The sequence below is a fragment of the Bos indicus x Bos taurus genome, chromosome 11, assembly GCF_003369695.1.
Source record: "Bos indicus x Bos taurus breed Angus x Brahman F1 hybrid chromosome 11, Bos_hybrid_MaternalHap_v2.0, whole genome shotgun sequence".
In the NCBI taxonomy this organism is placed as follows: Eukaryota; Metazoa; Chordata; class Mammalia; order Artiodactyla; family Bovidae; genus Bos; species Bos indicus x Bos taurus.
This window is the reverse complement of record NC_040086.1, coordinates 64,292,266-64,436,444: the sequence shown is the minus strand read 5'-3', so window position 1 is coordinate 64,436,444 and position 144,179 is coordinate 64,292,266.

Genomic DNA, 144,179 nt, shown 5'->3' with positions numbered 1-144,179 from the left:
TTCTGGAAAACCTTCCTGATTTCCTCCAGGCTGAGTTGGTTACTTCCCTCCTTTGTGTTTATATGTCACTTTGAAAAAAACATATCTTTATTTCTACACTTGCTACAGTCCATTATAATTATTTGTGCTTTTATCCTCATCACTAGATCATGAATTTCATAAGTTTTAAAACAGTGCCTGGCATATCTGTGAGGCTAGGTATATTTATTTGAGGGGGGGGGGGTGCTGTATAAATAAATGGGGCTGCCCAGGAGGCGCAAATGGTAAAGAACCTGCCTACCAGTGTGAGAGATGTAAGTAACATGGGTTCAGTCAATAGGTGGGGAAGGTCCCCTGCAGGAAGGATTCTTGCCTGGAGAATCCCATGGATAGAGGAGCCTGGGGGGCTACAGTCCATAGGGTCACAAAGACTCAGACATGACTAAAGTGACTTAGCATGCACACTTGAATAAATGATTGGACAAGAAGGATACAGGCTTCAAGTCTGAAACCCGAGATCCATCTCTTCCTTGTGTTTACAGTTAACTGATCACAGTATACCAGAACAGCCTTGGGCATTTGTCCAAATGCAGATTCTCTTTTTTGTTTGTTTTGTTTTGTTTGTTTCTTTGTTCATTGTTTATTTGGCTGTGCTAGGTCTTCACTGTGGTGCACAGGCTTCTCGTTGCGGCGGCTTCCCTTGTTGAGGAGCACGGGTTCCAGAGTGTGGGGACTGAGTAGCTGCAGTGTGCAGGCTTAGTTGCTCTGCAGCATGTGGGATCTTAGTCCCCTGACCAGGGATCAAATCTGCATCCCCCTGCATTGAGAGGCAAATTCTTAAGCCCTGGATCACCAGGGAACCCGCTCCCCCCAGATTCCCCATTTTGAATGTGGTGCTATTCAGTGGGGCTCTAGAGCTCAACAAGTGTTGAGACTTTCTTCTGATGCTCTAAAGCAACCATTCCAAAACCTAGCTGATAATCAGAATGAGACAGGGGCTTTCAACAATTCATATTCTGGGGTCCCACCTCTCAAGATTCTGATCAACTCAGGGTGGGGTAGAAACCAGCAATCCATAATTTTAAGACCCCAGGTAATTCTTAGAATTAATCAGCCAGGTTTGAGAACTACTAGTTTATAGCTATTCTCTTCCAGAGGACACAGGTCAAAATTATCTCAGAAAAATGTTAAAGTTACATGTCTAATTTCTAGCCTGAGCATCTGATCCAGAAGTTTTGAGATGACTATTGTGAGAACGACTCTTGCTAGTCAATCCTGATTCAGAAATTTTAATTTGGTGAATGTTATAAAGTTTTGGTTCCTCTCCCCTCATTCAGTATTAATTTTATGCAAACCATTTGATTCTAGGCTTGGTTGCCCCCTCCCGACTTCTGGGTAAGGTTATACTGGCAGGACTGAAGGACCTCACAGCTTTGTTCTGTCTTTCTTATTATGTGATGGTTTTCGCTGTCTGCCCTTTATGTTTCAGTGGCCTGTGTGTAGGAGCTGCTTAATAAATATTTAGAATTAAACCACCATGATTTGGTTCTGGGCTTCCCAGGTAGCGCTAGTAGTAAAGAACCCACCCACTAATGAAGGAGACATAAGAAATTCAGGTTCTAATCTTGGGTCGGGAAGATCCCCTGGAGGAAGGCATGGCAACCCACTCCAGTATTCTTGCCTGGAAAATCCCATGGACAGAGGAGCCTGGAGGGGTAGAGTCCATTGAACTGTAAAAAGTCAGTCACAGCTGAAGCGACTGAGCATGCAACAGCGTGATTTGGTCCTGATGAGGAAAGGAACTGGCCAGCTGAAGCGACTGAGCATGCAGCAGCATGATTTGGTCCTGATGAGGAAAGGAACTGGCCTTGCAAAAAATACCGTTGCCCCTTTTCCTGGATCCCACCATGAGTTTTCCCTTTATCCTCATCAAGATTAAGTGGGCTCTTCCAGTTTCAACTCTCACCTTCTTCAAAGGGCTTGAGGGCACTGCAGCAGAGCAGGGGAAGAGGACGTCTGGTCTTGACAATGGGAGGAGAGACGGCAAGAAGTTGTTGAGAGCTGAGGCACGTGTGACATTCACGACAGCTCCATCCACCCCAATATTGCACGTGTGTTAGGCCTACCTGGCGCTAACACAAGTCTGGCGTCACAGGATCCCTAAGCTATCAAAGCATGGAGGTAAAATACAATGGGAAGTGGTGTACTTCCCTCCTTCTCTGTTGCTGGGACACTCCTTTGCCTCTGCTTCCTGGGGCACCTCCACGAGGCAGTGTCACCTGTCTGTTTCACTCTAATGTCCAGCCCATCAGCCCATCAGCCCGCTCTTCAGCAGAGTTAACCACCCTCACCATGCACAGATGGGTGGGACAGTTTCACAGCTATAATGACAGCCAGCTAACTGTGACTTTGTGAGAGGCCATCATTTTGAGGAGTTTGCCTATCACTTTGAGAAGAAGAGGAAGTACCTTCTGCTACAGGCATGAGGAGTCTGTCTACGAGTCACTGTCTCAGCTGAGAGGGTAAAAGCTGTGGACTGATGCCTGGGCCAGATCCCACCACCCCTCCTTCCCCGCCAATAGTAACATTTTTGATAAGCAAAATGTATGTACTCAGCCTGTGCAATTGTTAATCCTTTTGCTGTCTAATCAGAACTGGGATGCTTGAGACCAGCTAGTTGCTTGTCCTGACCTTCTGTAAGCTAGCAGGTTCCGAGCCGTTCACGTGTCATGTAAACCATTCACCATCTGAGATTTTTAAAAGACCTGGAAGGTGCCAAAATACCACTGAAGTCACTGTTTAGATTGGGTCATTCACAAATGAGTTTTCTGTGTGATTTTTATCTATAAGAGAGCTCTGGTTCAAAAGGCCTTAAACATAACACTTTGCAATAAAAAACATTACTTTCTACCAATACGGAGATACAGAATAGAGTCACATTAAGCAGCTCCTTCCTCCATGAGTCTCCTGTGATGCTGTCTTACTGGAGAATGGCAGTTATCAAGAGGATACTTTTGTCAATGTTAGTGGATTGGATTCTCAGCTTCAAATTAGTGAAGGGCTTTTTTTTTTTCTTTTTTCATTTAAATGTCCTTGCTTCTTGAAACACTAATAGCAGGAAAAGGACAGTAAGTGATTGCGTATGGAAAATGAGAATGCTTACTAATTTCAGCATGAAAGATCGGTGGTGTTCTAATAATTACGCTTGTGGATATGGTCTCTCGCTTTTCACTTTGAGATTAGGTTACATTTCTTTACACTTCAGAACTTTGTGTCAGATCACACGCCTACCTTGTACTGAATTGTTAGCGTCCGTATCACTGGAGAAAATAGTCTCTTAGAAAGCGCAAAGGCAGACCATGCAAACAAGCAGAAGTTTTGTTCCTTTGAAAAAAATACGAATCACACTATGAAGCAGTCTTCTTATAAAACACCAGGTCAGATTTCCTACTTGAGAAACTTCAGATTGGCTATTTCATTGGAAAATCACAAGGCTAGAATATCTTTGTTTATCGGCTTTTTGCCTTTCAGAAATGACAGCTTCCCATGCTTCAGTCTTGAATGCCTTTGAATGGCTGGTGATACTGGAAAACTTTATTGGCAATCTACATGTTTGTGTAACTTTGACTTGGCGTGTACCTTTCATGTGGAAATATTTACGTTTCTGAGAAGCCACTTTAATTTAAGGATGTCATACAATTTGTGGTCTCATGGTACAGACTCAGATGACTAAATTTGCAATTGAAGCTACAAATTTTGCTTTCAGAAATTATGACTTCTGTTTTTTTTTAAACAAACACAGTGGCAAACCAAGTTTTATTTTAATACTTCTTCGTTCCTATAAAACGACAAAGTGGCAGCATATCCTGAATGTATGTGTTTGCCTGGCTCTAAATGCCTATTGACTACCTGATTCATCAGCCCTCCCTGACAAATGCCGATAGCCCTACAGTGTGACAGACAGGATTAAATATCACCTCTCCAAGGACTGATCCGAAATGTAATCACTGCATGATATTCATATTTTTCTTTACCTGTAAATTTGTTGAATATAAATACTTAATCGTGATATGTGCAATGGTAATTTGGGGGATTTAATATGGCATTTTCCATCAATAAAATGTTTTATCACCATCAGACAGTTAACCTCCTAACACCATTGTGAGCTAATTAGTTCAGTTGGATTCATGTCCTATATTGCTCACAAGGAATTTTCCTATTATGTCTGGTGTACAGTTAGAAAAGGTATGGAAATAATGCTCAGTGAGTGAATGCACACATTTAATACAAAGGCAATACTTAACTCTGCAGTCCTCCTGTGACCTTTGTAATCAAATAATATGTTAAACTGAAAAGTCTATTCTATAATCGAATAATATGTTAAACTGAAAAGTATATTCTATTTGGAGCAGAAAGCCGTATTTATTTTGAAGGCTCACTATTTCCTGCTCAGCACTTAATTAGCTGTGTGATTTTAAGTGAATCACTTGAGCCTTTTCATCCTCAGCTTCTCCATCTGTAGAATGGTGATAGAAACCTACCTTACCTACTTGCTAGAGTTGTAAAGAGATCAATTAAAAACACACAGGAAGCTACTTTACTATTGAATTCTAATCATTACTATGAAAAGCTAGCTGAAAGGAAAGAGGTGTTATTCTTTTCCCATGATTGCTTTGGCATCCTCTAGCTCAGTGTTTTCTAATCTTCAGCTAGTCACAAATCACTTACACAATTATTGCCATATCTTTGCCTCCCTGTACTATTATTTGCACAAATTTCTTGAAATTTTCTTTAAAAAGTAAATATGTGTACTTTGAAGGGGAATTTGGTATCATTATTATAAATGGGATTGCAATACCACAGCTATGAAGAGAAAGTAATAGTAAAACTAAAGAAAATAAAAACCAAGCACTAAAATTTGTTCTGGTAACATCCACTTTCGGAGAAGGCAATGGCACCCCATCCAGTACTTTTGCCTGGAAAATCCCATGGACGGAGGAGCCTGGTGGGCTGGTGTCTATGGGGTCGCACAGAATCGGACACGACTGAAGTGACCTAGCAGCAGCGTCAACATCCACTTTTCCGTGCACTGTACTTTGACCCGCACTGACTCAGGTGAGGATGATAGAACTTGTTGAGGCTTTGATCACTGTACTAGGGATTCAGGTGGGCCAGGGAACCGGCCCTGAACCTCAGGCTTAGCCTTGCCCACCTTGGTCAACTTGGCGCAGATTGTGTGGCTCTAGGGGTGATGAATTGGGAGCTGCTAGATTGTGACACCAGGGGAGCTGGAAGCCAGAGGTCGATGGCCAATTAGGCTCCTCACTTTCCTTATACATGAGGGATATTTTTGTGGAGTCGGCTCAATTGGAATGTGTGACTAACTGCCAGAGAGGGTCACAGGAGTAAAGTAAGAGACGCCGTTAATGCTTAGCCAATAAATAGAGCATTTTATTGGGTCCTTGTCTGTGAGGCGTACATCCTACATTCTGTTTTCAAAAACAGGGGCAGATTTGCTGTGCTCTTTGTTGTAAAAAGTGAAAGGTTTGCCCGACTTCTAAGTGGATCTTTGAAAAGAAAAAGGATGCAGGTATAGCGTTATGCTACTCAGCCACTGTGCATCTGTTCCTATCAGGAGTAAACAGAAGATGTCAAGTTTCCACTGAAGTTTCTATTTAGAACATTCTGGAGGGGTGTGGGTATGGGGGTAAGACTTTTCTTCTACTTCTGGGTAAGTTTCTTGTCCTCTTCCTCCTGGCATTTTTTTGGAGTGTGCAAAGAATATGAATTTATTAATCTAATTGAACATACTTGAAAAAGAAAATCTGCTATCAAATCATAAGAAAATTTCTAATCTGTACCTATCTAGGTATATACCATAAATGTATTTTAAATCTGTAAGCTTTTACATCATTATCTACCTTCAAAGGACTTGGAAAATTTCGAAGTTACTTGAATCTTTACAGCACAGTTCTTTCAAAGAGTTAAAATATTTTCATATATTATTTCATTGTTTCTACAGTTCAGCTGAGGTAGGAAAAAAGGATGCTGTAATTCTTGCTAAAAATAGATACCATGACTCCATTTTAAGAACAGATAAAACTAAGGTCCAGAGATCTAACAGTTTATTTCCCATAGTTAGTGTGGTTTAGAACATGAGGTTTGATTTACTAGAAGTTAAACTTTTATTTCAAAATTATCCTTCTCTCTGTAGGGTTCTCAGAAAGCATTGGAAAGCTCTCCATATTCCTTCCACCCCTCCTGTTGTTGAGATTTCAATAGGTTTTAGTTTGTCCAGGCAAAGATTTTAATAAATGTCTATACCATATAACTTTGTACTCATTGTAGGCACTTCCTAGAAATAACCCAAACAAAAATAGAGTTCAGTATCAATGCTAACAATATCAGATATTTCTAACTTTGAGGCATGTGATATTTTGCAATTTGCCATCCTAAAGGTCTTGTGATGTTTCTCCCAAATGCAAAGAGACATCTTCAGGTTGTGCCGGCTCGTCTGGGCAAGTGATAGGACCTGCATGTCGCTCTAACAGTAAATAGCATCATCCTGCCAATGTCCCACACAGGGTATGTATATTGCAAAGATCACTGATTCTTTTCCACTTTTTAAATTAACTCTTAAAAATGGAGCTCACTCCAATAATCGTGCTCATGACTAGTTCGATGCTGTTGCATGTTATAAAGGAACTAAAAGTCTTGAAGCCATTTTTAAAGAAAAATAATAATAGGCTTTGAGTTCTGTTTCACTGTGCACAGACTACAGCCCCCTGAGCATCCATGATTAGTGCACATTAAAAATTCATCGATGAAAGTTTGAAATTCCTTAAAATCATTTGAAATGCCAACAGGCAATTCTCCATTTCATTGCCATCGATTATAAGAATTCTAAAAATTATTTCCTTGACATCTGCCTGCCTAAAATTGCATCCACTGGACTCAAGAAGCACAAATTAATTATTCTTGTTTCCAGGCTGGAGCTGCAAATGCTTTGAAAAGAAATTGGCCCAAAGTACTAGGCACATTACTAATTCAGAAGTGGAATAAAAACCAGTCTCCACATTATGAAAACAAATCCATAAGTACAGAGAACATCAATTTCAGGCTTTTCTTTCCTAGTTATATTTAGCTCCTTTTCTCTTTTGCTGTTATCACATGCAAGCATATCCTGGCTTGACTGAAATCTATTTTGCTCTCCTAACAAACTTACAGAACATTTGTCCACAAGACATAATTTTTCTTGTATTCAGACATGTCTCTGAGGCCACATAAAACTACAAGACAATGTAAATGATATATTTTGATTGGAAGGTCTGAAGATTGTTATTCATGATTGATCTAAGAAATATACTGGCGCTGAAATCACATATAACAATTCATGAAGCAATGTTTAGGTAAAAGTGAATAAAGTAAAAATAATGATAAAAATTGCAAATCCTTACTGGTAATGTAGTTCAAGCTTAATAAAAACTGCAAACAAACAATGAAGGCAATGATTAAGCTAAAAGTGTGGGGTTTTAAACCATGTTTTGAGAACATAGATTTCATAGACTTGTTCTTCTTTCATGAAAGAGGAAATGATTCCCAATTTATCATCAAAATTTTGTAAGCATATGATTAATTTCATTGTTTAAATTCAGCTTTATTGCTTCACAAAAATTCTCATAAATAATCTTGTATAATCATTTCCTTTTAAAGTCATATACTAATTAATTTCAATTAAATATATGTAAAAGAAGATAGATTTTGAAAAATGCGTCTCCCTTGCCATTTGTTAATATATTGAAAAAGTGTAAACCTTGAAACATTTAGCATAGAAAATATTCATTTTTGGTAATTTCTCAAGGGGGCAATTTATTAAATGAAAGGCTTTTAACATTAGCTAAAAGCAGCCCTGTAAATCATGGGTGTCATCAAACCGCTTCATCACTTCATTAATTTAAAAGATTATTATATGCGTAACTGACATAATTTTGAACAATGTTACATGGTTAATTTATTAACGTAGAAAAGCAGAAATGACACACTCACTTGATTTATTTTTGTAATTGTATAATTTTAGAACTTTTGCCTATGACTTTCACTAACAGAAGAAATGATTCAGTGTCTCCCTGTTAATTTTATCGAGGTTTCTTCCCTGCTAATGCTTTGCCAGTGGTAATGTCTTCTGGTCACTTAATTTTAAAATACATTTCTCAGAGTGCAAGACAAAGCCATTAAAAAAAAAGAAAGCCTACCCCCCTTTTTTTTCAATTCTAGTGGTCAAATAGAGGATATAGACCTTTCCAAAATGATAATTCTAAGATTCCAGTTTTTAAAAATGTGCTTTGAGCTTTTTCGGAGAATGTCATATTAGTAAAATAGTATTGCTTTAACTGCATACATCTATAAATTACTTCTGCTTTACATTTTATAATAATCTCTTTCTAAATGTCTATGTATTTGTGAAAGTCACCTCAGAGACTGTGCATTGTAATGAGCTGATTAAATGGTTTTTAACAATTCTTCTTCTTTTGTCTTTGGTAAGCCTTCCCTGAGTGTTTTGTGAAAGGCTAAGGGAACAGGAGTTAAATTTTGTCTAGGTTTATTTTTGATCATGCCCAAGAACAAGAGGTTTCCCCTGTTTGATTCCAAATGTTTTTGTACCATTTTTTGTCTTTTGGCTTTTGTTGTTATGAAATAACAACTGAAATAATTTACATAAAATTGTATTAGTTACAAAAATAAAAATAATTTTTAAATATAAGCTTCATTTGCTTATACTCTTGCTTAAGCTTAAGTCTTAGTTACAATGCAGCAAGAATGCAAGTCTCAGAAAATCTTCTGCCTACTCTTAAATTCCTATAGATTTTATTAAGCTACATAATAGAGAGCAGGGCTGAGGTCATAAAACTTGTATTTCAACTATAGAGCACTGAATTTCCCAAGTGAAATACAGTCATCAACTTAATTCATAGATGAAGATATAATCAAATTAGTAACCATAGGGAGTATTCTCTTTTTACTATAAGCTCATACACAAAACTGCAGCAGAGGGGGGAAACTGTGAGAAAAGTCGGCACAATTTCTACATTCTGTTTATTTATGCATATAGAATAAATTCTTCCTAAAGCTCTTTTATTTGGCAAATTTCTAAAAGTATAGTGAAATCTCATTTCTCTGTTATAAAATCTCAGTTTGCTACTATATGCTAAAAAGGCTTATGTATCATCTAGTTTTAGGTAGAAATTTCTAAGGGGATGTAATTGAAATAAAAGTTCTAGATAGTATTTAAAGCAGTCTAATTTAGCTACTTACCCCAGCGTTTTGTCTATTGATGTCGAAGCTGAAGTGTACTTTACAGTATCTTTCTTAGATTGAAATTGCTAATTATCCAAAGAGGCAGTCTCCGTGGATGGTAATAATTTATTCAATGATTCATTGTAAGCATGAGAGTCGGCACAGGACTAGCATCTTCTACTGTGCAGGTTCTCAAGCTCTCCCGAAGAAATACCTATTAATATTAACAAATTGGCATGACCAGGGTGAGACTTCTAATTTGAAAAGATTTTTTTACATTTATTTTTCTAATTCATTTTGATGCTTCTTGGTATGTATGAAGGTAAAACAATTTTTAAAAATATCACCATCAAACATCTTGGGGGAAAAATGTATTTGGCATTGGAATCTCTCAACTTACTGGTTAATTTCTTTATGGCAAATGGGGTGAGGAAGAAGAATACTTTTTAAATATATTTGGCATGCTGCTACTACTAAGTGACTTCAGTCGTGTCCGACTCTGTCCAACCCCAAAGACGGCAGCCCACCAGGCTCCCCCATCCCTGGGATTCTCCAGGCAGGAACACTGGAGTGGGTTGCCATTTCCTTCTCCAATGCATGAAAGTGGAAAGTGAAAATTGAAAGTGAAGTCGCTCAGTCGTGTCTGACCCTCAGCGACCCCATGGACTGCAGCCCACCAGTCTCCTCCGTCCATGGGATTTTCCAGGCAAGAGTACTGGAGTGGGGTGCCATTGCCTTTTCCAAAGGTTAAATACATTGTTTTCAAACATTGGTGGTCCTCAACAGTTCAGTTGTGAAAGAAGGGCTACCCTTGCTTTCATTATAATCAATATTGATCAATTTGACCCTCCCTTCCTCCCTTGATTTTTCCCTCTTGCTATATACTAGGAATAGATCCCAAGTGAATCATCTAAACTTGACTTAGAAAAATTTCTAAGCTCCACTCCAATAGCTTAGTGAAAGAACAGTGAACCACACACATTGAAATCGGGAGGCCAGCATAGCAAGCAGGAGTTAGAGGAGGTGACCGTGAAAAATGTATTCCTGTTCAAGATTTACTGAACTCATCAGCATGATGTTGCTCTAAGGAAAACACTGGAAAATACATGGTGTCTGCCTTGAGGGGTTAAGATCTAAATTAGCCAGATGAGACCAGCAGGACAGAAAGTCACCATATGAAAGCAGAGGTCTTTAGGGTGAAAAAATGTGGAGGTCAATACAATTTTAAACTTCAACAAACTTAGAGTGAAATTTGCCTGAGAGGGAATAAAACAAATGTCTTCTTTGTCCTCACATGAATTTTCTTCAAGATGACGTCCCAGAAAACACCTTTGTGGTTTTTTCAAATCTGCCTTCTGTTCCACTCCTAAGGTGAATGTGAGAAAATAAAAATTCTCTGTTACTATACGAGGCCAAGAATCTATTTCCTCACAATGCCTCTCTGAAGGCATGAACCTTGAGCTCAGTACTGAGGTGATTGCTCTTTGTGAAGAGTGTAGCAGAACAACTGAGTTGCAGGTCTTTGCTCAGGAAAGTTCTGCAATTATGCCAAATTAGAGCTAATCGTTTTAGAATGTGGAGTAGTGTTTATTAATGTCTGAAAGGAGGTCCTAAATTTCCATCCCCCCACCCTAAACTCCCGTTTTGACTTTAACTGTCATTTTAAAAGATGAAAGGGCTGGCTTCATTAAGCAAAGGAGCCTTGAATTTCATTTCTTAATTTAAAACACACACGTGCCACATCTATTTCTAGTTGAAAAGCCTGGTTATCTTTCTAAGTTTTCACCTCATTTGTTCAATATAGTTTATTGAATGGTGACCCAGGAACATCCTTCTCTAGTGGAGAGCAATTTTTCCTTTTTTCTCATTGTTCACTTGCACTATTGGCTACTGTCTAATTTTTCACTCTTCTTGGGCTTATAAACTAATATTCAATGTTTTTGAATTTCAGTATCCATTTTAAAGGTTGAATTCCTTTTCATGAGGAGTATACTGTCAACTCTGGAAGAGGAGTGAGAAGCATGCATACAGAAGCCACCAAACTGAAAAAAGAGACTCCTGGCCTTCCTGGCTTTCTTGTTTGCAGTTTTTCAAATGTGCAAGAATGTTAGATGTCTGCTATGTCAAGGTTAATGTGGATCCTAGGAAGCAGTTTCTTATGACATCCCTGCCCAATCTGGAAAATGACACAAACAAAAGCTAAACAGTTAGGCAACATTCAGATAACTGATGAAAGCAAGAAAGGAGCTGCTGTTGCTTGGTCCCTCATCAGTTTAACTGGATGAACACACACAGCCCTGGTTTAGAGGAGGTGAGACTACATCAGGCTGAGAGATCTGGGATGTGCTGAGCGAGTGGGATTGCAGATGGGTGTCAAGTGTAGCTGCAGGGTGCTGGGAAAAGAGACCCAGAAGGGCCACAGTTTTAAGGAAACAAGGTTCTTAACTTATTGCACTTAACTGACACCACAAAGGCTCTAGCACATACATTTAGCAACAGTTGGGGCTCACAAGGATCTAGTGTATAGCACAGGGAACTATATTCAATATCTTGTAATAACCTATAATGGAAAAGAATCTATAAAAGAATATAGGTATAAATGAATCTCTCTGCTGAACAATCATGAATCAACCATACTTCAATAAAAAATGACATAAAAGAATATATATGTGTATATATATGTAAAATGGAATCAGTTTGCTGTACATTGTAAATCAACTATACTATTTTTTTTTTTTTGGCTATATGACTTGTGGGGATCCTTAGGTCCCCCACCAGGGATTAAATCCTGGGTCACTGCAGTGAAAGCCTGGAGTCCTAACCGCTGGGCAGCCAGGGAACTCCCCTTTCAAGTATACTTCAATAAAAAATAATAATAAGAGTTAGAGCTTTCTATTGCTCCTTAAGGATCCTGGACACATGTTCCCCCTGGTTGGATCTGCCCCACGCTTTGATAGAAAGGAATGCTGGATGCTCCACCTACTTCTCCACAACTTCCGGTGGGAAGAACATGATCGTCTTCTAAGAAACTTTTCCCATGTTTGTGGTGCGTGAGCACAGTTTTGTTCAGGCCTTGTAGCACCAATTTATGCTCTCACAAAGAATTTATGAGAGGGTTCATTTTTCTCACTTTCTTGACAAATAGCCAGTGGTATGATCATTCTTTTCTAAATTTTAGCATTCTGATGCAAAAAAAAAAGAGCTTACTTTAAATTTAGATTATATTTCTCTTAGGTTACATATATTTTTACATGTTAATTGGTAAGTTAGATTTCTTCTTCCATGAATTGCCAATTCATGGCCTATTTTATAAAGCTTTTCTATGTGATTCTTTGTCTTATTGTTTTTAAAACTTCATTCCTGTAAATTTATTTTAGATGCCCCTTCAAGAAAACTTTTGGTCTCAGGGAGTCTGATTATCTGGGTAAGAAGGTACTTTCCAAGAATAGCTTTACTTTAGCATCTTTTGGGATGCAGTGAAAAATCACTGGCCCTGGGGACTGAGAGCCAGGTTTTCCTCCTCTGACTGTTTTCAACTAACGATGTGACCTGGAGGATGCCGCCTGACTCTTTTCTTCTCTAGTTTTATTAAGGTGCTGCTGCTGCTATTTAGTTGCTAAGTCATGTCTGACTCTTTGCAACCCCATGGACTGTAGCGTTGCCAGGCTCCTCTGTCCTTGGGATTTCCCAGGCAAGAATACTGGGTTGGGTTGCCATTTCCTTCTCCATTTATTAAGGTATAATTGACAAATAATATTGTGTATATTGAAGTATACGATGTGATGATTTGATATATGTGTGCATTGTGAAATATTTACCACAATTAAGTTAATTAACACATCTTTCACTTCACATACTTATCTCTTTTGGAGGGTTGAGAATGCTTGCAATCTACAATCGTCACAAAATTTCAAGAATATGCTACAATATTACTAACTATAATTACCATTCTGTAGATTAAATTCTCAGAATTTATTCATCTTATAACTGAAAGTTTGTATCTTTTGGCCAACATCTACCTATTTCCCATATTCTCCAGCCTCTGGCAACCACCGTGCTAATTTCTGCTTCTTTGAGTCTAATTTATTTTTAGATTCCACACAAAAGTGATGTCATACACTATTTGTCTATCTGTGTTTGGCTTATTTCACTTAGAATAATGCCCTTCGGGTCCACCCATGTTGTCACAAATGGCAGGATTACCTTCTTCTTTATGACTGAGTAATATTCCACTATATACGATATGACATCTTTATCCATTCATCTGTTGACAGATTATTCTCACAACTTAGCTGTTATGAATAATTCTGTAATAAATATAGGAATGCAGATGTCTCTCTGAGATATTGATTTTATTTCCTTTGGATATATATCCAGAGCTAAAATTGTTGGATCATATGGTAATTCTATTTTTAATTTTTAAGGAACCATGATACGTTTTCCATAATGGCTGTACCAGTTTATATTCCCACCAGCAGTGTGCAAAGTTTCCTTTTTCCTCCATATTTTCACCAAGATATATCCCTCTTACATTAAAGTTTCCCTATTAATAAAACAAGGGATAACACAAGATGCCTTATATATGAGTATATATATATGAATAAGTTCCAGATTCATAGTCTATAAATCATTTACTCACTTATCCTACATATACTCACTGGATGCTGAATATTTGGGAAGCACTATGCTAGGGGTGGCACATACAATAGAAAATGAGTGTGACCCATGCTTTCATGGAGTTTATAGTTTCTATAGAGCAGAGAGGCTGTTTTTGATCACACAGGTGATTCTGTAACAAATGTGCTATGAAGGGCTCTTGAAAGAAGGCAATATGATTCTATGAAAGCTTTGTAACAGAAAAGACCGGGCCTAAACTGAGAGGACAATGAAGATCTGGGAATGTTTCCATGAGCAAGAAACTTCAAGGATAAATAGCAGTTAACCACTGACAGGGTTGTGGAGAGCGGAGTGGCCCAGGGAGAGAACAGCCGTGTGTAAAGGCTCTGAAAGCAAAGAAATTGTGTAGACCAGAAGTTCCCAAAGTGGGCTGTGTAAAATAATCCAGTGAGGTAGGTGTAGGGAGAAAGTATAAGACCCTATAAATATTTTTAGTAAAAATTAAAAAAATGTTAATTTTGATAGTATTTAACATATGGGCTGACAAATGCAGCCTCATTCATCCATTACCGTAGTTTCATGTGGTAAGTGAGCATTCTAAGAAGGAATGGAAATTCCCAAAGCCTCTGGATGATCCACAGCATCCTTGCTTATTCACTCAGCACGTAGAGACATGTTATAGTTTATACCTATGTCATCCTAACTGGCAATTATAGCTAATAATATCAGTTTAAATTAATTCTCACTAATGGACAAGTAGCTTTAAAAGATTCCAGCAAGAAAATAATCAACTGAAGATGATACTTTACAAATAGTGCATGCACAAATGCCCAGCAAGCGTATGGCAGAATTGGCCTTCTCTTGCTCCTCAAACAAACTCCTCATTAGTCTAACTATAAGGAAAAAGTAATGATGCAGGCAGTCAGATCTGATCAGAAGTCAGAAAAAAATCATCAGAAAGACTACTTGAAATTGGTATTTGCATCCACTCTGAACCTTCCCTTAACCTAATGATGCTTTTAACACCAAGGGAGAAGGCATTGCCTTTTGAAAGAAGCTTGGTTCAATAAAGAAAACATGGAAAATGGATGCTTAGAAATAGTTTCAACTTCATGTGATTTTTATTCTTGAAAATACCATGTATACCTCCTACAAAATTTCTTGTACCTCTACTGTTTAAAGACTTGAAAACTAAAACTATCTATTTTCAAATCCTCCAGATAAAGAGTTTCAGTGAATTTTGAATGAGTGTGTTAACCATATTAACATGCCACACCTCCTGATTCACTTTTGACAGGGATGAAGGAAATTCACTTTTGGAATTTCAACAGAAACCCTTTAATAATTGGAGGGTGTGGTTGAAGGCCAAGTACAAACACAAAGCTTTGGAAAGTGTAACTACTGATGTGCTCCTTCTATTCAGATCTATAGATCTTTGCAAGGAAACTGTTTCAGTTTTCGACAGACAATAAAATTAAGTATTTTAAAACAAAACTGAGATTTTGAACAATAATAAGAAATCTTCAATAACAACCTGTACATATTGATATTCAGGTGAGAGTGGAAAGATGTTTTACATTACTAATAAATAAAATAGTATGACTTTGTTTAAGTTGTAAAAGATCATTCTTTTCTAATTTCTATTTAATGTTTCATAATGTGTGAGTCTTAATTTACAAATGATCAAGTATGCTTTTAGTGATGGTGCACGCTTATTTTTTCAACTGATTTTAATTGTTAAAAATGATTGAAGGCTACCAACACTGGTCTCAGTGTTAGGAGCTCCTGGAGGAGAGACACCACCATGGGTTCACTGGTTCCAGAACAGAAAGTTGATCTATTCAGAAAGCATGGAGCAGCTGAATCAATTGTTCAATGATCTGGTCATGCTGTGGTGCTGTTTATAGCTACATATAGATTCCTAATTCCTAATTCACTCCACATAGGACAATGAACCAACTGTCTGATGATAGGTGATGATAATAATTTACTAATATTTGTCATTTCAGCTCTCAGGCAAGGTTCACACTCCACCAAGCAAATGGACCATTGATCAAACATTGGTTTGTTCAGGTGACAACTATATTATAGGGTCTGTTTATCTCACTGGCACTTAGGAAATTCAGTCCCTAAATGGATCCAGATGATCTAGCTGTTTTTTCCTCTCTCTGTCTCTCCTCTGTGTGTGTGTGTGTGTGTGTGTGTGTGTGTGTGTGTGTAGTGTATCTGTGTGTGTGTGTGTGTGCGCACACGTTGGGAGACATATCAGGAAAGTTAAGATGCAAAGACAGCAGAAAAAAATGAGAGCATTAAGGAGTAAACACAGTGTTATTACTTTGTGTGTGTGTGTGTCTGTGTGGATTTTTCTCACTCACATTCACTCCTGGTCCTTCCTTTCTGTATAGTATTTCCCACTATTTTCTTAAATGATACATTCCAGGGGGCTGAAAGTCATACTTTCTATATGTACATGTCACATTGGGGGATTAATCAATGTTAAACATGGTCATGGGTCACCTCACCTTGTTTTAATGTGGAGTCTTGAACTGACAGAGAAAAGTTGTCTTCCTAATCCAGGCCCATTTCTAGGAGGTTTAGCATCAGTCACAGGGCAGCTGGAATGAGGCATAAATCACTCTATTTCCCACGTTTAGCAGTTTCTTCTTGGTTCCCTCCTTAGCCCTTCAGTTACTCATATTGATGACTTACTTTGGAGATTTTTGTATCATCTTTCTTGGAGACCTGTACTTTATAAATGACAATATTTCATCAAAATGATCATGTGTTTTTTAGCTTTCAGACTGAATTGTATCCCATTCCAAGGGATGGTTTAGGGAGATGTGAGGTCATTTTTTATCACTATTTTTAAGAAAATAAGGTAAAGCAAAAAAAAAAAATCAGTCTTCCGGAAAATAAACACTTTGATTCACAGCTAGTTTATGGTTGTTCTAAGTTGCTTCTTTCTCCTCCTATCTCGTTGTCCCCACGTCACAGAGTATGTGTATGCATGCTTAGTCGTGTCCAGCTCTTTGCAACCCCATGGACTGTAGCCCGCCAGGCTCCTCTGTCCATGAAGTTTCCCAGGCAAGGATACTAGAGTGGGTAGACATTTCTTTCTCCAGGGGATCTTTCTAACCCATTGATTGAACCTGCATCTCTTACATTGCAGGCAGATTCTTTACCTCTTGAGCCTACCACAGAAGTCCACTCAAATAATTCTGCTGTTCTTTAAAAGGGATATTGTAAAGATGAGATTAGAGCTGTATGAGAAGATCAGAAAAATAACAGCCTACAATCATCTAACATGTTAGAAGCAAAGTTAAAGTTGGAACAAGCCAAATGAGTTGTTAAATTATAAATAACCATTTTGCCAAATAAAGACCTCATTAAAAGGCCATAGAACCAACATTAAGAGGCCAGGGTGATATAAAAAAGGTAAAATTTCTGGGTTGCTAATGAATAAATATAGGTAAATGCAACTTTAATGTACATAGGTAATTTCTCTGCAATCCTCCTTCTGCCCCTACCCCTTAAAAATGTTTGTAAATCTGTTAATAGTCTATCCTGTGGCATGCATAATAAAATAAAGCAGAGAAATAGATAATACTAAACAGTGATTCAACTCAACTCTAATAATAATAACAATAATAGCTAAATTTGGGGGGCATCAATTAAATGCTAGGAACTGTGCTAAGAACTCTGTTTCCATTATCTTATAGAGACCAAGGAGCAGAGTTAAGTAACGTTACCAGTTGATGCAGCTGGTCAGTGGTATACCAGACATTATATTCAGGCTTTTTGACCTCAGAGTTCATGTGTTTAATTACTGTGCCATTTTACCTCACCCACATTTATTTCCTGATGACTTAATATCAAATGAGCCACAGTAACCCCTCTGTAATAGTTTTCCTCCTACAAGTACTTGGCATCCATCAATGTTTATAACTTTTCCCTCTTGTCTTGCCCACACTTCATAATCACCTGCTTTCCAAGCATAGTTTTTCTACTGGTATCCTTGTGGTTCATGTCCCTATTTCGTCAGCTCTTAGCACAGTGCCTTGTCCAGAGCAGGCACTAAATTAGAAGTTTGTTGAATGAATGAGCAAATGTCTAGTTATTTCAAAGCAAAGCCATCTCTCTTATGTGTCAAAGGGAACCATTTGCTTTGACCACTACATTTTTAACTCCATTTCTCCTTTTTGATACATTTTCCGCTTATGAAAACATTTGAAACCCTCTAATCCATTGTAAAAATGAGTTCTTGCATCTAGCATTTTACACATACACACACATCTTAATTTTATTTTTTGCAAAAATAGTGTTGGCAGTTTGCAATGGGTTTTTGAAGTCATTCCTGGCTTCATGCTCCAAGTGCTATAGGCTGATGATGTAAAGTTCTCTCATCCTTTCCCGGGAGGGAGGCACCCTTACAGCACAGATGTTTTTCCAATTTTTCTTCAGTTTACTAAAACTCATTTATACCAATGATCTGACTCCATGAATATATAGTAGGCATTCAGGAAACCATCAGAAACTGTCAGAATTCCTGGCAGTTTTGAGTGAGTGACTGACTGATTGAGCAGCCCTAGGTATTTCTGAGACTCAGTATGAAAAGAAAAATCCGTGGATTTATGTCACCTACTGGAGTTCCCAGTGACTAGCTCTTGGGCATTGTTTAAAACCTCTTTCAGGATAAGTGATATTTGTAAATTGATTTGTACAAACACATACATGTTTCTAATTTCTTTTCATTTGCATAGTGAGTTAGATTTTTTTTTTTTTACTGAAGACTCTTCATTTCTTGAGAATCCTGAAGATCAATATCATCCAGAGTTGGAAGGCAAAAGCAGTGGAGAGGAGTAATCAGATATAGACAAATAGCAACTGATAACATTTATATGTGGAATCTTAAAAATGATATAAATGAACTTATTTACAAAACATAAATAGACTCACAGATACAGAAAACTTACAGTTACTGGAAGGGATAGCAGGGGGAGGAGGGGAGAGATATATTAGGAGTTTGAGATTAATATAGACACTCTGCTGCTGCTAAATCGCTTCAGTCGTGTCCCACCCTGTGCGACCCCATAGACGGCAGCCCACCAGGCTCCCCCATCCCTAGGATTCTCCAGGCAAGAACACTGGAGTGGGTTGCCATTTCCTTCTCCAATGCATGAAAGTGAAAAGTGAAAGTGAAGTCGTTCAGTCCTGTCCAACTCTTAGCGACCCCATGGATTGCAGCCTACCAGACTCCTCTGTCCATGGGATTTTCCAGGCAAGAGTACTGGAGTGGGGTGCCATTGCCTTCTCCATGACACACTACTATGTATAAAATAAGCAACAAGGACCTATCGCATAGCACAGGGAATTATATTCAGTATCTTATAATAACCTATAATGGAAGAGAATCTGAAAAAGAAAATGTATATTTATATATTTGTGTGTAACTGAATCACTCTGCTGTGTACCTGAAACTGACACAACATTGTAAGTTAATTATATTTCAATAAGAAGAAGGTTAAAAAGTACGCATGTATGATTTTCTACTACAAATGGTGCATATTGTACTCACACCTCTGTATCTTGCCTTTTCCATTTAACAAAGTATCTTGGAAACTATTTCATACTACAATACCATAGTGGACATTTGATGGCTGCTTACTGGGTGTCCATTCTCCCCTCCTTTCCTGTAATACTCAGATTTTCATTTACTTGTCTGTGCTTCCCACAAAACTTCCAGGAAGCACTGAATCCTGGACTGACTGGCCAAAGCTAATCATTACTTTGCATTCTCATGACAGATATCAGCTTGTATAATCCAAGTGAACTTCCAGACCCTTACTTGGAATGCTGGGGCATAAGCACTCTCTTTACCTTGGAATGGAAAAAGAAACCCTAATTGTGGTTGATAAGTCCCCCACCACCTGGAAAGAACCAGGCTTGGCCTGGAGCTATTATCCTTGACAGAACAGCAGAGAGATGGGAAGAAACTGAGTCCTTGAGGATTTCTCATTTATAAGACCTAATAAATCTCCTTTATTATTTAAATCAAGTTTGCAGTTGATTTTCTGTTACTTGCAACATAAAGACTATCATGATTCAGGTTGATATAAATCTACTTCCTTTTTTTTTAATGGGCTTAGTATGATTGCATCACAATATACTTAATGAACATTCAGGTTATTACAGTGGGCTAGTAATGATCATAATACAACAACCAATGTGATGTATATCTTCACACACATGTTCTTGTCTATCAGTAGGATAAATTTTTAGAAACTGAATTGGAGATTTGGCCATTTGTGTATTTTTAATTCAGTAGGCTATTTTTGGAAATATAAAGAGCTAGTAAAGAAGTTGCCTTAAGGACAGGGAACGGGGTTGAATGGATAGTCTTCATGTATTCTTTTTAAATGACTTTTGTAAAATAGATAGCCAATGGGAATTTGCTGTATGTCTCAGGAAACTCAAACAGGGGCTCTGTATCAACCTAGAGGGGTGGGTTGGGGAGGGAGATGGGAGGGAGGTTCAAAAGGGAGGGGGTATATTATACCTATGGCTGATTCATGTTGAGGTTTGACAGAAAACAACAAAATTCTATAAAGCAATTTACATTCAATTAAAATAAATAAATAAAAAACAGGTGAAATATTGACTTTTTTCCCAGAAAAAGGGGAAAATACCCTTAGAAATGTTATTCTACATATCTTTAAAGGCATCTTAGAACTAGTGAAAAAGTTAAAGTGTTAGCTGCTCAGTCTTGTCCCACTCTTTGTGACCGCATGTACTATAGCTCACCAGGCCCCTCTGCCCGTGGAATTTTCCAGGCAAGATAACTGGAGTGGGTAGCCATTCCCTTCTCCAGGAGATCTTCCCGACCCAGCGATCAAACCCAGATCTCCAGGATTGCAGGCAGATTCTTTACCATTTGAGCCATCAGGGGAGCCCAACTCCTCCATTTTATAAATTAGGAAACTGAGTTCCTGGGAAGCCCAGGGGTTGCCCACACAGCAGTTAAGAAACGCAGAGAAAATTGAGAATCTAGGTTTTCGGACTTTTCATTGGTGTTCTTCCATCAAATAGGGAGCCTGGAAGCAGATTCCATATGAAGATGATGGAAGCTGCGCCTGTGTACAGAGGTAACTTGTCTAGTCCAAGTTTATTAGTACTCAGGCTGGAGTTGCAACTGCCATTTGTTGCACAATGAACCAAGCATCTGAATAAATCCTGAAACAATGAATTTTTGTCATGTTTCCTGCAGGGAGGGGTGAGTTCTATTTCGGGGGCAGGAAACTGAGGAATTGAGATTAGTTCCCGACCACAGGGTGCACGAGAACCAAGCTCTCAGCCAGGAGGGTCCCAAGCTGGATCTGAATTTGACATTTTCCAAGGGTCTCTCACTGAGAGGAGCTGTGCAGAACACTGGGCTTTGTGATGTAAATGTAGAGCGAGGGGCCCTGGCCCAGCACTCCTTTTTATTGCACTGAATGGCAGAGGGCTCCTTGGATATGTTCTTGGCAAAGGTCTACCCAGCCGGCCCTGCTACAGGAAAACACAATGACAAGAATGAAACAGTCAAAGCAGCTATGCAAAGACTTGGATAAACTAAAATACAGAAAGCAGCTATGCAAAGACTTGGATAAACTAAAATACAGAAAGCAGCTATGCAAAGACTTGGATAAACTAAAATACAGGAACTCATGCCTGGGAGTTGGAGGGGTTTCTAGAGTTTACTTTAGTTAAACAAAAGGTCACAGGTGTGTTTATTTATTGGACAAATTAGAAAAATCTCTTAATATCTCTGGTCTCCAGTTCCCTCATTTCAAATTTTCCTCACTTCAGTGACACACACTAGCTCTTGGTGTGGCTCTGACCCTCAGACTTCCTTAATTGTGGAAATTCACTTGTTTCTCTCCTTGCCCCCAAAGAAAAGATGATTTTTAAAGTAGAAACTGTTATTTAGCATGAAAACTTTATTTTACAAATGAGAAAAGCTGACTCCAGTGATTTAATAGAATGTAGTAAGTCTACGCACAGCCTGGTCTAATAACTAGACTTTCTGAGGCCCTGTCTCATAAAATCTCTAACTTTTAAAAATATGCCTAAGAATAGAAGCATCTAGCCATTTTACCATTTCTAAAACACAAAATACTATTATTTCTGTTTTAGTAAGAATCTTTATTTTTAGATATTCATGCGGAAACTTATGACATTGTATGATTATATTTATTTCAAAATGCTTCATTAAAAAGCAAAATGTAAACAATTGTTAAATCTAGAAGATGGGAAAAAAGTGGTCCTGAAAAGTTTTCACAACTTTTCTTTATATTTGAAGACTTATTGTGAAAAGGGAGGAGAAATCATGCTAACACATTAAGCATGTCCTGGAATTTAAAAGCTCTATTTTTCTAAAGCAATACAAGTTCATTGAGGAAAATCTAGGAAGCACTGGTCTGCAAAGGAAAAACAAGGTCACTTAACCTGCTCCCAGCCCCATTCAGAGAGAACCATCATCAACATTTTGAGAGTATACCTTTGCAGTCCGTGTTCTGCGTATAAATTTACATATACATTTATTTATACATGTGGGTCATACATTACAGTCCGTTTTATTTCTTTATTTTTAAGGTATTTGTTTATTTGCCTGTGTTGGTTGTAGTTGTACCTATGGGATCTCTGTTGCTTCATGTGGGATCTTCTGTTTCTGTACATAGACTCTCTAGTTGCGGCACTTAGGCTCAGTAGTTGTAGCGCACGGGCTTAGTTTCTCTGTGGTGTGTGGGATCCTAGTTCCCTGACCAAGGATCAAACCTGCATCCCTTGCATTGCAAAGTAGATTCTTAACCACTGGACCACCAGAAAAGTCCCTACAGACCATTTTCTAATCACTTTAGCTTAACATATAGGAAACATTTTTTCTTGTTATTGAATTATTTCCTATACCTTTTCAGGGATGCAAATTGATTTGCCATCATTTATTTAACCAGTCTCCTATTTTAGGCCTTTCTGAGGTTTTCCTCAATATGTAATAATTAGTAGCAAATCTCTGATGAGCATTTCTGAGTCCAAGCTGCACACATCGGTGATTATTTACTCAGTAGTATTACAGGGTGTTTCTTACATGCCAGGCACTGTAGTCAAGAAGGCTTTACTTGCATTATCTCATTTGGTCTCTTAACTGATGAGGTATATATTTGTACTACCCTAATTTTATAGATAAAAGTTGTAGGCTTAGAGGTAAGTATATAGACTTAAACTTGTTTCTAGTAGTTGCCAAGGCTTGCGTTCTAGACGCCGAGCTCCCCTGCTTACATGTCCTGGGAGTGGAATTGCTATGATCCTCAGAGATTTCGGATATGTATCATCATATGGCCTTACAGAAAGGTTGCAGCACACATCTTGCCATGCTACTGATTTAAAAAGAAAAAGTTTTTTTAAGAAAAAGACTTTTAAGACTACAGGTAGAGCTGTCTCCCTTTCACCTGCTCGTTCATCTCTCAGATTTAAAAACCAGCTAAGTGGTGTTCACTGGCTCAAATGTACATGTCAGTGGCCCTGGTTTCAAGAGAAACTGATAATGCTCTTGAAGTCAGATCATACTAGGGACTGCTGCTGCTGCTGCTGCTGCTGCTGCTGCTGCTGCTAAGTCACTTCAGTCGTGTCTGACTCTGTGCGACCCCATAGACCGCAGCCCACCAGGCTCCCCCGTCCCTGGGATTCTCCAGGCAAGAACCGAGACTGATTAAAATGTGTGTTTTTCTCTTTTTCCTAGGAACACAGCTACACCATATTTTCTAGGCTTTCTTACAGAGGATGTGGCCATCTGACTGAATTATAGCCAATGGAATGCAAGTTGATATGACCAATAGAAACCTTCTGTATGCACTCCTCAATCTCTTTCTCCCTTCTAAATGATGCTACAGGGAGAGGCTCTGGGGAGACCATGGAAACCATGTCTTGAAGATAGCACAGCCTCTTCCAGTCGAGGTCCCTGACTGAAATCATGGCACAGAACAGTGGACTGTTACACGAGCAAGGAATAAAGTTATTCTGTGTTTAACCATTGAAATTTTGAGGCCTTTTGTTACAGCAGCTAATATTATCCTAACCAATACAAAAGTTTTTGCTTTATATATTTTGAAGACCACCGACACCTCTGCTCAATTCTTGGCCATTTGTCAAGGAAATCTGAAGCCCTTTCCCTGATATATTTTTAAATCAAGTTTGTGTAAGTCTAACATTTGTTCTGAGAGATGCTGTTTTCTTGAGGAGGAAGAAAATAACAGACTAGTTTATTTCTATTTTTTCCAAAACATATATTGCTTTTTTTTTTTTTTGCACTCCAGGGTCAGAAAGGTAAGTTAATCATTCTCATGAGTTCTTTGCACACTACCAGCATTGGTCTCAGAGTGAGGACTCTCACACTTGCTACAATTATTTTTCCTTCATTCCTGATACTCCTCTGTTTTTTTTCCTCCAGTAGACTGGCATTCTAAGATGTTTGATATATTCACATGGATTTGTATGTATTCTTATTGCATTGGTTTGTGGTGTTTCTGTAATTTACTTATATGAAATTGTGGCCTTCTGTACCATTTTCTCACTATCAAAAACAGTTTTCATAATTTATCCATATTGTGTATTTATCTCTAATTTATTAATTCTATCTGTTGCATAGAATACCTCCTCATCTTCTCCTAGAGATGTACTTCTAGATTGCCTTAAACTCACCACTACTACAAATAATAGAGTGGGGAATGACAGGTACTCCCACAAGGCTCTGTGTGAGTATTTATCTGGCTGTTATGTGGGACTGCTCGATAATGGGACATGAGTCCTTTCAGGTTACTTCCCAGAATGGCTCATCAGTTTACAGTCTCTGAGAGTTCTCATGGCCTTATGTCATCCTCACTGATTGGCATTATTCTTCTTCCATACATTTTTCTATTCTGGTAAGTGCAGAATAAAATTTCATCTTTGTTTCAACTCATAATTCACATATCTCTGATTAATAACAAGTGTATGCATCTCTTAAGTAATGACTTAGCCATTCAAATCTCCCTTCTGTGAATGATCTGTGATTAGAAAGCAAAACAGCAGAATCCATTTGGGAAATCTGTAGGAAATAATATATCTTAACTATTTTTGATGTCCAACTTAAATTTCTGTTTAGATAATGTGCAGGCTGTTTACAACTTGGTAGATTTATTTATTCATCCCAGAAATATGTGTAGGGCACTATAGCATGTGCTAGGGATATAGAAGGAGAAGGCAATGGCAACCCACTCCAGTACTCTTGCCTGGAAAATCCCATGGATGGAGGAGCCTGGTAGGCTGCAGTCCACGGGGTCGCTAAGAGTTGGGCACGACTGAACGACTTCACTTTCACTTTTCACTTTCATGCATTGGAGAAGGAAATGGCAACCCACTCCAGTATTCTTGCCTGGAGAATTCCAGGGACAGAGGAGCTAGTGGGCCGCCGTCTATGGGGTCGCACAGAGTCGGACACAACTGAAGCGACTTAGCAGCAGCAGCAGCAGCAGGGATATAGAGGGGCATATGAGACACATGGCAATGGGCCTCTTGATTTCTGTGAAATCATGGAAGAAACAGATCAGTGTTTTCTTGTTTTACTTTCTGGAGGAGTAGATACCAAGGTGTGAGCTGCCTATAAACCGTGATAAGTGATGAGACTCCTTATCCATCTTTTCTTTTCTCAGTTGAATTTGCGGTGTCCCTGACAAATTTGAACTCTAGATTGCTGGTACTGGTCAATGAGCTCCACTGTCGTTTAGTTGCTAAGTTGTGTCTGACTCTGTGACCCCATAGACTGCAGCCCGCCAGGCCCCTCTGTCCATGGGCTTTTCCGAGCAAGCATACTGGAGTGGGTTGCCATTTCTTTCTCCAAGGAATGCCACTAACAACCAACAAAAGGAAAAACGTAGTGCTTCCAACGCTTATTAATTCAAAAGCTCAGTGAGGCATCTTTTCTTAAAAAGAAAAGCCTGAAGTACCAAAATGTTTTGTCAGTATATATATCCCCCCTTAGGAAAAAAGATTTGTAGTCAAATCCACCACCACCCTTCCCCCCAAAATTATAGTTGAGAGAATGAGGCTCAGAGTGAAGTAAAAAATCCCCAGTGGACAGCCTGCTGGAGATCTTCCCAATACGCCACCCTGGTTCCATTTTTCAATGTTGTTTTCATTTGAAACTAGATTCATGCAGCTTGCCTGTGCAAAATGAGAAAAAAAAAAGGGGGGGGTGGTTCTGGAAAGGAAGAGAAGGATTAAATAAAAAGTTCTGCTAGGATGTAGCCATCATGATCTAATGCACCATGGGCAGCCCAGCTTCAGGGAATACTGACTTTCAAGGGCTGGTGCTCCCAGGGACAGCTGGCACTCAGCTGGTCATTGTGTTGGCCTCATGTTGCCTCTGTGGCTCCCATAAACTCAACTGATGCTATGTAGGTTTTTTTTTTAACTTGCGGCACAGGAAATTTTTCCTCAATGTGTGTAAGAGCTGTTTGATTCCCCAAAGAAAAAGATTTGGCAAGTCAGTTAAGAGGAAAGTAGAAGCACTGAACACATGAGCACATTTTAACAATGTCCAAGTGTAACTTTTATTGCCAACAGTAGACATGCACTGGAATTTGAAACACAGCCCAAATGCTAAATGCAGTTGTTTTTATCTGTGAGGAGAATGTTTGTGGTTTCATTCTGAGATGAGTCACTTTGTTCTGATTTATCCAGTTAGTAAATGTATCTGATTTGTTTTCATTAGGGAGTTCAAAGTTAGTTTTGGGGGTTTTGTTTTTGCTACAGTGAAGAGAACTATCAGGTCTGGTAAGGATAAGAGGAACAGAAGTTTTATCAAAATGCTCAATAAAGATAAAGCCAAGATGTCACCTGCCATGTACAATGAAGAGGGTTTGGAGCCTTGGCATTAAGAGGGAAACTTGGGGTTTCAGAAGCTCAGACTTGTGCTGTCAGTATCTGACAGCATCTTTACAAGGCCATCCCGTGCTGCCAAATCAGAAAACTAAGCCTTTTGTGCCTTGTGATCTCAATTTTGTTAAATCTACCAAGTGATTTCATGATGGCATCTAGGTGACATTTATACATTTACTAAAAAAACCTTGAAGTTTCTCTCAGTCTACTCTGCAGGGCTAGATGACTTGGTCCAATTAATCAGTTAACTCAGCAGTCTGTTAAGAAGTCTTTCGGAGTGTCTACCACCTGTGGGTGCTTTGTGGGTCAGTTGATGCTGTGACTTTGCTAGCATGCAGACACTGTGACCAAAGAATTCAGCCACAATTATATTAATTGTTGTCAGCTGGAGTAATATGCCTTTGGTACCAAATAAATTACGGCCAATTGAATGGATTTATTTCTCCATTAACTTGTTTTTCTTTTTATTCCTTAACCTGGAGCAATACCACATGATATTGTAGAATTTTAAACATATATATTTGCAACACCAAAACCACCTATTAATTTTACCAATTTCATCATATGAATAATTTCATCATGTAATAAATAGATTATATCATATATATATATATTTATCATGTAATAAATATTCTCACCAAAGGAGAAACAAGTGCCGAGCTACCCATAAAATGTGTCAACATATTTTGAAAACATAAAGTGATCAAGGGCCATTCAGAGTTTTCATTTATATCTGCTGCATTGGAGGAATGTGAAAGCCAAGCCAACTTTAACTGTTAAGACTGTAAACAATGTACCCAAGTAGGGAAAAAAAGGCAAGCAAAACTCCTTGGGAACATTTTTTTCCCATTGTTTTTCCCCCCCATGGTTGTTTTTCAAGTCCCACTTTGTCTTAAATTTAGTGGAGTGGACCTTCATTGTAGTGGCATTTTGTCCCCGAACAATTTACCAGACTTACTCCCTGGCCTCCATCACTTGGCAGGATAGAAAAGTTCACTTGAGTACCTCCGAGCATACCTAATGTTGAGAAAGGTAAGCTTGGGTAGCAAACATGAGAGTCCTCTACGCGCCCTGTGGCTTTACTCAACCATGTTTCCCCTTTTATCATTTGTTGGAAAAACCCTTTACTATCTCTTCTTAGTTCCTTGTCCTTTGTTAGCTACAAAGGGCAGATTTTCTTTTGTAAATCCTTAGTAATTAAATGAGCACTTCAGTGGCTGTCGCCCTCAATGGCCTGTTTCCTAGGCTTTTGCCTTTGACAGTCATATTTTGCAGAGGCCCCTGAGATGACTCGGCATCTTCCCCTACTTAACACTAAACCAATTGAAGCCCGTGCTCACTGCATGAAGGAGGAAAAGATTCATTAAGGGCACTTCATTAAGGAGCTGAAATGGGCCGCTCTAAATGCGCCTGAACCGACGGCAATCCAGAGGAGCTGTCTATTAGGAGAGCCACAAAGACAGTTTCGGAAACTGAACTCCAGCTTCAGTGCGGCGGATTAGGGAGAGTGATGGGATTAGTGTTTAATGACTTGGGGCAGGAGACAAAGGGAATTTCGACAAAGAGGCTTAGATATGGAAGAATTAACACTCTCTGTTCCAACCAGGCCTCCGAAGACTTCCAGCATTCTTTTCAGACTCAAAAGCCAAGGGACGGAAAGAAAAAAAAAAAAAGATGAGCAAAGCTTTAATACTTTCCTAACTTTTTTTTTTAATGACAACAAAAATACAGAGGAAATAAAAGAACCCTCTTCACTCTCTTGCACTTGAAACCTCTTTTAAAAATAAGCATCTACAATTGTATAATTAGCCCCAAGGTGAGTCTGCCCAAGGTCTCAAACATGTGCCAGGATGCCTCTCTTGCTGGGGCAAGTCCCAAACCAATGCAGACACGGAAGCAAAACCCAGGGTAGCAGACGCCCAGTTAAGTGGCTTTAAAAGTGCTTCCCTCTCCCTGGCTGTTTATGTTACAGGTGCAACCAAAGGGGCAGAGAGAAACGGCTTCATTGTAAAACCTCCTCCTGGCCCCATTTGGCTCAGACTCAAACGATTCCAGTGTCTATGGCCTGAGAAGTGCTTCATGAAATGAGGTGATTATCCTGCCTACGTGAGGGGATAACTTTGGAAATGCGCTTAAAGGGTGCAAGTGCTCTTGAAAAAGAATCAAGTCAACTTGGAGCAGGGCTGGCAATGTTGGAGCTTATCTATAGCATTTCCCCGGGCTTGGACAAGAGCACAAAGTCATTATCTAAACACGAAGCCAAATTTAAGTGGCTGACCCAGGAGTGGAGTCATATTCCCGAGGTTGTTAAGTAAATAGACTCTGAGCACCAAATGCCTTCCAGCAGTAAGGGTGTGATTATGCCCCGCTGCTGAGAATGGCAAAATGCAGGTGCAAATGTTACTGTAGGCAAAGGTACAATCCAAATAGTGCCGTAAATGATCTCGTGCTGTAAACCAATTCAACGTGTCCTTCTTTTTAACCCAACCAAATCACTTGCAGAAAAGCCGGGTATTCATTTCATGTATTAGCCTGTATGAAATGGTCCCGAAGCGGCTCTAGACACCAAGGTATTATTTAACCCGTGTGGTTTAGTGGGACAATGGCCGCCCCCCGCCGTAATCCATTCAGAGGTAATACCAGCAGTCAGTGTGAAATTAAATACATTACAGGGAAAGAGCTTAATGCGTTTTATAGGCAGTTGTTCATCCACATCAAACTTTAGTTTTTAAAATCTGAACATTTGATCCCATGACAGAAGTGGTGCCTCAAGTCAGAGACTGCCACACTGCGCTGCCAGGAGGAGAAAAGACTTCAGGGATGCTATTATTGCCTGAAAAGAACCAATTCTAATCATCTTAGTTCTAGAGTGTTACCCTGATGCCAAAGGCCCAGGTAGCATTTGAGCCACTTGCTACAGGGCTGGGACCTGCATTTATTGCCCCTTAACTTTTCTGCTGAGGTTTTTGCTTGAGGGATCGATGTTTTCCTAGCGCAGTGAAACTCCCATTTCTCATGGCTAAATTGAAGTGGGGTATATGGGCTTCCCTCACCTCACTCCCAGTCCCTCTTGACCCCAGCATGGTCTAGCAGTCTGTTCTTTGTTAAATTGAAAATGTGTAGAAATTTTTATAGAGATCCTCAGCTATATAAATAGCTTTGAAAATTGTTGTAACTTTAAAAACGGGTCAAAAAGGAAATTGAACAGCTAGTGAGTTTCATACCATCCAGTCAGCTTTTTGAAGGGTTACATTGGTCTTTCTAGTAAATGGTTGCTTTTATTGTTAGGGTTTCTACCATTTTTTTTTTCTTTTCCCCTCTGAGTGGCTTTTAATAGAAAAGAGAGCTTTGGTGGAATTTTCTGATAGAATGTCAAATACATCACTAATGGCTCCCGGCACTGCTTTCGAACGTCAAGAGCGGTTCTGGTCTTGGGAGTGTGACCTGCATGCCACTGCAAAATTGAGCATCCGATTCATGGAGAATGTTACTTCTGATGGTGGATGGTGACCCCACTGTGGTCCCCAGGCAAGTTCCTGAATTTTTGCAGCTCACAGGTGGATCTTGTGTCCTCATAGATGATGGCCTTGTATTTTTGGAAACTTCAGACCAGACTCTGTTTGGGTACAAAAGCTTATCAAAGGGCTCTTTCATGGTATTTTCTTTAGAAGTAGACAAAGGGTTTAGAGCTCTTTAAAATATGGTAAAACCCAGAAGTGCTTTTTCTCTAGTATTGTATTGAAAGTCTGAGAGCTTAAAAACAGTGATTCTGGATTGGGGAGCCAAAATAATTACTGCTAGTGATCCAGGAGTCTACTTAGTGTTTAAGCATTCTCTAGGGTCTGAATAAATAACATGTCTCACACATAGATTGTTATTTTAAAAAGAATATCGGTAGATGCTATTATGATTAATAGCATCAAAACTATTTTAAAAGCTTTGAGATTATAGCCATTTTTATCATTACATGTTTGATCAAACCATGCTAAAAGTTCAATTCATATCACATAGGAGTCTAAAGCAACTGGGGGGGAGCAGTTTGATATGAAATTCTCCCAATTGCCAGTAATAAAATTCCAACTCAGACTGACTAAAGCCAAAGGAAAAGTTATTGGCTTAGGTAACTCAGAGATAAGCTGAACTCTGTATGCCTTTGTTTGGCTTCATCCTCAGGTGTGGTTTGTCCAAAGGGTGATGAGAGGGTCCTTGTCACATGATCACATGGTCCTGAAGACTTGTGAACTCAAGGGAGACTTTATCCCAACACCCATATTAAACTCCAGCTATGATTAAACAAACTGTGATTGTCCAACACTACCTCATGGACTCCTCTCTGGACTAATCACAAGAGGTAAGGTGGAGATGATCAACTGATTGGTCAGCATGAATTATGTGCTGACCCTTGAAAGGGAAGGAGAGATGAAGTCCCTTGATTCATAGCTCTACTAGAGTTACATGAGGGAGAGGCCAATTTCCATACAAAAGGAGCTGAGGCACAGACAAGCAATGCTAACCCTCTGCCAGAGCAGCTCTCATATTTACACTTATACTTACAAGGATTGGGAATTACTGTCCTAGAATAATTATCATCATCAACTGATCCTTTAACCAGGATCCTCTACCAGGTATCAGAAGTCAGCTAAGCCCTGATGAAACCAAGGGAAATACCCCGGGAGGCACTGTTTGCATCCAGCCTCAATTGTGATTTGTGTGTCTCTGCATATTTGAGTGGGAGGAGAGGAAACAGGAGCTGCCAAAACAAAAATCAAAATCCCTTAAAATTCAAATCTCAATTCTCTTCTATAAATTTAAAACACAACAGCATACACTCATGCAGCACTTCCCTGTGGTACAGTGGATGGGGGTCTACCTGCCGGTGCAGGGTCACGGGCTTAATCCCTGGTTCAGGAAGACTCCACATGCCATTCAGCTAAGCCTATGCTTGAGAGCCACACTTACCGAGCCCATTGCTGCAGCTACTGAAGCCTGTGTGTCTAGAGCCTGTGTTTCACCACAAAAGAAGCCACTGCCGTGAGAAGCCTGAGCACTGAGACAAAAAGTAGCCCCTGCCCACTGCAACTAGAGAAAGAGCAAGCAAAGCAGCAAAGACTCGGCACAGCCTGAAATAAATAAGTAATTAATTAGAAACGCCTTTATTAAAATAAATGAACACATGCCTTTATATACACACATCTCCATCACCACCACCACCAAACAAGCTATAAGGGTTTATTTATAAAGAGACCAAGAGCATTTCTTTCTGAGCCTCTTCATTTGTCTTCAACTGTTGTGTTCTTTCAGTCTGGGTCCCTTGGCTAAGAAAGGTCATATCTGAGGACCAGAGCTCTGAATAACATGACTCTCCTTATTGCTGCATCTCTGTGTTAAGTCCTGTCGTGCTCTTTTTCCTGGGTAATTAATTTCTCTCCAGGAATCAGTAAAGAAAAGAAAGTGCCCGTTTCTTTTCCTTATTTCTGCCTTCCAATCTTTTCCCTTACCCTTCTGGCATTACCCTTCATTTCCTCAATTTCCCCTATACTTTTACCATTCACCTTTCTCACCTACAGGCATTATGAACAACTGGTATGATATGAAGGGCAGATGGCCTGACTTTTACAATAATAATAGTGGTGAAGGTGATGATGAAGATGAACATTAATTGAACCTTTGTTGAGCTCTATATTATCTTATTAATCTCTGTATTATCTTATTTAATCCTTATACCATTCTTATAGAGTAGTGGAACCATGTGAGTTTTATTTGGAGAGTTGTCCAGCCTTTGAACTCATTTTCTGTGTTTGAGAAATTACTGATAATATGAATTTAGATGGAATTTCTCAGTACAGAAGCTAAAAAAGTTCAGATACTTGTTGTACCAGACTTCCTTGCAGCTGGGGGATGGGCATATGACCTACACTCAGCCAAAGAGTGGTATCTGCCTCAGACTTTAAAATGGTAGTTAGGGACACAAAAGGCAAGAAAGTTGAGAATTTGTTTCTCAGATAAAGGTGGCATAGGTGGCTTCAGCATGCAGCTCCCAGGGGCTGCAGTGTTCACTGTGGCAGCCAGTGTCCAAGACTAATAGTTCAGTTTAGTTCAGTTCAGTTCAGTCGCTCAGTCATGTCCAACTCTTTGCAACCCCATGAATCGCAGCATGCCAGGCCTCCCTGTCCATCACCAACTCCCGGAGTTCACTCAGACTCACGTCCATCGAGTCACTGATGCCATCCAGCCATCTCATCCTCTGTCGTCCCCTTCTCCTCCTGCCCCCAATCCCTCCCAGCATCAGAGTCTTTTCCAATGAGTCAACTCTTCGCATGAGGTGGCCAAAGTACTGGAGTTTCAGCTTTAGCATCGTTCCTTCCAAAGAAATCCCAGGGCTGATCTCCTTCAGAATGGACTGGTTGGATCTCCTTGCAGTCCAAGGGACTGTCAAGAGTCTTCTCCAATACAACTAGTGGTGGATAAATTCCACTGTTTTGTGTCAGCAGCTGCAGTGACAAAGTCTCCACCAACTAGCTTTGGAGTGTGATTTTGGCTGTGGTTTGGCTGTTGCCTAGACCCCCTTCTTTCTTCCATTTCTGAGTCCGGTTCTCCAGTCTTTGATGTTGTTAGAAACATAAAATATAATATGGGTGCTGTTCCTGAAGTTGAGCCACAAAGAAGCCTTCCCCTTGAGCTCCCTCCTATTCTTGCAGTAAATTCCTGCCTGTCTATATCAACCTTTGTTTGTTTATATCACTCAAAACAAAGAACTCTGATGGATACAGGCATGTTATTTTTAATTTCATCTTAAAAATGGTTAGAAGACCCGAATGGACATTTTTCCAAAAAAGACATACAGATGGCTAACACACACATGAAATACACTCAACATTGCTCATTATTAAAGAAATGGAAATTGAAACTACAATGAGGTATTACCTCATTTTTGTCAGAATGGCTGTCACCAAAAAGTCTACAAATAACAAATGTTGGAGGGGATGTGGAGAAAAGGAGACCCTCTTACACTGTTGGTGGGCATGTAAATTGATACAGCCACTATGGAGAACAGTGTGGCTGTTGCTGCTGCTGCTGCTAAGTCTCCTCAGTCGTGTCCGACTCTGTGCGACCCCATAGACGGCAGCCTGCCAGGCTCCCCCATCCCTGGGATTCTCCAGGCAAGAACACTGGAGTGGGTTGCCATTTCCTTCTCCAATGCATGAAAGTGAAAGGTGAAAGTGAAGTCGCTCAGTCATGTCTGACTCTTATCGACCCCATGGACTGCAGCCCACCAGGCTCCTCCGTCCATGGGATTTTCCAGGCAAGAGTACTGGAGTGGGGTGCCATTGCCTTCTCCAGAACAGTGTGGAGGGTCCCCCAAAAACTAAAAATAGGACTATCACATGATCCAGCAATTCCACTACTGTATATATATCTGGAAAAAAATGAAAGCTCTAATTCAAAAAAATTCATGTGCCCTGGTGTTCATAGCAGCACTATTTACAACAGCCAAGACATGGAAGCAAACTGAAGTGCCCATCAACAGATGATTGGGTTAAGAAGGTGTGGAGACACACACACATTACTCAGCCTTAAAAAGGAATGAAATTCTTCCGTTTGCAGCAATATGAATGGACCTGGATGTTATCATACTAAGTGACATAAATCAGAGAAAGACAAATATGATATCACTCATATGTGGAATCTAAAAAAAATAATACAAATGAATGCATAGGCAAAACAGAAACAGAAAATAAATGTGTGGTTACCAAAGGAAAGTGGAGCCACTGAAGAGCAAAGTAGGTGTATAGAGTTAACAGATATAAACTACTATGTGTAAAATAGATAAGGAAAAAGGATACAGTAAAGGAAATTGTAGCCATTATCTTTGCAATAACCTATAATGGAGTATAATCTGCAAAAATACCAAACCACTACACTGTAGACCTGAAACTAATATAATATTGGAAATCAACTGTACTTCAATAAAAAAGAAAATGGAAATTCTTCAAAAAAAAAGAAAAAGATTTGGTAACCCAGGATTAAAGAAACAAATACACTATGCAAGCTCAAGCAAATAGTGTTAGAGCCAGGCTGACTTGAGAGCCCATATTCACGTCCCTTCATACAAGCAGGGAAGAAAAGACCAGCAAGTGAGACTGGTCTGATTATAACTTGGGAAGAGGTAGATGTCCTTGATTAAAGTCTCAGTTTGGCAAAGTCTTTCCCAAAGTCACAATTATTTGGGTAACCTTTCTGTGTCTAGAAAATGAAGTTTGGTATAGATCGGTGGCTTCTAACTTTTGGGGATGGGCTCATATCCCTCCATATTGCCAGCACCCAGCGCAAGAGCTGATTCATAGGAAATGCTCAAGAAATAGTTGTTAAATGAATCTTAACCACCTCATGCATCTGACCAGGTTTGAACTTTCAATAAAGCATAGTACAGCCCAGTAGTTTCCAAAGTTCAATTTCTCTCACCTCCAAACAGTAAGGCACTTAATGCAAACCTCCCTTCAGCATTTCAGTCTTAGGTTTGAGACTCTTTTTCAGAAGCTCATGGGGAGATACACTAATGTATCCCAAAACCATGGATGACTCTTGATTAGAGTTTTAACTCAAGTTTAAGAAATGTCATTACTTTTCCCTATAGTTTTGTTGTTGTTGTTTGTTTGTGTGTTTATATCTCAAGGGCATGGAGAATAAACAAGTAGTAAAGTAGTAAAATAATCAAGTAGTAAATAACCTAAGTAGTGAAGACATCTCTTTCTTCCTCAAACTGCTTCTGCTCAAAATAGTATCAAAAGGGCTTAGTGTTTCCTTTCTGTTTGCTGCCAATGGTGCTAAAAGATCAAGACAACAGTCTCCTTCCGTCTTGGGTGCACAGAACGCATTCCAGAGGCTGCTGTAGAAGGGAGAGACCCCTCCCCCGCTCCCATGTCTTTCTCCTTTTCATTCCCTCTCCTGGTCTTTTCCCCTTCTCTTTTTGCTGCCCCTACCCTCCTTTTCTCTCAAACCCTACCCAGGGTTTATAGTAGCTGTCAGAGGAGCTGGGCATGCCCATTAGCTGCAGGCAAATCTTGTTTGCCAGCAGGAAGCTGTAGGAATTCTCCCCTAGTGGTGTTTTCACTCTTTATGTGAGCTTAATCCAGGGGATTAACAAATGGATCAGCTGGAGACCTCCTCTTACCATGACAGAATGGGCAAGTTCAAGCAGGAATAGTCCTTGAAATCTCTGCTTCTGCTGGGAGCTAAGACCACAACACTTAGCAGTCTCTGTGCAGGGTGTGTCCCCAGAGGAGGCCCCGGTTGGTCGCAGAGGAAATAGCTTTGCCAACACAGAGCCTCTCGCTGCTGGCTTCCTATGCATCTTCCTTCTCCACTCGCTGCAGCCACTGTCTTTCGGCCCTAACACCACCCCTCCTTACCCCTATCTGGGCTCTAATACTCCCTTATCTCCTGCCACTTACAGGCTTTCCTGATGGTTCAGTTGGTAAAGAATCTGCCTGCAATGCAAGAAATCACATTAAATGCAGGAGGCCTGGGTTCAGTCCCTGGGTTGGGAAGATCCCCTGGAGGACATGGCAACCCACTCCAGTATTCTTGCCTGGAGAATCCCGTGGACAGAGGAGCCTGGCGGGCTACAGTCCATGGAGTTACAAAGAATTGGACTGACTTAACAACTATACCACCGCCACCTGCCACTTACAAGCTTCATGATTTTTCCTGCTTCTTCCCTGTCCTTTCCAGACCCTGCCCAGAATCCGTCCTCTTCCTGCTGTGTTCCATGTTCTATGGTGTCTTAAGATGGGTTTCCCAGAAGCAGAGTGTGGTGGGGATTCTTGCTTAAGTGACTTTAGTGGGAAAGTGCTCTTAGGAGAAGGAGTACGAAGCAAGAAAGAACAGAAGGCAAGAACAAAGGGAGCATAGGGTCCCAGCTGGAGACTATCTTCAGAGTGACCCTATTCGCAGTGCTGAGGATGAATCACGCCCCCTCCACCCCCTCCACAATAGGATTTTTATTTTTGGCTATGCTGGGTCTTTTTTGCGATACACAAGGTTAGTTGCAGAATGTGGGATCTTGGTTTCCCAACCAGGGATCGAACCCTAGGCTCCCTGCATTGGGAGCAGGGAGTCTTATCCATTGGATGGCCAGGGAAGTCCTACCGATCTTGAGGTAAGGGGCCTGGTATTTGGCACCACTATGCCAGTCATGTATTAGTTGCTGGCATGGGAAGATGAATACTTCCCCAGGGAGATGACTCCTGTTCATCCATGTGCCAAGTTGCTCAGTCATGTCCAACTCTTTATGACCCCATGGACTGTAGTCTGCCAGGCTCCTCTGTCCATGGGGATTCTCCAGGCAAGAATACTAGAGTGGGTTGCCATGCCCTCCCGCAGGGGATTGTTCCGACTCAAGGATTGAATCTTCATCTCTTACATTCCCTGCATTGGCAGGCAGGTTCTTTACCACTAGGGCCACCTGGGAAGGCCAGTTCATCCAGAAGAGGGAAGGTGAGGGATGGATATACATCCCAGCGAAGTAGATCTGGATGGACACTGCAGCATCCACTGTATATGGATTTCAGAAGAGGGCTTCTATGGCTTTAGATCAGTCCTGGCTCTTATCAGAGCATAAAGTAAGCAGAGCATAGGGTGATGAGAAAGATAGAAAAAGAAGAGCAGCACTGCCCAGGGGTGATACCAAATATGTAGTCCATTTCTAGTATGTATCTATAAATGCATACTACTGGTCATTATGTTTTATGTAGTATGGCTCTCCCCCGCCACCAAGTCCATTTTCTGTTACTTTATACACACGTAACAAAATCCCAGTCTTCCATCCTGTATAACTTGAAAACAGTTCTCCTCAAATAATTCTAGGCTTTTCCTAATAGTGCTATATTCTCCCAGCTGTTGCATGTCATCATTCCATCAGAGCCACTGTGCCAGCCTTGTTCCCCATTCATACTTGCTCCACTAATAATTATTTCCTCTTATTGCTTCAAAAGCATAAACATCTCCCACATTTCATTCCTCAAGAACTGAAGATGCCTTAAAAGAATTGCAAAACAAGAAAGGAAAATTAACCTGGCTGGCTATCAGACTCCTGAATAACCTGGGTATTAGACCCCAAGCCCATTGTTGGCTCTTTAACATTCAAGTCTCCATGATGCCACTTGACATATTGTGGCAATATTTTCAGGTTATCCCAAAAGATGATGCACATGCCAGATGCCTAAGATGCCTGATATTAACTGCAGGAACTGAGATGTCTACAGTCTACATATTTTTCTTTATAAAAGGATTTTACAAAGTTTTGCAAGGAGGGACTATGATGAGGGTTTAGCTATGCATGCTGTCTTTTAAATAAAGAAGCCATTATATATTTACTTGTTATAAAGATGATCAGATCAGATCAGATCAGTTGCTCAGTTGTATCTGACTCTTTGCGACCCCATGAATCGCAGCATGCCAGGCCTCCCTGTCCCTCACCAACTCCCGGAGTTCACTCAGACTCACGTCCATCGAGTCAGTGATGCCATCCAGCCATCTCATCCTCTGTCATCCCCTTCTCCTCCTGCCCCCAATCCCTCCCAGCATCAGAGTCTTTTCCAATGAGTCAACTCTTCGCATGAGGTGGCCAAAGTACTGGAGTTTCAGCTTTAGCATCAGTCCTTCCAATGAACACCCAGGCCTGATCTCCTTCAGAATGGACTGGTTGGATCTCCTTGCAGTCCAAGGGACTCTCAAGAGTCTTCTCCAACACCATAGTTCAAAAGTATCAATTCTTCGGTGCTCAGCCTTCTTCACAGTCCAATTCTCGCATCCATACATGACCACAGGAAAAACCATAGCCTTGACTAGACAAACATTTGTTGGCAAAGTAATGTCTCTGCTTTTGAATATGCTATCTAGGTTGGTCATAACTTTCCTTCCAAGGAGTAAGCGTCTTTTAATTTCATGGCTGCAGTCACCATCTGCAGTGATTTTGGAGCCCAGAAAAATAAAGTCTGACACTGTTTCCACTCTTTCCCCATCTATTTCCATGAAGTGATGGGACTGGATGCCATGATCTTCGTTTTCTGAATGTTGAGCTTTAAGCCAACTTTTTCACTCTCCTCTTTCACTTTCATCAAGAGGCTTTTGAGTTCCTCTTCACTGTCTGCCATAAGGGTGGTGTCATCTGCATATCTGAGGTTACTGATATTTCTCCCAGCACTCTTGATTCCAGCTTGTGCTTCTTCCAGCCTGGCGTTTCTCATGATGTACTCTGCATATAAGTTAAAGAAACAGGGTGACAATATATAGCCTTGACGTACTCCTTTTCCTATTTGGAACCAGTCTGTTGTTCCATGTCCAGTTCTAACTATTACTTCCTGACCTGCATACAGGTTTCTCAAGAGGCAGGTCAGGTGGTCTGGTCTTCCCATCTCTTTCAGAATTTTCCACAGTTTATTGTGATCCACACAGTCAAAGGCTTTGGCATAGTCAATAAAGCAGAAATAGATGTTTTTCTGGAACTCTCTTCCTTTTTCCATGATCCAGAGGATGTTGGCAATTTGATCTCTGGTTCCTCTGCCTTTTCTAAATTCAGCTTGAACATCAGGAAATTCACGGCTCACATATTGCTGAAGCCTGGGTTGGAGAATTTTGAGCATTACTTTACTAGCGTGAGATGAGTGCAATTGTGTGGTAGTTTGAGCTTCTTTGGCATTGCCTTTCTTTGGGGTTGGAATGAAAACTGACCTTTTCCAGTCCTGTGGCCACTGCTGAGTTTTCCAAATTTGCTGGCATATTGAGTGCAGCATTTTCACAGCATCATCTTTCAGGATTTGGAATAGCTCAACTGGAATTCTATCACCTCCACTAGCTTTGTTTGCAGTGATGCTTTCTAAGGCCCGCTTGACTTCACATTCCAGTATGTCTGGCTCTAGGTGAGTGATCACACCATAGTGATTATCTTATTCATGAAGCTCTTTTTTGTACAGTTCTTCTGTGTATTCTTGCCATCTCTTCTTAATATCTTCTGCTTCTGTTAGGTCCATACCATTTCTGTCGTTTATGGAATCCATCTTTGCATGAAATGTTCCTTTGGTATCTCTGATTTTCTTGAAGAGATCTCTAGTCTTTCCCATTCTGTTGTTTTCCTCTATTTCTTTGCGTTGATTACTGAAGAAGACTTTCTTATCTCTTCTTGCCTAGATCTGATAGAGTGCCTGATGAACTATGGATGGAGGTTCGTGACATTGTACAGGAGACAGGGATCAAGACCATCCCTGTAGAAAAGAAATGCAAAAAAACAAAATGGCTGTCTGGGGAGGCCTTACAAATAGCTGTGAAAAGAAGAGAAGTGAAAAGCAAAGGAGAAAAGGAAAGATAAAGATGATCAGATTTCCCCAAATGTCCTCCAAACAGTATGGTCAGCTTGTTCAGGGAGACTTACCTTATAATATTGCCAACAGGGTGACTTAAAGCTAAGATGGACTTGTTTAGCTTGTTTCTTCACTTCTGGAAACCTCTCCCCACATCGACCATAGGCCCATGCCTCTGTCTACATTTCGAGTCCTGCTTTTCTCCATAGTTACTTTTTGGGAAAACCTTCCTATTCCATCTTTCTTAGTCTTGACTCTGTCCATTCTTCAAATTCTCACACCATCCATGGAATATTCTTCTATTGTTTTTGAACACTTACTGTTCCCTTGGGGTTTCTGTAACACACGATTTAGTTTTTCAGCATATTATGGCTAGTATAGATCAGGCTTGTTTCAAGTGTATGGTTTTTCTCCCCAGTTAGACTCTTAAATGCAGAGATTGCATCTTACCCTGGGCAGCTATCGATACTCTGAGACTTCAGTTCAGTTCAGTTCAGTCGCTCAGTCGTGTCCGACTCTTTGAGACCCCATGAGTCACAGCACGCCAGGCCTCCCTGTCCATCACCAACTCCCGGAGTTCACTCAGACTCACGTCCATCAAGTCATCCAGCCATCTCATCCTCTGTTATCCCCTTCTCCTCTTGCCAATCCCTCCCAGCATCAGAGTCTTTTCCAATGAGTCAACTCTTCTCATGAGGTGGCCAAAGTACTGGAGTTTCAGCTTTAGCATCAGTCCTTCCAATGAACACCCAGGCCTGATCTCCTTCAGAATGGACTGGTTGGATCTCCTTGCAGTCTAAGGGACTCTCAAGAGTCTTCTCCAACACCACACTTCAAAAGCATCAATTCTTCAGCGCTCAGCTTTCTTCACAGTCCAGCTCTCACATCCATACATGACCACATGAAAAACCATAGCCTTGACTAGACGGACCTTTGTTGGCAAAGTAATGTCTCTGCTTTTGAATAAGCTATCTAGGTTGGTCATAACTTTCCTTCCAAGGAGTAAGCGTCTTTTAATTTCATGGCTGCAGTCACCATCTGCAGTGATTTTGGAGCCCAGAAAAATAAAGTCTGACACTGTTTCCACTGTTTCCCCATCTATTTCCATGAAGCGATGGGACCAGATGCCATGATCTTCGTTTTCTGAATGTTGAGCTTTAAGCCAACTTTTTCACTCTCCTCTTTCACTTTCATCAAGAGGCTTTTGAGTTCCTCTTCACTTTCTGCCATAAGGGTGGTGACATCTGCATATCTGAGGTTATTGATATTTCTCCCAGCAGTCTTGATTCCAGCTTGTGCTTCTTCCAGCCTGGCATTTCTCATGATGTACTCTGCATATAAGTTAAATAAGCAGGGTGACAATATACAGCCTTGACGTACTCCTTTTCCTATTTGGAACCAGTCTGTTGTTCCGTGTCCAGTTCTAACTGTTGCTTCCTGACCTGAATATAGGTTTCTCAAGAGGCAGGCCAGGTGGTCTGGTCTTCCCATCTCTTTCAGAATTTTCCACAGTTTATTGTGATCCACACAGTCAAAGGCTTTGGCGTAGTCAATAAAGCAGAAATAGATGTTTTTCTGGACCTCTCTTGCTTTTCCGAGGATCCAGCAGATGTTGGCAATTTGATCTCTGGTTCGTCTGCCTTGAGCTTAGTTTATAACTATATAGGAAAAAGTGATGAATTAAATTGTCTTTAGGACCACTCAATACTGAAAAATTCTCTGCTTGAGATAGATCAGATGATATGCAACTACTTTGGTTTAGACATGTCTTCTGACCCTCAGATCGGGTTCCAAATGCATCCTGGATCCTTGTGGTCCCCTGGACAGTCTTCAGTAAAAGGAACAATCAGAAATCTTGCCTTCCTCACAGCTGAGAACATGGAAATGAGAATGCCGGCACCTGTGTGTGAGTGCATCTTGAGATCTAGCAGTATCCCCCTTGTTGGCTCAAGTTTATATCTGAAACTGCATCATTAGAAAGGAGTTTTTTTTTTTCATATCTCTGTTTCATAACTTCAGGTCTTCATATCCCTAGATGGTAAATGAGGCTGTTCATCAGGTGGTATGGGAAACTATAGAGTAAGTACTGTGAAATACTTAAGGAGGGCGTCAATTTAACTCCACATTTTAAGAGAAAAAGCAATTTCAAGGTAACCCAAACACTACGGGGTAGAGTACAAGCTTGTATTTGGCCTAAAGATTGCACAAGAAATATCAATGAAACCTGGCATTTACTTGTTGCTCTGGGGTACGTGCTTCTTTCACAAAGACCCAAACATCTCTCTTTTTGTTAAGAAGCCCTGACAGTGCGGCAAGGCGTATCTTTGTTTGATGGGTCTATGAGGTATTTACCACTCTCAAGTACCTGAGAATTTCGTCTTGAGCTAGAACAGTTTAGGTTTATTTATCCTTAGAAAAAACAAGGTCCCAAATCTGGGGAATTTGTGCTGGCACTGTGCAGATGATTTTTGTCTTTACCAGAACATTCTGTTATGGAGGAGGTGGGGCAATTTAGCATTAAAACATCCGGTTCTATTCATTATATAGTGAGCTTTTAAAAGAGTAGCTGGGTATGGCTGGAGAAGACTTAAAATTCCCTTCAAGTTATGTTTTGATTACTAGAAAACGCAGAGTATCTAATCATTTGCACCAGCATAGCTGGTTTTGTTCTTGTAAATTCCTGACCGAAAGCAATTATTTCCCAAGTTTTAGAGACAAATGAACCATAGAAGAGCAGCTGTAGAACTTATTGTAAGAAAACATGATAATTACCAAGTTTGACATGTGCTATGACAACAGTCTTGCTCATCAATAGCTTCACTCCAAAAACAGTCATTGAAAACATGTTGGGCAGCCAGTTCTCAATTCTACATGCCAGAGGGAGGGCGTGGCAGTGCAGAAAATCCAACACAACAGATAATCCCCGAATAATCTCTTATTTGGCCTCAGGAGGGATCATATTTTTAATTTTTTGAATTTTTGGGCAGCAGATTCACATCCTTTAATTAGATCTTATGCAAGATGTTATCAATATTAGCATCACTTTCTGGACAGATACTCACGGCTGTCAGGAAAGGCCACCCTGGGCAGCAAGAGAAACTCATTTGGGGATTAAAAATTAGCAGGAGACAATTCTGACATAGATAATCTTCAGGTGGATAAGTAAGTGTTGACTGGCACATAGAGAGATGCATTTACATCAGAGGACTATGCGTGATACTGCTGTGTAATTGGGTTGGCAGAGGGAAAGTCTTCACTTCTTACAGCAAAGAGTTGCTCAGTGATTGTAAAACAAAACTACAGGGAAAAGCAGCTGCCTGAAGACTAAGGTTTCAAATCACAAACTGAAGCAGTGATGAGGATAGCTTAACCCAAGGGAGTTTCAGGGGCATGAGGTTGGATGGGGGTAGTTGGGTGGTGGTTTAATAGTTTCAAAGAATATTAAATATTAATCTAACCAAGGATCTTTTCTGAGGTCTCTCCCTTATCTAAAGCCCTCTGGTTTTCTTTTTTAAATCTCTAGCTAAGATTTCGGAGAAGGCAATGGCGACCCACTCCAGTACTCTTGCCTGGAAAATCCCATGGGTGGAGGAGCCTGGTGGGTTGCAGTCCATGGGATCGCTGTCGGACACGACTGAGCAACTTCACTTTCACTTTCCACTTTCATGCATTGGAGAAGGAAATGGCAACCCACTCCAGTGTTCTTGCCTGGAGAATCCCAGGGACTGGGGAGCCTGGTAGGCTGCTTTCTATGTGGTCTCGAAGAGTCAGACACTACTGAAGTGACTCAGCAGCAGCAGCAGCAGCAGCTAAGATTTTACAGAAAGCTTGTATGGCATTTCCAAGTGACACTAGGGCAACTTAGTGAGGGAGAAATAGTCTATGGAGGAATCTTGACTTCCCTACTTCTACTCTGCTGTTCAATGGGGACATTGTTATCAATCTTGCAGGAGAGGTCTAAGGATTAGAGAAAATGTATGTAAACACTTGGTACTGCTACAGAAGGAGCAGCAAATATGTAATAGATATGTCTTACTCTTCCTAATAATTTGAATTGAGAATTAAGAATATCTTATTCTTTTTTTTTTCCAAAGGCTTCTCTGACCTAGACTGAACCACGTGTCCCTTGCTGACTCCCAAAGAATCACATGGCTTAATTTTTTTAATATTTATTTTTATTTATTTGGCTGTGCCGGGTCTTAAATTGCAGCACACAGGATCTTTGATCTTGGTTGTGGCGTGTGGGGTCATTGGTTGTGGCATGTAGGATCTAGTTCCCTGACCAAGGATGGATCCTGAGCCCACAGTTTTGGGAACATGGACTCCCAGCCACTGGATCATCAGGGAAGTCCCAAGAATATCTTATTTTTATTAATGACGATGGTATCCCTATGCTAATATCACCTTCTACTAGTGTGCGAGAAGAATAAAATACATACTCTAAAGGACAAGCTCTTTGAGTACATATAGTCCTGGTGGTGGTGGTTTAGTTGTTAATTAATGTCTGACTCTTGAGACGCTATGGACTGTAGCCCACCAGGCATCTCTGTCCGTGGGATTCTACAGGCAAGAATACTCAAGTGGGTTGCCATTTCTTTCTCCAGAGGATCTTCCTGACCCAGGGATTGAGCTCACATCTCCTATGTCTCTAGCATCGCAGGCAGATTTCTGCTGAGCCACACTTTTACAGAGTTAGTTTTTAGCAAGTAGGCCTGGCAGCAAAATTACAATTTTGGGGCTATTTTGGTGGAGCAAGTTCAGGTGTTGAGTCATTAGATGGAGCATTACAGAACGTCCTCTGCATACTTCTTCAAGAAAATAATACATGCCCACCCATCCAGAGTCAACTGAGGGTAGTTGTGACTTCTGAGTACTCCTTCTTACCCATTGTTTGCTGTCCTGGGTACTGCTACGAAGGCATCCATTGGAACTTAAGTCTGCTTGCATATGGGAAATGCACTGAACACAGCATGTTCAAATCACTTATTCATAATTCATTCATACGGAGTTGGGAAAAATAGTTTCTGCCATGTGATATATCCCCATAAATATTTGTTGAGTGAATGTAGGAAGTGCAGGAAGCTAATCAATAGATGTGTGACTATAGAATCTTAACACTGAAAGGAATCTTGCTGCTGCTGCTAAGTCGCTTCAGTCGTGTCCAACTCTGTGCGATCCCATAGACAGCAGCCCACCAGGTTCCTCTGTCCCTGGGATTCTCCAGGCAAGAACACTGGAGTGGGTTGCCATTTCCTCCTCCAATGCATGAAAGTGAAAAGTCAAAGTGAAGTCGCTCAGTCATGTCCGACTCTTAGCGACCCCATGGACTGCAGCCTACCAGGCTCCTCCATCCATGGGATTTTCCAGGCAAGAGTACTGGAGTGGTGTGCCATTAGAAATCATCTATTTCTGGTAAAAAAATAAACAGTTGTTTTAGTCCATTCAGGCTGTGATAACAAATATCACTGACAGCGTGGCTTATAAACAATAGAGATTTATTTCTTACAGTTCTAGAAGCTGCAAGTCCAAGGTCAGTGTGCTGGCCTGGTCAAGTAAGGGGTCCCTTCCGCGTCACAGACTTATTGTATCCTCATATGGCAGAGGGGCTAGCTAGCTCCCTGAGCCTTTTAAAAAAGTATTTATTTGGCTGCACCTGGTCTTAGCTGCAGCCCATAGGATCTTTAGTTGCAGAATGTGAACTCGGTTGCCTCATGTGGGCTCTAGTTCCCTGATCAGGGATAGAACACAGGCCCCCTGCGTTAGGAGTGTGGAGTCTTAGCCCCTGGACCTTCAGCGAGGCCTTAAAAAAAAAAAATCATCTATTCATCTCATTCAAGAGGTGACCTAATCACCTTCTAGAGGCCCCAGTTCCTAATACCTTGGGCATCTTGGGCATTAGGTTTTCAATATATGAATTTGGGAGAGATAGACATTCAGACCACAACAACAACTTAACTATTTCTAATAGAAGATGTGCTAAATTATGCAAACTGTGAAATAGACCTCTATTATAACTGATTAGAAGGAGATGTGCCTTTATGTATTGTCAGGGCAAGGTGTGCCCCAAACTTTTTTAAAAAAATAAAATAAAAATACACTCTATACTTTCATTTGCATTTTTAAAGTACAATATAAATGTCTGAATAAGCCCAGAAATGTTCAAAATGATAAAAGAAATTTGAACAGTGTTTAGCACTAGGGGATAGGTTGGGGAGTGGATGAAACAAGAGAAATGAGGAGAAACTGTACCATTTTATTTCATGAAATACTGTACCACTGATTTTAAAAAACAAGCATTTATTACTTTCACAACAATTAAACAGAAACAAAGAAATTCCATGTGGTTCAGCATTCTTTTCTTTTAAAATTTAAAAAAACTTTTAATTTCAGCCTTGTTGTATAATTGAAAAAATTAGATGATATGTACAGTGTACATTGCAGTGATTTGATAAATGTCCTCATTGCGAAAGGATTAACCCCATCTAGTTAATTAACAAATCCATCACCTCACATATTTGTCTTTCTTTGGTAAGAACCTTTACGTTTTACTCTCTTAGCAATTTTTATTTATATAATACAGTGTCATCAACTATAGTCATCATATAGTTATACATTAGTAAACATCCTCAGACCTCACTCATCTTAGAGCTGAAAGTTTGTATCTTGTGCCAACCTCTCTCTATTTCCCTCACCCCTTTCAACCATTTTTCTACCCTCTGTTTCTGAGTTTGACTTTTTAAAAAGATTATACATGTAAATGGTGTCATGCAGTATTTATCCATCAATGAATGAAGGAATGAAGAGAATGTGGTGTAAATATGCAGTGAAATATTACTCAGCCCAGAGAAAGAAGGAAACCCTATCATTTGCAAAAGCATGGATGAACCTGGAGGGCGTTATGCTAAATGAAGTAAGCCAGGGTACAACAATTACTGTATGATATCACTTTATATATGGAGATATCTTGTTTCTTTCATAGAAGAAAAAACAAAAACTCAGAGAAATTCCCAAGGTATAAGCTTGTGGAAAAGACCCTGATGCCAGGAAAGACTGAAGGAAAGAAGAGGGTAGCAGAGGATGAGATGATTAAAAAGCATCACTAATTCCATGGACATGAATTTGAGCAAACTCTGGGAGATAGTGAAGGACAAGAAAGCCTAGCATGCTGCAGTCCATGGGGTCACAATAAGTTGGACACGATTTAGCTACTGAACAATAAATGAGAACAAAACTTGTGTAAATGAAAGACAATTCCACAATCATTGAGTCTCCCCTCCTCATAGTACAGATGAGGAGACTGGGACACAAAGAAGGGAGCTGAATTATGGCTTCAAAAGCTAAAGGCTGGAGAGAAAAGAAAGTGGACACACTGGGGATGAAAAAATATATAGTTACTTGGCAATGCTGTAAAATCTATTAGAACTGACTTAGTCTCATTTTGGATGATGTAGGTGTTGACTTCAGACAATCTGGTGAGCAGCATTTATTTTCCTATCTATTATTAATTAAATGTTGGGAAGGGTATGCAGGACACCTCCTAAAAGGCTTGCAGGTGGTGGTATCCAAGTTACAATCCTTAAACCTCAAAGAGTATAAAAATTAACATTCTAGCTTAATGATAAAAATAATGTAGATTCAGGATATCAAAACAGGAACAGCTCACTAAAAGAAAACTGTGAAAGTCAAAGGCTGACAAATATGTATCTATTTATATACACATATTTATACAAATTTATAAAATGCATGTACAATAAACCACATTTAAAAGCTACAGCATATTAAACAGGAAAAGGCTAGACTTCAAAGACATTTGCTCTTTGAATAAGTTCACCAATGCTCTTTCAATAATTTACTGCATCTCAAGTTACATTTTGTGTATGTCCTAGTGGAAGAAAATATTGCCTCTGAAATTTTAACAGGAGCATAGAGAAATCAAAATTTATTTATACACTTTTGGATAATTGGTCATATTAATGCAAGAACACAGGGGTCATATTTTGATGCAGCGAGATTGTGTATTTTATTACATACCGCAAACCAGTCTTGTAGCTAAGACATATCGCTTGGGGTTGGCTGAGTTGGTGCTGGTCTCATTGGCCGTGTCTATGCTTCTGTCTGTGTTACACATGGAGAAGTGGAAAACTGAGACCATTCCTTGAATAGCTCAAGCTTCAAATGAACATTTGTGCAATAATCTGGATATTTTGATTGTAATAGAGTAATTCCCAATTTGCCCCAGAGCTTCGCCTAACTCTGTCCATGCAGAACATAAAATAAACCAAGTTAGCAAAAGAGCTGTTATCAGAAGAAAGGATGCTGAGAAGCTAATGCATCTATGTAGTGATTCAGCCAGAGATGCCGGGACAGTACCTATATTAAATCACGTGTCAGGGTCACATTTGAGCAGACTAGCTGTGTCCACCTTCCTCTGGCTTTCCACAAAGTATCCCGAAGGAGATGTTGGCATTTTCATGTGCCAGGAAAATAGAAGCTGGAGTCAAGAAAACCACCGCATCTGGAACGGGAGGAAAAATTTCACTGGAAAGAACTTGACAAACTCTGAAAACAAAGTTCTAGACTTGACTAATTTATTTTGGCTGCAAAGCCGAGCTCAATGCAAAGCTCAAAGAGGATTTGTCCGAGGCTCCTTTCAAAGAAGGAAAAAGCCAACCCGCGCTAAAATTAATGCACCGACTGCATAAACAGTCAAGATAGTTATCTGATACTGAGGGAATCGAGCCACACTAGGCCTTTTTTGTTATTTATGGGATTATTACTGGAGGAAACAGAAGCAATTAGATATCCCCTTGCTTTCAGAGCAGGGGAAGGAAAAAAGGTGTCAAACATAGTTTTTCAATTTGGTCTCTTGATCATTTGGTTCTCGCTACATCTTAAAATCCGAATATACATACACCCCCAGTGCCTCACGCACTGGGCTCTCAGCTGTTCCCTTGACAATTTCTCCTTTTTAGCCTTTGAAAACTCCATGGGCTTTGCATTTTTGCATGATGCATGGAAAGGCTTTAAAATACTTTAAAAATAGAAGTTGTGCCTTGAAAATCAGAGTACATTTATTATTGTACGTGAGTACACATACATATGTGTAGCTATACACATTAGAAAACAGGATAACAATCACTTGTAGAAAACATTTGCCATCTTTTGTCTGCTCAGCTTTTGAAGCCACCCCCCCCCCGCCCCCCATTTTGGGAGGATTCCTCAACAAGTGAGCCTTTTCAGGAGTCAAGTGAGGGTGTGGTATGTACCCTTCTGCTTTGAATCTGGACAGAATGTGACAGAGGCAGAGAACGGAGCTGATCCCAGTGGTAGGAGTGTCACGTGTCCTCCAGCAACTTCAGTGATGGGACGTGGCATCTGTCCAGTGTTGACAGGGGCCCGCGGTGCCCATTGGGACCGCCAGGTAAGATGGCAGAAGTGGCAGAGTTTCTCATCCTGTGGACTCCGTGGGCTGACTTGACTGTGGTCCTGGCTGCAGAGGGTTTCCTTCCCCATGTCTGTCTGTCTTCCAGGCCTGCCTTTTGGATTCTCCAGTGCTCCCTCAGGCTCCCCAGTATCCATCTATTCCTCTTCTGCTTGATCTTGGCAGGGAAGGTTTGTGTTGCTTGCAAGTTAGAACCTGGATGGGGGCTCCTATAATAGCTTTACCAGAGACACCCCTCCACCCCCCAAATGTCTTAACAGATAATGCTGTTTCTTCTGGACATATTTTGCCATGTGAGGGCAGAGTTCTTGGTTGCTGGTTGGGAAAGCAACATGAGAGACTTACCTTGCTTTAGACGTGCAGATGGGGTGGAAGGGAGTGTGTATTTCCCACTTTCCTCGGAGATCCAAAGGCATATTTGCATTTTTCCTTAGTTTTCAGCCAACATGACTGGGGATAAAAAATTCCAGAGTGAGCAGTGGGACAACAGAAGCATGTGATATTTTTCTCTAACCATAATGGTAAGAGTTCTGACCTCATTTCTGAGTGCCTACTATTTCCTGGGTCCTTTATTGAGTGCCTTACAGAATTTAGTGCATTTGTTTCTCATAAATTTCCTAGGAAGTAGCTACTGGTTTATTAAATCATCATAGTATCCCATGAGGCAGGCATTTTTATTGCTCCCACTTTACAGGTGAGCAAACTGAGATTTACAAATATTAAGTAGCTTGTCTAAGTTCGTAAGCAGGAAGGGGTTGCTTCAGAATTTGTGTCCAGTTTGGTCAACTCCAGAGACTTCTCTCCAAACCATATCAACAAATCTGCCCACAGGCGGAGTTGCTGGAACCCTTGGGTCTTTTGAATGCTGGCTTTCCCTCCTTTCCAAGACTGGCTACTTAGAACAGGAGTGTTTACTGTCATCCTGCTCTGTGTGCAGCACTGTTTTAATGCTGATGGATAATGAAGAAATAGAAAGCATACTCTTGTAATTCAAGGCTCAATAATAAAAGTCACATGCCTTCAGAGAGTGCGTTGTGGTTTACACCACATTTTAATAGGGATCATCTCAATAGCATGAAATGACTAGAGAATAATAACAAAGGATAGTGCCAAAATATGCAAAATAACTTGGTGTTTAGACATTAAACTGAAGAGGAAAGAGGTAAGATAATGAAAAGTGAAAGTGAAAGTTGCTCAGTCGTGTACGACTCTTTGCGACCCCATGAACTCATCCATGGAATTTTCCAGGTCAGAATATTGGGGTGGGTACCCTTTCCCTTCTCCAAGGGATCTTCCCAACCCAGGGATCAAACCCAGGTCTCCCACATTACAGGCAGATTCTTTACTAGCTGAGCCACAAGGGAAGTCCAAGAACACTGGAGTGGGTAGCATATCCCTTCTCCAGAGGATCTTCCCGGCCCAGGAATTGAACCTGGGTCTCCCTCATTGCAGGTGGATTCTTTATCAACTGAGCTACCAGGGAAGCCCCTAAGATAATGAAGGTGAGGTTCAAAGGAAAATGGTTTTTCTAGGAATTTCTGAAAGTTAATTCCAGTGGTCTAGTGCTTGATGGCGAATAGGTGAAGGGAATTTCACTACTGAATTCTCTATACATATATCTGTCAGCTGTCTATATTGAGTTTGGTGGGATATCTTTTTAAATCTTGACATGATTGATGGACTTGACATTCATTGGTTCCTGTTAAAATTGAATGTTTTACAAGGATTGGTTCAACAGTGAAAGTGAAAGTCATTCAGTCATGTCCAACTCTTGCCTCTTTGCAATCCCATGGACTGTAGCCCACCAGGGTCCTCCATCCATAGAATTTTCCAGGCAAGTATACTGGAGTGCATAGCCACTCCCTTCTCCAGTGAATCTTCCCAGCCCAGGGCTTAAGCCCTAGTCTCCTGCAATGCAGGCAGATTCTTTACCATATGAACCACAAGAGAAGTTCAACAAGAGGCTTAATAAAAACTCCATTAGAGCCACGATGTACCATCACCACTTACATCTATGAAACAGCCCTGACACCAGGTCTTATACCTGGCTGATGATGAGCCCATTATGGACACAACCATTCTGTCCTTGTTCTCAATGAGCCTTAAGTTTGGGGGGGGGGCGGGGAAGAGATAAATGTGAAAGAATGAGGTGGGGGAGGTACTCAGGCAGTTCTAACTTGGAGGTAGGCTTCACGGAGGCAAGTGTGATAAGTGATGCTTCCTGGTGCTTTAAGTAACAAAACCCCATTGGAAAGACACATGTTCTAGCAAATTTGTGGGTTTCAGGTCAGTTATGACAAAGCTTCCTTAGATATGTTGTAAACAGACTATCAGTTGGGTTGGAAATATTTGCCAGAGACCTTAAAGCACCCATAATTTTGAAGAACTACAATCCAAGTGAAATTGCTTTGCGTCAGAATAAAGGAATTTCTTGCTAAAACAAAGAATAGCCAAATGCTTGCTCTGTTTTCTTTTTCCTCTAAATTGCTTTCTTTCCCTCCAAATAATGAAACTTGAATAACTGAGAGTCATAAGGTAACTGTAAGTGCCACCGGTCTCCCCACCCTCTCCTTTTTCTTAATGAGTTTGCATTTTCTTCGTAACTCTATTTGAAAGTCACATTCTTTTTTTTTTTTTTTTTTGAGATGAAAGGAGACCAGTGGGGCAGAAAGCACATCTGGGGAGGTGGTGGCAGGAACTGGCAACCTCTGGATAGCGATCACTATACTCCTCACTTTTCCTGCCAGCGGTTTCCTCCCCTGGTGAGAATGCAGACGAGAAGCATAAAGCTATTTGGAGGATCTGGGCAGGTGCCAAATCTGAGCATCTAGCTTTAATTGGCCACAAACTAAGACATTCTCAAGGGAAAATTTGAAGATAGCGATTTTGTCAATAATTCCCTATTGTCATGTAAATTAAACACAAGGACATTGACTCCGTAGCCTTGGATGGGTCTGTGTAAATGAAGTGTTGTGCTGAGGCCAGCTCCTGCTGATGACTTTGCAGGGCAAAAACAAATCTCTCCCACGTATAGTTCCCGTGCATTGCTGCAGCCCTTCCTGCCCCATCCATAGTGAACCAGGAGGCGCTGCGCATTAGAAAGGAAATTGTCACAGGAAAGAGAATCTGTCTGGTCTTCCACATTGAACGCAATGGCTATTTTGTCTTCATGGTTGTTATATGTCCTCTGGCTTTCTCTGCAATGGTTTGAGGTCAGGAATGGTGTGGCCACCAGAGTGTTCTTCCCTGGGCTCCCCTGCTAAAGCAGGCAGCGTTTAGTTCACAGGCAGATGAAGTTTTCACAAACTGCAACATCCAAACAGGGCTTCCCCTGGGCTGCCTATGGTTCCAGTTCCAGAGTGGAGAAGGTGGGAGGTATAGCATCCAGATGTGAGATGCTTGGCCAGACGTGAAAAGGAGCTGGTATTCTCCTATCCTCTGGGGGCCTGCTGGTGCACTCAGTGAGTTGGACATGAGAGCTGGGTTCTGAAACGTGACTGTCCACATCTACCCCAGAGCCTGAATGCCACTGTGGCATCTGATCCTTTGGGCTCTGCCCATCTTCAAGGATCAGTTCCCATCACCCCACCACACTATAAGAATCTTCTCTGTAATTACACACCACTTATTGTCCGGATCACTCAGATGACAAATGCCTTGCATGGCAATATATTCTTATTTGTCTCTCCAGTGTCTCAGGACCTGCAAAATTGATGTATTAATAGTTCTCTGAGAGACAGCAGGATACAGCAAAGTGGTTATCAATGCCCCGTCATTTGTGACTTGACTTTTCAACTATTGCCCAAACTATCAAACACGTGATATTTTTATTTATATTAGCTTTCTTTATCATATATTTTGTTGTTGCTGTTTTGAATGTTCTTTTTAAAAATTAAGGAATAACATAGTAAAATGAATTGATTTGAAGTGTACTGCTCAGCAAATTTTCACATGTGTACATATGACACATATATATGACCAAACCAAGATATGGAGCATTTTAAGTTGTTGTTGTTGTTTTTAGGAAACATGCTATCTCTACCACTGTATCTTCAAAATCGTGTTTTGATGTGCTAGTCAAACTTTTTCTAATACCCATTAAAAGAACTAACTGTAAATTATGAATGCTTCTGTTTCATCTAAAGGCATCTTGTGTAGTACTAGGTATTGTTATATCATTCACTTATTCATCCGTTTGAAATTTTATTGAGTACTTACTATGCGAAGGCATTGTTCTAGGCACAAGGTGGGGAGAAGATATAGCAACAAGTAAAACCTGACCAAAGTTCCTGTTCTAAGTACTTTCTAACAGGGAAAGAGACAATGAACATAATGCATGTGTGTGTGTGTGTGTGTGTGTGTGTGTGTCTGTATGCATTCAGTCATATCTGACTCTTTGCGACCACATGGACTGTAGCCAACCAGGCTCCTCTGTCCGTGGAATTTTCCAGGCAAGAATACTGGAGCGGATGGCCATTTGCTCCTCCAGGACATCTTCCTGACCCAGGGATTGAACTAGTATCTCTTGCACCTCCTGCATTGGCAGGCCGGTTCTTTGCCACTGCACCACATGGGGAGCCCATGAACATAATAAAGAAGTACAGGTATGCAATATGTCAGATGAAAGCAAGGCTTCAGAACAGAATAAAGCAGAAGAGCAGCGGGAGTGCTTGGTTTGACTGGGGGGATTGGTTTTGAAATTTTAAATAAGGTGGTCAATCAAGGCCTAGTATTTGAACATAGATTTGAAGGTGGTAAGGGAAAAGCAATTATGGGAGATGAGGTTTCTAGTCAGAGGAAGCAGCAAATGTGTAGACCTTGAGGCAGCAGGAAGCCTGAGAAGCAGGAAGAAGCCTAGTGCTACACTCTTGGAAGTGGGGGGCATTGGAGTGGATAAGCAGGGCTACAGGTATTCGACACACACAGGTTCTTACTTTATCTTTATCACCCTTTAAATGTCTGAGCAAGTTAGTTAATCTCTCAATAATACATAACCTGAAATTGGAGGAAGAAAAATTCTATCTTATAATTGTGTTCTAGATTAAAGAGAATATATGTAAAGCAATGAGTGTAATATCTGCTGCATGTTAGGGGCTTGGAAAATTACAGTTGTTATTGTACATAGCAGGTACTTTAGAAATTATAATGTTGATATGGAGATTGGAAGTGTTTTGATCTTCAAAATTAACATCAGTTCAGTTCAGTTCAGTCGCTCAGTCGTATCTAACTCTTTGTGACCCCATGAACCGCAGCATACCAGGCCTCCCTGTCCATCACCAACTCCCGGAGTTCACTCAAACTCATGTCCATCCAGTCGGTGATGCCATCCAGCCATCTCATCCTCTGTCGTCCCCTTCTCCTCCTGTCCCCAATCCCTCCAAGCATCAGGGTCTTTTCCAATGAGTCAACTTTTTGCATGAGGTGGCCAAAGTATTGGAGTTTCAGCTTCAGCATCAGTCCCTCCAATGAACACCCAGGCCTGATCTTTAGGATGGACTGGTTGGATCTCCTTGCAGTCCAAGGGACGCTCAAGAGTCTTCTTCAACACCACAGTTCAAAAGCATCAATTCTTCAGCGCTCAGCTTTCTTCACAGTCCAACTCTCACATCCATACATGACCACTGGAAAAACCATAGCCTTGACTAGACGGACCTATGTTGGCAAAGTAATGTCTCTGCTTTTGAATATGCTATCTAGGTTGGTCATAACTTTCCTTCCAAGGAGTAAGTGTCTTTTAATTTCATGGCTGCAATCACCATCTGCAGTAATTTTGGAGCCCCCCAAAATAAAGTCTGACACTGTTTCTACTGTTTCCCCATCTATTTTCCATGAAGTGACGGGACCAGATGCCATGATCTTCGTTTTCTGAATGTTGAGCTTTAAGCCAACTTTTTCACTCTCCTCTTTCACTCTCATCAAGAGGCTTTTTAGTTCCTCTTCACTTTCTGCCATTAAGGGTGGTGTCATCTGCATATCTGAGGTTATTGATATTTATCCTGGCAATCTTGATTCCAGCTTGTGCTTCTTCCAGCCCAGCGTTTCTCATGATGTACTCTGCATATAAGTTAAATAAGCAGGGTGACAATACACAGCCTTGACGTACTCCTTTTCCTATTTGGAACCAGTCTGTTGTTCCCTGTCCAGTTCTAACTGTTGCTTCCTGACCTGCGTATAGGTTTCTCAAGAGGCAGATCAGGTGGTCTGGTCTTCCCATCTCTTTCAGAATTTTCCACAGTTTATTGTGATCCACACAGTTAACGGCTTTGGCATAATCAATAAAGCAGAAATAGATGTTTTTCTGGAACTCTCTTGCTTTTTCCATGATCCAGTGGACGTTGGCAATTTGATCTCTGGTTCCTCTGCCTTTTCTAAAACCAGCTTGAACATCTGGAAGTTCATGGTTCACATACTTCTGAAGCCTGGGTTGGAGAATTTTGAGCATTACTTTACCAGTATGTGAGATGAGTGCAATTGTTAGGTAGTTTGAGCATTCTTTGGCATTGCCTTTCTTTGGGATTGGAATGAAAACTGACCTTTTCCATTCCTGTGGCCACTGCTGAGTTTTCCAAATGTGCTGGCATACTGTGTGCAGCACTTTCACAGCATCATCTTCCAGGATTTGAAATAGCTCAACTGGAATTCCATCACCTCCACTAGCTTTGTTCGTAGTGATGTTTCCTAAGGCCCACTTAACTTCACATTTCAGGATGTCTGGCTCTAGGTGAGTGATCACACCATCATGATTATCTGGGTCATGAAGCTCTTTTTTGTACAGTATTTCTGTGTATTCTTGCCACCTCTTAATATCTTCTGCTTGTGTTAGGTCCATAACATTTCTGTTCTTTATCGAGCCCATCTCTGCATGACAAGTTCCCTTGGTATCTCTGATTTTCTTGAAGAGATCTCTAGTCTTTCCCATTCTGTTGTTTTCCTCTATTTCTTTGCATTGATTGCTGAGGAAGGCTTTTTTATCTCTCCTTGCTATTCTTTGGAACTTTGCATTCAGATGCTTATATCTTTCCTTTTCTCCTATGCTTTTCAATTCTCTTCTTTTCACAGCTATTTGTAAGGCCTCCTCAAATAGCCATTTTGCTTTTTGCATTTCTTTTCCATGGGGATGGTCTTGATCCCTGTCTCCTGTACAATGTCACGAACCTCCATCCATAGTTTATCAGGCACTCTATCAGATCTAGTCCCTTAAATCTATTTCTCACTTCCACTGTATAATCATAAGAGATTTGATTTAGGTCACACCTGAATGGTCTAGTGGTTTTCCCCACTTTCTTCAATTTAAGTGTGAATTTGGCAATAAGGAGTTCATGATCTGAGCCACAGTCAGCTCCAGGTCTTGTTTTTGTTGACTGTATAGAGCTTCTCCATCTTTGGCTGCAAAGAATATAATCAATCTGATTTCAGTGTTGACCATCTGGTGATGTCCATGTATAGAGTCTTCTCTTGTGTTGTTGAAAGAGGATGTTTGCTATGACCAGTGCTTTCTCTTGGCAAAACTCTATTAGCCTTTGCCCTGCTTCATTCCGTATTCCAAGGCCAAATTTGCCTGTTATTCCACATGTTTCTTGACTTCCTACTTTTGCATTCCAGTCCCCTATAATGAAAAGGACATCTTTTTTAGGTGTTAGCTCTAAAAGGTCTTGTAGGTCTCCACAGAACCATTCAACTTCAGCTTCTTCAGCATTACTCGCTGGGGCATAGGCTTGGATTATCGTGATATTGAATGGTTTGCCTTGGAAACGAACAGAGAACATTCTGTCATTTTTGAGATTGCATGCAAGTACTGCATTTCAGACTCTTGTTGACCATGATGGCTACTCCATTTCTTCTAAAGGATTCCTGCCCACAGTAGTAGATATCATGGTCATCTGAGTTAAATTCACCCATTCCAGTCCATTTTAGTTCACTGATTCCTAGAATGTTGATGTTCACTCTTGCCATCTCCTGTTTGACCACTTATAATTTGCCTTGATTCATGGACCTGACATTCCAGGTTCCTATCCAATATTGCTCTTTACAGCATCGGACCTTGCTTCTATCACCAGTCACATCCACAACTGGGTATTGTTCTTGCTTTGGCTCTATCCCTTCATTCTTTCTGGAGTTATTTCTCCACTAATATCCAGTAGCATATTGGGCCCCTACCGACCTGGGGAGATCCTCTTTCAGTATCCTATCATTTTGCCTTTCCATACTGTTCATGGGATTCTCAAGGTAAGAATACTGAAGTGGTTTGCCATTCCCTTCTCCAGTGAACCACATTCTGTCAGACCTCTCCACCATGACCCGCCCATCTTGGGTGGCCCCACGGGCATGGCTTAGTTTCACTGAGTTAGACAAGGCTGTGGTCCATGTGATCAGATTGGCTAGTTTTCTGTGATTATGGTTTCGGTGCATCTGCCTTCTGATGCCGTCTCGCAACACCTACTGTCTTACTTGGGTTTCTCTTACCTTGGACAAGAGGTATCTCCTCAAAAGTAGCATAGTGTTTACTAATATTCCAGTAATTAATGAATAATACGTGTCTTGCAAAGCGCTGGGCAACACTAATTTCAAGTGAAATATGACTTGATTTCTGGCCTTTGGGAAAGTCTCATGTGGTTGGGGAGATAAGAAGGGTAGATATTAAGACTGTAGACAAATGATCTAGGTTTCCTTTTAAGTAAACAGAAGGATTTAATTTCTCCGCCCTTTGGAAGTTGGGTGTTCACTTGACTTACTTTTTCCCATGAAATAAGCATACTATTGATATATGTTAATTTCTGGGAAAAGCTTTCAATATAAGAGCATAATTTGCCCAAAGCAAGTGTTGAGATGGAGTCTCTGTTATTCGGGGTCACTGGATGATTACAGTGAGCTAAGCATCCCTACTGACCCAACAGAAAATGCAGAGTGAGCAAGAAAAATCTGTTGTGTCAAACCGCTGATGTGGGGCTCATTTGTTACTGTCATTTGGGGTGCCCTGTCCTGACCAATACCACCTGTAGAACAATCATAGAATGTAATCCAGGGTTTATATCTCCTCTTTATCAGAGTGATAACAATATAATAATGAAATCAGGATCACATTCTAGGATGAGAAAGATGTGAAGAGAGAGATATATATTATTACTGGGTTGAAAAAAAGAGTTAAAAAACACCAAATATATCATGGCTTTATAAAAAATGTCTAAACTATAAATTGACCTGAAAACACCTCTAGTATACTAAAATACCTCTTTCCCAGTTCCTGAATTTGACTAACATTTTCTTTCATGGATTTTGTAATTTAGTAATTGTGTTTCATTTGCAGTCCAAAAAGGTGCACAGTAGTTTAAGACTAAAGGCACCGATAAAGAAGATTAAAAAATATTACCAGGATAGAAACATACAGTGTACTACTAAAGGAAAAAAGTTTTGAGATGAATATTATGAATCCTTTTAAAACCTTGTACTAGCCAAATACAGGATCTAAGTGTCACAATTTCCCCAAATAAATAGGAATACAAGGAATGACCCATAAACCACTGGTTCCTGGCTATGCGTTTCTGAGAACTCACTTGCCCCTCAGCTACTGAGCTTTCTTTGTTAATAATTTTGATTCCTTCTACAGTCATTTTATTATTTTTTTTAATTTTATTTTATTTTTAAACTTTACATAATTGTATTAGTTTTGCCAAATATCAAAATGAATTTAAATGCCCTTTTTTCCCTGATTCATCCTATCATCACAGGTTTTGGATAAAGCCTGTAGTGTTAGCATTAACTAGGGGTTTAATGATGACCCTTTTGAGAACTTTCATCTTGTGGTATTCATACCAAATTGGGACGTGAGATTTTGTTTTTTCATGTACCTCTGTTCTTTTAGGGCCTTCCCAGGGGCTCAGTGGTAAAGAATCCACCTGCCAATGCAGGAGACGTGTGTTCAATCCCTGGGTCAGGAAGATCCCCTGGAGAAGTAAATGGCAACACACTTGAGTATACTTGCCTGGGAAATCCCATTGACAGAGGAGCTTGGTAGGCTACAGTCCATGAGGTCGCAGAGAGTTGGACCCTATTGAGTGACTGAGCACGTGTGCGCACACAGACACACACACACACACACTATTTTTTAAACCTGAATAAAACTGCTCAAATCTGTGCTTCACTGAATACAACAGAGAGCTCCAAAAGGGGGGAAAATCCCACTTGGAAAAGAAAACAAATACTAAGGAATTTATTTTCAACTTTCCAAAACATGGAAAGCTAAACATGATTTTTTTAAGTATAAAGTTTTTATAGAATATACTCTAAATCTAGAATGCTAAAAGTAGTCTAAATATGGTACCAAGTTGATCTTAGAGTCCACATGTTTCAATTTATTCTCCTTTAATCCTCAATGATATTTCTATTTTTGGTTGGATTTAGTCAGTAAGAGCTGATGTTGTCCTTTCCTCAGATAATCTTTTTCTCTTCTTATTTCTTTCCATTGAATTGTCAGGTGAGAATTTGCCCTTACAAACATTAATTTCTTTTTTTTGCTCCTATTCACTGACAGCCTCTTTGTATTCTGTTATCTTTCCTCTTTTCATACCACTCCCATCTGCTATCCCTTTTATCTGAAGAAACTCCATACCCAAAAGTTGTTGATTTCAAGGATGAGATCTGGACATACTGTTGTTCAGTCACCAAATCATGTCCAACTCTTCATGACCCCATGGACTGCAGGACACCAGGCTTGCCTGTCACTCATCATCTCCTGTAGTTTGCCCAAGTTCAAGTTCATTGAATTAGTGATGCCATCGAACCATCCCATCCTCTAAGACTGTTGATATTCACTCTTGGAGAAGATATCAGTGATGAGTTCCTCAAAGTAGCAAGGTCACTGAAAAGAGAATGGGTCAACTAGGCTGGTGAATCGGCTCTGCAAAGTGTGGATTTTGATCTCCATCTTGGCTCTGCATAGAGACAACACTGCCCGGGAGCAGCTCGGCTGCCTTTCCTCTCAGTACACATGGAGGTTGCCCTGACTTTCTCCCTGCAAAGGGTCGCTGCTAATGCAGCCTGTGCTCTTCCCAGACAACTTTGATTCTGTCTTCCTATTGGCTCCAATTTTATCCCTGGTGGTTCAGATCTCTCCTCCATGCCCCTTGCTTCTCAGATCCAACTGGCCACTGTCTGGCTTAGCCCCCAGCTCAGATTTGGGAAATGTAGCCCCTGACTCTTGTGTCAATCTTTCTAAGCCACTTCCTGGTGTTGGGAACATGCCTTACTTAGGTCTCTAGGAAAACCACAGTTGGAGATGGATGAGGGAAGCCATTTGATTCACACTGAAGCACAAATGGGATTTTGAGACTCAAGGAAATGTGGGTAGCACCAGTGCAGGAGGCAGGGCATAGAGGAGGCAGTGAGCAGCCTGAGGTTTCTGGGTCATGGTGGTGGGCTTCAGATTCGCCTGGCTCTGGTCTTGTTCACCCTGACCATCAACTTCTGCCCTTCTTCTTTCTCTCTGGAAAGTTAAGGAGTTTTCTAGTGAAGTTCCTTTGTTCACAGGAATTATTTCCAAGTGGCCGGAGAGGAGAAGAAAAAGGAATAAACAAACAAACAAATTTCCCCATCTCCTGAATTTTCCCACCAAGCATGTAAAAAGATAAACTGAAATGTGAATGAAATCTTGTTCAGAAAATCATGACTGCATCTATCATCTTTAATTTTAACATTTAACTTCCTTTGTACATATTTTATACTTTTTTAATAGCAAAATAGTTGCTAAACTTGGGACTAGCTCAGCTATGAAATTATGAAACACTATAAAAAGACAGTGTAAAGTGCTCTTCTGGTGGCCCTTTTAGTCATGTATAGGGCCCAGGTTAACTAAAGTTGGAGAAAATGGAAATGTTGACATTTCTTTAAACAATAAAAACTACAAGTGATTGCCAAAGTGCCACAGGCTGACATTTACAGAGATCGTTCACCGATTATATAGATGAAATATCATAAGTAATTAGCTCATGGCAATTACCTGCCCCTTGTTATTTTGCTTTTAGAATATTTTTAAAGCTGAGGTTACTAAAATTTCAAATAATCCTGGGCTGTGCTGTCATGGGTCTTTATCCAAATGAATAGTGGTCTCTTGTAAACAGTCCTATGATCTGATTTCCATTGGGACAGGAGTTGTAAAAGGCCAAGGATTTTCGATGGATTTACACATATACTGTTTCAGTTAAGTTACCAAGGTTGACTTAACAGCCCTTTTCCTCGGAGTCTTAAATACATTTGCCACCCAGTCTTTTTCTACCATATTTGAGGGGCTGGGTGACGAGATTAAAAGGGGCTCGAGGTGAGGTGGGGGTGGATTCTGACTCCGTGAAATTTCTAACTTGAATTCCTTCTGCCATTGGTGGTCTCAGTTAACTAGCTTGGTGGCATTTGTGGCTGGAAAGCTGACCCTTAAAGACATGTCAATGTAGGGGCATGTGCTAGAGCATTTTTATTTTGGAAAGCCACCCCGTTCTGCTGATACCATTTTGCAAGGAAGAGATGCTTGGAAAGAAGGCTGGCAACTGGAATTTAGTTGTCTATGAAGGCATTGAAACAGGGCACCCAAGATCCTCCAGTTTGGTCTCTCCCCACTTTCTGAACACAAAAAGAGATGGGGTGGCTTTCTTCAGATTTGCTCAGCTCCAGGCTGAAATCTTTACAAACAAATATTAATGATGCTCCATTACTGGCTACATTTTCAATGAAGTTTAAATAGTCTGAGTTATGATGATTAGCAAGAAATGCATGGATAATAAAGGTAAATGAGATTCATATTTAATCCCCAACTCTAAATGACTGGTTTGATTGTCTCATTCACTTGGCAAACAATATTGCTTCTAAATGTTATTTCAGCCACAGATATAATTTCTTTAACACAGCAGAAAGGAGGAGATTAAAATACGAGAGAGGCAGCACTTACCTTAGACTGATTAATAGGCTCTGGCTGGTCCCCTGCTGCCATGCTTAAAAGCATCAAGACATTCTGTGCTATCCCAGCCTATATATATTGATACTTACTAGGTTCCAGGAAAACCTCTTTGATTAGTCACACTAAACTGCCCCTTAAGTGGTGTGCATGCCACGAAACTACACTCTCCTTAATCAAGTCATAAATTTGGGGACTCTCAGACACAGCACCCTTTTCTGTAAGGAGGTAGCAGGGGTAAGTTCACTGGGAGTTCTCTCACCCTTAACCTGCCTCCTGCGTAGCCCATCAGCTATATAGACCAAATCATAGGCCGACTGGAATGGAAAAAAAAAATCTATGGCATTTCATCCGTATGACCTGATGAGGCCAATGATTCAGACTAAATAAGCCACCTTTGTATGGATAGCAGAAAGGGAGGTGAAAGGTTTGGGGGAGGGGCTTCGACATTTGTCATAAGTTTTACCTAAGTTTTGCTGATGTCACAAGACAGAGGGGCCATTATTTATAGTTTAGAGCCAGACAGCATGACGATGGTTTTCTAGAAATACAAATTGGTATGAATGCTCTGAAATCTGATTCCCACCTTAAGGGAACTTCTAAATAATCCTATTCTTACTTCCTGAGGCATACTTCTCTAAGGACTCTAGGAAGAAAATGCTTTTCCAGTTAACTTGTAATCCTCAAAGTAAAACGAGTGAGTTGGCTTTTTCAATCTCCCCACTCCCTCTCTTGTCTCTCTCCATGAAACATTCCAATCCAGAGTATCTTTTCTCCCATTTGGCATCTCTGACAACAAAACATCACTCTGAGTAATCGTGACGTGCAAAGAGAGCTTTGAACTTGCTATGAGTATGGGAAACCGGGAGAACCATAAAGTATTCTTCAACCCCATGGTGGAAAAGGACAGCATTCTTTAAAACTCTGCATGAAATTCAATCTAATTCTTCTTTTCTCAGATTACAGGATCCTTGGTGAAAAATATTACATTTTTAAGCAAAAGTGCAGAGTTAATCTATCATAGTGCACCTCCAGGGGAGATTTATTACAGATCACTTTCTAAAAATGGTGTGCTCACTCTGCATATGTGGGCCATATTCACCTTACTATATTCCAGTCGAAAAACTCCCAGTGTATGCGATGCCTGAGAAGTAAGAGTAAGCAAGCCTACAGAATATGACACTTATGCTAATCTGTGCCCTGCTGTGGAAAAACATACACAAGGATTCCATTACCACGTTCATTAGGCTGCAACACACTCCATCCTGAATAGGGATTATGAACCACAATAGACCGAAAGCAGTTGATTGAGCCCACTTAAGCCAAATCACTCTGACACTGACCAAATACATAGGCACTGGGAAGAGCACCAGCTCAGACTTTGTGGAGGATGTTGCTAGTTGAAAGGTTGTCCTTCCTGGAGACTGTCACATCAGTCAGCTCCTGGCATATGCCATTAGCTCAAATTGTGAAAGCTGGAAGTTATGTGGTATTTATGATTGGAATCTGGAAGAACTATTTGAGACATACAACCCAGCTCTGTCTGTGCACCTGTCATGTCGTGCCTCTGACCCTCCCCACCCACACTTCTCTCCTGATTATATTCAGAGCATGAGTTGTGTGGTGATAAAATCGTGGAGCTAGAAAAGAAATTAGAGTCAGATGGAAAGGCCAGTTCAGCACGCAGCTTGCCCATGTCTCCTCTCTCCGGTATTCTGGGCTACTGGATGCAGTTGCTGCCTATCAGCCCAATCTTTCTGCAGTGGCAGAAATATTTGCCACTAGTGAGCTAAAAATATTTTAAAATATTGTCAGAAATAATCAAGAAAGGAAGGCAAGTTACTGCTCAGGAGGTGTTATGGAATCTGGCTATGTAAGCAGAGGAAAAAGATTTAAATCACAACCATTAAGAAGATAATAATAAAAACCTTCTGTGTGAAACAGGCTTTCAGCTTGGGGTTGAAACTCCTGCCTAGGTTTTTCTTCTTCACTTTGGGAGTTTAACAAGAGCTTGTTAAGAGAAGCCTGTACCCAACACCTTGATTTATATCACTGATGTGTTTCTGAAAAGCTGCAGATAAATTAAATTTTGTTTTTGTAAACGGAATCTCACGTGTGCTTGGTGGCTCAGTTGTATTCGACTCTTTGCAATCCCATGGACTGTAGCCCACCAGGTTCCTCTGTCCATGGGATTTTCCAGGCAAGAATACTGGAGCGGGTTGCCATTTCCTTCTTCAGGGGATCTTCCTGATCCAGGGATCAAAACTGGCTCCTGTGTCTCCTGCATTGCAGGCAGATTATTTTACCTGCTGAGCCATCAGGGAGAGATAAAGCTGCAGATAAATCAAATTCTGTTTTTGTAAACTGAATCTCATAGATGTTCTAGGAAGCTTCTTTCAGCCCACTTAACTCTGCCCTGAGTCCTTACTTGTACGTAAAGTGAAGGGCATAATCTTATGCTTGAAAATACAAATACTAACTGCTGAGTTTCTTATCCAACTGCTATGTTCCCAGTTTACCTTACTGGGTTTCCCACAAGTGGAACTGCTGATCTGAAATGATCACGGCCTTTTTCCCTCCTCTTGAGAAAGCAGAAATGTGGGAAGGGTGATGAGCCTTGTTTTTCTTCACGTATTTAGCGTTGCATCATGTGATTTGGAAAGGCATAACTAACCCCTTGAGTTTTCTAAACACAAGCCCCATCAATACAAGCTTGTGATGCCCATAAAAGCAGGGGAGGAAATACAGATTGGCCTGCCTACTTCTACAGCAGAGCCAGGGCATCACTGAGAAGCTGTGGCTGCCGCTCTTCTCCGGCCGCCGCTCCCATCTCAGAAGTCAGTCTCATGCTTGGTCCTGCTAGCAGCTCTCTGACAGAACCAGACACATGTGGACAGTGGAAAAGAAGAACTGCAGGAGAAATTCTGGCATCTTCCTCTTCCATGTGATACAGCTCCTCAGCCCCACCTTTCTAGAGCATCCTCCTCATGGAGTCCTGCCCTGTATCTTTCTGCTCCCTGAGATACCAGGACTCATCAAACAGGTTGGAGGAGGCTGTTTTCTTGCCAGGGGAACGTGGCCCTTTGCACTGCGATTGTAATACAATCTTTCCTCTCTGGGGCTGTGAATGCTACAGTGCAAAAGCGTGTTTGAAAACCTCTTTTATCATTCATTGTCTCCAGACTGAAATCATTTTTGACAACCTCTGCAGAAAACAAGCAGCTTTCTGGCTACTGGCGAGTCGATTAAAGGGAGGAAACACATGTTCACTGTCAGACGAAGCCCCTGGAGAAAGCACTGACAACCTTTTAACCCGTTTTCCCAGGGAAAGGGCCCAAATGCTTCTCTGGAGCAAAATCACCACATTCTCTTAAGCATCTTTTCATTTCAGGTATCTTTTTATTTCTCCCTAAGATGAGACACCTAAAAATAATCATCCCCAGCACCTGCATTTTTATTGTGGATATGAACAGATCTATTTTATACCCTGTCCGGAAAGACAGGGAAAAAAGTATCATTAATGAAGGTCTTTTATGAACTAACCCATCTCTTTTTTTTTTCCCACTGTCTGACCAGAGTTTAAACACGAGCACACTGACAAGTTCACCCACCTTATATAATGACTCCGTGAAACCAGCCAAGAAGCCACAGGAGTGAAATTTTCTGAACGGTAGGAAGGCCTGACTAGCCAACCTTGTTGACAAACTGAGAATAAGATTGGGCCATGGAAACATTTGTGCATTTCGAGACCCTGCTCCAGAGATGCCCATTCGTTCCTTATACATATGTCGTCAAGCAGAGTTATTTCCAGGGGACAGAATAAGAATGGGAGATGGAAAGTTCCATATACAGTTAAACATGAGTGCTAGGAATGGGGGCTTGCTTTCTTAAAAAAAACAATAAAAAGGAAATAGCTGTTTCAAATGCCAGTTCTATAATCATCACAATTACAAAAGTCTCCAGCACTCGGTTCCTTAACCTATAACCTTAGTATTTTTTAACCTCAGTATCACTGGCCTGGGTGGTTTGGTCTATTACAAGAAAATGATCCCCCTCACCTGCACCCGCTTCAAAATTACATATTTGCTTTTACAGCCAAAAGGCAGGGTGAGAGGTGGGGGTGGCGGGCCCCAGCTTTAAAGTCGCTGCCTGGAGGAGGAGACCACAAGGGGAATGCCAGGAGCACAGAGGGGGTCTCAGATGAAAGACAGAGGAGCAGCTTCACTCACGTGAAACTGACATGTGGGCCACATCTCTGCTTTATTCTACCAGAGCTGTTTGGGATTTTTTGGTGGTTTTGTCATTAATTGCTTTTAAACTGGTTTATATTTATTCAATTATTTTAAAAGTTAAGGTGAAATAGGAATATTATAAAATTAGCATTTAAGAGTGAACTATGTAGACATTTAGTAAAATTCCCAATGTTGGCTAACTTTCCCTTCTATCTAATTCCAAACATTTTCAACACCCCAAGATAAAACTTTGTACCCATTACATAGTTAATCCCTGTTTCTCCCAACCCTCAGCCCTCAGCAATCAGCGAATAATTTTCTGTTTCTATGAATTTATCTACTCTGGATATTTCCTATAAATAGAATAATATAATATGTAACCATTTGTGTCTGACTTCTTTCACTTATGATATTTTTGAGGTTCATTCATATTGTAGATTTCATAAGTTACATAAGCTTCATCTTTTCATAGCTGAATTAATATTCCACTTAGGGTATATACTATAATTTGTTTATCTAGTCATCTGTCAATGAACATTTAGTTTGGCTATTGTGAATAGTGTTGCTGTGAACTTAATGTACAAGTATTTGAGGGTAAGTTGAAAATAGGCATTTTCAATTCTTTGCGGGATATACCTCAGAGCAGAATTGCTAGGTCACATGGTAATTCTATGTCTCACTTTTTGAGGCACTGCCAAACCATTTCTGTGGTGGCTAAATCATTTTATATTCCCACCAACAACGCACCATTTCCTAGATGGCATGAAGTGGTATCTTGCTGTGGTTTTGATTTATATTTTCCTGATGACGGATGGTCAGCATCTTTTCATGCGCCTATTGGCTCCTTGTATACTTCCTTTGGAGAAGTCTCTTCAAGTGCTTTACCCATTTATGAACAGTTTGTCTTTCTTTGTTGAGTTATAAGAGTTACTTATATATTTTGGATACTAGGACCATTATCAGATATGTGATTAGTACATATTTTGTTCTATATTGCAGGTGTTCTTTTCATTTTCTTGATAATGTCCTTTGATGCACAAAATCTTTAATTTTGAGACAGTCCAATTTAAATATTTTAATTCCTGCTTTGGAGGTGTCATACATAGAAATCCATTGCCATATTCAAGTTTATGAAAATTTACCCCTCTCGTTTATTCTGAGAGCTTGATCATTTTAGCTCTTCCATTGAGATCTTGTATCCATTTTGAGTTAAATTCTGTATATGGTGTGAGGTAAGGGTCCAGCTTTATAGTATTGTGTGTGGATATCTAGTTGTCCCAGTACTCTTTGCTGAAAATTCTATTGTTTCCCCATTGAATAGTCTTGGTACTCTTGTTAAAAAGCAATGAGCCATAGATGTGCAGAGTCTCAATTCTATTCCATTGGTCTATATGTCAATCGTTATGCCAGTATCACACTTTTTTGATCACATCACTGTAGCTTTGTAATAAGTTTTGAAATTCAAAAGTGGGAGTCCTCCAGCTTTCTATTAACTTCGTTGAGTTTATCATAATGAGCCTATAATTCAGGCACAGATATTTCAATCCTTCTCTGCTTCCCTGAAAAGTCTTCAGACCAAAAATCGAATATATCTCCAAACACACTATCTTTAACATATAGTTAAAAAAAAAATCTGACTCTTTAATTTTATAGCCAACCTGTACTTCTTCATTAGAGATTCTTTTCGTGTTATTATTCTAAAGTGATAGTTGACAAGAAGTGACTTCAAGAGTAGTTGGCTTTCTGTTATTTGCAAATTTATGCCCCAGGTTTTTTCTAACACTATGATTGAATTACTTTCCTGAGTGTATTCAAAGACATATAACTGGTGTTGGTCAGTAGGAACCTGTAAAAATACCGATGTCTGCTTGGAGAATGAACTATGTTGTAATGTTTTTCCTGCATCGCTACCTTCTGCTCACCCTTCTATCAGACAATTTGAGTTTATCCCAGTTTCTGTACTGAGCTTAGTGAAAAGTTCCTGGCTATATATATCACACCAAGTTCTATAAATATGTAATGTGCATATGCCTCTGTGTTCTGGGTCTCTACTTGACTTTGCATGGGCAGAAGGGGGTCTTGGCTTTATTTCTGTTAAGTCATTTGTATATCCAGAATTTACATACTTACTTCCCTTGTGGCTCAGACGGTAAGGCGTCTGTCTACAATGTGGGAGACCAGGGTTCGAGCCCTGGGTTGGGAAGATCCCCTGGAGAAGGAAATGGCAATCCACTCCAGTACTATTGCCTGGAAAATCCCATGGACAGAGGAGCCTGGTAGGCTACAGTCTATGGGGTCACAAAGAGTCAGACATGACTGAGCGACTTCACTTTTACTTTCCCACCTAGAAAGGTACTGGGAGTAAAATTTAAATCTCTCATATGTTGATGATGACTGAAATTACTCATACAGGGTAAAGCCTCTTCCATAGTGAAAACTCAGCTTTAAAATAAAAGCTTTTAAATACCACCTGAGAGAAGTAGCATGTTGCTTTCAGGAAAAAATAGAACAACTTTGACCACTATATGGAATATTCTAAGCAGAAGTAACATTACGTCATCCAATCCCTGGTTTCACCTGAGGACATGGGGCTCAGAAAATGAGTATTCTGTGCCCTGCACAACTGTGTTACATGGTGAAGAGACAACAGTTTTGATTAGAGATAGATGAAAGAGAAAGATGTCAGTTCAGAGGAAGCACCCAAGAATTCAAACCCCTGCAGTGAAATGGCTGATTTAAATCTTAGCAGAGGCTGGCCTGGCAAACGTTGTGTGCAATAAAAAGGAGACTGCCTGCTGAGACCAAATGGCCAGTACACTGGAGAATTCAAATCTAATTTCCAAACTCGGTGATGCTAAGTGAGGACTGGGTGGCTGGTTCTTCTTTGATTCTTTTCAAAAACCCCACCTAGTAGATGAAGTTTGATAAAATGGCAGATGTTGGAAGGGAGACCAAAGTGATGGGGAAGGCCTTCCTGAGGGCTTTTGGTGAACTTATATATATATTTTTTTCTCTCTGGCTTTTTGAAAAATGAAATGACATTTTTATCATAAATACCAATGGCTATTGGCTAAGTACTTACTATGTGCTTAAAATTGCATTTGCTTCCTTACAATTACTGTAAAAACTGTGACAATATACTAATTCCCATTCTACAGATGAGGCAAGTAAGGTACAGAGGTGAAGACAGCTGATCAAGAAAGCACAGCTGATAAGCGATAAACCGTTTTGGGGGACTAATGAGTAATACATGCTCATTGTAGAAAAGTTGGAAAATGGAGAAAAAGTATAAAAATGGAAATAAAAATCAGCCATAATATGAATCAGCGATTTATAAATAACCCAAATAATCTCTTTTGGCCAAGATGTGCTTGCACTGAGTTCCAGAATGTCTAAGCCGTAGATAAGATCTGTGTGCAGCAGTCTCATGATCATGTCTGGGAGTCTGTGCTGTTTTGTTTCTTCTTTGCCATCCTCAATTTTTCCTTTTCTGTCTGCCTTTCCTATCCTTCACTCCCAGTTGTTCTCTTTATGGCACCTCTTTAACCAGGAAGCTGAAAGGAGGTTCCCAGTGGGTGGCAGGAAAGACATCATACTTCCCCCTCCTTCAATGCTGTACTCCAGGGCACTTCACAAATTCCTTCCCACCCTTATTCCCTGGCTCTGATTGGCCTGTGGCTAAATGACATGTAGGCTGAACACGATGACGTTACAAAGCTGGACATCCATGTTTACAAGCAACAGATGGTGGAAGTAAACACAGCCCAACTGTTTTTCATCCATAGCACATAGTATTGATTCTTCTCTAATTAAAACAGTCCTTGTAGTCATGCCCTTGTTTCTCATCTTTTATATTTTAAATAGGAACCAGCTTGCCTGGTGAGGACTCAGTCATCGTCTTTCTCTCATCCCTGTCCCTTCCTTCCAGTTGAATGCCAACCTTACTCTGGGGTCTTTGGGGAAGATCTCCACTCTTGTCAATCTCCATTAAATCTTCAGGATTCAGGCTTCCTTGCCCAAGCATAGATGACCCATGGGCCCTGGCATCAAACCCCATCACGGTCACTGTAACTGGAAGCTTGAGGGATCTGTTTCTGCAATTCCTCATTGTTGACTGTCATTCGAGTTAACAGCTGGACTTGTGATCTGGGAGATTTCTTCATCAGTGAGAATGCCACAGGCTCTGCCCTGTCACCCCCCAACCTTGCTGTCCCCCGGTGGCCCAAAGAGAGCCAGCAGCAATTGGGGAGGGCAGACTTTCTGTTTCAGGCTGGAAGCAGGAGTGGAACAGTTGGTCTCCAGCTCCTGTGTGGAATAAATAGTCTTGGGTGGAGACCCAGGAAAGGCATCTGCCCGCAGATCTTTATAGGAGACTGGAAATGATGGACAAAAATATCGAAAAGAAGCGAATTTCCTGTTTGATGCCTAAGCAAATAGGAAGAGTCCCTGAGGAATGGGTTATCTGCCTGTTGAGGCTTCCTGGTGGTTTGGCAGGCTGGAGAGCATGTTAGGAACAGAGTCACCACATCCTTGCCACTAACTGGCTTTGTGGCCTTAAACCAACACTGAACACTTCTGGCTTTCAGTTTTCTCTTCTACGAGAGGAAGAGATACTACCTATGAGCAGTTTAAGTGTACCATGGAGTCCTTGGAGGCTGGAGGAAAGGAAGGGAGGAGAGAGCTTTGGATGCCATAATCCTATAATCTGCAGCAATTTTATATATAATTTCTAGGCCTTGGGGAGATAGATACTGATGAATAAGAGAGATTAAATCCATACCTTTAAGGAGTTTAGGTTAACATCTTAGTGAGATGTAAAGAAACAAACAGATGTATAATGTAATATCAAGAAGCAGCAAGTGAAATACAGAGAGAACTGCTTTGGAGATGGACTGCTCCTAAAAGATGGATGTTTGGCTCCATCTCTGGGGCATGTCTCTGGGGCATGTGGAGCTTCCCAGGTGGCTCAGTGGTAAAGAATCTGCCTGTAAATGCAAGAGACATGGGTTCAATCCCTGGGTTGGGAAGATCTCCTGGAGAAGGAAATGACAACCTATTCTAGTTTTCTTGCCTGGAGAATCCCATGGACAGAGGAGCCTGGCAGGCTGTAGTCCACGGGGTTACAAAAGAGTCGGACACAGCTGGTGACTAAACAACAACTGGGGCACGTAGAGCTCAGAGTGAATTGTATGATGTGTTCCCCTATTTCCACACCATCCACTCAGCACAGGTTATTGTAAATCAAAGAGAGACTTGAGACCAAAATGGCAGCATATAAAGATTACATAGGATGAACACACACGATTACAAGAGTGGAACTGATCCATCTACTTTCCTTGGGGACCAGAGCAAGCAGAGATCAGTGATTTCAGACTGAAAGTACAGTTTCTCGAGTCAGCATATAGCTCTCCTTTTTGCTAATGACTATCTTTCTGAGCCACTGCCTTGTATGGGGTCCCCAGTGCTTGGAAACTGAGGTAACTGCCAATATTCCATGACTGTTTATCATTGGAGCTAGATGAACAAATTTTAATAGCTCAGGTCAAGTCCCTAAATTTGAGTAGAAATGATTATGTGTATTATTATTGGGAGGCAAAGTAGGCTGAAGATTTGAAGTGTCTTTTAATTCATCTCTTTCGATTTTCATTTTAGAGCTAAAGACATTGAGGAGCCCAGAGTTTGGAGGAGCTAAGCCTAGATCACACATTCACTTGGCCCTGTTAGAGCTGAGTGACTCCAGGCCTGGGCTGCCAAGACTGTGGACACCACTAGGCTGTGGGCCTGGCTATTGGCTTACAGATCAGTTACGCAAATAGTTAGAATCAAAGTGTTTTCCTAAGTGACTGGTCTGCTAAATTATCCAACAAGAATCAGTAGCTATTTACCCAGGCTTGCATCTCTAATATGCTCCTAATTTAATTCTCTTCTAGTTAGTCTTATCCGGGCTATCTGTTCCTTTCTAGGGTAGAATTTAAATTATACATGAGTCCCAGTTCACGAGTAGAACAGGAATCTGAGGCATCGAAGAATAACATGGCACTCACCTGATACAATTGGACTATAAAGATTTTCCATTTAAATGATGCAGAAAGTGAAAAAAAAAAAAAAAAGCCTCTGGTTGAATTCGACACAGCAGGCGGCCATGGTTTCCACCTCTTCAGTTTATGGAGTTGAACCCTTTAAATATGCAAAGCAAGCCCTATTGAGATAATCTGCTATTTGGAAGGCTCCCAAATTTCTAACTGAAAGGAAAAAAAAAAAAAAAGGATATGGATCTGCAGGAGGAAACGAAGGCCTTCTGTAAGGGATTACATGGACTACTGAGTTTAAATTCAGAAAACAATCCCTTGTATGGAGATGATGCTTTACGGTTTAGAAAACACTTTCACATGGTCTCTCCAGTCCTCAGAATAGCCCAAGGATGTTTCTGGGGGTCTTTGATGGCATGTAGAAGTGCCAGAAACATTGATCAGAGATACCAGAGGCACACAGCAGAGATTGAAGCCTAGAATTACAAGACTTTCACTTTTGGAAAAGCGACCTCAGATATTGTTTAGGTAAATGACCCCCAAGCCCATCAGCAGCAGTAATTGTTTAACATCTCTGAGAACTGTGGATATCGAGTCCATGCATGAGCGTCTTAGAGATGAGTGTCTTGTTCAGAAGGCCGCAGAGCAGTTCATTCCATTCAAAAGAGTAGGTCAGGTTGTTAGATTGGAAAAAAAAAGAGAGAGATCAACTCTGTCTCTTTGTGGTTTTTACTCACTGGTACTGACTAATGTATCGGGTGTCATACAGAGTAATACTAGCTAGGTAATACTAAGTACCATGTAGGAAGGACCACGTATCTATATAATACTTCAATCCCAATGAACCCTTTCAAGATGAGTATTATCTTCTATTTTTCCCTTTTTTATTTAAGCATGTGCTCAGTCATGTCTGACTCTTTGTGATCTATGGACTGTAGCCTTCCAGGCTCCTCTGTTTATGGGAGTTTTCTCAGAAAGAATGCTGGAGTGGGTTGCCATTTCCTTCTCCAGGGGATCTTCCCAACCCAGGGGTCAAACCTGCGTCTTCTGCGTCTCCTGCTTTGCAGGTGGATTCTTCACTGCTGAGCTATGGAGGAAGCCATTTATTGAAGTATATTTGATTTACAGTATTGTGTTAGTTTATGATGTACAGCGAAGTGTTCTCTCTCTCCCTACACACACACACACACACACACTTACTTTTCATATATATATATATATATTCACTTTTACCAGTATGGTTTATTACAGAATATTGAATACAATTTCCTGTGCTATACAGGAAATCCTTGTTGTTTATCTGTTTTATACATAGTAGTTTGTATCTGGGCTTCCCTGGTGGATCAGTGGTAAAGGATCTGCCCGCAATGCAAGAGACCTGGGTTTGATCCTTGGGTCGGGAAGATACGCTGGAGGAGGGCATGGCAATCCAGTCTAGTACTTTTGCCTAGAGAATCCCATGGACAGAGGAGCCTTGCAGGCTGCAGTCCATACGTAGGGTTTCACAGACTCAGACATGACTGAAGTGAATAAGCAGCAGTTTTTATCTGTTAATCCAAAACTTCTAATTAATCCATCCCTTACCCCCTTTCCCATTGGGCAACCGTTTGTTTTCTATGTCTGTGAGTCTGTTTCTTTTATGCGAATAGGATCATTTGTATCATATTTTAGATTCCATATGTAGATGATATGATATTTGTCTTTTTCTTTCTGATTTGCTTCCCTTAGTATGATAATCTCTAGGTTCATCCATGTTGCTGCAAATGGCATGATTTCATTCTCTCCATGACTGAGTAGTTTTCCATCATACACATGTACTGTATCTTTATCCATTCGTCTGTTGATGGACATTTAGTTTGCTTCCATGTCTTGGCTAAGAAACAGATGACCAGAGAGATTAAATTAAGTGTGAAAAGATGCATAATTAGTGGCAAAGCTAGCATTTGAACCCAGATCTCTCTTGTTGTACCAGAACACATTGCCCAAGGGAAGTCTAATCTTTTGTACCGTGTTGCTTTCCAATATCTAAAGTTGATTTAGGAAATCCTGTCAACATCTCTATCTCATGTTGGATAGAGTATCCTTTTATTTGGGGTCATTTTCTGGGTGGGGAATCAGGAAAATGCACCAAGCTATAAAATACACACCTTACTTCAGGTTCCTGTATTCCAACTTAAAAATGCATGACTATCCCTCCAGTCATTCTCCAGCAATGTGAGTTTCTGCTCACTCGTTGCTCTCACAGTTGTGGTACTCTGAAGCTGTCTTTGTTTGTCAATGTCCCTCATTTTACGTGTTGCCCAGGACTAAGCACGCTGCTCTGGGATACCAGTAAAGCTCACTGGATGGCACAGATCCCAAATCAGCAGCACTCGTGCTCTGTGCTGCACACTCTGCTCACCGAATCTCAATGACATGAGCGGGGGCACCAGTGATTCCCGGTTTCATGTAAGAGTATGCCTTTTGATTCCAGCTCCAGGGCTTTTTTGTCTCATGAGATGAAGTTCACCCCTGGGGCGTAAAGATGCTTCTCAAGTCACATCCAAAGCCATGTAGACAATTTCTTTGAACACAGTAGAAGTTTGTTTTGCTTTATGCTATTCCCTGAGACTGCAGGAGACAGATGCCAGGAGTAAGCAAGCCCCTTTGGAATCTCTGCCCAGCAAGAACATCCACTAGGCGTGGGAGTGTATTTCATTTAGTCTTGCTACCTTGGTTCCTCCAAGAAAGACCTTGTTGACTCTCTGTTTCTTTTTCACATAGTAACTTTAAAAAAAAATCCTAAAGGAAATCAATCCTGAATATTCATTGGAAGGACTGATGTTGAAGTTGAAACTCTAATACTTTGGCTACCTGATGCGAAGAGCTGACTCATTTGAAAAGACCCTGATGCTGGGAAAGAGTGAAGGTGGGAGGAGAAGGGGACGACAGAGGATGAGCTGGTTGGATGGCATCACTGACTCAATGGACATGAGTTTGAGTAAACTTTGGGAGCTGGTGATGGACAGGGAGCCCTGGCATGTTGCAGTCCATGGGGTCACAAAGAGTCAGACACAACTGAGCGACTGAACTGAACTGAACTGAACTGAACCTTAAAAAGAAAGTAGCATGACCAGTCCATATAGATTATTTGTTTTCTGCTTTCCATTAAATGAACCCAAATTTTTGCCATAAATTCTACATGATGGGCTGCTACCTCTAATGGCCAGACTTTCTTGAATTGGCAGGTGTCTCGCCTTTAGAAGAGACCATGCTGAGATGGTTTTGCTCATCTGTGTGCTTCTAACCTGGATGGAGAAGAGGATAGGAGGACAGCAAGGAGATGGAGACCATATTAAATAGACAGATAAAACAACGCTGTTAGAACTCATTCAGGAACTCAGTTGATGCCTATGTCACTCCCTCATCCTTGAAGCTTTCTTTGATAGGTTTCCGATACAACACTTTCTTGATTTTCTCTCTACATTTCTCCTTTTCTGTTGTTAGTTTGTTCTGTTATCCCCACCTTTACTGTTGGGTGCCCCAGGGTTTATTCCTTGATCCTTTCCTTTAAACTCATTCCCTTAGAGATATCTTCTAGTTTCATAGTTTTAAACACTATGTATGTGCGGATGACTCCCCCATAATTATAACTTCAACCTGGACCTCTCTCTCAAACTCCAGGCACATGCACCCAGCTTCCTACTTAATGTTTCCACTGGGATGTCCAACAGACGTCTCTGTTCAAAACTAAACTCCTGATCTTCCCTTCATCTCCACTGATCTCTCAGTTTCTCAGGTCATAAAATCTTCAAGTCATCACTGACTTTTCTCCAAGCCAACATGAAATGTGGGAGCAGATCCTGTCTAGAATCTGATAGGATTTGTATCCAGAATCTGATCCCTCCCCACTGTTTTGCTCTATGTCACCATCATTTCTCATTTGGAATCTTTCAATACACTCCAGCCAATTTTCCTGTTCCTACATGAGTCTCCCTGGTCTACTCTTAACACAGCGCAAGCATGGTCTTCTTGAAACATTAAATCAGGTCATGTCACTTTCTGCTTAAAACTAGTAAAAAGCAGAGTCTTCCCATTGATTTATGTGATCTGGCCCCAGATTTTACTGGCTTCCTCTTTTTCTCATTCATTCTCCTCCAGGCATTGTTGCCTCCTAACTAACTCTCTCAGCCCCTTTAAGTATCAGTCGAAAGTCATCTTGTTACTGAAGCCATCCCCTCCCCCAACAAGTGCGCACACATCCTACGTGCCTGGTCTTCTCACTCAACTCTATTCTCTGTTGCTTCCAATATGTCTAGTGCTTGCTTATCTATGATGCCTACTGCTTGTTGTCTGCCTTTCTCCACTAGAGTGTAAACTCCACAAGGGCCGAGATCTTCATCTGATTAATTCATTTGTATATCATTATCTTGGCAATAAGAACAGAGCCTTATTGAGAGCCTTGGAGAACAGAACAGGTCCAGAGGAGACAATTAATAACTACCAATTGAGTAAAGCAATTAACTAATAAGTGAATAAATATTACATGAGCAAAAAGCAAGAGGGTCCAATTTTGCTGTTTCTATATATGAAATTAATATTAATAATGGCAGTGACATATCTGGGTGAAAAACAGATGTATTCCTATTACAGTGCTTTTATGATGTGTGGCATAACCATCCCATGCTTCTCCAACTGGGGTTCAAGTATCTCCAGGTGAATATGGCAGTGTGCTTTGGATATCAAAAACCTAGTAGAAGAATAGCACATCACCCTTTTGTTTCTCATTTTCTCAAGTTTTGGGTCAAAATATTTCTTTCTTATAAGTACAAACATAAGAAAATAGACTACAAATGTTGCATGAATCCTAAAGATGAAAGCCAAGATTTCATAGAAATAGCTCTGTTCTAGATTCTACCATATGTTTGCTTTCCTCTGCCCTAAATGGTAATTTATGGAAAATGCTGAATAATATTTTAATATTAAGCCCAAATCTCAGCAGAGAAGTTTTCCCTATGTTAAAGGCATTTACTAAGTTCACCAAATACTTTGCAAAGCATCTTATTCTCAATCCTATGGATCACAAAGTCTCCTATCATCACCATTAGCTTAATATCCTCTTGGGAGCATTTCTACTGTAGGAAACCAAGGCTATACTAAGAGCTGAAAACCATCCAGCAACTCAGTGAAGGAGAAAACAAGCTACTCTGCAGCCATTGACCAAATGTTAAGCATTTTGAGTCTGATACAGAATTCATGTCTGATTCGTTAACAATTTCTGGTCTGAAAAAAGCAATGTCTTTTTTTGTTTTTCATTGTTTAGTCGTTTATTTTTATGTGATTTTAAAGGTTATACTCCATTTGCAGTTATTTTGAAAATATTGGCTATATTCCCCGTGTTGTGCAATATATCCCTGTAGCTATCTTACTTCCAGGAGTTTGTGCCTCCTGCTCCCCCATCTCTATATTGTCCTCCCCTCCCTACTGGTAACCACTAGTTTGTTCTCTGTATCTGTGATTCTGCTTCAAACTAGTTAAATTCACTAGCTTGTTGTATGTTTTAGATTCCACACACAAGTGATACCATACATTATTTATCTCACTTATTTTACTTAGCGTAATGCCCTCCGGTCCTTCCATGCTGGTTGCAAGTAGCAAAATCCCATGCTTTTTATGACTGCATGTTATTCCTTTGTATATCTTCTTTAACCATTCATCTGTTGATGGACACTTGGATTGCTTTCGTGTCCTAGCAGTTGTAAACAAGGCTGCTTGAACATTTGGGTGCGTGTATCTTTTCGAATTAGTGTCTTTGGCATTTTTGGACATTTGCCCAGGAGTGGGATTGCTGGATCACATGGTAGTTTTGTTTTTAGTTTTTTGAGGAACCTCCAGAGTTTCCCAGAGTGGCTGCACCAATTTACTTCGGTAGTTCTATTTTTGGCAAGACTTTTAAAATCTTTGCCATGTAAATAATCCACACAAATTGTGAATTCAAGCAAAGGATTTTGAAGATGGTGAAGTTGGCTGCAGGTGTTGGTCCAGTGAACGGGTCATTTTCACATGTTGCTAGTTGATGTTCCTACAGTTTCCTTTTGTTTCAAAACAATCACCCCATGACCATCATTTTATCATCACTCTGGGTTTCTGTTCACAGATTTGGGCAAGACACAGCAGGAAGAGTTTGAACGAGGCTGAAGTCTGAAATCATCTGGACATTCCCGTTCGTACATCTAGTGGTCAACACTGTCAGTTACGACCTCATCTGGGCTGTGGCCTTGCCATTGCAGGTTCTTGGGTGGGCTCACTGCTGTAGAGACGGCATTTTCTTTTGAACTCTCCAGTTTTGGTATAACAAGCACACTTTCAGTGAGCAAATCTCAAGTGTACACATAAATGCATGAGGTTTTACAAAGTGAACACAGTGATGTAACTAGACATAACTAGTGATGTAACTGAGCTCAGGATCAAGATACAGAACATTACCGGCAAACACAGAAGCTCTCTTTGTGCATTCATTTCAGTCATTACCCTCAAAGGTAGTCACTCTAAGGAAGTCTAACCCCATAATTTAATTTTGTCTTTTTTTAACTTTATATAAAATAGATTTAGGTGCATGAATGTTTTAGTGTCTGGCTTCTTTAGCTTAGGGCCGTCCCTGGTGGCTCAGACAGTTAAGAATTTGCCTGCAATGCAGGAGACCTGGGTTCAATCTATTGCTATGACATGTGGAAGAAAAGCATTCTTTTTCATAAATGTTTAATATTCCATTATATTAATATATCATAATATCTTTGCTGGTTTGTTTGTTTTTTTTTTTCATTTTAAAACACTGAGGTCTACTTTGATTGTTTTCAGTGATGCTTATAGCTTTCAGAGTAAATAGTTTACATACACCCTTTGTTAAATTTATTCCTAAATAATTCCATATGTTTGGCAAAATTCAAATGGCTATGGCATTGTACTTTAAATTTCATTTTCTGAATATCTGCTGTCAATGAAACAAATACAATTGATTTTCACATACTGAGCTTGTTTCCTGTAGCATTACTGAATTCTCTTCTTAGTTCTAGAAGATTTTTGAAATTTCTTTTTACTTTCTTCATAAAAAATCTAATCTATGAAGAAGATAGTTTTATTTTTTCTTAATTTTAGTCTTTTTATTTACTATGTTAAACATTTATTTCTCTATTTGCAGGGGTGAGAACAGACTTTCTCGTTTCTTTTATGGAAAACAAATTTAATGTTTACCACTAATTATGATGCTATCTGTAGGTTTTTAGATATGTGTATATATGCCATGATTTTAGTCTTTTGAATGTTGGGTTTAAGCCAACTTTTTCACTCTCTTCTTTCACTTTCATCAAGAGTCTCTTTAGTTCCTTGTCACTTTCTTCCATAAGGATGTTATCATCTGCATATCTGAGGTTATTGATATTTCTCCCGGCAATCTTGATTCCAGCTTGTGTATCATCCAGCCTGGCATTTCACATGATGTACTCTGCATATAAGTTAAATAACCAGGGTGACAATATAGAGCCTTGATGTACTCCTTCCCTAAACTGGAACCAGTCCACTGTTTCATGCCCAGTTCTAACTGTTGTTTCTTGACCTATATACAGATTTCTTAGGAGGCAGGTAAGGTGGTCTGGTATTCCCATCTCTTGAAGATTTTCCACAGATTGCTGTGATCCAAAGGCCTTAGTGTAGTCAATGAAGCAGAAGTTTTTCTGGAATGGATGTTGGCAATTTGATCTCTGGTTTCTCTGCCTTTTCTAAATCCAGCTTGAACATCTGGATGTTCTCAGTTCACATACTGTTGAAGCCTCGCTTGGAGAATATTGAGCATTACTTTGCTAGCCTGTGAGAGGACTGCAATTGTGCAGTAGTATGAACATTCTTTGGCATTGCCTTTCTTTGGGATTGGAATGAAAACTGACCTTTTCTGGTCCTGTGGCCACTGCTGAGTTTTCCAAATTTGCTGGCATATTGAATGCAGTACTTTCACAGCATCACCTTCTAGGCTTTGAAAGAGCTCAGCTGGAATTTCATCACCTCCACTAGCTTTGCTCATAGTGATGCTTCCGAAGGCCCACTTGACTTTGCACTCCAGGATGTCTAACTCTAAGTGAGTGATCACACCATTGTGATCATCTGGGTCGTGAAGATCTTTTTTGTACAGTTCTTCTGTGTATTCTTGCCACCTCTTCTTAACATCTTCTGCTTCTGTTAGGTCCATGCCATTTCTGTCCTTTGTTGTGCCCATCTTTGCATGAAATGTTCCCTTGGTGTCTCTAATTTTCTTGGAGATCTGTAGCCTTTCCTGTTCTATTGTTTTCATCTATTTCTTTGCATTGATCACTGAGGAAGACTATTCTTGCTATTCTTTGGAACTCTGTATTCAGATGGGTATATCTTTCCTTTTCTCCTTTGCCTTTTGCTTCTCTTCTTTTCTCAGCTATTTGTAAGGCCTCCTCAGACAACCATCTTGCATTTTTGCATTTCTTTTCCTTGGGGATGGTTTTCATCACAGCCTCCTGTACAATGTTTCGAACCTCCATCCATGGTTCTTCAGGAACTCTATCAGATCTAATCCCTTGAATCTATTTGTCACTTCCACTGTATAATCGTAAGGGATTTGATTTAGGTCATACGTGAGTGGTCTAGTGGTTTTCCCTACTTTCTTCAATTTAAGTCTGAATTTTGCAGTAAGGGGAATTGTTTCCCTGGAATCTTTTTTTCTCGTGGTGTTCCTATAGTCCTTTGGTATCAGGTTTATTCTGGGTTCATAAAATAAATTTGGAAATTGTTTTCTACTCCATTTTTTGGGAAAAGTTTAGGGAGCTTGATATTATTTCTTTTTTAAAATGTCTTATTTATATGTTTGATAAAGTAATTAACCCATCTGGCCCTACTGTTTTCTTTGTAGAAAGGTCTTTAATTTCAAATGAAATTTCTTCAATGGAAATGGGACAAATCAAGGCTATTTTTGAGCCAGTTTTCATAAACTGTATTTTTAAGGAATTTAGCCGTGTCATCTGAGTTGGCTCTGTTCATTGGCAAACATTTTTCATAAGATTTCTTAATTATTTCTTTAATGTCTGTAAGATCTGTGGCAATGTTACTTTCTCTCAGACTTGAAATTGTTAATTTTTCTTTTTTTATTTTATTCTACTTATGACTAATTATCAACTTTGTTGATGCTTTAAGAAGCTACATTTTGACTTTGATTTTTGCCATTATTTGTCTGTTTCTAATGTCATTAATTTCTCTCCTTATCCATTTTATATTATCTATTTTAAATACTTTTTGGTTTAATGTGCTCTTCCTACATGGGAAGCTTATTGATATGAAATTTATTTTTCTTTTCTAGTATAAGCATTTAAAACTATGCATTTCCCTTAATATGTCCCCAGACATTAATGTGTTCTATTTTCATTATTATTCAGGTTGAAATATGTTATAATTTTTGTGGTTTCTTCTTTGGTCTATGGTTTATTTAGAAGTAAGGTTAATACTTTTAAAATATGTAGTAAGATTTTAGATTTTTTTATCTACATCAAATTTAATTACATTGTAATCACAATGCATTTCTTGTGCATTAATTTTTTGAAATATATTGAAAACATTTTTAGCTCAGCGTATGACATGTATCGCTGATGGCACCATTCACACTTGAAAAGAATGTGGATTCTACAATTATTGCCTGTAGTGTCCCATCAATATCCATCAGGTCAAATTGAGTTGTACATATCTTCTATATCCTTAAAGATTATTTTTCTACCTTTTCTATCAAATATTGAGAGAAGAGTGTTAAAATCTCCAACTACAATTGTGGGTTTATCTATTTGTCAATATCTGTCAATTTCTGATTTTCACAATTTGAAGTTCCATAAAAGGAGCATACTTGTCTAAGGCTTCCTGATGAATTAACCCACTTATCATTATTAAATATACTTCTTTATATTTTATAGTATTTGTTTTTCTGAAATCTACTTTGTCTGATATGATACAGTCATTCCAGCTTTTTTATGATGAGTATTTGCATAATAGATAAGTCTTATTCTTCTACTTAAAATTTGGCTGGATGGCATCACTGACTCGATGGACGTGAGTCTCAGTGAACTCCGGGAGTTGGTGATGGACAGGGAGGCCTGGCGTGCTGCGATTCATGGAGTCGCAAAGAGTCAGACACGACTGAGCGACTGATCTGATCTGGTCTGATTTAAAGTACACTTCTTTCAGATGGCATAAGGTCAAGATTTGCATTTTTATCCAGCCTAAAAATGTAAACAGTTTGACCCTTGAACAACATAGGCATTAAGGGTACCAAACTCCCCCATGCAGTCAAAAATCTGTATTACCTTTCACCTCCCAAAACTCAGCCTACTGTTGACCAGATCAGTCTTACTGATAATATAAACAGTCTCCTAGCACATATTTTGTGTGAGTATTATATACTGTAAGCTTGCACTTATGCTAGAGAAAAAATGTTATTAAGAAATCATAAGGAAGAGAAAACACATTTACAATACTATACTGTATTTATCAACACTGTAAATTTGCATCATCTGTTTATAAGATGAATCATTTTCAGTACCTACATCAATATTGTCTTATATGAAAAAAACCCACTATGGATGTTATACGTATTATTAACACTAGACATCAAAAATAAAAAGAAAATGTGAAAAACGAACTCATGTTTTTTTATAGGTGTAACGATTCATGCATTGATAATAAAGAAGCAACAGTATGATTGCTTTATGGTAGCCAGTGTAATCAATGTGATTGCCTCATGGTAGCCTAGCCTAACACTAATGAATGGTTATAAAATTTTTATAGCATATAGTATTACAGTATTATTCATAATACAGCATCAGAAATATTGTTACATTTTGTAAAACCATTTGCCTGTGACGATAGGCTAATATGCAGTTTCTCCAATTATCAGAGAGAGGTCTACTGCCTGGTAGTGTAATTCTTTGGGAGAAAAGTTATAAATCAGTAAGGTAACTAACACATTATCAATTTTATATTAAATATAACTCACCTTATGCTTATGTAGGGGTAGGTTATCCATTTCAATACAAGCCTTGCACACAAGGTTCTACACAATGATGATCTACCTAATATGTTGATGACTGACACAAAGGCATCTCGTGCAGTTTTTGCCACATAATTATTAGAGTTTTGAGTTTCCCTAGTGGCTCAGTTGTAAAGAATCCACCTGCCAATGCGAAAGACATGGGTTCAATCCCTGGTCTGGGAAGATCCCCTGGAGAAGGAAATGGCAGCCCACACCAGTATTCTTGCCTGGAAAACCCCATAGACAGAGGAGCCTGGTGGGCTATCTTTCATGGGACACAGCTGAGCAACTGAACAACATATTAGATTTTCACACTAAGACACACACATACACAACAGATGAGTTTATTAACCCTATGGCAGGGTGATTAGTTAAAATTCATTAAGTAGCAGGGGATCATCATAAAGATCTTTCTTCTTACCGTCTTCACATTGAGTAAGCTGGGGAAGAGGAGTAAGAGGAGGGACTGGTCTTGCAGTCTTGGGGTCCTGGAGAGATGGAATAAGTGGAGAAGTGGAAGTGGGGGCAAAAGAGGCAGGCACACTGGATGTTAATTTATAGAAATACATTGTAATTTCTGTCTGAATCTTTCACTTTTTCAGTTCTCTAAAAATTTCTCTATATAGTACCAACACGTCTGCTACCATTTGCTTTAGTTTTGGTGCCCGAATCATAGAAGGGTCCATGTTGTAAAAGAAGTCAAAGCAGTCTTAAATAAGACTTGTTCTGTCAAATTATCTAATATCGATTTGTTTTCTCATACTGCTTCTTCTACATCTTGTTCCTCAATGTCTGGCCCTGGTTTCGAAGCATTCATCTCCATCAAGTCAGGTTCTATTAATTCCTCTGGTGTGGTATCTGTTAGCTCTTAGATTTCTCCAAGATCCATATCTTGAAAACCTTCAACACTACCCCCCACTTTTTTTTTTTTTGGCCATATCCACAGTATCTTTGATGGTCTCCCTGATTGGTTCTGTCGGAAGTCCTATGATATCATGTACAACATCTGGACATGATTTTTTCTAACAATAACTTATAGCTTCAGCCTTGATGGCTTACATGGCTTTTTATACAAAAACCAATGATAGTATCATCAATAGTATACTCTGTCCAGACTTTCATGATATTCTCTCTGTCTGGGTTCCTTTCCATAGCACTGACAATCCTTTCCATAGAGTACTGTGTGTAATGAGCCTTAAAGGTCCTTATGACCCTGTAATCTAGAGGCTGAACTAGAAACTATTTGGGGAAAGCAAATAGACTGCTTTGATGCCTTTGGTGTTAAACTCATGGGGTTCTGGATGGCCAGGGTTATTGTTCAGTATCAAAAGAAATTTAAAAGGCAATCACTTATTGGCAAGGTACTTCCTGACTTGGGAGACAAAGTATCAATGAAATCAATTCAGAAAGAGGTTTCTGACTGTCCAAGCCTTCTTGTTGTACAACCAAAAAACTGGCAGCTGGTGCTTTTTTTTCTCCTTCAACACTAGGGAGTTAGCAGCTTTATAGATAAGGGCAGTCCTGATCACAGTTGTGTGTGCATGCTGAGTCATGTCCAACTCTTTGCGACCCCATGGACTGCCAGGCTCCTCTGTCCATGGGATCTTGGAATGGGTTGAATATTGGGATGATTGGCAAGAATCAGGCAAGAATATTGGAATGGGTTGCTATCTCCTTCTCCAGGGGATCTTCCTGACCCAGGGACCAAACTCACATCTCCTGCATTGGTAAGTGGATTCTTACCACTGAGCCACCTGGGAAAAACCTGAGCACATTTGCAATCAAAAACCTTGATTGCATTTGCACAAAACCATAGATTTAGTCTCTCTCTTCCTTCCTTAAATGTTGGTGCTCTCTTTTCTTCCTTACTAAAAATGTCTTCTGTGGCTTTTTTTCCCCCAGGATAGGGCACTTTTATCTGCATTATAAACCTGTTCAGGTTATCCCTTCTCCTCAGTGATTCTCTTACTGGCATCTGGGAGCTTGTCTGCTGTTTTCTTGGTGGGCAGAAGCTACTTCTCCTGTTATCTTGACACTTTTTAAGTCAAACTTCTTTCTAAAATTATCAAAGCATCCTTAGCCAGCATTAAATTCTCCAGTTTTCAATCCTTCACTTCCTTTTGCTTTAAGTTGTCATATGACTTCACTTTTTCTTGAATCATATTAGAGTCTCCCTTGGTACACCTTGTTCATGGCAATCCTGTACCCACATAAAAGTTGCATTTTCACTACTAGGTAAAAAGGTATATTGCAAAAAGTTTAAGGTTTTTGAACCTGCTAGCATAGCTGCAGTGACAGCTTCATGAATTTAGTTTTCATTTTTCACAGTGGTCCTTAGGCTGGATTCATTTATCATAAAATAGCAGGAAACTGCAGCCATAGACTTCAATCTAGCATGGTGTATACCAAGCAATGCAACTTTTTCTTGTAATGTCATGACTTTTCTCTGTTTCTTGGGGGAACTTCCAACATCACTAGCAGCACCTAGTATGTGTTCTATGGTGTTATTCAAAGTTTATGGTATTGCACTAAACATGATAAAAAATACATGAGGACTGTGAGAAATCATCTTTTACTGTGATAGGCAATTTACCAGGAGACAAAATGCTCTTGCAGAGATGATTGGAATCACACATGTTTTAAGTATTAAGATTCTCAAAATACTTGAGGTCACCACAACAGCAACAGGAGGTGTCTATGGAATTAATGCAGTAGTACCATATGTACTACAGTTAATTTTATGCGGTTACTATTTAATGCCACATCTTTATGTTTGTTTACATTTTTCTCAATAATGAATGGCTCTTTGTTTGGTCTGTTCTGCTTCTGTTAGGTCCTTGCCACTTTTGTCCTTTATTGTGCCTATCTTTGCATGAAACAATTCCTTGGTAACTCCAGTTTTCTTGAAGAGATCTCTAGTCTTTCCTATTCTATTGCTTTCCTCTATTTCTTTGCATTGGTCACTTAAGAAGGCTTTCTTATTTCTCCTTGAACATGGGACAATGGACTGGTTCAAAACTGGGAAAGGAGTACATCAAGGCTGTATATTGTCACCCTACTAATTTAACTTATATGCAGAGTACATCATGAGATATGCAAGGAAAGGTGAATCACAAGCTGGAATCAAGATTGCCTGGAGAAATATCAACAATCCCAGATATGCAGATGATACTACTTTAATGGCAGAAAGTGAAGAGGAACTAAAGAGTCTCTTGATAAAGGTGAAAGAGGAGAGTGAAAAAGCTGGCTTAAAACTCAACATTCAAAAAACTAAGATCATGGCATTCAGTCCTATAACTTCATGGCAAATAGATGGGGAAAATGTTGAAACTGTCAGATTTCATTTTCTTGGACTCCAAAATCAATGTGATATAACTGTAGCCTCAAAATTAAAAGATGCTTGCTCCTTGGAAGTAAAGCTATGACAAATCTAGACAGTGTTCTAAAAAGCAGAGCCATCATTTTTCCAACAAAAGTCCGTCTAGTCAAAGATATGGTTTTTCCAATAGTCATGTATGGATGTGAGAGTTGGACCATAAAGAAGGCTGAACCCTAGAGATTTGATGCTTTCCAACTATGGTGTTGGAAAAGACTTTTGAGAGTCCCTTGGACAGCAAGGAGATCAAACCAGTCAATCCTAAAGGAAATCAACCCTGAATATTCATTGGAAGGGCTGAGGCTGATGCTGAAGTTCCAATACTTTGGCCACTTGATTCAAAGAGCTGACTCATTGGAAAAGACCCTGATGCTAGGAAAATTTGAGGGCAAGAGGACAAGGAGGCAACAGAAGTTGAGATGGTTGGATGGTATCACTGACTTCGTGGACATGAGTTTGAGGAAACTCAGGGAGACAGTGACGGACAGAAAAGCCTGGCATGCTACAGTTCATGGAGTCTCAAGAGTCAGACACAACTTAGCGACTGAACGACAACAACAGCATGGTCTATGTGTGTGCATACATTTTGATAAATTTTAACTTTTTATAGTAGATTTATGTATATTTGGTGGTATTAAATGATAAATTACAATACTATCTATGTATATTTTACACATTTATGACATACTTAGCTTTTTCTTTTTTTGATATTTCTAGGCTATTCAGTTTGTCAAGCTTTTTTCAAACTGTCACAAATTTCCAAAATATTTTTCAATATATTTACTGAACAAAATCAACATATAAATCTATCTACTCAGCTCAAACTCATGTTGTTCAAGGGTCAACTGTACTTATTAATAGTGATATATATTTTATCTACATGTATTATAATTGTTCATATGGTTGAGTCTACCATCTTGCTGTTTTTACCTATTACCTCTCTCTGTTCCTTACTCCTTTGTCCCTCCTTTTCTGTCTTCTTTTGGCTATATATATATTTTTTTCATTTTTAAATAATGATTTCTCTAGATATTAAACGTGCATTCCGAAGTTATCATCTACCTTGGATTAATATTATACTACTTCAAGTATAATATAAACTTGATATCAGTATACATCTATTTAACTCCCTCCCATTTTTTAGGCTAATGTTTTATTATATTTTGCTTTCACACACATTATAAGTCCCATAAAATATTACTATTCTTATTATTTATGCTTTAATAATCATCTTTCAAAGAATTTCAGAAGAGACAATATGTTTTTATTTACCCACAATTTTGCTATCTCTGTTCTTCATCCTGTCCTATAGACTTGTTTCTTCACTAAGTAATTCATTCAGTCCAGGAATTTTCTTTAACATTTGTTTTCAGTAGTATGGATTTTCTGGTGACAAAGTCTCCCAGATTTTTTTTTATATGACAATGACTTTATTCTACTTATGTTTTTGAAGAATATTTTCACTGAATGTATAATTCTAATTTCATTTGTTTTTGTTTTTAGTACTTTGAAGATGCCTTCTGACTTGCATTATTTCTGGTAAAAAGTCAGCCATTTTTCTTACCATTGTTTTTCAGTACGTAATGCATATTTTTCCCCTCTGGCTGATTTTGCAACTTTTCTGTTTATCTTTGGTTTTCAGCAATTTGAAATGATGTGCCTAGATATGATTTTTACTTGTTTTTATGCACCCTGCGTGGGGTTCATTGGAATTCTTGAATCTGGAAGGTGTTTTCTCCTTATTAAACTCAGAAAACTTTTAACAATTGTTTCTTCAAAAATATTTTTCTTTCTTATTCTTTCTCCCTTCTTTTTCTGGGTCTTCTAATATTATATGTTAGACTTCTTAATATCATCTCAAAAGTTATTGATGTCTGTCCTTAATTTCTTTTCTTAATACCTTATCCTGCTCTCTTTTAGTTTGAATAATCTCTAAAGACCTGCTTTTACACTTCCTTTACCTATATTCTACAAGGTCCACTCTGCTATGAGCTTATCCAATAGACACTTTACTCTAGAAATTGTATATTTCAGCTGAAACATTTACACTTGTTTCTTTTTTACATTTTCTATTGCTTTCCTGAAGTACTTCATCTCTTTACTCATTATATCTACATTTTTCTTAGATTTCTTAATTTTTAAAATACATGTTTTAAAAGTTCTTGTCTACTAATTTCAATAATTTTGTCATCTCTGGTTTTACTTTTATTGACTATTGTTTTCTTTTAATTATGGTTACATTTTCCTGCTTTTTGCAAGCTTATACTTAAAAAAATTTGTATTTCAGACATTCATTGTGAACATGTGCTTAGTCGCTCAGTTACATCTGATTCTTTGTGACCCTGTGGACTGTAGCCTGCCAGGCTCCTCTGTCCATGGGGATTCTCCAGGCAAGAATACTGGAGTAGGTTGCCATGCCCTCCTCCAGAGGATCTTCCCAACTCAGGGATCGATCCCAGGTCTCCCTCTTTGCAGGCAGATTCTTTACCAACTCAGCCACCAGGGAAGCAAAAGAATACTGGAGTGGGTAGCCTATCCCTTCTCTAGCGGATCTTCCTGACCCAGGAATTGAACCAACTGCATTTCAGGCAGATTGTTTACCAGTTGAGCCACAAAAGAAGCCCAAGAATACTGAAGTGGATACCCTATCCCTTCTCCAGCAGTTCTTCCTGGACCAGAAATTGAACTGGAGTCCGGGGTCTTCTGCATTGCAGGTGGATTATTTACCAATTGAGCTATCATGGAAGCCCAATCCATGAAAGTCTCTTTGATTATGGGAAAATGGTTCTTCCATTCACTTGTCCTCAGAGTGGTCCATTCAAAAAACAATCTTCCCAAATAATTAAAATATGTGTGTGCTAAGTCACTTCAGTTGTGCTGACTGTTTGCAACCCTATCAACAGCAGCCCACTGTGCTCCTCTGTCCATGGAATTCTCCAGGCAAGACAATGGAGTGAGTTGCCATGCTGTCCACTAGGGGATCTTCCTGACCCAGGGATTAAACCCATGTCTTTTTTGTCTCCTGAATTGGCAGGCAGATTCTTTACTGCTCTACCACCTAGGAAGCCCACTGAGGTGTGGAAATAGAGACTATTGTAGCCAGAAAGAACACTGATATTAATCCCCTGGGTCTAGAGCTGTGATTGTTTGTTTTAATAATAGTATGCTAAAGATAGTGTGTTTGGAGATGTATTCAAGTTTCAGGTCTAAAGACTATGCAGGGAAGCAGAGGAGTAAAAGATCTGGGCCTGAATTATAGGCTTATTATAATAAGTTCATGGAGTCGCTGAGAGTCGGACACGACTGAGCGACTTCACTTTCACTTTTCACTTTCACTTTTCACTTTCATGCATTGGAGAAGGAAATGGCAACCCACTCCAGCATTCTTGCCTGGAGAATCCCAGGGATGATGGAGCCTGGTGGGCTGCTGTCTTTGGGGTCACACAGAGTTCGACACAACTGAAGCGACTTAGCAGCAGCAGCAGCAGCATAATAAGTTCAACAAGAAGGCTAACAGAAAGTTGGAGAGAATTGCAACAGACTCACAGATACAAAGAACAAACTAATGTTTGCCAGAGGGGAGGGTATGGGAGGAGGGGCAAAATAGGTGAAAGACATTAAGAGGTACAAACTACTATTAGGAAAGCTGAGTGCTAAAGAATTGATGCTTTCTAACTGTGGTGTTGGAGAAGACTCTTGAGAGTCCATTGGACTGCAAGGAGATCAAACCAGTCAATCCTAAAGGAAATCAATGCTGAATATTCATTGGAAGGACTGATGCTGAAGCTGAAGCTCCAATACTTTGGCTACCTGATGCAAAGAGCCAACTCATTAGAAAAGACCCTGATGTTGGGAAAGATTAAGGCAGGAGGAGAAGGGGATGACAAAAGACAAAATGGTTGGATGGCATAGACTCAATGGACATGAATTTGAGAAAGTTCCAGGATATAGTGAAGGACAAGGAAACCTGGCAGGCTGCAGTCCTTGGAGTCACAAAGAGTCGGATGTGACTGGGTGACCGAACAATAACAACAACAAGCTACTACGTATAAAATAAGCGAGAAGAATGTAATGTACTTCACAGGGCATATACTCAATGAGTATACTTAATACACTCTCCTGAGCGCCTGGGTAAGTTCCTGTGCAAAACTGATGGAGAGGAGCCCACGATGGAGTGTGAATTACCCTGGTAATTTTCAAGGTGATTCTATGTTCTCACAATAGCCCCCACTCAGCCTTTATCAATTCCTTAAAAATACTGCACTGGCTCAACTTTATTACCCACTGTGTGACTGCCCTGTTTCCCTGCTGTGTTCTGCATAGGTTAGTCCATGCCTGTATCTTCCTTTCTCTTTGGAAGCCTCCGTCTTTCATCAGTTCTATGTCCTGCAACCTCAGCTCTCTCATAGACTCAAAAAGGTTATGATTTTGTAAATTATTCATCTTCCTTGTCATTGTAGTAGGAGCAACGACCTTTCCTGTTTCTTACATCCTAAGCAATAGCTGGAAGCCCTTAGTTTATGAACTTTTAATAGAATCAGTATCAGTTTCAGTTCAGTCACTCAGTTGTGTCTGACTCTTTGCAACTCCATGAAGCGCAGCATGCCAGGCCTCCCTGTCCATCACCAACTCCCGAAGTTTACCCAAACTCAAATCCATTGAGTCGATGATGCCATCCAACCATCTCATCCTCTGTCATCCCCTTCTCCCCCTGCCTTCAGTTCCTCCCAACATTAGGGTCTTTTCAACTGAATCAGCTCTTCGCATCAGGTGGCCAAAATATTGGAGTTTCAGCTTCAACATCAGTCCTTTCAATGAAAACCCAGGACTGATCTCCTTTAGGATGGACTAGTTGGATCTCCTTGCAGTCCAAAGGACTCTTAGGAGTCTTCTCCAACACCACAGTTCAAAAGCATCAATTCTTCGGTGCTCAGCTTTCTTTATACTCCAACTCTCACATCCATACATGACCACTGGAAAAACCATAGCCTTGACTAGATGGACCTTTGTTGGCAAAGTAATGTCTCTGCTTTTGAATATGCTGTCTAGGTTGGTCATAACTTTCCTTTCAAGGAGTAAGCATCTTTTAATTTCATGAGTGCAGTCACCATCTGCAGTGATTTTGGAGCCCAGAAAAATAAAGTCTGATACTGTTTCCACTGTTTCCCCATCTATTTGCCAGCAAGTGATGGGACTGAGTGCCATGATCTCAGTTTCCTGAATGTTGAGCTTTAAGCCAACTTTTTCACTCTCCTCTTTCACTTTCATCAAGAGGCTCTTTAGTTCTTCTTCACTTTCTGCCATAAGGGTGGTGCATTTTCATATCTGAGGTTATTGATATTTCTCCTGGCAATCTTGATTCCAGCTTGTGCTTCTTCCAGCCCGGCGTTTCTCATGATGTACTCTGCATATAAGTTAAATAAACAGGGTGACAATATACTGCCTTGACGGACTCCTTTTCCTATTTGGAACCAGTCTGTTGTTCCATGTCCAGTTCTAACTATTGCTTTTTTTTTTATCTCTCAAGGCTCAGATGGACTTCATGCATGCAGTCTTTGCCAATCAACAAACTCTCGTTGGGCACTACTTTGTCTGAACTCTGTTCTAATTGACAGACATACAATGGTAACTGTGCCATACCTGCCCTTAGGGAGTGCACAGTCTTCAGTAAAGTTCTTTCCTGAACAAGTGATTTTTCTGTGGTAGTGGTGGTGCTGATGATGGAAATGATAATGAGGAGGATGACAAAGGTGATGACGATGATCGCTAACCTTTATTGAGTACTTAATTTGTGCCAAGAACTTTTCTTAATCTTTTGTATCTATAAGTTTTTTTAATCATCACAACCACTCTAGGAGATAGTTATTACTTTTATCCCGATTTTACAATGGAAAAATGGAGCATAGAGACTTAATAAATGAGTAAATACATGAATGATTTTTGCTTCCTAAAATATTCAGCCACATTAAATAAGGGACTGATATTTTGGGTGCTGTTTGAATATAACTGTTTCCTTCTCCTGATAATACCCTCTTGATCACACTATAGAGAGACTATGCATTTGTTTAAACATTTGGTATTCTGCTGTTCTTTTTATAAATTTATACTCTTTCATGAAGTTCCCTTTAAACTTTGCGAACTCTGAGTAAAAAAAAGGACAAAGAGATGGTGATGGAAAAGACTTATAGCCTCTTCTCCCAACTACTATGTCACTTCACTTAAAATTCTCTGTGGGGCTTCCCTGGAATTCAGTGGTTGGGAGTTCACCTTCCAGTGTAGGAGGTATGGGTTCGATCCCTGCTCAGGGAGCTGGGACCCCGCATGCCTCAGGGCCAAACAACAAAATATGGAACACAAGCGGTTTGTGGTAAATTCAATAAAGACTTTAAAAATGGTCCACATAAAAAGAATCTTTAAAAAAACCTTAAAAAAGATTCTCTGTGGTAGCCACAGTTTAGAGTCTGCTGTGGCTACAGACCTGGTGAGGCCTGCTCTAGAAAATGGGCAGGATGCCCATTAGCAGTGTTAGGTTAGGTCTAAACATCAAAGAAACAATGTAGGAATGGCCAAGAGAGGAAGGGAACAATCTGGATACATAATCATTTTTTCACAAATATTTATTAAATGGTTGTTATGTGGCTGGTCTTATGAAGAGAGCCCGACATATAGTGGCAAACACATCGATATGGCCTCTGCCTTCAATGTCCTTGCAGCATAAGAGAATATTCCAATATTAGGTCCTTGCATCAATGAGAAAAAAGCCTATAGTTACATTAGGCCCCCAATTCCTCATGTGTCAGTGGCAATCACTATTTCAAGCTGCAGTTCTTTCAGCCAACCAGGCTGACCCAAAGCAGAAGTGTCTCAGGGGACTCAAACTACAGCAGTGGAACTAGTTCTCAGTCCTAAATCTGGAGTCCAAAGAGGGCCTGGGGACGACTTTAGCCCTCCTGTCTCTTCTTCCTCTGTGATGGGCTTGCCCATTTCCCATGGTCTGTACTCCAGCGATTCTGTTGAGACTAGAGTCTGCCCTGAACCCCATCTCACTTGACTCCCCGAGGGATGATTCTTCATTATTGTCCCCAGCATATGCCAAAGACAGTTCTAGTTCTTATAGGCTTCTTCCCTTAAGAGCTGGAACCTACTTCTGGAAACTCCAGCTGCTGGCTGGGGTCTTATTCCAAGCAGATGGACCACCCAAAACCATGACATTGTCGGCTTCCTGACTTCAGGCATCACTGCTGTCTGGACGCTGCTGCCTCTGTGCCATGTCTTCTAGCTCCAAATCCCCCCAAATGTTAGCAAGTGGCTGGTAGGAGACAGTTTACTACACTGCTTTGTGCTGGTGGCCACTCGCCTATGAAACCAACTTTTCAGATCGGGTCAGACTTCCAACAGCAGCCCTGTCTTTCACCACTTCTTCCTCAGTTCCAACAGCCGGTTGCTAAGTCCCAGCATGCCTCTCCTCAAAGCCCTCCAGAGATGTGATGAGCTTTTTTTCCTGGTTGTTAATCTTGGTTTTTATTGTCTTGTGACCTCATACTCCAGTGTCTGGCACTTGATCCATTTACCTCTTCCCATTTTCACACAGCAACATAAAGATCTTTCTTCCATAGGACCACTCAATTCTTGTTGCATGTCTTCTGACAGGATGCTTTCTAACAAGGTCCAATAATGAAAGCTGGAGTCAGCATGTGTCAGGAGATCTGTTTTCTTGCTCTGCTACTGTCTGGCTGTGTGGCCTTGGGCAATTCAGTTCCCTTTGCCGTGACTCAATTTCCCAGAAGGTAAAATGAAAAGAGTTGGCCATAAGGTTTCTGATACCTTGCAGCTCCCAAGTTTGTTGACATGAAGTTGACAGAGAATAGCTTTTTCAAGCAACTCTCAACTTGTTTTTTTAGCTTCAAATGCCCATCAGAAAACAATATCCAATCAGCTAACACTTCTCACCTTTCTCCAGCTTTGGATGATGTCTATTCCTATATCCCTTAATTTTGACTTGCTTGTCCATATACTTTATACATTAAAGTCTTGAATTGATAGACTATTTATATTTTCCAGATCCTTTCATGATTATTATCCCATTGGATCTTCAAATGGCCCTATTTATTAAGAAGGACAAGGTTTTCCAACTTCTCTTTATCTTTTCGTCTTCTCTCCCTTCCCCTCCACTCCTCTCTTTCCTCTCCTTTCCCCTATCTCCACTCTCCCTCTTAAGAATCAGGCTATGATGCGTTTGCCCAAGGCAGCACAACTAGTCAGTGGCAGTTCCTGAACTAGATTTCAGGTCTCCTGACACCTAATTTAATAAATCTTTGACTTTTCCATGCCCCTCTCCCCTCCTCACTCAGCTTTTTATTTTTTTGCACCACTCTATTGAATTCCTCCAGGATTGCTAATGTTCCACCTTCTTCTGTGAACCAGGAGAGTTTGAGTACTCAAAGAATGGATGGAATTAATTCTCCCCTTCTTTAAGTAGAAGGTTTCCAGCAGCCAGCAGGAATCACTTTTGCATGGCACCCATCTCTCTGAGCATGGACTACCAACAAACATGTGATTCTTCAGTCAGCTTTTCTGATGTTTCATCACATTTAACCAGCAAACTGATGAAGCCCAAACTCTAAGAAGAGAAGTTGAAGATGCAAATCTGATGAAGAGAAGTCAAAGAGGAATTTTAGGCAACAGTGACTTAGTTTCACTGGTTGGGCCATAAGCTACCAAGGTTGCATAATTTAGAATTTTCCCAAGAGCTGAAAGAACTGCGTGTGTTCCCTACTCTTCGGTATCAGGAAGGAGGGATTAAGTGAATGTTTTCAGTTTCACAGGAAAAGGTAATAAAAATACAAGTATATTTTGGGTCAGGTTCAATTTCTGCTTGGTTCTTCCAAATCTCTCTGAAGAAAATAGATTGTAGCACAACAGAAACTTTGACACGCAAGCAGGTAAGATTCTTCCCCACAACCCAGGTAGTTATCAGTTCCCCAATACAAACCTAATTATGTACAATGATGAATATAGCAAGCTTAATAAAATGGGGGGAAAGTTAAAGATAGTGGGTCAGATCTGTCAGTCATAGTAAGACCATCATTAGTTACTATTTTAACGGTTCATTTGATTAAATGCTAAGCTATTGTCTTGTAATTATGTGTATTCAAGGGAAAAATCCTCAAGTTCAATTAGGACTGTATCTTTTACTGCACTATGTTTAATGAAGTCGCAACATCATTATAATAAGCAAGGAATAATGAAAATCTTCTTTTGAAATTGCAATAGAAGTATTTGCAGAGAAGTAGCTGGCATGCGTAATATGATGAGTTCCCTTAAATGGCTCAACTATTGATCAAAAAAGCAAATTATATAAGTGGATAGTGCGAGGCAGAAACATGTGGACACAGCTGGAGTGTCATGTGTCATGGTTCCAGTCATTGCCAGCTGGCGGTCACACAAAGGCAGGCCAAGCCAAACAATTACTGTTATTCATAAGAGCAAATGTGCATTCCATACACACAGCGCAGGCTTTATGAAATAACTGAACGTTCAGATGCATCCAGAGAGCCGAGCTGTTTTTTTTTTTTTTTTTTTAATCACATGTCCCTGGGTGCCAGGCCAAAATGGCAAACTGACTCTGCTTTTCAGAAACCCTTATCTTTACCCAATTAACCAAATCACTGTGACATTTGAGAGTTCTTCATGCACTTTGCTGAGTGCGTCAAACCAGCAGTCTTACCAGGCAGCAGATGCACAGCTTCTGGAAGCAATCTGCTTTCATTCTTTTTTTTTTTTTTCTTTGAGCTGTAAATACCCTGTCAGACCACTGCCCATTACAAGCCAGAGCTTGGAATCCATCTGTAAGATCTTAACATACATCTGAAATCTAGTGGTCCTGCTTGTCCTCAACTCCGTGTGTCTATGTGATGGATGGCTTCCAAGATGTTGCCTTGGGAAGGTCAAGGATGGCCAAGCAGCAAGCAGTAGGGATTCGTACTCTTGCTTAGGGGAAAAAATAAATTAAATGGAGAACATTCTAAAAGATATTCTAGTAATGTACTGAAATGAGAACCCCTGCATTGCTTAAAATAAAGGCACAAAAGGAAGGAGAAGTCATATGGAGCTGCTTTTTTTTTTTTTTTCAAAATTTTCATCTATTTTCTTAAAATGTTGCCATAACTCCCTGCCTATTCTTTCTTTCAAAGACAAAGTCACAGGCACATGTGAAAATGTGCCATCATATTATTGTTTACAGTCGCGTCAGAATAAACAGAGTCCTGGAGAGAAAGGGTCACTGCAGTAGGTGAATGTTTATATCTCATCCCTCCAAAGAAGAGATGGGGTGCTCGGTCTGTACTGGCACAGTCCATTAGAAATAGAACGTGAGCCATATTGGTGACAGAATTATCTAGTAGCCACTCAATAAAGAAACAAGTGAAATTAATTTCAACAAAATATTTTATTTAATTCAATGTATCCAAGATATCATCATTTCAATGTATAATCATTAAAGTATTAATGAGATATTTTACATTTTTTGATACTAAGTCTCAAAGCCTGATGTATATTTTACACTTATGACACATCACAATTTGGACTAGTCACATTTCCAGAGCTTCTTGGCCACTGGTGGCCGATAGCTTCCATTTTGGATGTGCAGCATCCAAAAAGGCTTTTGGGGGGGTGGGGATTTTGAGTCTGTCCGAGCAGTCTTTGCCCAAGGACCAAGGGGTAATGTCTAATACACTGACTGAAGAGTCAGATACTCTGCTACTGGTCCTAGGTTTACTGTCAAACCTCCTCCTGCTTAGAAACTTCATCCGTAAAATGGAGAGGATACCATCTGCCTTATGACCTCTTCTAAGTTTTTTAAGGCTTCCCTGATGGCTCAGTTGGTAAAGAATCTGCCTGCAAGGCAGGAGATCCAGGTTCAATCCTTGGGTTGGGAAAATCCCGTGGAGGAGGAAATGGCAGCCTACTCCAGTATTCTTGCCTGTGAAATCCCATGGACAGAGGAGTCTGGTGGCCTACAACCCATGGGGTCACAAAGAGTCAGACACAACTTAATGACTAAACCACCACCAAAAGACTTCAAGTTAAATAAAAGATTATTTTAAGAAATAGAAGTAAACACTAAATCCTATAGATTCTAGATTCAATCTACAAATACGTTGATCACCTGATATGAACAGCTGGCTCATTGGATAAGTCCCTGATGCTGGGAAAGATTGAAGGCAGAAGGAGAAGAGGTGTCAAACGATGAGATGGCTGGATGGCATCACCAATGCAACTGACATGGACTTGGGTACACTTCCGGAGATAGTGAGGGACAGAGAGGCCTGGTGGGCTGCAGTCCATAGAGTGGCTAAGAGTTGGACATGACTGGGTGACTGAACAACAGCAACAACAAACACTAGATTAAGAAAATACCTAAAAATTTATCAACAGTAGATGAAAGTTCTAAAAAGCAAGGAAAATCATTCTATTTCTTAATTCTCTGTCTTGTTATTCCTTTCACAGGATAGGTTTGAAGTCAGATAGGATTTGAAAGACTAAAGGCCCCCTCATCACCAGTAAAGGTCTGTGGAGGATTTTTTAAATATCCAAGATTTTTAAAGTCACCATGATAAGGTCTGAAGGAGATGGGAATACCAGACCACCTGACCTGCCTCTTGAGAAACCTGTATGCAGGTCAGGAAGCAACAGTTAGAAATGCCCATGGAACAACAGACTGGTTCCAAATAGGAAAAGGAGTCCGTCAAGGCTGTATATTGTCACCCTGCTTATTTAACTTATATGCAGAGTACATCATGAGAAACACTGGGCTGGAAGAAGCACAAGCTGGAATCAAGATTACCAGGAGAAATATCAATAACCTCAGATATGAAAATGCACCACCCTTATGGCAGAAAGTGAAGAAGAACTAAAGAGCCTCTTGATGAAAGTGAAAGAGGAGAGTGAAAAAGTTGGCTTAAAGCTCAATATTCAGAAAACGAAGATCATGGCATCCGGCCCCGTCACTTCATGGCAAATAGATGGGGAAACAGTGGAAAGAGTGGCTGACTTTATTTTGGGGGCTCCAAAATCACTGCAGATGGTGATTGCAGCCATGAAATTAAAAGACGCTTGCTCCTTGAAAGGAAAGTTATGACCAACCTAGACAGCATATTAAAAAGCAGAGACATTACTTTGCCAACAAAGGTCCATCTAATAAAGGTTATGGTTTTTCCAGTAGTCATGTATGGATGTGAGAGTTGGAGTATAAAGAAAGCTGAGCACTGAAGAATTGATGCTTTTGAACTGTGGTGTTGGAGAAGACTCCTGAGAGTCCCTTGGACTACAAGAAGATCCAACTAGTCCATCCTAAAGGAGATCAGTCCTGGGTGTTCATTGAAAGGACTGATGCTGAAGCTGAAACTCCAATACTTTGGCCACCGGATGGAAAGAGCTGACTCATTTGAAAAGACCCTGATGCTGGGAAAGATTGAGGGCAGGAGGAGAAGGGGACGACAGAGGATGAGATGGTTAGACGGCATCACCGAAGGGGACAACAGAGGATGAGATGGTTAGATGGCATCACCGACTCAATGGACATGAGCTTGGGTAGACTCCAGGAGTTGGTGATGAACAGGGAGGCCTGGTGTGCTGTAGTTCGTGGGGTCGCAAAGAGTCGGACACGACTGAACTGAACTAATAAGGTCACATTCTTTTGTATAGGGGCATTCTTTCAATGGCTAATCCCCATAGAGACAAGCATTCCAGTTTTCCACTGAAACCTGGCAGCACATTGTACAAGAGATGCCAGGCTTATCAGGTATGTCTTTACCATTGTCCTTCATTGGTGAGATGATCTGAACATTTAAAGTCCTGCCACCCTTTCTCTCAGCATGGCTGTCTCACAACCCACTGTCCCTCACCTCACACCTCCCTTGCTGTGTGGTTGTGCCAGGACCAGGGAACTGTTTGGCTTCGGATTCTCCATGTTAAAGTACATTGGCCAATGGGAATGCCAGCAGCTCTAGCCCATAAGGCACCAAATCAAAGGCCATCAACCTTTAACATCGTAGTTACAATGCATGCATGTGTGCTTAGACACCCAGTTGTGTCCGACTCTTTGCAAATCCATGGACTGTATCTGCCAAGCTCCTCTGTCCATGAGATTTTCCAGGCAAGAACACTGAAGTGGGTAGCCACTCTCTTCTCCAGGGGATCGTCCCAACCCAGGAATCAAACCTGCCTCCTGCATTGCAGGGGATTGCTTTGAGCCACCAGGGAAGCCCCATAGTTATGATATTTAGCAATTAATATTTGCCAAGGCTAACACTACTGATAACAATGACTACCATCTTTGTATCTCTAGATACTAACATTTAAATTCAAAATCGTAATCATGAGGGCAATGTTTCTACACAGTGCCTTAAATTCTAGAACAATTTTCTGATTGGTTACATTTACTCCTAAGTATTTTATCTTTTTAAAATGCTATTTAAATGGGACTGCTTCCTTAATTTCTCTTTCTGATAGTTTATTGCTAGTGTAAGAAACACAGCTGATTCTTCTGTATTGATTTTGTGTCCTGCAACTTCACTGAACTCATTTATTAGTTTTAATAGCTATTGGATGGAGTCTTTAGGATTATCTACATACAGTATTATGTCATCTGCAAACAGAGACAGTTTTACTTCTTCCTTTCCACTTCGAATGCCTTTTATTTCTTTTTCTTTTGTAATTGTCTGGCTAAGACTTCCAGTACTATGAATACCAGTGACAAGAGTAGGCATTCTTTGTCTTGTTCCTGATCTTAAAAGGAAAGCTTTTAGCTTTTCACTGTTGAGTATGATGTTAGCTGTGGGCTTTTCATATGTAAAGCTGTGGGCCTTTATTATTAATATATTGAATTATGTTCCTTCTATATCCAGTTTGTTGAAAGTTTTTATCATAAAACTATATTGAATTTTGTTTAATGCTTTCCTGCATCTATAGAGATGATCATATGATTTTATCCTCCATTTTGTTAATGTGTGCACATTGATTGATTGATGGATATTGAAGCATATTTGCATCCTGGGAATAAATTCCACTTGATCATGGCGTAGGAATCTTTTGTGTATTGTTGAACTCAGTTTGCTAATATTTTGTCGAGAATTTTTGCATCTCTGATCTTCAGGGAAATTGGTGTGTGATTTTCTTTTCTTCTAGTGTCTTTGTCTAACTTTGGTATCAGGGTAATGGTGGCCTCATAAAATGACTCTGAAAGTGTTCTATATTCTATTTTTTGGAATGATTGATGTTAATTCTTCTTTAAGTGTTTGGTAGAATTCACCATTGATGCCATGTGGTCCCAAACTTCTCTTTATTGGGAGCTTTTTGATTACAGAGTCGATCTCCTAACTAGTAATTGGCTTGTTCAGATTTTATATTTCTTTATGACTCAGTATTGGTAGACTGTTTATTTTAGGGGTCTATCCATTTCTTCTGGGGTGTGCAAATTGTTGACAAATAATTGTTCACAGTAACCTCTTAGGATTCTTTGTACTTGTGTGGGATCAGTTGTAATATCTTCTCTTTCATTTCTAATTTTATTTACTTGAATTTTCTCTCTTTTTCTCCTCATAAGTTTAGCTAAAGTTTTGTATATATTTTTATCTTAAGTTTTAGTTTCATTGATGGTTTATATTGTCTTTTTAGACTCTATTTTATTTATTTCCACTCTAATCTTTGTTAATTTCTTCCTTTGACTAACTTTGGAAAGTGAAAGTTGCTCAGTAGTGTCTGACTCTTTGCAACACCATGGACCATACAGTCCATGGAATTCTCCAAGCCAGAATACTGGAGTGGGTAGCCTTTCCCTTCTCCAGGGGATCTTCCCAACCCAAGAATTGAACCCAGGTCTCCTGCATTGCTGGAGGATTCTTTACCAGCTGAGCCATAAGGGAAGCCCAAGAATACTAATGTGGGTAGCCTATCCTTTCTCCAGCAGATCTTCCTGACCCAGGAATCAACCCGGGGTCTCCTGCATTGCAGGTGGATTCTTTACCAGCTGAGCTATCAGGGGGCTTAGTTTTTCTTCTTTTTCTAATTTTGAAATGTAAAGTCAGGTTATCTATTTGAGTTCTTTCTTTTTTCTTAATGTAGACATTGATTTCTATAAAATTCCCTATTAGAACTGGTTTTGCTGCATCCCATACTTTTTAGTATGTTGTGTTTCAATTTTCATTTGTCTAAAGACATTTTTAAACGTTTCCTTTGATTTATTCTTTGCCCCATTGGTTATTCAGGAGCATGTTGTTTGATCCCTACACATTTTTGTATTTTCTAGCTTTCTCCTTGTAATTGATTTCTAGTTTCATACCACTATGGTCAGAAAGGATGCTTGATATGATTTCAATCTTCTTAAATTTATTAAAACATGCTTTGTGACCTATGTTATGGTATCTGGGAGAATGTTCCATGTATGTTTGAGAAGAATGTGCATCCTGCTGCTATTGGATAGGGGTTCTATATGTATCTGTTAGGTCCATCTGATCTCACAAGTAGTTGAAGTCCAATATTTCCTTAATGATTTTCTGTCTGGATAGTCTGTTCATTATTGAAAATGGAATATTAAAGCTCCCTAATATTATTGTATTGATGTCTATTCCTCCCTTGTTAATATTTGCTTTATAAATTTTTGTACTTCTGTGTTGATTGCCTAAGTGTTTACTAATGTTATAGCCTCTTGATGAATTCATCCCTTATCATCATATAACATCTTCCTTGTCTCTTGTTAGAGTCTTTGGAATAAAGTCTATTTTGTCTGATGTAAGTATAGGTACCTCTGCTTTCTTTGGGTTTCCATTTGCACGGAATGTCTTTTCCCATTCCTCACTTTCAGTGTATGTGCTCTCTTAAAGCTGAAGCAAGTCTCTTGTAAGTCCCAAATAGTTAAGTCTTGCTTCTCTGTCCAACCACAATATGCCTTTTGATTGAAGAATTTAATTCATTTACATTTAAAATAGTTATTGATAGGTATGAACTTGACTACTGCCATTTTGTTAACTGTTTTATGATTGGTCAGTATTTCCTGAATGAGTGAATGGATGAATAAATGACTTAAATAGTTTTTAAATGGAACTGTTTTTTACCATTTAGTTTCCCAAATCATTAGTACAAAGTTTTCATTAAATGGAATGGTTTTTTATTGCCCAACAAGAGATTATAATATAATACACTCATCTTTGAAAAATCATGCCTTAGTTTTTCACAAGGCTTTAAACCTAAAGGCAGACCAACAGAAATTGCCAGTGGTAGCTCTGTTGTAAGAGTATGACATATTAAGCTAGGTGTGTATGTGGCCTAAGACAGGGATCCCCAAGCCCTAGGCCATGGACTGGTATAGCAGTCAGTGGCCTATTGGGACTGGGCTGCACAGCAGGAAGTGAATGGCAGGCAAGTGAGCGAAGCTTCATCTATATTTATAACTGCCTCCCATTGCTTGCATTACTGCCTGAGCTCTGCCTCCCATCAGATCAGCAGCGGCATTCAATTCTCACAGGTACACAAACCCTGCTGTGAATTGTGCATATGAGGGATCTAGGTTGTATACTCCTTATGAGAATCTAATGCCTGATGATCTGAGGTGGAGCTGACGTGGTGATGTTAGTGCTAGAGAGTGGCTGCAAATACAGATTATCATTAGCAGAGAGGTTTGACTGCACAGAGACCATAAAAAATCAGTTGCTTGCAGACTCATATCAAACCCCCTAGATGAGATCTTCTAGTTGCAGAAAAGTAAGCTCAGGGCTCCCACTGATTCTGCATTATGGTGAGTTATATGCTTTTACTATATATCACAACATAATAATAATAGAAATAAAGTGCACAATAAGTGTTCAGTGCTGTTCAGTTCAGTCCCTCAGTTGTGTCCGACTCTTTGAGACTCTATGGCAAAACCCAGGCCTCCCTATCCATCACCAACTCCCAGAGTTTACTCAAACTCATGTCCATTGAGTCGATGATGCCATCCAACCATCTCATCCTCTGTCATCCCACCTTCAATCTTTCCCAGCATCATACTCTGTTGGAAGTGTCTTTTCAAATGAGTCAGCTCTTTGCATCAGATGGCCAAAGTATTGGAGTTTCAGCTTCAGCATCAGTCCTTCCAATGAACATTCAGGACTGATTTCCTTTAGGATGGACTGATTGGATCTCCTTGTAGTCCAAGGAACTCTCAAGAGTCTTCTCCAACACCACACCACAGTTCAAAAGCATCAATTCTTCAGTGCTTAGTTTTCTTTATAGTCCAACTCTCACATCCATACATGACCACTGGAAAAAACATAGCCTTGACTAGACAGACCTTTATTGGCAAAGTAATATCTATGTTTTTTAATATGCTGTCTAGGTTGGTCATAACTTTTCTTCCAAGGAGTAAGCATCTTTTAATTTCATGACTGCAGTCACCATCTGCCGTGATTTTGGAGCTCCCAAAATAAAGTCAGCCACTGTTTCCACTGTTTATCCATTTATTTGCCATGAAGTGATGGGACTGGATGCCATGATCTTAGTTTTCTGAATGTTGAGCTTTAAGCCAACTTTTTCACTCTCTTCTTTCACTTTCATCAAGAGGCTCTTTAGTTCTTCTTCACTTTCTGCCATAAGGGTGGTGTCATCTGCATATCTGAGGTTATTGATATTTCTCCTGGCAATCTTGATTCCAGCTTGTGCTTCTTCCAGCCTAGTGTTTCTCATAATGTACTCTGCATGTAAGTTAAATAAGCACGGTGACAATATACAACCTTGATACACTCCTTTTCCTATTTGGAACCAGTCTGTTGTTCCATGTCCAGTTCAATAAGTGTAATGTGCTTGAATCATCCTCAATCTAATCTCTGCCCTTGTCTGTCAAAAAATTGTCTTCCACAAAATTGATCCCTGGTGCCAAAAAATGTTGAAGACTGCTGGCCTAAAACATGGAACACTCATGACTGCTTTGATGATTCATACATTCATTCATCCATTCAACAAATCTTATTTGAGTACATGGTAGGAGTTGAAGTCTCCTGTATGTACTGGAGAGATACTGATGATCAAAACCCCTAACTAACGTTCCCTGTCCCCATTGGGCTTACCATCTAGTCGTTCATTTCCTTTAGAATCTTGGGCACAAGATGTGATGAAATTTCTTAGTATCTTTCAGTCAGAAGATGAAGATGGAGCTTCTGTTGTCTTTCACATTAAGAAAATTAAATCCCTTGTTTGACTCTTCCTTCCCCATCCCCACTATCCCCTGATTTGAGAAGTTTACTAATAGCACTCATCCATGGAAGCAGTCCAGTAGCTTGTTTAAGTTCACTGGAAATGAGTCTCCCCTCCTCTGCCTTTTCCAGTAAGGAACAGCCAAGGACACTGAGGGGGAGGCTCACACTTAAACTCCAGTGAAAGGACCCCAAACCCACATCAGACACCCTGGCTTCCAGGCCTGTACACATATCATGCACCATCTCCGGGTAAAATCCAAACTGCTTTAGTCACTTCTCAGGATGCCTGGGGCTCAGTCAGTAACTTGAGTTAAGTGAGGACAGCCCACCTGCAAATGTTCCTTCTCTTCTTTTCTTTTTTTTTTCCGTGGCTCCTGACACTTCTTGGCCACCCATCATTTTCCATTTAGTTGTGGGCAGTCTTCTTATCTTCAAAGTGCTTCCCTTTGCCTTGCAGAGGGAAGTCTACCCCTAAATAAAGTTCTTGGTTTTCTGTGTGTGCTGAGAGCCCCTGCCAGCAGCCCAGCTGCTTTCGGACCCTTGCCACCCGGCCTCTGCCAGCATTTCCGAGTTTCCACTACAGGAATAGATTCCTTGGAAGGAGAATTGCTTCTTTTGGGCCATGAGGCCTCTTTTCTGAGAGGGGAGACAGAGTGAGAAAGCCCAGGGGAGAGCCGGCACGGAGGTTCCATGAAAAAGGTTCTTCAGGGCTGGCTTGAACGGTGGTGTTGTGTGACAGAAGAATCCCTCAGTCTTTCTGATTTTGGCCAAGGCTCCCTGCTTCTTCATGAGATGTTGATGAATTTGTGCCTGGTTCCTCTCTGATGATTACCTCTGTGTTTACACTGTGCTGCCTCGGAGTCAGTGCTGTATCTTGAATGCTCATTCAAGGAGAGTAACTCAAGGGCTGACAGCTGGTGAGGTCATTCCACGTCTCGCCAAGGCCCGTGTGCCATTACAATGAAGTAATAATGTATTTATAACACACCTAACCGCTGATGGCTTCGATTGCTGTGGCTTTCCCCCTGCATTTGCACAGATGTTTTTTGAAAACTCAAGAATTGGCCTCCAGAAACAACCTTCTTGCAAACAAACTCTGTCTGTTGACTCTGGCGGGTGCTTATAACGAGAGTTGTTAGCACGCGGGATTTATGTTTCAAATATCATTTTAATTTCTCAGGCAGCATTTTTACCACATGATGTTAATTCACTGGTGCACTTGAATCCCACAGCCTCTGTCTCCCTCACTCTGCATTCTCTCTCTCGCTTTCCTTTTTAATGAAAATATGGACTTGGTTTCTAAGGAAATATTCTCAGTGGCTGATTCATAGAAACACAGTGCATTCATTTTCCATGGAATTTACTCTGAAATGTCATAGTCTTTTAATTCGATAAATGATGTACATTTATGGTTCATTAAGCCCCTCTCTTTATCCCCTAGTAGCATCTTTTTTGTCACACACAAGGGCTCTGCAATTAGTCCCAACAGGAGCAGTTGATCTTCCTGAGAGATATAAGCTTCTTTTAACATTTATTAGGAAACAATGGGAAAGCATTTAAAAATGCTGGTACACACACCAGGTTGACATCAAGGATGGATTCCTGTGAGAACTGTGAAGTCAGCCTTGCATATCTTTTTTTTTTAATATATATTTTATTTTTGGCTGCATTTGGTCTTAGTTGCGGCACGTGAGCTCTTCATTGGGGCATGTGGGCTTCTCTCCAGTTGCGACACTTGGGCTCCCGAGCACGCAGGCTCGGGAAATGCTTTGAGATATGCAGAATCTTAGTTCCCTGACCAAGAATTGAACCCATGTCCCCAGAACTGGAAAGCTGACTCCTCACCACTGGACCACCAGAGGAGTCCCTGTAAACCTTAATATTTCCTGATAGCGGTAGGTTTGAGATAACATCTTGATTGACTTCACAATTAGCACACCAGATATTTAAAAAAATTAAAACTGTCAGAGATTTTTGTCCTGATCCTCTCACATTGCCCCTTTCTTCTCTTTCCTTTCCTGCAATCCCCAAACATTTTATGTCTGCTTCTTAGTCCTCTGGCTGAATCAGCTCTGGAAAGATGGCATTATCTTACATAAAGGCATCCCCTTGGCTCACAAGGCTCCTCCCAGCACCTTGGTGCAAGAGTAAAGATTTCTTAATTCACATGCACCCTTTCTGGTTTTTCATGAGCCCTGAAACAGGTGACATCAACTCTGAGACTTGAAACAAGAGGGTAAAACCTCCCTTTTGTCTGCACTGCTTATGCTCTGTGTCTTCTGGTACAGATTAGCTTTTGACACATGGGTGGTGGCTCAGACAGTAAAGAATCTGCCTGCAATGCAGGAGTCTCGGATTTGATCCCTGGGTCAGAAAGATCTCCTGGAGTAGGGAATGGCAATCCACTCCAGTATTCTTGCCTGGAAAATTCTACAAACAGACCATGAGGTCTCAAAGTCAGACACGACTGAGCAACTAACATTTTCACTTTCTGCTCCATTGATGCTTCTTAAGCTGCTGCTGCTGCTGCCGCCAAGTTGCTTCAGTCGTGTCTGACTCTATGCGACCCCATAGATGATGCTTCTTAAGAGACAACTCCAAAGTCTCTGCTTGGTCCTGACCCTTGACCTCTTTGAAATTCCAGACTCTCTGGAGCACAGCCTCCTGGAGCCTTCTCAGCTGCTGATTCCTGCTGCACTCCCCTCCCTAGTTCCTTCTCTACCTTGCCTGCCCGCTTTCTTTCTTCCGTTGTTACCTGCCTTCTGGCTCTGGTCTATACAACCTCTGGGGCAATCTTTTCCAACATCCCTGCTTCTTGGTTTCAGTCATATTTCTGTTTCTAGCTCTGACCCTCCCTTCTCACTAATGATTTAACACACTCATCTCTGGATATTAGAAAGGGGTGAATTTCCCACCTGCTGCCAAACTTGTTTTCTTCCTGTAGTGAGTTCTAGCTCACCCAGCATCCCAGTCCTTCACTCAGGAACCCCAGATAGAAATCTCAGTGTCATCTTTCCCACCGCCTCCTCCTCTGCTGCAACCTCCCCTGCATTCTCATCTACTCCTTCTCTGTATCTTATCGGTGGTTGTTTAGTTGCTAAGTCGTGTCTGACTCTTGCAACCCCATGGTCTGTATAGCCCACCTGGCACCCCTGTCCATGGGATTTTCCAGGCAGGAATACTGGAGTGGGTTGCTGTTTCCTATTGGCTCTTCCTTTTTTTTTTTAACCATCATGAGACACATCAGAATCACCTCAGTGCTTCTAAAACAAACTTGCTGGGCCCTGCCCTGGAGACCGTGATTCAGTGCCTCTAGGGTGGGGCCAGGCATCTGTGTTTTGATGAAGTTCTGAGGGATTTGGACACACAACCAGGTGGAGAAACACAGCTGGAGAGACTGGCTCTTTCTGTTTCCACAGAGCCTGCCCTGGGTCAGGCGAGCAGCTCATCACTCTCCACTGGGGCTTGCTCCTGCCTCCCTGGCTTCCTTCCAGCAGTTGGATACATTGCTGTAGCCAGAGGAGCTTTCTAATGGGCATCCTGTCATGTTATTCCCTTGTTTAAAGATATGGTTTGCTGTTTTCCATGGGCAATTTCACACCTCTTATCAAGATTGGTCCCCTCTTTCTTCATTCTTTTTCTCCCTATCTGGACGCTTTCCTGATACCTTTCCTACCATCAGGAAGGTGCGCTGTGCCCTGTGGATCATTCTTCCAGCTTCTGGATTAAAGCTGGAGTCATTTTTCCAAGTCCAGCTCCAAAACCAGCTCTCTCGCCTCTGGGGAAGCCCCTCTGGGTCAGAGGCCCTGCCTCCTGTGGGCCCTCATGCTGCAGAGCCCCAGGTCTGCTGCTCCTCCACCCAACTCCCATCCTCAAAAAGAGAGGGGCTCCTTCAAGGCAGGGCCCCTGCCCTCCACACTCCCCTCTGCACACACCCAGACAAAAGCACATTGGTTTTCAGAGAGACTTATATGGACAGATGTTTCCAGGTAAGGAATGCGGCAGAGTTTCCAACCCAAAATCTTAGAAATAATGAACTTTTTTCTCCTTCATTAGCATTTCTCTTAAAAAAATTTTTTTTATTCTATATTGGAGCATAGTTGATTAACATGCTGTGCTTGTTTCAGGTGCACAGCAAAGTGATTCAGTTATACATATACAGGTATCTATTTTTTTCCCAAACTATTTTCCCATTTATGTTATTACAGAATATTGAGCAGTGTTTCCTGTGCTATAGAGTAGGTCATTGTTGATTATCCATTTTAAATACAGCAGTGTATACAAGCCTTCCCAGGGTGTGCTGCTTTCTAGAGTCACACTGCTGTAGCAGCAGCGGGAACAAGGGCTCAGAGAGAACAGGGTTAAACCCCCAGCCTTGCCCCTTCCCTCTGTGTGATCTGGGACTAGATATTTAATATCTTTGTGCCTTCACCCCTTTGTCTGTAAAATGACATTAATGATATGTACTTTGCAGAGTTGAAATGAGAATAAAATGGAATGGCCTATAAGAAAATGCCTGGCCCAGCTCCGTAAGAACCTGGATGAGTGGGAAAGGGTGGGAGGTGAGAGGGAGGTTCAGGAGAGAGAGGGTGTGTGCACACCTGTGGCTAATTCATGCTGATGTATGGTAAAAATGAAATCAATACTGTAAAACATATGTCCTTCAATTAAAAATAAATTAATTTTTTAAAAAAGGAAACACTTGGCCCATAAGAAATACACGACAATGTCATTTTCTCTTTTTTCTCCAGGGACCAGGGTGAAGTTTAGTCAGTCCAGTAGGACACCAAAGACAGTCCTCAGCTCCCAGAAGCCACCTGCTGCTTTGAGCTTTCTGGAGCCTGCTCACCCCTCCCTTCTACCCACAGGGTTTCCTGTGTATGGTGGTAAAGCCAATCGTGGAAGGCACAATCTGGAATCAGACTGTTTGAGCTACTGCCTGACCCCAGCAAAATTACTTAATCTGTGTAAACGTCAGTTTTCTGTAAAAGGGGATAATATTGTTACCTAACTCACCATGTTGTCATAGGAATCAATGACATAGAAACACAGGTCATTAGCTCAGTGCCTGACACAGAGGGCTGGCTGTGTGGTAGTCACTATCACCAGGAAAGGGAGACAAGGGTGCTGTCCAGCCCTGGCTATGCTGGTAATATTTGGGGGCAAAACCGAGAAAAATCTATCCCTCTCTCACTGGCATTTCTTTTCAGGTTGTCTCCCAATACATTGGGGTTTCCATCTCACCTGACAGAAGGGTGACATAAATGCTTCTCATCTTCAGTAAATTTTCTTTGTTCTATGCAATTTAATGAAATTAATTATAGGATTTAATATAATTATACTTCTGTAATTAATGTAACAATCCGACTCATTTTAAATTGTCCCCCTCTTTCATTTTTGCATGGAGTATGCAGCTCCTCACCCAAGTCACTGCCTCAGGCTCAACTTGCAGAGTGGAGCACTGGCTCCCTGCCCCTCTCTGGAGTTTTGGGAAACAGGACGGGGAGAGCCCTCAAGGTGTTATTGGGTCTACTCCCTTCTTGGATAACTCAAACTTGAGGCTGCACTGTAGTCTGTGTTTCTGATCGTACGCCTTTCTTGGTGTTCCTACCTGTGGAGAAAAGCATAAAGCCAAGTTCTTGTGATTCTCCTGGTGAAGCTTAATCACTAGGCTTACTGCATTGTAAGCCACAGGGATCCTCTCCTCCCCATGCAGACAAAGGCCATGTCACTGGGGTCTTTCTCTGTGGGATTTGGAATCCTAAAAAATGTTTTTCAACTTAAGACAGCCTAGTAATGAAAGATTATCCCATATTGTTAAAGTAAATGACATAGGAAAAAGGTAGGCCAAGATTCACAGGATCACAACACACCATATTACATGCTGAACAACCTCCCTGTACCAGGAAACTTCATCTGGTTTGCTTTAAAGTCAAGGTTAGTTTGTCCTTCAGAATGGGGTGAATTTGAAATGTTTGTTTTTTTATCTTTGTTTTTCCTAATTCTCATTTCTCTAAAGAAATAATCAAGCTTTGATTCTCTGCTTGGTAAGGTCCAAAGCTTGTATAAGACCACTCCTTGTGGAAGGAGAATATTCTCTCTTTCAGAAATTGCACAGACTGAGGTCTAGAAACACCGAGAATGGTTCATGAGCTCTATCACAGTGAAAGTAAATCAATTAATATTTATTGTGTTTCTGGCACTGTAATTAAGTAGTCTGCTATAAACAGAACTCCACTGTCAAGGTAAGTGCTTCAGTCACAGACACCCGACGATTAGCACTTACTCTCATGTTTGTGTCTGTGACTGAACTCACATTGATCTGATTTATGATGGGCCTGTCTTCAAGCTCCCAAGTTCTAGGTCTGTACCACATACTCCTGATCTACCTTGGCCCAGTGGTTGCCCAAGGCACACACAGAGCATCCAACTGTGCAAGCAGATTTCATGTCTGTGCTCAGTCACACCTATTAACATTCCATTGGCCAAGTAAGCAATATTGCTAAGCCCAAAGTTAAGTGAGTGGAACTCCACCCATCATGAAGTCAGGGCAATTCAGAGTGGGGAATGGGGCTGGAGGAGTTGGGAGGGAGCGATTATTTGCTGAACCATAATATTAACTCCCACATTCATCCATTTACTTTGTGTGCAGGGCAACGAGTTCAAACTTATCTACTTCTATTGTTTTAGTTAAATTGCATATGAACATAGGGGTAATGTACTCCTATGAATAATCTTCACTGTGACTCTTTAGTTTTTGTGGCATTAGCATAGAAGTTGGAGTGTGTGTGTGTGCATGCTAAGTCGCTTCAGCCATGCCCAACTCTTTGCAACTCTATGGACTGTAAACCTGCCAGCCTCCTCTGTCCATGGGATTCTCTGGGCAAGAATACTGGAGTGGGTTGCTGTGCCCTCCTCCAGGGGATCTTCATAACCCAGGGATCAAATCCATGTCTCTTTCGTCTCCTGCATTGACAGGTGGGTTCTTCACCACTAGTGCTGCCTGGGAAGTCCAAAAATTGGAGACAGAAGACCAAATCCTGTCTCTGTGACTTCTGAGAGGGTGGATCTGTGGACAAATGAGCCAACCGCCCTAAACTTTAAAGCCCTCATTAGAAAATGCAGACCATCCTTCAACCTGGTTTCCAGTATTACCATGAGGATAAAGTGAAGTATCTTGAGAAGTATAACATGCTGCTGAAGTTATTGTTGATTTTTTTTTTTTTTTTAGTTAGAAGAATGCAAACCCCTTAGTAAAAGAGCCCTCACGCTCTTTACACAGGGGAACGGGAGATGGTCTTGGGATAGAAACTTGGATTAGAACCTTGACTCTATGAATTGCTTGGCCTTTACGAACCTCAATTTCCTTCTTTGTAAAACATGGATCAAGAACATCAGCTCTGTTTACTTCTAGTTTTTTTGAGACATCAGATGAAGCAGTGGATGGAAAACACTTCATAAAGTGTCAAATGTCGCACCACATGCAGTGGGGACTTAAAATTTTGTTTACTTCTGCCATGTTTATTTGTTATCTGAATGAAGGGGAGTTGTAGAAAATTACAGGCTTGAAATGGTTATTCTTTTATATGCAAACAAAGGCTTGGAAGAAGTGGTTTTTAAGATCAAAGTTTAAGGAAAACTGCATCTTATAAACTTGAAGGCAGAGAGAGAAATTCTGTGGAGGAGGGATAGCTTTACAGCAAAGTTGAAGGCTGAGATTCTTCAAAAAGGTAAGCAGAGGGGTTACGGAAGTGCCAAGAGGGCTGTTTTGTGGTGATCTTACTGTGTGGCACCTAGGGTGTGTTCCAATTGGTTGTTTCTGTAGATCTTTATAACCTCTGAGTTTAAACCAAGGAACCAAATTAAAGGGAGGGAGGTGAGGCTGGAGATTTAGAGCTGGTGGAAAGATAGGTCTGGATTTTGTATCTCACCTGTGCTGTTCACAGGTGAAGCAGTATGACCTTGGGACAATTACTTAGCTTATCTGAATCAGGGTTTTCTCATCTGTACAATGGGATGAATATCAGCACTTAACTAACAGGAAGTATTGAGCACCTGATGAGCAGATAATAAGGCCACCCAGCCCCAGGGACCTCAGGGCCATACCTGGCAGGCCTGAGAGAAGGCAGAAATAGAAGATGAATTAGTTTCTCAGAGTAAAATGATTAATTGGTGGGGCCTCAGTGTAGATCATCATATACAATGATCCACGATCTTTAGGAATTTCCTCTACGTTCTCAGTTTAGCCCCTGAACAGCCTTTAAATATCAAAATGGTCAGCCTGTATTCCAGATCAATTGCTAAATAAGAATTGTTGGGATTTTAGTCCAGGTATTGGTATTTTCTAAACCGCACTCCCACCCCCAGATGGTTCCCATGTGCGAATGGGTGGAGGACTGCTGCTCTGGTGACATGCGCATCTTCCTCCTGCAGGACAAATTAACATGGTGTCAGGGGCACAGGGCTTTGGAAGTGGATACACCTGGGTTTGAATCCTGGCTCTTCTGCTGACTAGCTGTGGACCTCAAACTTCAATTTTTTGATCTGTAAATGGAGACCACAGTCCTTATTTAATGAAGGCTGGTGTCAATATGAAATGAAATAAACAATGTGACCATATGGTAAGTGTTCAAAAAATGGCAGCTGTTGTTATTAAAAGAGGCCTTCTCTGAGCAACCATTCCTTTTAATTTGCTTGCCCTTGATCTCACTCTACTCTCTACCATATTACCTGATTTTATTTCCAATGTAGCATATTAGAGACTCTGAAGTCATTTTTATTTACTTGTCATAGGATAGGTATGATGATCATAGGGATATTTTCTGTCCTGCTTGCCTCTATGTTCCCAGTACCTAAAACTGTGCCTGGTAACAAGTGTAGTTGTTGTTGTTGTTCAGTCGCTAAGCTGTGTCTGACTCTTAGCTACCCTGTGGACTGCAGCATGCAGACCCCTCTGTCTTCCACTGTCTCCTGGATGTTCACTGAGTCGGTGATGCTATTTAACCATCTCATCCTCTACCACCCCCCTTTCTCCTTTTGCCTTCATCAGGGTTTTTCCAGTGAGTTGTTTCTTTGCATCAGGTGGCCAAAGTATTGGAGCTTCAGCTTCGGCATCAGTCCTTCCAATGAAGATTCTGGGTCTTCAGTAAAGATTTGTTTGAATGAATGAAAACATGAATGTTACCCGCCTTTGGAAAGTCTGATTAAAATAGTCTTTTTTCCAGTTCAAGTGAGAGTTTTTAACTGTTGCTGCTAAGTCGCTTCAGTCGTGTCCGACTCCGTGCAACCCCATAGTCCCAGCAGCCCACCAGGCTCCCCCATCCCTGGGATTCTCTAGGCAAGAACACTGGAGTGGGTTGCCATTTCCTTCTCCAATGCATGAAAGTGAAAAGTTGAGTCCCCCTTAAAAGAGATTGGGCTTCCCTGGTGGCTCAGATGTTAAAGAATCTGCCTGCAAGGGTTTGATCTCTGGGTCAGGAAGATCCCCTGAAGAAGGGAATTGCAACCCACTTCAGTATTCTTGCCTAGGAAATTCCATGGACAGATGAGCCTGGCATGCTACAGTACATGGAATTGCAAAGAGCTGGACATGACTGAATGACTAACACTTTTTTTTTTTTTTTTTACTTTTTTCTAAAGGAGATACTGAAAAAAAAAAAAATTAGAAACTCAGTGTTATGGGATTAGTGTAGTTCTGGAGAGAGTTCTGGGAGAAGGCTGCTCCTAACATCCCTTTTCTCTGCCCTGGAGGCTGGAGGGAGCTCACCTGGTTTTCTTTTTCTCCCAGATTGATTGCAGACAGGAAGATTCAGAAGAAGCTCCCCTGCCCCGAAAATGAACTCCATCCCAGATCACTGGGGCAGAGGGGGACGGTGGGGTGGGGTAGGGGGTGGACTGTGAGAAGCCACATTGTTCTCTCTCCCATCCTTCTCAGAGAGATCTTCCACCTGCCCTCTGAGGAGTCCACCTGTGTCTGTCAAACATTCACTCACGTTTTGTTAACCCTTGAGCTTTTCAGAGCCAACAAGCCTCTTAAAGAGGAAGAAATGCTTCTAGGCAGTCTATGTGAATACTTCAAAATTTACAAGTTTGCGCTCATTGGCACACTCAGGTGGTTTGCTTATACTTTAGATTTAAGCCAAAGAGAAGGAGGTGGCGGGGGTATACATCAAAGATGTTGAATAATCACAATTTGAAGGTATAAGTCAAGGATGTAGAATAATCACAATTTGAAGGTGGCTTCCATCAGTTTTCAGACCAGAACTCCACACGGTAGATGCTACATTTGGCCATGACTGAAACTCTAAGAGAGCCCTTTCTTTCTTGAATCAAAGATTATAAACCTGAGAAGGACTTTAAAGTTTGTCTTATAAAGTATGACCCCTTCAGTTTTACAAATGTGGAAACTGAGGCTCATAAGAGTTTAAACCTCATGTGCAACCTGCCCTATCTGGTTACTTTGGACCTGAGACTGAGCCACCAGGCTTCTCTGGTAGCTTGGATGGTAAAGAATCTGTTTACAATACCAGAAACCTGGGTTCTATTCCTAGGTCAGGAAGACCCTTGGAGAAGGGAATGGCAACCCACTCCAGTATTCTCGCCTGGAGAATCCCATGGACAGAGGAGCCTGGTGGGCTACAGTCCATGGGGTCACACAGAGTCGGACACGACTGAGCAATTAATACTTTCACTTTCAAGACTGGAATCTCAGTCTTTCAACTCCGGGTTCACTCATGTGTCTATGACCCTATGTCTGCCCTCTTCATCTACTGAAAAAGAGCAGAGAGAGACAAGAGAGTTTGACATCTTGACTGGAACAGAGTAGAAGTTTTGAATCTTCTGAAAACTGAAGCTGAAAAGTGGAGAGATAGGACAAGGGTTTGAGGAAAACAAATGGCCCAGGTGAATAGGTATCTGAGCCTTGAAGTTACTTTCTGGTAAACCTGGGCAGCAGAGAGTGATTTCCCCGCTGTAACAAACCGTCCAGGCTGTGTGGGAAAACACAGTTTATTGTTGTTATTTGTTTCCCTGTTGCCTGGAGCCATCCTTGGGTATGAAGAATTTGTACTTGTCGGAAACTCAATGGAACGTTGAATATTTCATTTGAGTGATGCTCTAGGAAGGTTGGGACCTAGCCCAGGGTGTGATAAAGATACCATGAGCTAATCCAGGCTCTTTGTCTAAGTTTTCTTTACCTCACACTTATATTTGCTGGTCTCTCAGGTCAATCATTTTTTTCTGAGAAAATGAGCTGTGCTCTCTGTTACCCCTGTGTTATTCAGTATGAGGCAGTTGATTAGTTCAGTGCATTTACAAAGCGCTCTACCGTCATTTTTGTAAGCTGTCTTTACCAAGCCACCATGGAGAGCATTGAAACACAGACTCAGAGATAGTGGAAACTGCACAACCTCACAGCAATTTGTCATCCTAATCAACACCCAATTCAAAGCGATTAAATCTATATTTTATGAGCTCTATTGATTCGCGCTGTTTTGGAGTCTATCATAAAGGTGAATTTTATTGGTAAATTGTTGTCATTATTCCTGGAGTGAGACCATCTTATCATTCTTCTGATCCTTGGAAAATACAACCAACTAAAATTGACTCAAGAAGAACAGTAAAACAGAACAGAGCAATAAATAAGGAATAAGTTCAAAATGCTATCAAAGAATTGCTTCTGAGAGAGATTTTAGCTCGGATTATTATTCCAAGGGAATTTTTCAAAGTTTTAATGAAAATTCCCATTATGTATAAGCCATCTAAAGCAAAGAAAGAAAACCAGTGGGTTGATTTTTCAAGACTAATATCTTACTACCAAAACCTGACAAAAATGGCATTTAAAAAGAAAAGCCACAAATCAATCTCACTCATGATTAATGAGAAGCAATAATTCTAACTAAAACACTAGTAAATTGAATCTAGTAATGTATGAAAGAATGATCATCATGAACAAATAGAGCTTATTAAATGGTTTCCCTGGTAGCTCAGTTGGTAAAGAATCCACCTGCAATTCAGGAGACCCCAGTTTGATTCCTGGGTTGGGAAGATCTGCTGGAGAAGGGATAGGCTACCCACTCTAGTATTCTTGGGCTTCCCTTGTGGCTCAGCTGGTAAAGAATCCACCTGCAATGCAGAAGACTTGGATTCAGTCCCTAGGTTGGGAAGATCTCCTGGAGAAGGGAAAGGCTGCCCACTCTAATATTCTGGCCTGGAGAATTCCATAGACTGTATAGTCCATGGGGTCGCAAATAGCTGGACACAACTGAGCAACTTTCACTTTCATAGACAATGTACTAGTATAATAAGTCAAAGAAGAAAAATGTGACAATCTATACAGATTCTGAAAAGCTAAAATTAAATATTCATTAATAATTATTCAGAATCATAGATTCCTAGGAATAAAGGGAATTTTTCTTAATGCAGAAAATCTAACTCAATAAAAAGACAATGCCATTAGTAAGGGTAAAATGAAGCGTTCTTATTAGTTCAGGAACAAGGGAGGGTCTGCGAAGAACAAATAAGCAAGTTCAAATATACATTAAATAAAATTGCATTTATAATAGAAAAATACTTAGAAAATATATAGCATAAAGATTATATTTGCAATAATAATAATAAGATACAAGCTATCTAGGAATATATTTGCAGGATAATTTGGCATTTCAAGAAAGAGGAAAAAGATCTACCTAACTTCATTGACTGTCATAAAAGAACTGTGACTAAAAGGAGTGATACTAGTATGTCCATGTATACTGATTCAATATTATAAAATTTTAATTTCCTTAAATTAACAGATATGTTTCAAGTAATTACAAAAAAGAGTCCATGTTGTAGTTCTCATTTTACTTTGGAAACAGACTTTGAGAAAATGAATCTAAAGTTCATCTGGAATGACAGTGGATAAAAATCCTCCCGGAAATTTTGAAAAACAGAAAGTAATAGAAACAGAAAGTAATGAAGGGGAATATTTGTGTTGCACAATATTAAAGTACTTTATTTTTATAGTAATAAAGTGATTTTATACCAGTGTAAGAATTGACGAACAGTTGTCTGGAAGGAAATAAAGGGTCCAAAAATTATATTAAGAAAAGGTAGCATTTCAAATCAGTAGAGAAAGGAATTCTTTTCACAAGAGAGTTTTCAACAAGTTGATTATTTGAAAAAATATTACAAAATAAATTATAATTTGATTAAAAATTGAGTATAAATATAATATCATATGACACCTAGAGAAAGGTAAATATCTGAGTATGAGAGAGAAAATAACTTTTGTCTGTTAGATCATATTAGAAAAGACTGTGTTGGCTATAAAAATTTAACAGCTTCTGTATGTAAAACAAAACGTCAAAATTAACTTTTTTTCTGAATGCCATCCTAAGTCCACAATAGCCTTAAAAACCCAACTCAGAACCAGCTCAGTGTTTTGTCCTGTGAATTTTGAAAACAGCCTTTTTTCTGTGAATTTTGTCAAAAATAATCAATTGTTTAATATCACAATTTCCTGGGACAGCAGTAACACTAAGAGAAAACAATTTTAAACACTTAAAGACAAAAAAAAACTTAAAGACAAAACAAACTTAGACATGAAAACTGGAGGATAAGATGTCAGTTGAGGATTTTGAAAAATTCCAGCATATTACTGGGAATCTAGATTGTCACCTGCATGAGAAGGGCTGTACACATACCCAGGAAAGATCTGAAAATGTCTTAATATTTCACTTCTGGCTGACCTTGAGCCTGCACAAGCAGGAAGTGAAGACTAAGGCAGAGTTGTCAACACCCAAGTATTGAAGATGTGCCTCAATGTGTCCAGCATAGCTCCTTGACAATGGCTGGAGGACTTACTATTTTAAGGCATTTAAAGAATCCTTGTCCAAACATTAACTGACCTATGCTGACCAAGCTGAGATTCAATGGATACACATAACAAAGAATACAAACTTTATAGAATTCATTCATGGAAATCACTAAAAAAATAGCAGTGACAATGAGCATTGCTATAAACATAGCATAAAGCAAAAAGTATTCAAAAAGTAATTGACCAGAAGTTACAGCAACATTAGACAAGAAGTAAATTCCTGATTAGTGTAAGTGTACTGAGATAGCATAATCCAAATGGCAAGTTATCCCTAAAAGATTTATATTCTATTTCAATGCAGAAACACAAGAGAAAGAGACCGCTGGAACATTTTAAATGATAAAAGTGTCATCTTTGGTTTTAGAGACCAAATAGGAAGCAATTGCTCTTGGATGGAGAGCTCTGTACCAGTATTGTATCAGTTCTAATACTTAGATGTGATCCCTCTCCTGTGAACCCACTTGGACTTGAAAAACCTCCTTGAACTGAAAAGGATTGGGCAAAGTAGAAGAGGGAGAAGAGGAACTCTAATCCTAACCTCTTCAGAAGCCCAGGACCTCTGATAGCTATGCTTTGTTAATAGCCTGGTTAGGAGAGAAGGAGAGTTAATAACAGCTAATCTGGTGTGAACTATACCTATGATTGTATATTTGTAGTTGCAGCATGTTAGCTAATGATTTGTTGTAATTTAATCAAGTTCATTCTATACTGTAGCTTGGACTTTTCTAAATTATTTACTTTATCCCCATGAAATTACCCCTCATCTGGCTTTTTTCCACCATAGTAAACTGAGTGATGTTTTTAATTTTTTTCCCCTTCCCAATAGCTAAATATTGTTATTTTTCTTTTGTAGACTCTTTGAGTAAGCTCATCCAAATTCATTACTTTGAATACCAGTCTGTATCTTGATGATTCTCAAAGTATATGACCAGCCTCATCCTCCCATGTTTGCTCTGAAGCAGTCACACTTGATTACCTATATATGTAACTCTCCTGAAACAACATGTATTAATTCATATCCTACCAGATCCTCTTCCCCATTTCAGTAAATGGCATCACGAGTCACCTAGTTTCTCAGATCAAAGATCTAAGAGTAATCCTATTTATCTCTTTTCTCACATCCACATCAGTAAATCCTATTGACTGCCTCCAAAGTGAGTCTTTTCTCCCCATCTGCACTGCTGCAACTCTAATTTATCTGCCACCATCTCTTATCCTGATCTCTATAAAATCAACTGGGACTTCCCCAGTGGCTCCGCTAGTGAAGAACCCACTTAACAATGCAGGATATGCAATTCCTGGGTTGTGAAGATCCCCTTCTTGCCTGGAAAATTTCGTGGACAGAGGACCCTGGCTGGCTACAGTCCATGGGGTCACAAAGAGTCAGACACGACTGAGTGCTTGCACACACACATGTGCACCACTTCTTTTGAAAATTTTAGAGGCATCTGCTAAATTTGAATAATTCATACCCCATCTGACCCAACAGTTTAGCTCCTATATACATACAGCAGAAATGCAAACATATATCCACCAAAAGACATAAACTAGAATGTCATTATTCAAAACAGCCCCAAATTGGAAATGTAGATAAAGATCCGTTTATCTACAGCAAAATGGATAAATTAACTTATGGTAAGATCCATAAAATTATATACTACATTGCAATGAAAATGAATAGAATTCACAACCATGTACAATAATGTAGATAAATCCCATAAACACATTTCAGTTCAGTTCAGTTCAGTTGCTCAGTTGTGTCTGACTCTTTGTGACCCCATGAATCACAGCACGCCAGGTCTCCCTGTCCATCACCAACTCCCAGAGTTCACCCAAACTCATATCCATCGAGTCGGTGATGCCATCCAGCCATCTTATCCTCTGTTGTCCCCTTCTCCTCCTGCCCAAAGCCACAGAAAATTGATGATAATGAGGATGTACAATATGATTACATATATACACAGTACAAAAATATGGAAAACCAAGTTATACTTTTAAAAGTAAGGATATCCTTGGAAAGTGTAAGTGGTGTGAATGATGACTATAAGTGAGAACAAATTCTGTGGTACTGATGATGCAATGTTTCTTGATTTGGATGCTAGTTACATTGGCATGTTCCATTTATGAAAATTTATCAACTTGAATACTTGTGTGCATTTTATGGATGTAAATTATATTTTAATTAAAATTTAAACAGGCTTTTCCTAAAAAATAATTCACAAACATAAATATAAGACATAAAGCTGTAAGAGTCTTAGAAGAAAACATAGGTGTATATCTTCATGACCTTAGATTAAACAATAGTTTTTAAAATATGTCACCAGAAGCAAAAGAATGCAAGAGAAAAGTACAAATAAATTAGATTTAATAAAAACTTTAAAATTTTATGCTTTAAAAACACAACTATAAATTGAGAAGATAATCCACAGACTGGGAGGAAAATGTTTGCAAATCATATATCTGATCAGAGACTTACATCAAGAATGTATAAAGGATTTATACAACAGTAAAAACACACAACCCAATTTAAAAATGGGCAAAAGATTTAAATAAATCTTTCTCAAAGAATGTATACAAATGGGCAATAAACACATGAAAGATATTCACCATTATTCATTAGGGAAATGCAAACCAAAACACCATGAGATACAACTTCTCACCATGGATGTTTCTAGAGTAAAAAATATAATATTATATAAAGATGAACAATAAAAAGTATTGATGAGGATTTGAATAAATTAAAACACTGCTGGGGAGAATGCATAGTGGTGCAGTCACTTTGGAAACACATTTGGCAGCTCATCAAGAATTTAAACATAGTTACTATGTGACCCAGCAATTCCTCTCCTGAGTATACATGCAAAATAATTGAAAACATATGCCCACACAAAATCCTGTGCAAACTGTTCATAGTAGCATTATTCATAATAACCCAAAATGCAAACAACCCAAAAGTCCATCCAATGATGAATGAATTTAAAAAAATGTGGTATGTCCATACAATGAAATATCATTTGATCATAAAAAGAAATAAAATACTTAAAGATGTAACAGCCTGGATGAGCCTTGAACACATTATGTTAAGTGAAAGAAGCCAGGCAAAAGAATAAATATTGTATGATTCCATTTGTATGAAATAGGTAAATCCATAGAAATAGAAAGTAGTTTAATGGTTGCCAGAGGAAAGAGAGAATAGAGTATAGGGAGTAACTCAGTGGGAACAGGGTTTATTTCTGGAGGTGATGAAAATGTTCTGAAATTACACAATGGTGATACTTCTCAAACTCTGTATTTATTTTGTATATGAACTTTATCTCAACAAAGATGTGACTTGAGAAATAGCCCATGTGACAAATTGCTTTGAGGGAATAAATCAACAATTAAAGAAAGACAGATAATAACCAGCGTTGAAAAAGAGGCGGTGAAATCGTTGTTCTTACAGGTTGCTTTTTGGAGTCATGAAGAGTATTTTTCCACATGTATCAATAACAATAAAAATATGTCCTCTCACACAGTATTTGTATATGGTAGTCTATGTAAATGATCAAATGGTGAGGCCCCCTCATGCCACATTTTGTCCAAGTGTGTTCACTGAAAAGCTGAAAATAATATGTATGATTTTTTAAGCAAAAATTGGCAACATAATTTTGTGTATGTTCTTAAGGTAGAAACTCTATGTGATTTTTAAAATCAAATTGTTGAAGAATATTAAATGACTTGGTATAGTGCTTGTGATATAAAACTATTAAGTGACAAGAAAGCAGCATGCAGAAGTTTCTGATTCTTATGTGTAAGAGAGATACAGAGATATGAGATATAGAAAGAGAGAGAGAAAGGAAAGTGAAAGCAATCCAAAGTATTTAAAGTAGACTTTTAATCACCCCAGAGGTGATTAATGCATCTGTTAATATGGGCTTCCCTGATAGCTCAGTTGGTAAAGAATCCACCTGCAATGCAGGAGACCCTGGTTCGATTTCTGGGTTGGGAAGATCCCCTGGAGAAGGGATAGGCTACCCACTCTAGTATACTTGGGCTTCCCTTGTGGCTCAGCTGGTAAAGGATCCACCTGCAATGCAGGAGACCTGGATTTGATCCCTGGGTTGGGAAGATCCCCTGGAGAAGGGGAAGGCTACCCACTCCAGTATTCTGGCCTAGAGAGTTCCACAGACTGTATAGTCCATGGGGTTGCAAAGAGTCAGACACGACTGAGCAAATTTCTCTTCACTTAATGTATTAAATGGGCAAAATAAAGAAAGTGCTCTAGGCATAGCCTAGACAGCACAATAAAGAAGAACTGTTAGGGGCTGTGTTTTATACTCAGTATTCTGCTTACAGTGCCTTTTATTGGATTTCTTTCCCCAACTTCATTTAATTTAGTTCAATTAAACAAATATTCACTAAGAACCTATTAAATGGAAGACCTTGCTCTGGGTACAATAGCAAACATAAAGATGAATATGTAGGTCAGTAAGAGAAGCGTTGACCACTGGGTCCAAGCAGAGTAAGAAGACAGATAAGAGAATAAGAAAGGGGATAAAGAAAACTTAAGGATGAAGATGAGATAGAGGTGCAGGTGCAATTGAGAGAGAAAGAGAAAAAAAGGAAAGAAGGCTGTTGCTTCATTCCTTTGGGACATTTCTGAGGGTTGATGAGACTGTCATGATAGCCTGCCTGCTTCCAAAATAGAGAAATAACTGATAGAGCAGAGGGGGTGGAAGTGCTTTTTAGAACATCGCACTAGGATGCTGAAGTCGTGGGAATGAAAACAGATGAACTAGGAAAGAAGGCTGCACATTCGCTGTTGAAATCTAAGCCCCTGGTGTGGAGTAGGTATTTAATAAATACCTGTTTAAAGAATGAATGAACTGCAAGTGTAGGAAAGGATATGTAATATTGGGGAAAAATTAAAAAAACGATCACACAGACTTTCAAGAGGGAGGTTTGCTGAGGCACAGTGAGAGTCCAATGGGCTGGGAGCTGCTGCTGCTGCTGCTAAGTCGCTTCAGTTGTATCGGACTCTGTGCGACCCCATAGACGGCAGCCCACCAGGCTCTCCATCCCTGGGATTCTCCAGGCAAGAACACTGGAGTGGGTTGCCATTTTAGTGCATCGTAATTCCTGGGTGCCTGAAGAAAGAGAAGAAACAGCTTTTCCCTCCGAAGAGGCTTTTCCAGGGACAGTCAGGGGTTGATTAACGTGAGGAAGTTGGAAAGAACCTTAGAGGAAAAAGTAAAGATGGAAAGCTGTCATGTGGATTCCAGGAAGGACCTTATTCCAGGGTGATCTAGAGTGAAGATGGAGCTGAATAACTGTGTGGGGCGGGGATAGGATGGGCAGAGATGAAGGGAAGGAACTGGGGAAACTAGCATAAAAGATACAGGAAGTTGGAAGCTAAGTCTGAAAGTAGTTCACTTCAGTTTAGTTCAGTCGCTCAGTCGTGTCTGACTCTTTGAGACCCCATGACTTCCCTGTCCATCACCAACTCCCGGAGTTCACCCAAACTCATGTCCATCGAGTTGGTGATGCTATCCAGCCATCTCATCCTCTGTCGTCCCCTTCTCCTCTTGCCCCCAATCCCTCCCAGCATCAGAGTCTTTTCCAATGAGTCAACTCTTCGCATGAGGTGGCCAAAGTATTGGAGTTTCAAGGAAATCCCAGGGCTGATCTCCTTTGGAATGGACTGTTGGATCTCCTTGCAGTCCAGGGGACTCTCAAGAGTCTTCTCCAACACCACAGTTCAAACTCATCAATTCTTCGGCGCTCAGCTTTCTTCACAGTCCAACCTTCACATCCATACATGACCACTGAAAGTAGAAAGAGTGTCAAATAAGAAGAACTAAAATCAGTTCTCCCATCTCTTCATCTACCTCCCGGGTGTTTGTTTGATTGAATAAGGCCTTGTAGCATCTCCGCTGGGAATGGAATGAGATGACCAAACATAATGCCTTTTTTTCCTAAGAAGTTGGGCTTGTGCTTCACAGCAATAACTGATATAAACATATAGTTTATCTCTTGACCTCTTTTACTCATGCTGCCAACCCCCTAACACTCTCTGCTTTGGCAACCACCAATCTGGTGTCTCTAATCTATGAGTCCTGCTTTGGTTTTTAGATTCACATATAAGTGATATCCTATGTATTTGTCTTTCTCTGTCTAACTTATTTCACTTAGCATAATACCCTCAAGGTCCATCCTTGTTGTCAATGGCAAGATTTTAATCCTTTTTTATGTCTAAATAGAATTGCACTGTGTGTGTATGTGTGTGTGTGCGTGTGTTTGTGTATCCCACTGTCTTTATCCATTTATCCATTGATGGACACAAGTTTCCACATGGTGACTATAGTCAATAATCTTGTATTGCTTATTTGAAAGTTGCTAAGAGAGTAAATCTTAAAAATTCTCATAATGAGAAGAAAGATTTTGTAACTTTGTATGGTGACATATGGTAATTAGACTTATAGTGGTGATCATTTTGTAGTGTATACAAATATTGAATCAGACTATGTTGCATATCTGAAGCTAATACAATGCTAAATGTTAATTATAGCTTAATTTTTAAAAGCATAGCTTATATTTGCAAAGCATTTACTCAGTGTTGGACATTGTTCTTTTGTTTTCAGAAACTGTTCTAACATGTAACATATATTAATGTATTTAATCCTATCAGTAACTCTACTAAGGTAGATACTATTAACAGCCTCATTTTATAGATAAGATTACACAGATATGTTAAGCAACTTGCCAAAGATTCTACAGCTTGCAAATGGAGGAGTTGAGAATCTAACTCAGCCACTGTTGATGCCAGAATCTATGCTCTTATTTATCTGCTGTTCAGTATCTCTAAGATTATACAGAAGTGATTATTATCCCGTGACAGTCTCATGTATCAGCAAATCAGTGAGCTCTAAAGATATTACTAAGTAGTTGCAGTGATATTCTTGAGGCCACTCTGTGGCTTATTTATTCATCGTAGAGAATTTTGAACTGATTTACCTAGTAAATATTTTTCCCAGTGTTAGTTTAGAATCAGAAAATTAGAGGGTAATGGATGAAGGTTGGAGGCAAGCACTATTGCTATAGCAAAAAATGACAATTAAAGGCAAAAATAGAAGACACGAAAAATGAAGAAGTAAAAATACAAACACTTGAAAAAGTGATTATTCTGGATAAATCACATGAAAAGAAAAGTGATGCTAAAGCTGAAACTCCAGTACTTTGGCCACCTCATGCGAAGAGTTGACTCATTGGAAAAGACTCTGATGCTGGGAGGGATTGGAGGCAGGAGGAGAAGGGGATGACAGAGGATGAGATGGCTGGATGGCATCACCAACTCAATGGACGTGAGTCTGAGTGAACTCCAGGAGTTGGTGATGGACAGGGAGGCCTGGCATGCTGCGATTCATGGGGTCGCAAAGAGTCGGACACGACTGAGCGACTGATCTGGTCTGATCTGATCTGATGATGGGTTGGAAGGAGACAAAGAACATAGCTTGGCATTCTCTAAGAAATCAATAAGCATCTATGGTTGGGTGTGTACTTAAAGAGGCCCAACAAAAGAGCTTGGAACAGGATGAATCAGAACAAGGAGGCAAAAGCAATTCTTAAAAATGGATATGTCTAACCCCCAACTCTGGTTGATGTGCTTTCTATAATGTTAAGCTCTTCTGTGGACTCAAACCTTCAGTGAAGTCTAATAAATATAAAATACACGAGAGACTGTGTGATTATGTTTTTAGGGGAATTAAAAAAGCTGAGACTAGTCTGGATGACTTGGAGAACATTCAAGGGATGATAAACCCAATGAGATAAAAAATTCAGGGGAAGCAGAAGGTTGGCACCAAGACTATGTGAACATGAGAATTTGTAGACTCTGTAATTTCACAGAAATCTTAGCTAGGGCATTTGTTTTCCATAGAACGTGGGATACATGGCTTAAGTTAATTTTCCAGAGATCTGAAAGGACAAGGAGATCTTGGTTCCATCTGACTTGTCCTCCTTGGTCTTTATTAGATTAGTTTTGACTGTTATCATCAGTGCTGGTGAGCAGAAGGGCCATGAGTGATGTGCGCGGTCACATGGTCAGTCACTTCAGTTGTGCCTGCCTCTTTGCAACCCTATGGACTGTAGGCTGCCAGGCTCCTCTGTCCATGGGATTCTCTAGACAAGAATACTGGAGTGTGTTGCCATTTCCTCCTCTAGGGGGATCGAACGAGTGTCTGAGCCACCGGGTAAGTCCTGCCATGAGTGGTAGGGAGGGTATATAAGATTAAGTAGGAGTATTAATCATAGGCCACGTTCTGTAAGATCTTGTTGTCTATGACAAACGGTATGAGATTGGTACTCAGACACTCAGTCATGTCTGACTCTTTGTGAAGCCATGGTAACCCACCAGATCCCTCTCTGTAAGGGATTCTCCTGGCAAGAATATTGGTGTGGGTTGTCATTTCCTTCTCCAAGGGATCTTCCTGACTCAGGGATCCAACCTGTGTCTCTTATGTCTCCTGCATTGGCAGGCGGATTCTTTACCACTACTGATTCCTGAGAAACCCAGGAGATTTGTTTTTTCCCTAAGGACAAGGGGAAGCTATTGGAGGCTTTTTGGCAGAGGAGAGACATGATTTGTGTTATTTTTAAGAGGATCACTCAAGCTACCTTGTGGATGTGTTCAGAGGTGGAATCAGGAAGACTAGTTAGGAAGCTATTAACGTCAACCAAATGAGAGAAGGTGGGGGGACTTGGAGTAAGGTGCTAGAAGAGAGGGTGGTCTGGGATTCAGGATATATTTTGGATTTAGACTCAATAGGATCCACTGATGGACTAGAATGGTAATAAAGAGAAAGAGAGATGACACCTAGATTTTTGACTTCAGCAAATGGGTGCATAAAGGCTGCATTTGCTATGAACAGAAAACCAGGGGAAGAGACTTGGTTAAGAGAAGTGTATTTTATTCACTGTAAGATGGAAGGCTACTTTTCAAATCTAAGTGTGAGCCAAGGACTTGGGAGTGGAATGGAGACCAAAAGAACAATCAAAGAATGGATTAGAGAAACTTCATCAAAAGAAGGAATGGAAAAGACTAGAAGGTTAGGAATCTGAGGACCAGGCAGGGGAGAGGAGGGAGTCACACTCAACTAATCACGATGACTACATGAGCCACTCTTTTGCCTGAATAAGGATGTTGGCTTAGAGATGTGAAAGGATTTATCTAAGGTCATCTAGCCAGGGGCAGACTTGACATTGGAACCCACATGTCCTGACTCCTGTGGTTAGACAGTGGGAGTTGATATCTACTGAAGACCCATTGGTGTTGGTGTTGGGTACTGGACTTCACAGATTTTCTTTTTCTGTAATTTTTTCATTTTTATTGGAGTATAGTTGCTCTACAATGTTGTGTTATTTTCTGCCATATAGCAAAATGAATCAGCTATACATATATCCCCTCTTTTTTGGATTTCCTCTGTATTTGGGTCACCAGAGAGTACTGAGTACTTTCTTGTGTTATACAATAGGTTCTCATTAATTACCTATATTGAATCAATAGTGTACATGTGTGAATCCCAATCTCCCAGTTCATTCCACACAGTCCCCTTTCTCCCTTGGTATCTATTCATTTGTTCTCTATGTCTGTGTCTCTATTTCTGCTTTGTAAATAAGGTCATCTATATCATTTTTTCAGATTTCACATACACATGTTAATATATGATATTTGTTTTACTCTTTCTAACTTAACTTCACTCTGTATGACAGTCTCACAGGGTTTTTTAATTCAATACTTGTTAACAACCTTAGGTCCTTAGAGTGTTATCATCTATCTCACTTTTTAGGTAAGGAAATGAGTCTTAGAGAGATAGGTAACTTGTTCCTTATGCAAACCCATGTATTAAGGGAAATTTCCATAAGAATAGTCAAATAATTTCAGGCCTTAAAGATGCCCAGCTCCCTCACATTGCAGATCAGGAATCTAGTCCCTGGGAAGGTAAAGTAACTTGCCTATATTCCTCAATGGCAGAGCTAGGATTTGAACCTAGCATAACTCTTTGCTCAATGCTTAAAATCGTAGGATTTCTAAATACAATTTTTTCCAGATATTTGCTTATATTGTCATTTTGGAGAGAATTGAACATATTATTAAAATAAATATAGACTTCATTTTCTAATTTCCACCGGTTTACTGTATAGGAGGAGGAGACTTCAATAGTTTTTATAATATCAGAGTGCTTACTCCCTAATACTCTGTCCCAGTCTCTGTGTTGAAAAATTGATTTTGTGATGATTCTTTATTAATCAGGTCAATAAATTAAACTTACAGGTCTATTATTCTAGGTCATTCTTGTTCCTCTACAAAGAGCTTTAGCCATTGCCCCTTTCCGTATATTACTCAGAAGCTTCTGTTCGCCTATTCAGAATCTAACATCTGCAGCTCTTGGTTGAGCACTGGTGACCTCCCTTCCACAACCCCGTTCACTATCATTGCCTTTGTTGTTTTCAAAGACTATGTGCTATGATAACTGCTTCCTTTTAGTCTATGGAAGGAGATGCTGCTTCTGATTTCTGACTGACAAAAGAGGATATTTGAGAATTCTAAAATATCCTGATTGAATTCTTAACCTTGGGCTACATTCCTAGTTTGGGGAACTATATAAATATGCCAGAAAATCATATTCTTCCAATAATTTCCAAATTTACTCCAGAGTTATCTGGGATAAAAATAAAGTTTCCAGACCACTCACATCCAAGATGAAATATTATTATTTAGAACATGTGTTTGGTTCTTTAAAGAAATATATTGGGGGTGATTTGAGTACAAATCCTGCTACTGTAGTTTCCTATTTAAACTAAGCACATTAGCTCCTCTTTTCAAACATACCACTCAATTTCAGCCCTGCTCTGATCATAAGAAATGGGGAAAAGAGGTATCTACTTTTTAAAATACGTGCCAATCATACCCTTGGCCACTCGACAGGCTGTTTCCAAATACTGTTACTCTACCTTTGAGCTGCTATCAGCACCAGTGATTAATTAATGGATTATTTACTAAACTTAGTTTCCTTTCTTCTCTCCTTCTGCAAAAGATGTAGGAGACAATTCAAGAACAGCCAGACATGTGTATGCTATTTGAAATCCATGATTAAAAAGCTTAAAAATTCAAACCAGCGTAAAAAACTGTTTTATTTTAATACTCTGGAAGGTTTCAGTGAACTCCATTATTTTCACTCACTATTTGCTTGAATAATTTAGGCAAGAAAGCTAAATTATACATAAAGTGTACAGTTAGAAGAAAAAGTTCATGCACAGCCCTAGGCTATAGCCTCCCCTAATGATGTCTGAAGTCAGTGAAAAGAACTCGTTAGACTGAGAGTAATTTCTCAGGGTTTAATTTTTTTTTCTTAAAGCAATAATGCTCTTATAAAAATCTGACAAATAATACACTAAAAGAAAAGCCACAAAAGAGAATTCCCAGTTAAGGCCTTAGCCCCTATACATTTTCGCTTGGTTTCATGTAAAAGTTGGCTTTCCACATGCCACAATCAATACTTGTTGGCAGCCTTGAGTGATTTGATCCAACAAAGAAAATACATGTCTTGATTCAATAGTGTTGCTACTTGGCCTCATCAGAATTCTGAAGTTACAGAGTTAAAAGGAGATGCTTCAGGCTGAGAGATAAACTTGAAATCTTCTATAAAAAGGGGATCAGCACCCACTCACTGTACCATCATTTGAGAAAGTAGTTGCCACTTGCTCAGTTATTGTACTTGAGGAGCAATCCGTATCATTAAACATTTACAGATTCACTAAAATGTTCACATCTCCTTTAAGTGTAACAATAGAGAATCTGACGGCTGTAAGATGACAGGAATATCAAAATGATACTGTAGTCACCTTTGATTTCTGAGCTGCCTTTGTTCTTTCGTTAAAGTTACACAGTTGTAGAATTTGAAGGATCCAATTCAACCATTTCATTTTACAGATGAGGAACCTGAGACCCAGAGAGTGGAAGTGATGAGCGCAAGGCTATGTACCTAAGGCATTTGTTCATTCATCCCCAAATGTTAATTCACCTGGAGACAGAGAAAGGAATTCCAAGCAGAGAGACTGGCCATATGTAAAAGTACAAAGATGAGAAACAGCATGATGTGTTGGGGAACAAGAGGTGCCCATGATTGTCTGGACACCTTTTCCCCCACACCCCACTACATCCTGACTGTATAAGCTGGCAGGAAAAGGCACAGAGAGTCTGGAACCCAACTCCCTGAGGTCACCCTGACTGTGCCTTGTAGTAGCTGTAAGACCATAGGAAAGTCACTTTACTCTCTCTGATTTATTTTCTCCAACAGTAATATGCTGATGGTAATAGTAGAACCTACTTCTTAGGGTTGTTTTGAATGGATAGTAAAGCATATAAAACATTTACAGGCAATATCTAGTACTTAAGGGTTCTATAAATATTAGTTATGATCATTAATATTAATAGCATACAAATTCCTCCATATGATTGTTGCCTCCTTGTCATAGCTGACCAGATAAGGGGTGGTAGGCAGTTGATCCAGGTGAAGCATCAGTCAAATAGCCAATGTTTTATTACTCATGTGACTTGCTTCTGAAGAGATAAATTAGGCCATCCAAGTAGGGCTACCAGGGAATTATGAAGTTGGCAACCAAAGACCTGGGCTAGTTAGCCAAGAGGCTGAGAGAAAAAATGGGTGAGAAAACTCAGGGCCAGGGCAAGTGTTATAATCCCAACTGAAAAATGAAGTTACAAAGTTTTGAGGAAGCCAATTGGTTGGAGAGCAGGGTGGGGATGTGCGCAAACACACATGTGCCCAAATACACACACACACACATAAACACACACACACATAAACACACACACACACATAAACACACACACACGTAAACACTTTACATGTCTAACCCAATGCCACCAGTAAACAATGCTTATAAGACCCTCATTTCTTAGAGGTAAGTGGAGTGAATCTCAGGTCCTCGTAATCAGAAAATACTACCAAATACTTACAGATAGCTCCTCCAAGAAGACACCCATTACTGGAATATAAATAGAGGCCAGTGAAAGGCCAGTAAAATGAGTTTAAACTATCTCTTGAAAGCTTCTAGAAGCTTTTGAAGGATTAAAGAGGGTGAGTCATATATGATCAGATTTGTCATCAGCTCTGTAAGGTCATACATTCAACAATGCATATGGTAAATTCAAGGGTCAGAAGAAGACTAGAGAGGGGAGGCTGGTTAAAAGGCTTTGGGTATAATCCAGAGGGAGGTGGGAGTGGGGTTCAGGACGGGGAACACATGTACACCCATGGCTAATTCATGTCAATGTATGGCAAAAACCACTTCAATATTGTAAAGTAATTAGTCTCCAATTAAAATAAATAAATTAATCCCAAAAAAGGCTTTGGCTATAATCCAGGTCAGAACCGATCAGGACCTGACCTAAGGGAATAGTGGTAGACAAGGAAAGAAAATACAGATAAGGAGGGTATAAAGAACCTGATGACTTGTTGTGGGGCACAGAGAAGCTCCTGGAGTACAGGAAACATTTCTCACTTGAACGTATGGATAGATAACACTTGGAAACATAGTCGGGGGAGTAGAAATTGAGAGCTATGCCTTTGCTTATGCTGAGATTGAAGGCTCTGTGAAAATCCAAGTGAAGATGTTTCATTGCATTTGGATGTATAGTTATGGAGCTCAGCAAAGAATCTGGGATGACAGATTTAGGAGTTTACAGGATAATAATGATTATTGAAACTAGTGGTTTGGCTATGTCTTTCAAGGTAAATGTAGATGATGAGAAGAGATACATAGGCTGGGAACACCAATATGTAAGGCGTGAGTGAGCAGAGAGGCCTGTGCAAGGATCCAAGAAAGAATGGATGAAGATATGGGAGAAGCCCAGGAGAAAGTGAGAGAGGGAGACTTAGGAACCAAGAGGGGAGGAAATTTCAAGGTGAAGAAAGTGATCACTGATGTCGAGTGCAGAAAAAAGTTCTTGTAAGCTAAGGGCACAAAATGATGCATCGAATGTAACAGCATGGACGTTTTCTGAGATCAAAGCTAAAGGAGTGAGGGAGCGAGAGAAAATTAAAGATGACAATGGATGGAGGGATGAAAGAGAGGGAAACTAAAGGAAGAAAGCAAGTATACTCCAACAGTAAAAGAGAGGTGAAAAGAATGTGGGATCAAATCAGGTTTGTTTGTTTAGTACAGGATAGACTTGACATGTTGATGAACTGAGTCAGAAACAAGAAGTTACTGATAGAGGATAAAAGAAGCCTGATAGAACAAGGTGTCTCCTGAAAAGGTACCAGACCTCAAGATCAAGGGCACAAGTGGAGGGATTAGTATTGGACTGAGTGAAGGGCAATGCTTCCATGGAAACAGGAGGGAAGGAAGAAAGAAAAGTTGGAGACCAATGAAGTTAAGTTTGTAGGGCTTGTGTGTGTGTGTGTGTGTGGTCACACCATGAGAGGTTTGGGATGTTAGTTCCCCAGCCAGGGATTGAACTCATGCCCTCTGCAGCAGAAGCACAGAGACTTAACCACTGGACCACCATGGAAGACCCCAGTTTGTAGTTTTTAATTCAGCAAATTGAAGGAACTTTGTAATTGAGGGAGGGAAAACAGGGGGAAAAATTATGATACGAGGAGTCTGAAGAGAAGAGGGAAGGTTAGAACAAACCACCCATTACAAGCATCAGGAGAGGGGCTGAATGGGAACTCATAGAGCCGTAGAGCTATTCTAGAGCCCAGATGAGTTTGAAGACCACTGATGTATGAGACACTAGTCTATGCTTTGATCTGATTTCTCCAGCAGTAGTTCATGTCCCTGACATAGGACAAGAGAAATCAAAATACAGGAGGATGCTGGAAAGATGTCATGGTAAATCAAGAAGACAAGGAATCCAGAGTGATGGTAAAGGATAGATGGGGTGATTTAGGCTTCCAAGGGACAGAAATGACTCAGGAGGGAGGTGTCAGGTTGGGAGGAAAGAGAGAAAGGTTTGAATTAGAAGCTTTGGGTGGTTAAAAACAGGGAATCATGATAAGCATGCTAGCAAACAGGACAGGACTTTGTTATCAGCGTGTAGACACCAGAGTTGACGACTTCCGAAATAAAACAGTTAATTGTTGCCCAAACCAAGGCCAAAGGCAGGTCCGTTAATTTAGCCATAGATTTTCTTTTCCTGGAAAGAATCTGACTTCTCTGAAGAGTCCTAGAGCCATGATGAGAAGGCCAAACTTGTTATAGCCTGGCAAGAACATTTGCCAAGGTAATTTATCCTCTTTTGTCACTGGAGTTCCAACTGAGGCTGGAAAAGATTGAGAAAGTTTAATCACACTGTTCTTCAGAGTCCATTGCAAGACATTAATAACTTGCTGTGATATTAGCAGTTTTACATCTTACACTGGCATCATTTTGTCACATTAGTTTAATATTGCCATCATGTAGCTTAGTATTAATGTGGTACAAAAGTAAAATTACATGTGCACTTTTCATATTGTTATATTGAAATCTAGTACGTATATGACACTAATACTATTCAAATTCCATAAAATATACAGTTCTTAATACAAAGGCATTTTAATGTTATGTTAGAATAAGAATGCAGATCATTACACTTTCAGAACTGTGCAGCAGAGGAGGAAGAACTAAAGGGCTTAACACTTGTGAGCCCCGGGGGGGAAAACAATCCAAGGATTGTTCCCATGGAGCACAACCCCAGCCTTGCCTTCCCTGGCAGCCAGGGAAGTGCTCAAGGTCCATTTGCATTAGAACAAGAGTCAGAAAACTTTTTCTTAGAAGGGGTCAGCAACTAAGTATTTTTAGCTTCATGAACAGTATATATGATGCCAGCTACCAGGGTTTGCCACAGTGGTGCAAAAGCAACCCTCAGTAAGCGGTAAATGAATCATTTGAGAAATTTTTCTTTATAGACAATGAAATGTGAATTTCATATACTGCTCATGTGTCATGATAATATTCTTCTGATTTTCTTTTCGATGAGACCTAGTTTCTGATTAGAGGGAGAAAGTGAAGTCAAGGGTGACTCTTAAGAGACTGAATGGTGTCATTACTGAAACGGACAACAGAGAAGGAGCAGATATGAACAATGAAACCTAAGGATTGATATAGAGTATTCCAAGTATTAAAACTATTTGAGTGTCTTCTGTTAATACCATTTCAGTATTTTTGCCACATTTCTTATTCCTTAAAATCACTTAAAGACTTGAGTTCTATGCAAATAATCTAGTTTCTCTGCTCCATCCTTCAGGAACATGTCTTTAATTGGGATTTCCAGCAGGGCTGCAGTTGAATTAATCTTATCTGATTAACTATTTTCAAAAGCACATACCCTCCACCTTCCTGTGTCCAGGGGCCTTTTCTGTTTTTCTTCTCTGCCTTTCTCTGCTGTCCTACGGGTCCTGTCTTTAGAACATAGGAAGCAGCTTGGGGATTTTTGGTACACAAAGTACAGTGTCCTCGATTCCCTTTAATCCTCCGGAAAGTGTGGAGATATATGTAAACATACCCAGAAGCTCTGAGACCCCAAGATCAGCCACATCAGTGCTCTTGGCATTTTTGTCTTTTTTCCAGTCATTTCCTATTTTCAGTTGTAAGAACCTGAGGCTGAGACATGACATCTTTTAGGAAATCCAGTTAAACCCCACGCTTTCAAATAACTAGGTTTCGATTTGCCCAAGGGACGTGGGGAAGTGGCCTGCAAGCTACTTCTTTAGGAACCTCTCTGGAGGCCTGGTCTTTCCTGTAATCTCCACGGGCTCTTTGCAAAAAGTCATATTTCTTCCAAGTCTTTCTTTTCATCCCTGCCTGAACCTGCCTTCATCTTCCTAATGGCTAATTAAAAAATTACAACCAAGAGAATTAAATAGTAAACCCCTTCCCTGCTGTTCTCTGTTTAATTTCTGAGGCCCCAAGCAACATGTCTTGAAAAGAATGCCAAAGAGCCACCTTTCTGCTTGCAAACTGCATGGTAAATAGCATTCTTGTGGGAGACAAGACTTTATTCTAATGGGTAACCCTTTGATGCAGGGTCTGCTTGGCTATTATTCACAACTTATTCCAGAAAGATTAAGTTTAGGGAGTCATACTCTCTCCAGTATTATGACTTTTCACTTGTGCATGTTAAAGAATCTGTGTCTGTGTGCATGTGCTTCCTCTTCCCTTGGTGCCTGATGTTTCCATGATACACCAAAGCAATGAGGAGTTTTAAAACTCACAATTATTTTTTTCACTGAAGTTAGAAATCTGAGCTTGATGAAAACGCATCCCAATTCATGATGTGCACACTTAAGCTGCTGCTTGATTCCATTTGCAAAGAGAGATCTTGGGAGGCAGTGTCTAAATAATAATCAAGGTAGTGCTCTACCCCCCTTTGTTTATTCAGTATCTCAGCACTTTATTATGTATTTTAATAGGACAAGAGTTTAAAAGCCAGAATTAGACATAGTAGACTCAGTCTACTTTAGATTGCCCTTCATCAATTGTTTTTTCTTGTGATTATACACTTTTGGTTTATCATTCCTTTGATAACAATTTCTGCATGAAAATTGACTTTATATTTCATTTTTCCCGTCTGTTATCTTCACAGCATTCATACGCAAACACCCTTTGTGCTGTGCTGGTAATATAACTGATCAGGCGAAGCTGTGCCATAAGAAATCAAAACCATAATAATGTCTTTGGATTTTGCATTTTAAATACTGCGTTCATTGTTGCACTGAGGTTTCTGATCCCTTTCCAGACATTACGGAGATTACCTTTGGTAATGCCTATTTCATTGTACTTTGATATAAAATAATGTGTGTCATAAATCATCTGAGTGACTGTCATTAAACAGAAAAGCACCTACTTAGGATATGTAACAATTTGCTTTTCTAATTTGAAGAAGATTGAGGCATTTTAATTATAGAAGGTCTTTGTATATGAGACTGGAATTCAATATAAAATTGTACTCTTTATGGGATTGTAGATTAGGAATAATAAAATCCTTATTCATTAATTTTACATTATTTTTTGCAAGCACTAAATCAAAACATTCTTGGGAGGGTTTCCTAAATAAAACCCTTCACTTTTGTTACCATTAATCTGAGAAAAAGTTGTATTTACTTATTCAAGAAAAAGGCGCAAGAGAATCCATTTTTATCATAGGTTAATCTGCAATTGTACATTTAAGAAATTTTAAAGTTAAAAACATTGTATAAAAAAATTAAGAAAAAACAAAGTAGCCTAAAGTCTGAGGGATGGGTGAGGAGGGTATTTAAAATTATTGGTTGCTTCAGAGTTTCAAGATGGTTTCTGTTTGGAAGAGGATAGAGGTTTGGTGCCTTCTCAGTGAAGAACAATTTATAATTATTGGAGCTCCTCTTTAAAGGTGATCAGAGTTCTGCACACAGACAGTGTAGGGAGATTTAAAATTATGAGAGCTCTTCACATTGTTTAAAATATTGATTTTTTATAAAATGGATTTCCACGTTTTATTACTTCAGTGACTAGGTAATTACAACAGCCTAGAAACTGAGGTACCTCAACATAAAACTAGTATTTTCTCTTTGGTTCCTTCCTATTTCTTTCCTTTTGTCTTTATTTTTTTCACCCACTTAATATATTTTCTAGTTTCCCTTGCTGCTAGGATAAACACATCATTCTTTGTTCTTGCTCATAAATCACCCTGTGAGTGAGGAGCCAGGAAGTTATTAGGGGTGAGGGGAAGGTCAGGTTGAAAATTCAGATTGATCTAACCTATTCTGGCAAAAGAGGAGTTTGCCTACCTCGAACCCAAAGCTAAGCCCTGAGGCCAGGCTGCCCCGAAGTGACATTTAGTTCTGCTTTGTGAGGGAAGAGGCTTTTGCAGCTTTGATAGTAAGTGTTACAGAGTCACAAGAACTATCAGGTTGTCATTAGTATTTGGTTATAATTACATTTGCTAGATGCATCAGACACTTCCTTCTCTGCTGTGTGTCTTCTCTCTCTCTTCCCCTCTTTGTCTTTCATTTATACGGAGAGCTAGGAAGGACATTCTGAAGATTCACTGTTGAAGGGTGATCAAGTTGTTGAGGGGGGGCTTTTGTTTAGGAATTCCAGAAGTTTCCCTTCTTGTGTTAGAAATCAATCCTGTGTATGCACACACACACACTCACACAGATACTAACAGGGGATGCTATGGAAGAGAATTAGTTCAAGGACCCTAGTTGAGGTTATAAACATGTTTTCCCCAGTCTTTCCTTCCCCAGCTCGGCCGTCTTCCCTGTTGGCTGAGTTCTTTGGTAAAAGGCAGAAACAGTGTTCCGTGTGTTTTGCAAAATGCTGTATCAAAGTGAATTGAACATAGTCCTAAATGTTTGTCAGCTTGAACTCACACCTGCCACACGCAAAGGTTTTTTGGCCTTTTCTGCAATCATAACTTGAGCCTAAATCGAAAGGAACAGAGAGAGCGATTGAGCAAAGCTGTCCAGATGTTGCTCAGTCTTTGTGATTGTAAATTTCAAAATACCAGCTTTCCATCCAGATTTTAGTGCATGGGAGCTATATGAAAATTCCAAGACATACTGGCTTATTGAAATGTCTGGACATTTCTATATGAATTTTGGAACAGATGTACTGAGGTAGGCAATAAAACTGTGATAATAAGGAACATTTCCACATCAACTCTCTAAACTACAAATCTCTGATGAGGAACAAAACTCAGCAGCAGAGGGTGATGATTGGTGATTTCATTATTTCTTTAAAGTCAGTGTCAGTTACTTGAATTCTTTCCTGACTATAGTTTTGATCAAGACTTCTGAGGGTTTGAGGCTGATATATGAATTTAAGTTTTACTTTTTTTGATCAATGAAAATAATATAGGACTTTGAGTTTATCTTTATAAGAGTTTGTTATCATTTTATCATTACACATAAAACCCAAGAGGCCCAAGTGAGGTGCTTACAGACTTTTTGGATTTTGAAGTTTCAGTATGAGTCTCAGTGTCTATGCTGGGTATAATCACACTCCAAAAGGTAAGGGCTTGGTTTGAGCATGTCTCTGGCGTGACCATTGACTTTATGGTTCACACCTCAGGATGAGGAAGGAAGTGTGGCATCTTGGTTGACTCTACTTGCTCCTTTCTCATTCTTAGCCTCTTCCCAGCTCATTGACTCCTCATCTGAGGATGAACAGGACCTTCCAGGATGCAGGCTAAGAAATATGGCCCCCGGGATTGATACTAAACCATTTGTATCCCTTTTAGGGATTTGCAAAGCAGTGCAATGAGAGTTTTGGAACAAATGGGGCTCCACTGAATTCCTGACCATTTCTCCTAACAAGACTGGCTGTTGATCAAGTAGCTCTTAAAGGAAGGAAAAGAGAAACTGTTAAACAAAAACAAAAATTAAACATGAATTATTTGATAGTATGTGAAAGTCGCTCAGTCGTGTCCGACTCTTTGCGACCCCATGGACCATACAGTCCATGAAATTCTCCAGGTCAGAATACTGGCGTGGGTAGCCTTTCCCCTCTCCAGGGGATCTTCTCAACCCAGGGATCTCCTGCATTGCAGGTGGACTTTTTTACCAACCGAGCTATCAGGGAAGCCCATTTGATAGTATATGGACTTTCAAAAGTTCTTTCTCAGTCTTCCCTCTATTAAACCTGTGGTAATTGGATATTAGATTTTTTAAGAAATGATTTATTTCAGTCTCTGATGTTACCAGAAAGACTACAGGAGACTCTGGAAGCATAGGAAGCATCCTATGGAAAAAGGAAGGAAATGGAGGCAGGTTCATAAAATACACAAGCTCTTACCATGTAAGAATCACCTGAAGGAAAGGGCCATGGGGCACCTGATCAACAAGCACAGCATGGAACATGTTTAAAACATAGTTATGAAGGCACTGTCCTCCTCAAACTCTCTCTCTCTCTCTTTTTTTTTTTTTGTCACATTTGGGAAATATTAAAACTATTAAAGTCTCATTTACTCTTCTCTGGAATTTTGAAAATTATTTTTCCTGGCATTACTCAGTTTTCCCAAAGTAGATTTTGTTTGTTATTTTCTTTTACTATAACATGACCCTCACTGGTCACTTCATATATTTTTCTGCTACTTGCTTTGAGAGTGTCCAGCAGTTCTAGGAAAGCAAAACAAACAAAACAGACAAACTGCAGGAAGAGACAGTAGAAATAAAAGGAGAGAATGTTGGTGACCTCTATTTACTAAGAAAATCGCTCCATTTTCTCTGAGCGGAGTCTCAGAAGCTGTAAGAGTCCCAGACCACTTCCTCTTTTTGTTGTTTTTTGTTTGTTTCTTCCTTTGTTTTTCTTTGGCCACCCTTCATCTATTAAAACGCAAGAGTGGTCCAAACAGGGATGAAAAGCTGTGGTGTACTTTAAATATTTACATTTAACAAATTAATGATTGTGAAACACAGAAATCCCATGACCATATGTTTAAATTCACTTGAAGGCAAGATCAAAATTCGAAGTGTTAAGGCTTTCATGAATGGGAGGCGTGGGACATGTGACTCTTTCTGAACCTCCTTCCCAGTGCCCAGCTCCAAGCAGGAAGGGTACCTGGCCTTGACTATGTGACCTACATCTCATGATCCAGGTATCTCACTGCGGGACAGGCCAATAGTGGAGCTCAAAACATGTGTTTCCTTCCTTCTGTCATTTTGAAATTTTGTTTATATCTGAACCTTGAAGGTCCTTGCAAACCCTGGTCAGTGTGCCAGTGGGCTAGTGAGGAAAGGGGGTCATTTGCACCCACGGTGGTGTGAGCTGCATGCTCATGAGGAAAAGAAAATACTGGTATAGTCATTCTGAGCTGCCTGGGGAGCCACAGGCTTCATTATGCCATTCTGCTTTCTTCTCTTGTCTTGAAGTGAGAGTTCTAGCTGGGAATCCACAGCAACATCAATGCACTCGAATCAGCTTTATCCTTTTTTAAATTAAATTTTTATTATGGAAAATTTGAAACATACACAAAAGTAAAGAGAGAATACTATAAGGAACCCCCATGTACCCATCACCAATCTTCAGTGATGATCAGTGATGCACTTTAAAATACACATCTGTGGAAATGGCTGCAGGGAGATGGAGGTGGGGACTTTTGCACCATGACGGTCTTTGGTGTACACCTGTGCATTCCTACAGCTAAAGCTCATACACCTGCATCCATAGAAGGCTTCATAATTGCTTTTGAATTTGGAGAACTGTATCACTGCCATAGAAAGGGAAATTTTAAGTGAACAAGGTTAGAATGACTTGCTCCTAAATTGATGCTGTCCTCGTTCTTAATTTAAGACATGCAGGTAGTTAAAGATGTTTATCAACAACTAGGGGCAAAAAGGGAAAAACCATTGGCTGAAAAGTGAACTGTATTTTCTTCTTAGCTGCTTGCTTTGAGATAAGCCAGATTTTGTGTGTGTGTGGTGGGGGGAGGTGTGTATGTGTGTAGAAATGGAAAGAAAAACCAAGATGGAGACATAGAAATACCTCAAGAAAAGCGAAATTACAGCCATTATAATCCTTAAACTAGGCTCTTGCAGAGCACACCTGGTTTTTGGAAAAGGAGGCTTTTCTGATTCTCAGTGATAATGTCAAATCCAGGGCACCATAACAGGGCCATTGACGCATCCCATCATGTAAAGAGAAGTTATACAGCTCTCTACCAAGGTTTTCCTCTGATATTATCATCTCGTGATGATATGGTTTCTAATTAAAAACCAGTGCCAAAGATGAAACAGAACGGACTTGGCACCAAGAATGCTTGTTTGCATGCTGTTAATAAGTTCCAAGTCTTCCTAAATAGAAGGACAGAGTTGTAGGCAGCTTTGATGGCCACTGGGAATTGTGATACCCTCTTCAAGGCTCACTATCTGTAGCTTAAGGCTCTAGCATTGGGGACATTATTTAAACACCGCGTGCTTTAGCTTACTCACCTGTGATAGTCTAAAAAAAATCCTTGCCTTCTAGAAAATTGGATGCCAAGAATGTTGAAAGGAAAAGTGATAGGTGGCTATGATTGTTAAGTGCTTTAGAATCCTTAAAAAAAAAAAGAAAAGAAAAAACAAGATACCATCCCTAATCTTCATGGTGGCCCATCCCACTGAAGGCTCCAGAGGCTGGGCTGTCTTCAATGGACATGTGACCTGTGCAGACGCAAGGGCTCCACACTTGCTTAATGAATTGTCCTTGCTATCTTGAAATTCTTAATTTTTGAACAGGGCCCCTGCATATTCATTTTTCACCGAGTCTCACAATCCTATAGTCAGTCCTGTCTAGAGGGCCTTCTGAGATATACCACTATTCATGTGTCAGCAACGTCATCTCACTAAGAGGGAGTTCACACTGCTATTGCTTTCATGTCTGGGAAATAAAGTGGAATGCTAGATTTTTAATTTTATATAACTAACATGCAGCACTGTGTAAGTCTAAGGTGTACAGCATAATGGTTTTATTTATATACATTATGAAATGGTTACCACAATAAGTTTAGTGAACATCTATCTACCATCTCATACAGGACTTCCCTGGTGGCTCAGATAGTAAAGAATCTGCCTGCAATGCAGGAGACCCAGGTTCAATCCCTGGGTTGGGAAGATCCCCTGGAGAAAAGAATGACATCCCACTCCAAGTCATCTCATATAACTACAAAATAAAAGAAAAGGAAAAAAAAAAGTTTCCTTTTTGATGAGACTTATTAGGGTTTACTTTCTTAACAACATTCATATATAAGACATAGCAGTGTTAATTATATTTAACATGTTGTACATTACATCCCTAGTATTTATTTATCTTATAACCAGAAGCTTGTACTTTTGACCATCTTCATTCAGTTTCCCCTGCCCCTAGTCTCCACCTCTGGAGATCAGAAATCTGATCTCTTTTTTTGAGTTTGAGTTTTTTAAAAGTGTAGTTGACCTACAACAGTATGTTAGCTCCTGGTGCACAGCATAGTGATTTGATATTTCTGCATATTTCAAAATGATCACTAGATAAATATAGTTAGCATCTGTTACCACACATAGTTATTACTAATATTGATTATATTCCCTGTTTTATACATATCATACCTGTGACTCTTTTATAACAGGAAGTTTGTACCTCTTAAATATCCCTCCCTCATTTCACACATCTCCCCACCTCTCTGTCCTCTGGCAATCACCACTTTATTCTCTGTATCTATAACTCTATTTCTCTTTTGTTATGTTATGTTTGTTTTTTAGATTCCATATATAAGTAAAATCATATAGTATTTGTCTTTCTCTTTCTGACTTCTTTTACTTAAGCATAATACCCTATAGGTTCATCCCCATTGTGGAAACTGGCAAGATTTCATTCTTTTTTTTAATGACTGAGTAATAATGACAGAATGATCTCTGTTTGTTTCCAAGGCAAACCATTCAATATCACAGTAATCCAAGTCTATGCCCCAACCAGTAACACTGAAGAAGCTGAAGTTGAATGGTTCTAGGAAGACCTACAAGACCTTTTAGAACTAACACCCAGAAAAGATGTCCTTTTCATTACAGGGGACTGGAATGCAAAAGTAGGAAGTCAAGAAACACCTGGAGTAACAGGCAAATTTGGCCTTGGAATACGGAATGAAGCAGGGCAAAGACTAATAGAGTTTTGCCAAGAGAATGCACTGGTCATAGCAAACACCCTTTTCCAACAACACAAGAGAAGACTCTACACATGGACATCACCAGATGGTCAACACTGAAATCAGATTGATTATATTCTTTGCAGCCAAAGATGGAGAAGCTCTATACAGTCCACAAAAACAAGACCGGGA